The sequence below is a fragment of the Pseudophryne corroboree genome, chromosome 2 (assembly GCF_028390025.1).
Source record: "Pseudophryne corroboree isolate aPseCor3 chromosome 2, aPseCor3.hap2, whole genome shotgun sequence".
Classification (NCBI taxonomy): domain Eukaryota; kingdom Metazoa; phylum Chordata; class Amphibia; order Anura; family Myobatrachidae; genus Pseudophryne; species Pseudophryne corroboree.
The window spans coordinates 765,156,959-765,301,137 of NC_086445.1; the positions used below are offsets into that span (position 1 = coordinate 765,156,959).

A 144,179-nucleotide genomic window follows, 5' to 3' on the forward strand; every position below is an offset into this window, starting at 1 on the left:
AATTTACAATATATAGGACGGACCACAAGACCATTAAAAGAGAGATGGTCTGAACATCTTCGAAATATCAAGAAAGGCTATGAAAAACACTCCTTATCCTTACATTTTAAAGAAAAACACTCAAGTTCAATATCAGGAATTAAAAATGTTATAGGGATTAAAATAGTGGAAAAACAATGGAGAAAAAAATCAATAGAAAATTATTTGGCCACCACTAAAATGAGAACTATTTATGAGATGAAAACCCTCCATCCAAATAGAATAAACACTGATTTCAAAATTAAATGGTTCCTATAGTATAATAAGTTATGATATTTATTATTTATACATACTTTCCATGAAATTGTTATCAGCAGGATAAAACCCGTCTATATAATTTCTGCACAATTGAGCTAAAGCCACCTAGTGCTCTACATAACTGCACTTTATTTGTTTTAATTTATTTTAGTCTTATTCAAAATAAGAATTCCAAGTTTATATGCTTTAATGGGACTGAATAAGAAACACAAAAGCCATGTCATAAACCTCCTTTATTTCTATATATTTTTTTAATAACAGAGTTTTTTCACCTCAATAGAAAATATAGGGAGACAGTTTTTTATATAAATCCCCCATGTAGTAGGAAAAGTCAGTGGAGGCTAATACTCCTGATTCCTACGTCCCAGAGCGAGTGGAACGCAAAGCAGGAAGCGCCGGCCGTAGGTGGAACGCAAGCGCCGAGGTGGAATGCAAGGCGGAAGTCGGGAGGAGACACTTCCGCCGGGGGATCAGTACACTACCACACGCTGAGCTCCGCTGATACAGAGAATCAGCCTGAGCTCTGAGGCGGGGGGAGTGAATTAAGTGCACCCATAGGGACATCGGCTACATCCGGGATCACACCGGAAGCCGTTTTTAAGAAATTTTATTAAATTATTTTGAGGTTAATAAAAAATCATTTTAAAGTTATGTGTATTATAATGAAATGTATGTAAAAGAGAGATTATTTTCATATGAATTTTATTGAAATTTGAAACAATTGAATGTATTAGGGAATTTTACTTCCTGGAATGGATCCACCAATGAGATTCCAGGAAGGGGTATATATACCCCCATATTTACACTAGCCCAAACACCTTGATAAAGGCTCTGGTGAGCCGTAACGCGTCAGTGAACAGCATTTGCCTGGACAGCAACCCAGTTTTGGACTCTGACGGTGGATCCTTGTTCCAGAGAGGCCCCAGAGACACTATACAAAAGGAGACTTGGTGTGCATTATACACCTTAATTTGAGGTACGCTGCCAGCCTTATGTTTTAATACCCTTGTTCTTACATTAAAATTGAGTTACACTATTGTGGTCCCTCCTGTTTTTTCTTTACATATACTGGAGATGAAGAATTTAAATTTTTCTGAACCAAAAGTGAAGAGAGAATTGGAGAACCTATAACTCAAACGGACTTGAGAGAACAAGGGAATCACGTATTTTGGGCACCTTTATTGGAATCAGACATTGTGAATCTTCTTTTTTTATATAAATCCCACCTAATAAGGGGGGAACAAGGATATGGAACTGTGACTGTATTATATCACAATAGGAGATTGCGCAGAAACCACACCCTTGTACCTTCTAGAACTATTGTTTAGCACTACAGGTGGGCATAGAGCTTTTTGCAGCTTTCCGTTTTGAAGCACCAAATTTATACCTTTATTGCATTTGTCTTTTACTTGTATTTAAATTTGTTGTTGCATCATGTTGGGATATCGTGACAAATGAAAATTATAAATTAATACATTATTTGATGTAGATGACGGGGAGACTAGATCTCCACAAATAGATGAAGAAGTCAGAGAAAACCTTAAACTTCTAGAAAACATTTTATGCAAAGAAAGCAAAACATGGTGGGAATTAGTAACCTTAGAAAAATATATATCTGAAGGGATGATCCCAAAGGAATTAAAAATTACTAAAATAGCATCAGGGAATAACGAGGAAGAATCCTTTTTAGAAAAATGGGATAATATTTTGAAGGAGTGTTCCATTTCTCTAATGAACCTCATAGTGGGGGAAAGAAAGAAGGATCTAGAAATTTTAGAGAAAGAGATTGAAGACCTTACAACTAGAATTTTACCCTATAGATCAGTAGAAGGTTATCCAGATATTGAGAGAGAAATGGAAGCACGTGTTATAAGGAAAGAAAGAGAAATCATCCTTAGAAAGAAGAGAAAAAATGTTAGAGATAAAGAGGAAAGTAATAATGAAAATAGGGATGTTGATGAAGATCTCACTATAGAGGTGTCACGATCCGGGTATCTGGACGCCATTTCTTACCCATCAGATGCCTCCTAAGGCTGGCTCAGCGCTCCAGGACCGGATCCCATCTGTTATCCTGATGTGTACATTCCTGTATCCTCTCCTGTCTCTCTGAGACGCTGTCACAGTAACGCCATATTACATCTGGCATGGCGTCTCCCGCGGCCTCCGCCGCCGTCCCTGAGCTTCTGCATGCAGAGTGTCAGAGTGGCGATTACGTCAGCCGCGGTCTCCGCTGTGTCCGCGTGGTTGGATGTGCACTTGTCAGCCTGGCGTCTCCTGTCTCCAGTGGCCGGCGCCGCCATTACTGTTTTCATTACCACATGGATTACAAACCAAACTTCCCTCCAAGTGTCTGCATGGGCGCAGCCATCTTGGATTCTGTCAGCTGATCATTTCCACCAATCTGTTCTCAGTATTGATAATCTGCATAATTGCCTAGCCAATCCCTTCCTTGCTGCAGGTATAAATACACTGTGCCTGAGCAAGGAAGGCGTCAGTGCTTTGGTTGTCAAACCTAGTTCCTGTTTGTCTCTCTCCTGTGATTGTCTTCCAGGTTCCAGCTCCTGTCTCAAGACTTCCACCATAGAGACCCGCACCAGCATTCCACCTGCGGTGTAGCCTGACTCTCCAATCCATTGTGGATTCATTTGTTTCCAGCTACAACATTACCTGCTTCCAGCTCAGCTTCCAGCAGAGTACAGCTTCCCTTAAAGGGCCGGTGTCCTTTCTACACTTTACCACTCTCCACCGGTATTATTATTTCTCCGCTCTCAAGTTCTACATTTCAGTTCATATTTCATCGCTCCCAAGTTCATTTATTATTTAACTGGTTCCAGCCAGTATCCACTCCGTGCTAACAACAGTCTGGTTCCAGCCAGTATCCACAGCAGCTGTTTTATCTTCAGCAACCCAGCTTTTCCTGGAACACCAGCTGGCACAATCCTGGGTTATCTCCATTGCTACAGTCGGGCCTGGTAAGGACTTTCCATCTAGAAGATCATAAGAACTATCTCACACTACCAGTGCCCTGTGGCTCCTGCCATCCTGTAGTACCCAGGAACTGTATTTATTCTTTGCTGACTTTTACGTTTTCTTTTACTGCTGCTGTGTTGCGGAGTTGTCATAATAAACATCATTGACTTTTATCCAAGTTGTCGTGGTCACGCCTTCGGGCAGTTATTATTCATGTTACTTACATGTCCAGGGGTCTGATACAACCTCCCAGGTTCCGGTACATCTCAGCCCCTACAACTGAGGCTGCCTCCCGTCAGCTCAGGCCCTCAGTTGTGACAGTAAGCACTGACCTAATGAATCCAGCCGGAGACCAGGATCAAGCGGCCAGGCCGATGCAAGAACTGGCAGCCCGACTAGAACATCAGGAGGCTGCACAGGGCCACATCATCCGCTGTCTCCAGAATCTCTCTACTCGGCTGGATGGGATTCAGACAACTCTCCGTGGATCAGGCGCGTCTGGTGCGTCAACCACAGTGACTCCAGCTATAACCCCACCCACCTTACCCATTTCTGCTCCACGTCTTCATCTTCCAACGCCAGCAAAATTTGATGGATCTCCAAGATTCTGCAGGGGATTTCTCAACCAGTGTGAGATTCAGTTTGAGCTACAACCTGGCAATTTTCCCAGTGACCGTACAAAAATTGCCTACATTATTTCTCTTCTCAGTGGCTCAGCCCTTGATTGGGCATCACCGTTATGGGAGAGGTCCGACACCCTGCTATCTTCCTACACTGCCTTCGTGTCAACATTCAGGCGCATCTTCGACGAGCCAGGCCGGGTAACCTCAGCTTCATCCGAGATTCTCCGTTTACTCCAGGGGTCACGTACTGTAGGACAATATCTGATACAGTTCCAGATCCTGGCATCCAAACTGGCATGGAACGACGAGGCCCTGTATGCTGCATTCTGGCATGGCTTATCTGAGCGTATTAAAGATGAGTTAGCTACCAGAGACTTACCTTCTAAGTTAGATGAGCTAATCTCACTCTGCACGAAAGTTGATTTACGTTTCAGAGAGAGAGCAACTGAGCGTGGAAGATCATCTGCTCCAAAATCTTCTGCTCCTCCTCCTCGTCAACTGTCACCATCTAAAGATGAGCCCATGCAACTTGGCCGTTCCCGTTTAACTCCTGCTGAGTGCCGAAGACGTCTCTCCGAGTTTCTCTGTCTCTATTGTGCAGCTCCGTCTCACACCATTAATGCCTGTCCCAAACGTCCGGGAAACTCCAAATCCTAGCTCGCCAAGGAGAGGGCCGGCTAGGAGTAATGATCTCCTCTCCATCTCCTCAAGATTGTAATCTCCCAGTCTCGCTTCAAGTTGCTCAACGTTATCGGAACGTCATTGCCCTCCTTGATTCCGGAGCAGCTGGGAACTTTATTACCGAAGCCTATGTTAAACGGTGGTCCCTACCCACCGAGAGACTTCCTTCGTCCATTTCTTTAACTGCCGTGGATGGCAGCAAAATTTTTGATGCAGTTATTTCTTTAAGGACTCTACCAGTTCGTCTGAGAGTGGGAGTTCTTCATTCCGAACTTATTTCTTTTTTAGTGATTCCAAGAGCCACACATCCTGTGGTCCTGGGCCTTCCATGGCTCCGTCTTCACAATCCTACAATTGATTGGACGACTACGCAAATCCTGGCATGGGGTTCCTCCTGTGCTGAGACATGTTTGTTTAAAGTATTGCCTGTCTGTTCTTCCTCCCCCAGGTCGTCTGATGTTCCACCTCCTCCATATCAAGATTTCACGGATGTGTTCAGTAAAGCTTCTGCTGATATCCTTCCTCCTCATAGAGAATGGGACTGTCCGATTGATCTCGTTCCAGGGACGGTTCCACCTCGAGGCCGAACTTATCCGTTGTCTCTGCCTGAGACGCATTCTATGGAGGAATATATTAAAGAGAACCTAGCAAAGGGGTTCATTCGACCTTCTTCTTCTCCAGCCGGCGCAGTCTTCTTTTTTGTAAAAAAGAAAGATGGTGGTCTGCGGCCGTGCATCGACTACAGAGGTTTGAACGACATTACCATCAAGAACCGTTATCCTTTACCCCTGATTACTGAGCTCTTTGACAGAGTTAGCGGAGCTACCATCTTTACAAAGCTGGACTTGCGAGGTGCATACAATCTCATCCGGATCCGTGAGGGTGACGAGTGGAAGACCGCCTTTAACACCCGTGACGGACATTATGAGTACCTCGTCATGCCCTTCGGATTGAGCAATGCTCCAGCTGTCTTCCAGCATTTTGTCAATGAGATCTTCAGAGACATTCTATACCGTCATGTCGTGGTCTATCTAGACGATATCCTCATTTTTGCCAACGATTTAGAGGAACATCGTTTTTGGGTTAAAGAGGTTCTGTCCCGTCTCCGTGTCAATCATCTCTATTGCAAATTAGAAAAATGCGTCTTTGAAGTCAAGTCCATTCCGTTTCTAGGGTACATTGTGTCCAGGTTCCGGACTAGAGATGGATCCTGAGAAACTACAAGCAATCCAAAATTGGCCGGTACCCTTAACCCTCAAAGGGGTCCAGAGGTTCTTAGGGTTCGCCAACTATTACCGAAAGTTTATACGAGACTTTTCCACCATTGTGGCGCCTATTACTGCTTTCACTAAGAAGGGTGCTAACCCGTCCAAGTGGTCTGAAGAAGCCATGCAAGCATTTCATCTTTTAAAACAAAGGTTCATCTCTGCGCCTGTTCTGAAACAGCCTGACATCGACTCTCCTTTCATCTTAGAGGTGGATGCCTCCTCTGTTGGAGTAGGAGCGGTGTTATCTCAGAGGGCTAAAGATGGCCATTTACACCCTTGCAGTTTCTTCTTCCGGAAGTTCTCCCCAGCTGAGCGCAACTATGCCATTGGCGACCAGGAGTTGCTAGCCATCAAGCTCGCTCTAGAAGAGTGGAGGTATCTGTTGGAGGGAGCTTCTCATTCAATCACCATACTTACAGACCACAAGAACCTTTTATACCTGAAGGGCGCACAATGTCTCAACCCTCGTCAGGCCAGATGGGCACTTTTCTTTTCCAGGTTCGACTTTAAACTCCAGTTCTGTCCGGGCTCTCAGAATCGCAAGGCCGATGCCCTTTCCCGCTCATGGGAGCAAGAAAATGAGTCAGAGTCTTCAGACAAGCATCCTATTATAAATCCGTTGGCATTCTCCACGGTAGGGATGGACTCTACGCCCCCATCAGGGAAAAGTTTTGTGAAGCCGATGCTAAGGAAGAAGCTCATGCATTGGGCCCATGCTTCCCGTTTTGCCGGACATACAGGTATCCAAAAAACCCTGGAGTTTATCTCTAGGTCCTATTGGTGGCCAACTCTGAAAAAGGATGTCTTGGAGTTTATTGCATCTTGCCCAAAGTGTGCCCAACATAAAGTATCCCGCCAGTCGCCTGCGGGGCAACTGGTTCCACTATCCGTTCCCCGTCGACCATGGACCCACTTGTCGATGGATTTCATTACAGACTTACCCATGTGCAACAAGTTCAATACCATCTGGGTGGTAGTTGACCGGTTCACCAAGATGGCACACTTCATTCCTCTCACCGGTCTTCCGTCAGCTTCCAAGTTGGCTCAAGTATTCATACAAGAGATCTTCCGACTCCACGGTCTTCCTGAAGAAATTATCTCAGATCGAGGAGTTCAATTCACAGCCAAATTCTGGCGAAGTTTATGTCAAGTCCTCCAAGTCAAGCTAAAGTTTTCCACGGCTTACCATCCTCAGACCAATGGTCAAACCGAGAGGGTGAATCAGGACTTGGAGGCCTTCCTCCGCATCTATGTGTCCTCCTCTCAAGATGACTGGGTTCAATTACTTCCCTGGGCCGAGTTCTGTCATAACAACCAGTATCATTCTTCATCTGCTTCAACACCATTCTTCACTAACTTTGGATTCCACCCTAAAGTCCCTGAGTTCCAACCGCTTCCAGCAACTTCTGTTCCCGCAGTGGATATCACCTTGCATCAGTTTGCCAATATCTGGAAGAGCGTACGATCAGCTCTGCTCAAGGCATCGTTCAGGTACAAGAAGTTTGCGGATAAGAAGCGTCGAGCAGTTCCTGCTCTCAAGGTGGGTGATCGGGTATGGTTATCCACGAAGAATTTGAGGTTAAGAGTTCCCAGTATGAAGTTTGCACCTCGCTATATTGGTCCTTTCAAGATTGAACAAGTCATCAATCCTGTTGCTTACAGACTCCAGTTGCCTCCCTTCTTAAAAATACCCAGGACATTCCATGTTTCCCTGTTGAAACCGCTGATCTTGAATCGGTTTCATTCCTCACTTCCTCCAACTCCGAAAGTCCAAACTCAACGAGGCGTTGAGTATGAAGTGGCCAAGATCCTGGACTCACGTCACCGTTACGGTCAACTACAATATCTTATTGACTGGAAGGGTTATGGTCCTGAGGAACGTTCGTGGACCAATGCTTCTGATGTCCATGCTCCTGCCTTGGTCCGGAGATTCCATTCCAAGTTTCCTCAAAAGCCAAAGAAGTGTCCTGGGGCCACTCCTAAAGGGGGGGGTGCTGTCACGATCCGGGTATCTGGACGCCATTTCTTACCCATCAGATGCCTCCTAAGGCTGGCTCAGCGCTCCAGGACCGGATCCCATCTGTTATCCTGATGTGTACATTCCTGTATCCTCTCCTGTCTCTCTGAGACGCTGTCACAGTAACGCCATATTACATCTGGCATGGCGTCTCCCGCGGCCTCCGCCGCCGTCCCTGAGCTTCTGCATGCAGAGTGTCAGAGTGGCGATTACGTCAGCCGCGGTCTCCGCTGTGTCCGCGTGGTTGGATGTGCACTTGTCAGCCTGGCGTCTCCTGTCTCCAGTGGCCGGCGCCGCCATTACTGTTTTCATTACCACATGGATTACAAACCAAACTTCCCTCCAAGTGTCTGCATGGGCGCAGCCATCTTGGATTCTGTCAGCTGATCATTTCCACCAATCTGTTCTCAGTATTGATAATCTGCATAATTGCCTAGCCAATCCCTTCCTTGCTGCAGGTATAAATACACTGTGCCTGAGCAAGGAAGGCGTCAGTGCTTTGGTTGTCAAACCTAGTTCCTGTTTGTCTCTCTCCTGTGATTGTCTTCCAGGTTCCAGCTCCTGTCTCAAGACTTCCACCATAGAGACCCGCACCAGCATTCCACCTGCGGTGTAGCCTGACTCTCCAATCCATTGTGGATTCATTTGTTTCCAGCTACAACATTACCTGCTTCCAGCTCAGCTTCCAGCAGAGTACAGCTTCCCTTAAAGGGCCGGTGTCCTTTCTACACTTTACCACTCTCCACCGGTATTATTATTTCTCCGCTCTCAAGTTCTACATTTCAGTTCATATTTCATCGCTCCCAAGTTCATTTATTATTTAACTGGTTCCAGCCAGTATCCACTCCGTGCTAACAACAGTCTGGTTCCAGCCAGTATCCACAGCAGCTGTTTTATCTTCAGCAACCCAGGTTTTCATGGAACACCAGCTGGCACAATCCTGGGTTATCTCCATTGCTACAGTCGGGCCTGGTAAGGACTTTCCATCTAGAAGATCATAAGAACTATCTCACACTACCAGTGCCCTGTGGCTCCTGCCATCCTGTAGTACCCAGGAACTGTATTTATTCTTTGCTGACTTTTACGTTTTCTTTTACTGCTGCTGTGTTGCGGAGTTGTCATAATAAACATCATTGACTTTTATCCAAGTTGTCGTGGTCACGCCTTCGGGCAGTTATTATTCATGTTACTTACATGTCCAGGGGTCTGATACAACCTCCCAGGTTCCGGTACATCTCAGCCCCTACAACTGAGGCTGCCTCCCGTCAGCTCAGGCCCTCAGTTGTGACAAGAGGAAATTGATGACAGATCCACAAGGAAACTCCTCCAAAACAAAGGCTAAGAAGAGAAAGAGAAAGGAAAAGATCACTTTCCCACTGTGATTGTAATATGCAAGAAAAGAACACCTGAGAGTTGACGAGTGGAGAGAGAAAATATCACACCACATTACCAGGAAAGAAGAAAAATGGAAGAGAGAACATCAAAACCTGAGAATAATTATGGAAGATACAGGAAAGAAAGATTTCGAACAGAAAGAAATTACAATTATGAGGGGACGACAAAAAGAAACCTGAACATGAGAAAAAATAGGAATGCCCCAAGAAGACAAGAATATTTTTTGAAAGATGAATGGTATCCTGATGCATGAACATCAAGACCTGAACAAATGACAACATTCAATCGTTTCAAAATACTAAACGAGGATCATTTTTTAGAGCGGAGTTGGAGGAAGAAAACAAGATTCTAGAAAAAAGGCGGAGCAACAAACAAACTAAAAGGGGGAATAGAGGGAAAAGAAAAATTAGGAAAGAAAACATGAGATCCCACTCGAAATAATGAAGGAGCAACTATTATGAATATTTACAACCTCAGTCAACACACTTTATTAAAAGAGGAAGAATCCATTTTACAGGGATTGAAATTCGCTCCTGATAATAAACTAAATAAATTTGCCACCTACATAGATATACAAAGGTTTGTAAGAAAAGTTTCATTGAAAAAATATTTTATTAATCAGAAAGAAGAAGCAAATTACAGAAGCGAAGTTTTCAAACCAAAATCAAACTTCAATCCGACCTTAAATCGAGGATGCTTCATCGAAAGCTTCCAGAAAGCAGTAAGCATGGAAATAGAAGGAATTAAACCCCAACGGAATTAAGATCAAAATATTACAAGGAAAGAAAGAACAGCTCGTAAGAATTTAGAAAAGAATGAAAAAATAACCATCAAACCTGCCGAAAAGGGGGGTAGTATAGTTGTTATGGATACCAAAAAATATGAAGCAGAAATAAAAAAACAACTGTACGATAAGGAAACGTATAATGTCCTGAAAACCAACCCCAGTGAACGGATAGAGAAGTCACTCAAAAATGTATTGGGCGAGTACAAGGAAAAAGGAACATTATCTGAAAACGAATTTAAATACATTGGTCATAACAATCCTATGCTACCAGTGTTTTATATTCTACCAAAAATCCACAAAGACCAAAAAAAATCCACCTGTATGGCCGATAGTGGCAGGAACAGAATCCATAACCTCCAACTTGTCACATTTCTTTGATTACCATCTACAACCAGAAGTCCTGAAATTAAAATCATATATAAAGGATACTGCAGACATTCTCAGGAAATTAAAGACCATAGAATGGAAGGAGAATTATACATTAATTACAGCGGACGTGAGCACCTTATACACAATAGTTGAACATCAGAAAGGAATAGAAGCCACAAAATTCTTTCTAGAGAAATCGAATATGGATTCATCAAGACAGGAACTGACCCTTAAAAGCATTGAGTTTATTTTGAAGAACATCTTCTTTTGGCATAATGGGGCATTCTACGAACAAAAACGGGGAACAGCTATGGGAACTCGTTTCGCACTGGCATACGCCAACCTATTTATGGGACATTGGGAGGAATCAACTATTTTGAACAATAACAAATTTATTAATAACATTGTATTGTGGCATCGATTTATCGACGATATAATATTCATATGGGAAGATGAACTGGAAGATCTAAACAATTTCTGCCAGGAGCTTAATAAAAACGAAGCTAACATCAACTTGACATATAATATCAGTAAAGAAGAGGTAACCTTCCTAGATCTGACAATAGACATCAAAAACAACTGTTTACAAACGAAAAACTTTAATAAACCAACTGACAGTAAGTCATACATCCCAAAAAACAGCAATCATCACCCAACTTGGTTAAAGAACATTCCAAAGGGACAAATGAGGAGACTGCAAAGAAATTGCACAGAAACATCAACATTTTTAGAACAAGCAACAGATCTAAAGGAAAAATTCCTTACCAGAGGCTACACAGAAGATGAACTACAGAAACCTTTGGAAGAAATCACCAGTATGGAAAGAGAAGAACTGTTAAGAAACAAAGAGAAGATCAACCCAAACAAGGAAGAGATTCTACTGCCGTTTATTACCACGTATAATGGGCAATACAAACAAGTAGAGAAAATTATCTCTAAACACTGGCATCTTTTGACCAAAGACCCCATAATAGGTACCGTTATTCCAAAAAAAACACACAAATTTATTTACAAAAAAGCTAATAATGTGAAACACAAACTGGTCAAGAGTTTCATACCACCCAAAAGAGAAGGTAGAATTAAAACAAAAGGATTCCATAGGTGCGGACTGTGTCTAATGTGCAGAAACCATCAGGGACAAATCAATAAGACCACCCATTATCAGTCGGCATCTACTAAACAAGATTTTGAAATATCCAACTTCATCACGTGTAACAGCAGCAATTGCATTTACATCATAGAATGTAAATGCAATTTACAATATATAGGACGGACCACAAGACCATTAAAAGAGAGATGGTCTGAACATCTTCGAAACATCAAGAAAGGCTATGAAAAACACTCCTTATCCTTACATTTTAAAGAAAAACACTCAAGTTCAATATCAGGAATTAAAAATGTTATAGGGATTAAAATAGTGGAAAAACAATGGAGAAAAAAATCAATAGAAAATTATTTGGCCACCACTAAAATGAGAACTATTTATGAGATGAAAACCCTCCATCCAAATGGAATAAACACTGATTTCGAAATTAAATGGTTCCTATAGTATAATAAGTTATGATATTTATTATTTATACATACTTTCCATGAAATTGTTATCAGCAGGATAAAACCCGTCTATATAATTTCTGCACAATTGAGCTAAAGCCACCTAGTGCTCTACATAACTGCACTTTATTTGTTTTAATTTATTTTAGTCTTATTCAAAATAAGAATTCCAAGTTTATATGCTTTAATGGGACTGAATAAGAAACACAAAAGCCATGTCATAAACCTCCTTTATTTCTATATATTTTTTTAATAACAGAGTTTTTTCACCTCAATAGAAAATATAGGGAGACAGTTTTTTATATAAATCCCCCATGTAGTAGGAAAAGTCAGTGGAGGCTAATACTCCTGATTCCTACGTCCCAGAGCGAGTGGAACGCAAAGCAGGAAGCGCCGGCCGTAGGTGGAACGCAAGCGCCGAGGTGGAATGCAAGGCGGAAGTCGGGAGGAGACACTTCCGCCGGGGGATCAGTACACTACCACACGCTGAGCTCCGCTGATACAGAGAATCAGCCTGAGCTCTGAGGCGGGGGGAGTGAATTAAGTGCACCCATAGGGACATCGGCTACATCTGGGATCACACCGGAAGCCGTTTTTAAGAAATTTTATTAAATTATTTTGAGGTTAATAAAAATCATTTTAAAGTAATGTGTATTATAATGAAATGTATGTAAAAGAGAGATTATTTTCATATGAATTTTATTGAAATTTGAAACAATTGAATGTATTAGGGAATTTTACTTCCTGGAATGGATCCACCAATGAGATTCCAGGAAGGGGTATATATACCCCCCTATTTACACTAGCCCAAACACCTTGATAAAGGCTCTGGTGTGCCGAAACGCGTCAGTGAACAGCATTTGCCTGGACAGCAACCCAGTTTTGGACTCTGACGGTGGATCCTTGTTCCAGAGAGGCCCCAGAGACACTATACAAAACGAGACTTGGTGTGCATTATACACCTTAATTTGAGGTACGCTGCCAGCCTTATGTTTTAATACCCTTGTTCTTACATTAAAATTGAGTTACACTATTGTGGTCCCTCCTGTTTTTTCTTTACATATACTGGAGATGAAGAATTTACATTTTTCTGAACCAAATGTGAAGAGAGAATTGGAGAACCTATAACTCAAATGGACTTGAGAGAACAAGGGAATCACGTATTTTGGGCATCTTTATTGGAATCAGACATTGTGAATCTACTTTTTTATATGAATCTCACCTAATAAGGGGGGAACAAGGATATAGAACTGTGACTGTATTATATCACAATAGGAGATTGCGCAGAAACCACACCCTTGTACCTTCTAGACCCATTAGGTCAACACCCATTAGTCGACAGTGGATAATTCAACACTAGAAATCGGATGATACTGCCATTAGGTCGACATTAATAAGATCGACGTGAGTTTTTTAATGTTTTTTGGGGGTTGTTTTCTTTGTCAAGTTACGAGGAACCCCAGTTAGTGCACCACGTCCCCTTGCATGTCTCGCGTCGCTCACCATGCTGCGGGCAAGGTGCCTCGCTGCACTCGGCACAGGTTACCTTTCCCAATCATAGTCCACGTGGATCATTAAGTATGAAAAAGTCCCCCCAAAAAAGTGAAAAACTCATGTTAACCTTTTTCATGTTGACCTTGTTCATGTCGCCCTAATTGCAGTGTCAATCTATTTCTAGTGTTGACCTATCCACTGTCGACCAATGGGTGTCGACCTAGAATCCAGATACTGTCTTGCAAAGGTGATTTGCAACCCAGCATCAATTAACTTCCACATGGTGGACTATACATCTTGTCCTGGACTGCAGAAATAAAAAAATCTTACTTGAGGAAACATTTGATGAAGATGTGGTGGAATAGGCCACGTTCTGTTGATTTTGCTGACAACTACTCATTTGTCATGCAGGATGAGGCCCAGAGCTATCATTGGACCAGTGCTCAAGCTAAAATTGTCCCATTTGTGGTGCATTACAAGTGAGAAACAAAAATGGAACATCTTGGATATGTTATTTCACACTGTCTGGAACACAACACAGTGGCATTCTACTGCTTCCAGAGGAAACACAATCTTTTTGAAGACAAATTTTCAGAAACCAGCAAAAACAGATCTTCAGCTTCTCCAATGGGTCAGCCTCTCTATTTAAGAACAATAAATACTTTGCCAACTTATGCTTTCATAAAGATGGTTTTGATATAGAAGCAGAGTGGCATTTTCCAGCAACTGCACATGGCAAAGGGCCTTGCGAGGGTGTAGGTGGCACAGTGAAAAGGTTAGCATCCTTAGCATGCTGGCAACATCCATATGATGATCAGATTCTTACACCACAACACATTTTTGACTGGGCAGAGGAAAATGACAAAAATGCATTTTACTTTCTCAGCACAAGAAGAACATACTGAGATAGCAATATTTCTGGATGATCGCTTCAAAAACAGCAACAATTCCTGGATCCAGAAAGTCCATGCTTTCATATCGGCAGTATCGGCTTACAAAAAATTAGAAAAGATTGAGATACGTGGTACACTCTGGAAGCTTCTAGGCTTTTAGCTCTGCTGATATATGTTCTTATAATAATTTGCAGTACTAAAACATTACTTTTTATTATTTTATGTACTAAAAGGATATTGATATCCATGTTGTATAAATAATAAGGAATTTTTTAAGTTAAAATATAGATCTAGACAAAAATATGTGCGTGAAGGATATGAAATAGTGATTAAAAACAAAATATTTCCGCTGAGTCTTTTTGTCTATTTGTTATTTTGTTATCAGATAGTAGTTACCATATTGACATAAAGAATTTTTCCTGTTATGTTTCACTTATATTGTTACTTTTTACTGTCAACATAATATCAGTGTTGCTATTTGTAGGTATCTCTTCTAGGGTCTAATTCAGAGTTGATCGCAGCAGCAAATTTGTTAGCAGTTACCCCTAAATCCTAGTCCATCTCCTACATATCTTTATGGTCCCTATACATCAGCAATAAATTGTTGCATTGTCCTGATCCACGGCTGTGTCGGGGAATGTGGAATATGAAATATGTGTAAAAATCCTGATTCCCCAAAGGATCGTTGAACATCGCTGGCTGCCAGTCGCGGTGCCGGCAGGTTGGGGAATCGTGGCCACTGATGTATGGGGGCCATTACTGTACAGTTTAGTTTGCCAGATGGATATTTGTTTGTTTCTCTGCAGGGTAAAGCTAAATAGCAATTCCCAAGCTTCTCAGATATAATACACCTGCAGATGCTTCTAGGAGCGTGGGACATTATCTGCTGCAGACAACATAGGATCTGTATAAGTTGCTAGATCTACAAAAATGGAGCCTAGGATCAACAATTCACATGTAAATTGTTATATAAAATCTCAGATGACATATTACTTTCATATAAACATTTTTAACAGATTATATGACTCAAATGTGCTAAGTGGTAATCACTAAACTCATGAAAATTATCTGATCAAGAAGCCTATTGCTAGGCTACAGACTTACCATGACTTTCTAGAGTCAAATAAAAATTGGACTTCATTAGCGCAATCAGTAAGTAGTGGTAATGCATATGGGACAGACATAAGCTGCTCATATTAAGCAACAATACACATTTTTCATTCATTTGCTGAATTGCTTTAAGGCTAATGGTGCTGATGATGAACACAAGTCTGTTTGAGCGTACATTGCGTGTTTTTACAGTGTACACACTCTGGGGTAAATTTACTAAGATGGGAGTTCTATTTAAGATGGGATGTTGCCCATAGCAACCAATCAGCTTCTACTTCTCATTTATCTAGCACCTTCTAGAAGATAATACCTGGAATCTGATTGGTTGCTATGGGCAACATCCCATCTTAAATAGAACTCCCATCTTAGCAGTGGCGGTACTAGCGAGCGGTGGGCCCAGGTGCGACAAAATGCTTTGATTTTCTGGGATCCTATGTGGACAATAAGGGGGATTTCAATTAGCCACGGTACCGTGGGCAAATTGATCCCCAGAGCCATCCAATTAGCCCTGAAGTCAACAGGTAGGAGATCCACCCTGATGCTGGCTTAAATAAAATACTGGATAGCTAGTGTGTTAACGGGTGCCGTGAACCTGTTGACGCATACAGTAGGTCTATGAACTTTTCACAGATTTTGTTGGGACCAGATCAATTGTTTTGTGGGCACCCAAACGTATTGGGTACCCACTGGGGCTATTCAATTGTTGCCCCCATTGGGTGTGCATGCCACATATGTGCACCTATTAGTACCAGGATTAGCCACGCAAAGCGGCTAAGCCTATCTAAAGTACAGGTTAGGATGCTCAAACTCTTGTTTGAACACCCAAACCACAGAGTTTATGCACATTTCAACTTGCACCTCAGGAGGCTGCGAGCTGAAATGTCTCCCCGGCTTTATGTGCTCCCAAACGGAGCAACAATTGAATTGTTCTGTTGGGCATCCTCTAGTTTCACATGGGGAGACAATTGAATCGGCCCCAATATGTTAACGATCTATAAAACGTTAATTTAATGAGCATTAACAAGGGTTTCGGGTGAAAAAGGGTGTACAATTAAAAAGCCCCAGCCATTAAAGCCAAACACTACCACCCTATTTCACCATGTTAACACCTATGATTGAATTCACTCTCAGACCTGTAAAATCACCTTGTCAGCTGTATGTTGATTACAGATATTTAGTATTGTAAACTCAACCTAATGTATAAGTAGTCTATTTAATCAAGTGAGGATTTACCAGTAATACAATTCTCTAGATACCTCAATGTGAATGCTAATTACAACTGGATGATTTTGACCAATATTTCTTCAAACCGTCAATATGGAAAACCCCCTCTATAGATTCAACCGCGTACCACTCAGTGGCAAATTACTATGTTCTACCTCAGATCTGTTGTAAAGGGAGCCACATTTGTGTATGCATTTTCCAGGGATCTAAGGATCTTAGATTATATGCTTTAGAGCAGTTCTTCTCAACTCCAGACCTCCGGTACAGGTAATTTTTTTCAAGAATTCTACCTGTGGAAACAGGTGCGATAATTACTGAACCAGCGTAGCTTTACTCACCTGTGCTTGATTAAGGAAATCCAGAAAACATGACCTGTTGTGGCAACTTGAGCATTGGAGTTGAGAACCACTGTTTTAGTGGCTCAGGTATTGGCACTGTCCATTATTATAGAAAGGAATTGGGCTCAACATTTTCTTGGAGAAAAATTCATCCAGGTAGTCAGTCAGATGTCCGTCAGGTGTGTCACAACATCTTTCATGTAAAATGTATTTGTTCGGTACTTTGCACATGCGCCAGCTTGCGTAACCTCATGGATCATTCAGCCAGCCAGTGATGTCTCAGGTGATCTGATGCTGTTTTCTCAGATGTCTACTTATACCAGACACCTCCTGCTGCATTATCATATGCTAGCATCACTGCTGCTTCCAAGTAAGCAGCAGCAATGCTAAATACAACCACAACAGAATCAGGGGTGGTATTCAGTATGCCGGCTGTTGGGATCCCAGCGCTCAGTATACCGGTGCCAGAATCCCGACACCCAGTATACCGACACCTATTCTCTCTCTTGGGGGTCCACGACTCCCGCAAGGGGCTCATTTGCGCCCGGGATCCCGGCGCCGGTATGCTGGCCGCCGGCATACCACACTACACCCCAGAATCAGGCCCATTGTGCAGACTGAGACATCATTTTATGGTGGAGCAACAGGCTCAAATTGTTCTGGTGCGATTTTTAGCTGCCTATCTAGTAAGTGCTTTATGGCTTATCAATCTACATGTTCCCTCTAATTGTACAACATAATAGTGGCGGTAGATGTGTGATTGAGCTGTTCTACCCATTGCAATACAAGCTCACATTTACTGTATATGGAACATTGTTTCTCATCTCAATGCTGACACTTTCTGTTTTATTTAGTGAGTTATATATAATACATAGGGTAGTGCCAAGTGTTTTGCCTTCATATAACTTCTTTATATGTTTATAAAACACTTCACACCTAAACTAAAAAGTTCTATAGTTTCAAATGAATGAAACTGAAAAGCACAGTCTCCTTGCCTTTCCTCTTATTGCTGAAGCAAATCGCCTTCATGGCCACTGCTATGTGAATTGACTTGGAAAATGAAAAAGGTAATACTAGCATACTTAACTTTCTCATTCTCTATCAGAACATGGCAGTGGCTTGGGTCAGACTAAAGAAACAGGGAGGCTTTTAAGTTTTTAATTTCTTGTTTTTAACCTATTCATGTCCACTGTCATGTTCTACATCACATAGATTGTATGGTATTTTTTTAAAAAGCTGAACCAATATAGAGTCATTAGGTTAGGAGATAGCACCTCATAAATATTTGGTCATGAGGTGCCTCTGAGATGTCTCTGGCTTCTTGTGAAATAAATAAAGCATATGCCCTTATGTATACTGAATCAGTCCACAGAACGGGTTTAGTATGCCTCCGGGTACTCCGGTTTCATCCCACAATCCAAAAATATACTGGTAGGTTAATTGGATCCCAACATAAGAATTAACTCTAGTATGAATGTGTGTACATGTGGAAGTGAATATAGATTGTAAGCTCCACTGGGGCAGGGACCGATGTGAATGGCCAAATATTCTGTGTAAAGCGCTGCGGAATATGTGTGCGCTATATAAAATAACTGATAAATAATAAATACCTACAATCAGGGACGGACTGGGGTATGAATTCGGCCCTGGCATGTGATTGCACGCACGCACACATGCCAGGGGCATGCGCGCCATCTACTGGGGCGCGTCGTGAGTCATGGGGGGTGGACTCGCGGCACGCCTCCATTTCTATGGAGACGGGAGGGGAGGCAGGGGAGCGGCCAGAGCAGAGAACTGGAGTTTGCGATGAGCGCTGCCTTCCCGGCTCTCTACCTGACAGCACCGGCCCACAAGCCCATCGGCCTTTCTGGCATTTGCCAGAAGTGCCAGATGGCCAGTCCGGCCCTGCTACAATCAAAATCCCAACAGTCAAAATACAGACAACAATTGACTGATGGTCAAAATCCCGACAAGGTAATAATGCCGACATTTAAAATGTCGGCAGGTCAAAATGTCGACACAAGTTTTTTGTTTTTTTTTGGGTGTGTATGTCGACATGGACACCGTATAAGTGTACCACGTCCCCTCAGGCACGGTGCCTTGCTGCACTCTCCACACTATTATGTTCCCCCTCCAGGTCCACTGGGATGGTAAAGTATGAACAAGTCGGTTTCAATGAAAAACTCATGTCGACTTTTTGACCTGTCAACAGTTTAAATGTCTGTATTTTGACCCTGTTGGTATTTTAAATATCGATATTTTGACCATGTCGGGATTTTGACCGTAGGTCAATGGTTGTTGGTATTTTGTCCGTCGAGATTTTGATTGTAGGTAAATTAACGGTATCCCCACAGAACGTGGCTGTACTAAAGTACACTATGAAATTCTGTTCTGTGTGTAATGGCCAAGTTTGTAGGCGTTCAATGTGTGGAGACATATACAGTATTGCCAGATGTAGTGGTGCCACCAGCTCCCTATGGACATACATATCATCTTCCTCCCAGTTGGGACAGTTGTCTCAAGTAAAGACTGCCGTGCCAAAATCAGATGGTTGGGAAATTTGCATCCAGCATGATTTTATGTAATAACATACAGTAACCGCATACATTTGTTATTACTAAAAGTATAAACAGGTGCCCAAAGATAGATAAGGATATTATGTTCCTGGAACTCTAACAACATTAACTGGCAGACGTATTCCAGACCAAAACAGCTTACGAATAGGTTTATTAGCTGTGTTCATTTCATTAATGTCACAAGATTCTTTACACAATAGCATACAATTTGCATATAGAATTACACATTTCACATTTTGACATTCACAAGAATTCCTGTAGGAATTATTTTGCATTTAAATAATTTTTCAAAAACATATTTGGAAATTTTGATTTATATCAGCTTGTTTCATATCTTTTATAATACTGCTTCATTATGTTCAGTAGCATTTAATTATAGCCTGCAGGTGTCATTGTTCCCATTGATCAAATGTTTTGCTCCACAGACAATAACAAAGCTCTGCCCAACTCATTCGAAGGCATTCTAACAAACACCAAGGGCCAAATGTAATAGAGTGAGAGTTTCAAAAAGTGAGAGATTTGGTAAGGTTTTGCAGTTTTTTTTAAAGTGGCAATCATTTACACAGCAAGATCAACCAGGTTTTGCAGTGTAAATGATTGCCACTTTAAAAAAAAACTGAAAACCTTACCAAATCTCTTACTTTCTGAAACTCTCACTCTATTACATTTGGCCCCAAATGTAATCATGGCTGCAGTCATTTTTCTTCTAATAATTTCCTTTTGTAATTGTATGTTTCCAGAGGTTTTCCCCTTTTGAAAGGCAAATAATTACTTAAAAGAGGTACTAACCTTTTAAACATCATTGAATAATATAGACAATTTTATGCTAGTAATAGTAATTAAACAATGCATGGAGACAGTAATCATATATAACTGTTGAGCATCCATGGAATCTAATATGCAAACTGAAAGCTTTTATGTATCATTATGTCATGATTTACTCTTTTGATATACAAATAGATAAACAGGACATTTGATAATCATACTGATTTAATTTATCATACATGTAAGTTGTATAAATTTGTGTATGAGTTTCCTGATTTATATAGATGTAAAATGTAACAGTATACCCAAAGCTTATATCTAAAAGCAGTATATTGACAATCATTTAGGTTAACTCTAACCATAAGCTAACAAAGAACAGTCCCTCCAAGGACGTACATACTTGAAAGGAAAAATGAAGGATACAGGAGGATGTTTCCTTTGCAGTACCAGGTGATATAATACTAAATAATCATGTGATAGAATGTGAATAATATAAGTGGTTGCTTGTAGTTTAGGCACTTGTACGGTATGTAATGCTTTATGTATTAATTGTTCCCCACATCCAGGGCATTCTTAAAAGCATTGTAGGCCCTGGGCAAAGAAGTGCACTGGGGCCCCTACTCACCCATTCATGGGAATAAATAAAAATAATAATGAATTACCCCTCTTGTAGTTCCTCTCCATCTCTCCACATGCCTCCATACAATGACTGACCCACAACACTCTGATTGGTGGATAACTCAAAACATCCACTAATCAGCATGCTGACAGCGGTTCACTGTCTGTCTGCAGGCTGGGAGGCAGATAGAGAATTCTACACTCTGATTGGTGGATAGCTCCAGCCATCCACCAATCAGCATGCTGACAGCTATTCGCTGTCTGGCTGCAGGCTGAGAGGCAGGTACTATACCTGCCTCCCAAGAAGCTCCAGAAGCACCAGCACAGTCTGTCCCCTCTTGAAGGCCCCTAGAATCGTGGGGCTCTGCGCAGATGCCCAGTGAGCCCATACGTTAAGATGGACCTGCCCACATCCCTTAGACTGGAAGGTCATTTGGTCAGAGCCATCTTAACCTGCCCTTGATTTCATTGAACATTATTTACTGTATTTCTATCTTGATTGCACTCAGAGTCTAATTCATGTCTGTACACACATGCCTACACAGCTGTGTCTTTTCAGCCTATGGACTTGCTAGTTATCGCAAGTGAAGCTGCTGACCAGAAAAGAGTATAGATGCCCACTGCAGCCATCGCAAAAACCTCAGCCACTTTCTACACATACACAGCATCATCACAGTAATGAGGAACAGCGACGCTGCCACCATGTTTCTCTGCATACACGGTAGCTGCCAAAGGCAGATACACGCTCTAAGAAAACAGCCGCGGCACGCCTGCGTTTTTGCCGCCACTCCACATTACTTCCCCCAAATGGTCCCTTCCTGCCAATCACTCTGTATTTAAATTCTCACTGTGAGCGGCATCACTAAGGCACCTAGGTGCATGCGCACTGCGATCGCAGGCCCATGCGCAGTCTACTGATAATTGCTCAGTTGCGTGAATATCGGCATAGCGTGCAAACTTGAAGTAGGCCCTCGTGTACAGTGCTGCGTAATATGTTGGCGCATTATAAATAAAGGATATCAAGATCAGTACAAACATTTAATAAAAACATTTTGCATTAAAAAGAATAGAAAACAATACAATTTAGCCAGCCTCCTGTTTTAAAATGGGAAAATAAACAACTAATAAAAATATATATATAATAAAATGGTGTTTGGGGAGTTGGGGACCTGGATATACTGTAAGGATATTTCTGTATTATTATATGTAATTGTAGAGCAGGTATTTTGGCTCTCTTGGTTTTGTACAGTAATTAGAGATGATCCTGTCTTGTATACAGTCAATATAGTTAGTGTTACATTTGTCACACTTGCATCTTAATGCCACAAGGTAGGTATACAGCGGGTTTACATGCATTGGGCATCCTGGAACCGAGACAGTCTTGTATATATAATCGCTGTATGTGCAGACATTTTGACTCGGATTGGTCTTTGGTTGTCTTCCCTTCATGTTGGGGTCCTGTGAAGGAAAACAACAACATTAGATGCTGTAAGGAAAGATAATTGCAGCAGTTTATACCTCTGAGAACCGAATTGCTGGGAACACACGTTGCAATTATCTGGCCACTCCACTCGATATAGGTAGATCGCCCAGATAATTGTTGCGTGTATGTGCATGATTCATCTGAAAATATTGAACAGTTGGGCATGCCAGCTCATCCAGCATATCCATCCAATGCAATATTTCATTTGCCTGCACTGGGCAGTGTATGCCCTGCCGCAGCTGACCAATGGACATTTCCCCTGTTCTGTCAAAGGGAAGGAACGTGTAATTGTCTTCTCCCCAGAGGAAGAGCGCAGATATTGGGTGGCCTACGTGAGAAATCTGCAGGCATTTCATCTGTCAGTATATGTCCAGCGTAACTCTTCAGATTGCAAATGCATAATGTGCCAGCTATGTTAAAAGTCCCCTGGATGCATTTCAGCTGTCAGGACTGTTAGGAAGTATGTTCCGTTACAATGAAAGGGTACTTTTAGGAGGGGTGTTGGAGGAACTTCAGGAGCACTAGAAAGGCATTCAGTCCTGACTGCAGGACTGTGAGACAGTCCCCCAAAAATTGGAACAGTTTCGGAGTTGGGAATAGATACGTTTAGGAGGTAGGTATGCAATTGTTCTTGCTAATAAAATGCACATTTTGATAGTAAACAAACGAAGCACAATTCAGTTTAGAAAGTAAAATCATACACATAGAACAGATGTGATATCAGATATTAACTCATTAAATACCACTACTAAATTTATACAAAACTAGTATTTGGGAACCCTCATATGCATGTCACTTGTTATTGTGCCCGGCATTGCTTGTCTCCCCTCAGCTCCCTCACCCCCAATCTCCATGTCTCTCATCTCTGTTCCACTCATCTCCCCCGACATAACTGACAGGAGGCGCTGACAGGGTGAAACTGTCCTGTCCTAACAGCACTGGTGGGGGAGACAGGAGAGAGGCCTAAGAGGTCTATCAACTAAGCCTTGGAGAGTGATAAAGTGGAGAGAGATAAAGTACCAACCAGTCAGCTCCTAACTGCCATGTTACAGGCTGTGTTTGATAAATGACAGGAGCTGGTTGGCTGGTAGTTTATCTGTGTCCACTTTATCTCTCTCCAAGGCTTAGTACATCTGCCCCTTTGTCTGGGAGTCTGGCAGACAGTAAGAGCTGTGAGGAGAGGGCCTCTCTGCATCCAAATACACCATGTAGGAGGTTATATGTAAGCTCCTCAAAATCTATGTAGTCTATGTACTAAGCCTTGGAGAGAGAGTAAGTAGATGGAGATAAAGTAGCAGACAATCAGCTCTTAATCGCAGTGTTACAGGCTTGGGGGGATATTTAATAAACATAATTATCTAAAAAAAATCAGGAAAATTTGAAAGTTATGTTTTCTGGAGATGGAGATAAGATTGTTTAAAAAAAAAAAAAGAAGAAGAGGGATAAATACCTCTTCTCAAGTCACAGCTACAGCACAGTCCAAAATTCAAATAGCTGCCACCCCAAACACCACCAAACATCGCCGGCCGAGACTCACTGGCAGTTGGTGTGGCTCCCCTATTTGAATTTTGGACTGTGCTGCAACTGCCACTAGAGAAGAGTTATTTATCTCTTTTTTTTTTTTTTTAAACAAACTTATCTCCATCTCCAGAAAACGTAATTTTCACATTTTCCTGATTTTTTTTTTTTAGATAATTATGTTTATTAAATATCCCCCTATATATAAAAGACAGTTAGGCTGGTTGGTTGGGACTATGGGATCTATCCATGAAGCAGTGAAAAGTGTGGAGAAGTGAGCCTGTGGAGAAGTTGCCGATGGCAACAAATCAGCATTGAAGTAACATTTATAATTTGCATACTATAAAATTATACAGAGCAGCTGATTGGTTGCCACTGGCTCACTTCTCCACTCTTTTCACTGCTTCATGAATAGACCCCTATTTCTCTTACGTCCTAGTGGATGCTGGGGTCCACATTAGTACCATGGAGTATAGACGGGTCCACCAGGAGCAATTGGCACTTTAATAGTTTGAGAGTGTGGGCTGGCTCCTCCCTCTATGCCCCTCCTGCCAGACTCAGTTTAGAAAATGTGCCCGGAGGAGCCGATCACAGCTAAGGGAGCTCTTAGAGCTTCTTTAGATTTATTAATTTTCTAAGAGTAAGTTAGGCACAGGGAGGCTGCTGGCAACAGCCTCCCTGCTTCGCGGGACTTAGGAAGGGAGTAGTGTCCACCCTGAGGGGTCTGAGCCACTATCTCCGCTGACAGGACATTACCTCCTGAGGGTGATGATCGTTAGCCGCCCCAGGCGACCGCTCACTCCCGCAGCATGCCGCCATCCCCTAACTGCCAGAAGATTCCGGTGGCAAGTGAGTCACTGGCCCCCTCAGCAAGCAGGGAACTGGTGTGAAGATGGCGGCAACAGGGTGGGAGTGCAGTATTAACTGCGTTCCGGAGGCTCAGCGGTACATAGTGCAGCGCTGTGAGGGGCGCCCTGAGCCAGCGCCTATACCCTACACTGGTCTGAAAGCCTGTCAGGCCCCTCGGTTACACTGCCAGCAGAAATCCTCAGGCCAGTATAAAGAATGGAAGAGCGGGAAGCAGCGCCATGTTCAGGGGGCGGAGCTTCTCAGAGTGGACCCAGTAGCGTACAGCGCCGTTTTCCTGCCTGCAGATCCTAACAGGGACGCTGACAGGGAGAGATGTCCTTCCAAGCAACTCCAGCTATCCTGTGTGGTACCAGGGGGTTGTAGATGGGGTGAGGCTGTGTAAATTCTGTGTAGTCTATTAAGGTACACAGTAAGCGCTAGGTAGTTGTATTATATCTACCTCAGTAAGCGCTGTGTGTGGGTTGGCTCCAATCTCTGTGTCTCTCTGTGGCATACTTGGGGGAGAAACTGTTTGACATTTCCCTGTGTGTGTGGGTGTTTGTTGTCTCACATGGGATCGGTATGAAATACCTCCAATCAAAATCCTGACGTTCAAAATCCCGACACCAATTGACCGATGGTCAAAATCCCGACAAGGTCAAAATCCCGACATGGACAAAATACCGACATTTAAAATACCGACAAGGTCAAAATACCGACATGTAAAATGCCGACAGGTCAAAATACCGACATGCAGTTTTTGTTGGTTTTTTGTGTGTATGTCGACATAAGTCAACATGGACACCATATAAAGTGTACCGCGTCCCCTTGCATGGCTCGCTACGCTCGCCATGCTACGCTCGGCACACTATTATATTCCCCCTCCAGGTCCACTGGGATGGTAAAGTATGAACAAGTCGATTTCAATGAAAAAAATCATGAAAAACTCATGTCGGTATTTTGACCTGTCGGCATTTTACATGTCGGTATTTTGACCTTATCGGTATTTTAAATGTCGGTATTTTGTCCATGTCGGGATTTTGACCATCGGTCAATTGGTGTCGGGATTTTGAACGTCGGGATTTTGATTGGAGGTAAACTGACTGCATCCCTCTCACATAGTTATGTCTAGGGACTCTGTCATATGCTGCAGAGGATGTTTCCTCTCAGGAGGGATCCATTCCATGTACACAGGATTGTAATGTTTTGCCTCAGATCCCAATTAATGAGCCTGAGTGGTTGTCCTCTCTTAAGGGGATGATCTCTCAGATCTCTACCAGGGTAGCTCATACTGAGACTGAAACTCATGTGCTAAAGAACTCCATGGCAGTTTGGTCAGGTTCTGTTCCTATTCCTGCAAAATCACCTAGTATGTTCCCACAGAAACGTGCACTTGCCCAGATTATGCAAGATGACACGAATACCGACTCTGATACAGCAGACGGTGTTGGGGACGTGCTCAGGGGGGCAGCATCCCTTGCAAAAGGGGTGCAGCTCATGATTAAGACCATTAGAGATGTGTTAAATATTAATGACACGCCACCTGAGCAGGTTGAGGAGGCATTTTTCACTGAAAAGAAAAAAGCCTCGCTAACCTTCCCTGCATCAAAGGAATTGAATGCTATATTTGAAAAAGCATGGGAAAACCCTGAGAAAAAATTCCAGGTCCCTAAAAGGGTCCAGGTGGCATTTCCTTTCCCTGAGGAGGCTAGGAAAAATGGGAAAACCCACCCATAGTTGACGCATCTGTCTCCAGACTGTCCAAAAAGGTGGTTTTACCTGTTTCTGGATCTACCGCCTTAAAGGAGCTGGCTGATAGGAAAATTGATAACACGCTTAAATCAATGTATACTGCTTCAGGGTCCATATTACGTCCCACTATTGCTACTGCATGGATTGCAAAGGCAATAGTAAAGTGGTCGGCTACCTTACTTGAGGATTTGGATACGATGGATAGGGATGACGTTGCATTGTATTTACGCAACATTCATGATTCTGCAGGTTTTATGGTAGAATCCATGAAAGACCTGGGTTCCATGGCTGCGGGAATATCTTCCATGTCTGTTTCAGCTCGTCGGGGACTGTGGCTGCGCCAGTGGTCGGACGACGTGGAATCCAGAAGAAGTGTGGAGTCCCTACCCTATACAGGTCAGGTTCTCTTTGGGGAAGTTGCAGAGTCAGGTGCGCCAGATGGACAATTTTGGCTGAAAAAATGGGGATATGATTATAATAACACTCAGGCTAGTTGATTTTAAATAACAATTATGTTTTTTATTTAAACTAAAAATTACATCTGTATATACACAAACTGAGATCTTGCACAGTTGTGTCTGGATTGTTGTTAGTAGGTAGGGGAAGGGGATTGTGATATTGGGGGATGAGGACACTTCAGGTTGGTGGCGTCCCACCTCTGTAGTGTCTATGGTTTGTTTGAAATGTTCAGAGCCTATGGTCAGTGCTGGTATGTAAGTCCGTCTGGTAGAGAATGAAAAAACAAAACAAAAAGCAAAAACAAAAGATAGGGGTACCCCCGGAGGGTCAGTGCGGCAAGGGATCTTATTGGTGGCTAATCGTTAGGTAGTGAGGGCTCTGGACATACCGTCCGCCCCTGTGCTCTGACAGTTCACTGTGTCGCTTTTCTAAGCGCACAGTGACTGTCTATGCGAATGGGGAAGCGGTCACCGTCTTGGAGAGGAGAGAAGACAACTGCTTCTAGCCCTGATGGGCTGTCTGCTGTGCCTTCTCCTCTCCTACAGAGTCCCTTACCTTATCTTCGTAGCCCCGTCTTGTATCCTCTTGCCGGGAAGCTCTAGACGCGTGGATATCCACCGCTACAGCGGGTAAGTCTCCGTCTCTTCCCTCAGCAGCACCTGCTCCGAAGAAATCTCTCTCTTCATCTGCAACGCAGTCCTTTTGGCCTAACAAGCCTAGAAAGGCCAGAACTTCCAATACCTTCTTTAGGGGAGGTCAGGTTAAGTCTAAGAAACCTCCCGCTGCCGGTTCCCAGGAACAAAAGACTGCTTCGGGTACGCCAAAGTTCTTCACATGATGGTGGACTGCACGCCCCGGTGGTGGGGCCAATGGGAGCGAGACTCAGACACTTCAGTCATGTCTGGGAATCGTCCGGTCTGGATCCCTGGGTGGTAGATATTGTGTCTCAGGGATACAGGCTGGAATTTCAAAGTCTCCCTCCTCATCGCTTTTTCAAGTCAGGCTTGCCAACTCTGTTGGAGGACAGCACTGTACTACAAGACGCTGTCCAAAAGCTGGTAGAGGCACAGGTCATTGTGCCACAGCCTCATCACATGCTGAACAAAGGTTACTATTTGAACCTTTTCGTGGTCCCGAAACAGGATGGTACGGTCAGGCCCATTCTGAACCTAAAATCAATGAACCCCTTTCTAAAGGAGTTCAAGTTCAAGATGGAGTCTCTCAGGGCGGTGATATCAGGTCTGGAAGAAGGGGAATTCCTGGTATCACTGGATATCAAGGATGCGTACCTCCACATTCCGATCTGGCTGCCGCATACGGTTTATCTCCGCTTTGCATTACTGGACTGTCATTTCCAGTTCCAGGCCTCTCCACAGCACCGAGGGTGTTTACCAAGGTGATGGTGGAAATGATAATTCTCCTCAGCAAGCAGGGTGTGAACATCATTCCATATCTGAACGATCTACTGATAAAGGCATCATCCAAGGAGAGGCTGCTGCAGTCCATTGTTCTCACAACGCGACTGTTTCAGAGTCATGGTTGGATTCTGAACCTTCTAAGGTCACATTTGGAACCAACCCAGAGGTTGTCATTTCTGGGAATGATCCTGGATACGGAAGTGCAGAGGGTGTTTATTCCGCAAGAAAAGGCGTTGGTGATACAAGCTACTGTCCGGGATGTCCTGAAGCCACCCTGGTGTCGGTTCATCAATGCATTCACCTATTGGGAAAGATGGTGGCCTCTTACGAGGCTCTCCAGTACGGGAGGTTCCATGCTCGGGCCTTCCAACTGGATCTCCTGGACAAGTGGTCGGGATCTCACCTCCACATGCACCAGAGAATTTGTCTGTCGCCAAAGGCCAGGATTTCACTCCTCTGGTGGCTCCAATTGCCTCACCTTCTGGAGGGACGCAGGTTCGGGATTCAGGACTGGGTCCTTCTATCCACGGATGCAAGCCTTCGGGGCTGGGGAGCAGTCACTCAAGGAGTAACCTTCCAAGGACGGTGGTCAAGCCTGGAAGCCGGCCTGCCCATCAACATCCTGGAACTAAGAGCCATCTACAACGGTCTTCTTCAGATGGCCCCTCTTCTGAGAAATCGGGCCATTCAAGTGCAGTCGGACAACGTAACAACAGTGGCTTACATAAACCAACAAGGTAGAACGAAGAGCAGAGTGGCAATGTCAGAGGTGACAAGAATAATCCTCTGGACAGAAAAACACGTATTAGCGCTGTCAGCCATCTTCATTCCGGGAGTAGACAACTGGGAAGTAGACTTCCTCAGCAGACACGATCTACATCCAGGAGAGTGGGGACTCCATCCGGAGGTGTTCAAGGAAATAACAGATCTTTGGCGTTTACCCCAAATAGACATGATGGCCTCTCGTCTCAACAAGAAGCTTCTGCGTTATTGTTCCAGGTCGAGGGACCCACAGGCAGTGGCAGTGAACGCCCTGGTGTCTCCGTGGGTGTTCCAGTCAGTGTACGTGTTTCCACCACTCCCACTCATCCCAAGAATACTAAAGCTCATAAGGAGAACAAGGGTTCAAGCGATCCTCATTGCCCCAGACTGGCCAAGAAAAGCTTGGTACGCGGATCTTCTGACTCTACTGCAAGAAGAGCCAAAGCCTCTTCCTCTTTGGGAGGACCTGCTGCAGCAGGGACCATTCACCTATCAAGACTTACTGCGGCTACGTTTGACAGCATGGAAGTTGAGTGCCTGATTCTTGCTCGGAAGGGCATTGTGAATAAGGTCATTCCTACCCTCATACAGGCTAGGAAAGGGGTAACGTCTAAACATTACCATCGTATTTGGAAGAAATATGTCTCTTGGTGTGAGTCTAAGAAGTTTCCTACGGTGGAGTTTCAACTGGGACGTTTCCTCCTCTTCCTGTAAGCAGGAGTGTATATGGGTCTGAAGTTGGGATCTGTGAAGGTCCAGAGTTCAGCTCTATCCATTTTCTTTCAGAAACAATTGGCTGCCCTCCCTGAGGTTCAGACCTTTTTGAAGGGAGTTCTGCATATCCAACCTCCCTTTGTACCGCCTATGGCATCTTGGGACCTTAACGTGGTGTTGCAGTTTCTCCAGTCGGATTGGTTTGAACCTCTACAGGAGGTAGAGGTCAAATTTCTTACATGGAAGGCGGTCACTTTGTTGGCGTTAGCTTCTGCTAGACATATGTCTAAGCTGGGGGCTTTGTCCTGTAAAAGCCCTTACTTGATCTTCCACGAAGATCGAGTTGAGCTCCGGACTCGTCAGCAGTTTCTTACGAAGGTTGTGTCAGCATTTCCTATCAACCAACCTATTGTGGTGCCAGTGGCTACTGACTCCTCAATTACATCAAAGGCCTTAGATGTTGTAAGGGCTCTGAAGATATATGTGAAGAGAACTTCTCGTCACAGAAAGTCGGACTCTCTGTTTGTCCTATATAATCTCAAGAAAATTGGGTGTCCTGCTTCTAAGCAGACAATCTATCGCTGGATCAGATTCACTGTCCAGCACGCTTATTCTACGGCAGGACTGCTGTGTCCAAAATCTGTTAAGGCCCACTCTACTCGTAAGGTGGGGTCTTCCCGGGTGGCTGCCCGGGGTGTCTCGGCATTGCAACTTTGCCGAGCTGCAACTTGGTCTGGGTCGAACACGTTTGCTAAGTTTTACAAGTTCGATACTTTGGCCTCTGATGATCTGAAGTTCAGTTAATCAGTTCTGCAGGAGCCTCCGCGCTCTCCCTACCGTTCTGGGAGCTTTGGTACATCCCCATGGTACTAATGTGTACCCCAGCATCTTCTAGGACGTAAGAGAAAATAGGATTTTGGTTACCTACCAGTAAATCCTTTTCTCGTAGTCCGTAGAGGATGCTGGGCGCCCACCCAGCGCTTCATTTTCCTGCAAATGTTATTTGGTTCAGTACAACTTCGTTTTAGTTGAGTACTGCATTGTTACTTGGTAAGTAATGTTTCAGCTGTTGCTGAGTAGTTCAAGCTAGTTGGCTTGACGTGTCTTGTATGTGTGAGCTGGTATGAATCTCACCACTATCTGTGTATGATCCTTCTCTCGAAGTATGTCGTCTCCTCGGACACAGTTTCTAGACTGCGTTTGGTAGGAGGGGCATAGAGGGAGGAGCCAGCCCACACTCTCAAACTCTTAAAGTGCCAATGGCTCCTGGTGGACCCGTCTATACCCCATGGTACTAATGTGGACCCCAGCATCCTCTACGGACTACGAGAAAATGATTTACCGGTAGGTAACTAAAATCCTATTATCTCCGTTCACTTTATTTCTCTACATGGCTTACTAAATAGACCCCATAGCCTGTAACATGGCAGTTAGGAGTTGATTGGCTGATACTTTATCTCTGTCCACTTTATCCCTAAATCTTGTATATGTACTAAATGTCTGACATATATGATATGACACAACCAAACCAGGTTAGCCACAAGTAGAAAGTATTGTATTGTAATACTAGTTATCTTCAGGTGAAAGTGAAGCAGCTGATTCTTGAGGTTGGGTATAAAATGGCAGCAGTCGAGATGCCAGTGGTTACATGACCAACTGCGGCACCCTGACAGTAAAAATCCTAACATCGGATGAGGGTAAGTGTTTTACCACTCTCCCCTCCTCTCCCCTAACTCTCAGGGGCTGTTGGGTAGGGTTAAACCTTCGGGGGTGTCTGCTACAGCTAATGCTCTGAGTGTGTCAGCTATGGCTAAACCCCCCAGTGCCTAACCCTAACCCCCCCCCCCTCCCCTTGCTGACTTTGGGATGTCAGCTGTCGGTGTCCTGGCGCCAGTCTCCTGAGGGGTGTCGGGATCCAGCGTCGGTCACTTGACCGCTGGGATGCCAATACATGACATATGGCCAAAGGTATGCAGCAACCAAACATCTCATTCCAATCCATTGGCGTTAATATGAAGACAGTCTCTCCCTTTGCTACTAGATTTTATGTCGTTGTGTGATAATGCCTAGCTTGCAATCTGTTTTCCAATTCATCCCAAAGGTGTTTGATAGGGATGTGATAGACAGCTAAAAGGCAAAATGTACATTTTCATCTAAAAGTAAAGTGCGTTGTGCAGTATTAACCTGACATAACACTGCAGCTAAATTAATGTTTAACCTCTTCAGTTTTAGGTACCTGCAATACAGTATATATACAGTAGGTACATTTGCTCATCACTGATTTAGCCCAATGAATGAATTCATTAATCCACACAGTGCATTTCTGCAAAGTTAGGCTGGGTACAGATCAGATGGTGGGTCATCTGATCCTGCGGATTGGAGTGACATATCATACACATTGTCTGATGTGTACCTGTGATTGTGCACTCCTGCCCACTGACATTGTGCTGCTCTGCACATCAGATGTGACGGGTTGGTGCTAAAATGCCGGCGGTCAGGATGCTGGCAGTGAGAATACCGACTGCGGCATCCCGATGAGTAGAATTTCGACAGGGGTCGGGTAAGTATAATAATCCTCCCCCCTAACCCTCCTTACCACAGCCTAAACCTAACCCTCTCACCCTCACTCTAACCCTCTCTACCCTAACCCCCTCTACTCTTCGTGGGTGCCTAACTCTAACCCCGCATCCTAAATCTAACCTCCACTTCCCGCAGCCTAATCCTAACCCTCCCCCCGCAGCCTAAACATAACCCCCCCACCACACACACACACAACTTAACTCTACTGCAGTCCAGCAGTCACTCATTTAGGATACCGACTGTCAGGACACCGGCGCCGGGATTGTGATCCCATTCAGGATGCCCATTAGGGATTCCGACCAGTGTCGGGATTCCGGCGTCAGGATTTTTGACTGCCAGGATCCCGACCATTGGGATCATGACCGGATCCCAATGTGATGACCTGGAGGCTGACAGCATGCTCCTGAATGCAGCTACTATATGCACTAGATATGTGCTATATCGTTCTATACAGTATGTATGGGTGACCAATGTATCGTTACATTAATCATCTTGTCGCCCACCATCCAGGTCATCCTGACGTGTACCCAGCCTAAGTCTTCCACTCTGCTCTCTTAAGAAGGGCCATGGGGAGGATGGGCTTCATAGGTGGCGATGCACATCGGACATTCACGCGGCAGTCACTCACTGCAGTACATCCATGTCTCCTCTGCCTACCATTACTTGATCCCAGCTGTGATTGGAGGGATAGGAGTAAGTGCCAATAGGGATGGAGTATAATAGATGATGTAGATGAGAGTTGTATACAGAAGCTAATGCGGCACATGATAAGATGGGTCTGCAGCAGGAGGCGTTTCATGAAAGTAGGCACCTCCTGCTTGCAGGAAATCTCTGTCTTCTGATGAAGATCCTGGCCTTGTCACTTCCCCAAAACGGAGGCCACAGGTGACACATATCAAGTGAACATATATACAGTAGTTGACTGGGGTCCCTCGCTCCACAAATCCCTATTCCCTGCACTATGTCTGGGTGCTCACATCCCCCCACCGCTTCAATGTTCACTGCAATATGATTGTATGGGTCTCTTACAGATAATGACATCATTGGTCTGGTACTCACTCGCCTTCATCTCCCTATTTACTGCAATATGTGTGGGTACTCACGTGCCCCCCCCCTCCCTTATTTACTACAATATATCTTGACACTCACATCCCCCTCCCTTCTCTAGTCACTGCAGTGTGTCAGGGCTCTCACATACCCCTCTTTTTACTATTCACTTCATAAAAGCATATTCAGAGGAACACTGTAAATGTAAATTAAGAAGGGAGATGGCTCTACAGTGATATATATATAGTAGGATAGACTTTGAAGTTATGTTATTATTGTATTCACCATGCACGGGATCGGGAACGGCGGGAACCCCGGATTTTTGGCAAATATTGCCTGGAATTCAATCCCGGGATTGGGGCTTCCAATCCTGGGGATTTTGGGATTAGGAGGCTCCTTTGTTTTTTCAATGCTGGGCAGCATTGAGCGTCCTCAGGAGGCTGAGACACTGCTCGGCTCCCCCTGCTCACCTCTCCCTGCCCTCGGCTGTGCGCACTGCACAACATGACATGAAGTCAGAGGTCACGCTGCGCAGTCTGCCACCTGCTGCCTGCCGCTAGGACACCAGCACCTGCACTGGCCCGCACCTCATCTCTTTGCAGCAGTGGAAAGGGGCCGGGAAGGGGGTTTGCTTGGGGGCAGACATTGAAAAAGAACCAATCCCAGGTATCCCGGGAAAACCCTCACATATGGACACAATTCTGATTTTTGCTTGGAAAGTCCTTACCATCCAGTTCGTCTGTATACAACCTCATTCTGTTCCTTGTAACTGACTAATCAAGACAGAATAATGGAACTTAAGGATATAATTAATAGTAGGACTGTTGTACTATTAGTGCAGTGTATGGAAACACTCAGGGGACCCATAAGGTTTCATTTACTGTATGTGTTTTAGTATGCCACTGTACACAAGTAATAAAAAATAATAAACACATATGCACAGTGGTAAGCATTGCTATCTCTTAGCAGGTGAGCCTTCAGTTAAGACGCTATCTGCATGAAGTTTTTTTGTAGTCAAATTGTTTCCACTAAGTATTCTGGTTTCCTTCTACAGTGCAAAGACACACTTGTAGGTTAATTGGCCTGTGACTATTTGACATTGTGTGTGTAGTACTATATATATATATATATATATATATAAAAATTATAATAATAATAATAATAATCATAATAATCATAATCATAGTCATGATGATAATAGTAGTGAGATATTAAATAAACTATACCGCTGTCTTGCAGTATCCAGAGCATATGGTGGTGTTGACGGCAATACAATAAGCACACTCCTCTCTCTCCACGTACATGGTATATTCAGTCAGCATACACATTGAGAAAACATGCCCAAAGGCAATGCAAAAGAGAAAAGATGCCATGAAAATGGCTGCCATCCTATAATAAAACAAAAGTCTAGGTGAAATAAATAACTTCAAGAACAGAGGAGAAAATGATAATATATAGCTGCACTAGCTGCACTGGCTGACCAGCAATATGTGATTATACATCATTACAGAGTGGTACAGGATATCACAGGATGTCATATACTGTACTAGAATAAGGCTTAGATATATTATCCACGGACTGTTAATCACATACTTACTTACTGGCCACTGTTGGGGAGGGAAAAGCAAATTGCATCAATACGGCCTTTGAGAAACGTATCATCATCATCCCCAAACCTGACATTTAACTCGGCAATAAGCGGGATGCGGGAGGATGACCTGTTATCCTGTGTGTCCTGGAGACTCCACAAAATTTGGGAGCCTTGTGGATGTTCTTGGAGAATAAACAAGCATGGTCTATGGTCCTTGCCTCTTGACTAGGGTCACACTCCTTTGTAGGATAGATGGGAAAAGATTTTTTATACCTGTCTGATCAGTGCCGTAACTAGACATTTTAGTGCTGTGTGCAAGAAACAGCATCGGCGCCCCCCCCATATTTAAAATAGTGCCAGTGTGCAACAAAAATATAGGGGCGTGGCTTCATGGGGAAGGGGCATGGCCACAAAATAATACCAATTCATATTATGCTGCACAGTAGTCTTCGTTATTTAAAGTACGCCACACAGTAGCGTCACTTAAACACGTTATACCAGGTAGAGCCCTTGTCACGCATTAAACCAGGTATAGCCCCATTTTACACATTACTCCAGGTAGAGCCCCTATCACACATTATGCCAGGTAGAGTCCCCTTTTACACATTACGGCAGGCAGTGTTCCCCTTTTTACACATTACGGCAGGCAGAGTCCCCCTTTTTACACATTACGGCAGGTAAAGTCCCTCTTTTTACACATTAAGGCATGCAGAGTCCCCCTTTTTACACATTACAACAGGCTGAGTCTCCCTTTTTAGTTTTTACACATTACAGCTGGCAGAGTCCCCCTTGCTACACATTACGGCAGGCAGAGTCCCCTTTTGACACATAACAGCAGACACCACTGGCACACCAGTAGTTACAGCACTGATTCTGCATACAAATGGCTGCTATAAATATAATAGAGCATTTCACAACCATATTACAATAATATAATTTACTAGATCCAGAAACACATACCCTTTTACTTTCCTTGCGGATTACTGTTTATTTTGCACATGAGAAAATTACTAGGTTATACCCGATAAAAAGTAAAAAAAAAAAGGAAGTGGGTGGAGGCTGGGTTGGCACAGGGCAGGCAGTTTGACATTGCTCTCCTCCAGGTGAATGCACTGCTCTCCAGGATGTTTTGCCCAGGTGTCCTCTGCCACTGTTTCCCTTCCCCCATCCCTGGTACCTGTCTGCAAAGATCCGGGAGTAGATCCGCGCCAACAGCTCCAAGTTCATCGCGGCTTGAAGCTACACTGGCAGATGGCAATGCACTCTGTGTGTGTGCAGTCCAGCCCTTATCTCACGGCTGAAAATTCTGGGGAAGGGAGGAGGTTCGGCTAATACTGCCCGCAGCTGAGCTCCAGGGATGGGGAGGGAGGGTAGTACTAGCTGCGGCTGAGCTCCAGGAGAGGGGATGGTTCAGGTAGTACTACCCGCAGCTGAGCTCCAGGAGAGGGGAGGGTTCGGGTAGTACTACCCGCGGCTGAGCTCCAGGAGAGGGGAGGGTTCGGGTAGTACTACCCGCAGCTGTAAACTCCTGTGTGTGTGTGTGCCGTCTCTTCACACTTCAGAGCAACAGGAGGGGGCGGAGCACATGGGGTATAGACTCTGCCTGTTACAATGGCCATCGCTGCAGCTCTCAATAAATACAAAAAGTGGCTAATTGGTGTGGATGCGGACGGTGCGCCCACAGAACAAATGCACTGTGTGCAATGCACCGTCTGCCCACACCTAGTTACGGCCCTGTGTCTGATTGCACTTTGTACTCAAAAGAAAGTCAGACAAATGTTTATGTTATTGCAGTGTCTTAGTGATCATTATAAAACATGGTGAAATAAACTATATGTTGGAATTGCCCTCAACTCAGATGGCTACACTGTAACAGAGAGAAATACTGTCCTGAAGCAGTGAGGGCTGTGACCATGCAGATACAGTTTGGGCTTTCAGTTCCATTTAGTGAATGAAAAAAATAGTTAAAAAGTATAAATATATCTTTTACAAATATTGAATAAAAAATAACCATTAAAATATATTTTCTTATAAGAATAAAATATACTTTGATTTTCTTTGCTATCGCCACCTTGAGATGGCCATAATCCTGAGGTAGCCCTAACAGAAGAAGGATTACAGCAGTACCTTGGCAGTCCTGGTTACCTAGGCTTTCCCTAGTGAATCTTACCACCAATAATAACACTGCTACCAGTAATGATGACCCTTGATGTATAGAGAGAAGCCCTATCTACAGAAACAAAAACACCACCTGAAATTGGACCCCAAGTGGGCTTCCTAAATAAGGTTCTGTAACTCACATGTAGAATAACCTCTTGTGGCAGTCACCATGGGTTACGGCGATTCCTCAAAGTCACATGTCATGACTGTATGCATTGTGTGTGCCCTGGATAAACTGCGCTCTAGGTCCTATAAATAATCCGGTTGTGACCATGATGTGAATTATTATAGTTCTCCCAAAATATATATTTCATGAATGTCTGTTTGGTGTGAATTGCTAGTTTCAAAACTGTATCTAGTACATTGTGCTGAAGTGGCAAAGTGTTAACAAATACCCTTTCCAGATAGAAATCCCGGTAATTACCCGGCTTTTTAGTGCTGGGTGATAATGCCGGTCTCTGCCTGACCCCCCTTTTCACACAGAGAAGCAAATTACTGGGTCAAGAATTTCTTCCTGGTAATTTGTGGATCAAAACGGGTATTTCATCTGTGTGAAAGGGTCAGCCCGGGTTGATATTCCCGGGGTCTCCAACCCTGGTAAATTCCTGAGTCGAAGTACCGGGAATTTCAACTCGGGTTGACCACAGACAGAGGACTCGTGTTTGTTTTTCGGCAAATTACCGGGTAGAACTGCTTCACCCGGTAATTCCATTTTCTGTGTGAGAGAGGCAGGGTTGGACTGGCCCACAGGGGTGCAGGGGAAACCACCGGTGGGCCCTATTGCCTGGGGGCCCACCCCCACCTCTAGGGATCAGGTTTCAGACTGTGCTGTTACTAATCTAGTACATTATCTTGCACGCACTACAGTATTTACTGTATATATTTATCTAGGGGACCAACACTTGCAAAATGGTTAGACAAACCAATGTGGTGGCTGGGCACACCCTCTCTAGAGACTGGCCACACCCCTAAACATGGCCCCCTAACCACTGCATTCCCCCGGTGGGCCCTACATGCCCCAGTCCAACACTGGAAAGGGGTATAAGAATGTTTTGAAGGCTCATCTCCCTTGGAACTTATGTTTGCTTTTCACAGTAGGGGGTTCTTGTTCAAACCCTTGGACACAGGCTTGAAGAGTATTAGCTTCTCAGTCCCCTTTGTTCAACTTTCCTGACAAAAAAATATGTTTCCTAAGCAAGGGAGATATATGACGTTTAGTGTCCCTGGAGACAACCTAATTTACATCTGCACAGGTCTTGTGAAAGCAAGTAATTTTGAACTAGGAAAGGGTGGCGGCTGCTGGGGAAAGAGTGGTTGTGGGAATCTAAAAGCCCATACACACTTTCCGATTAAATGAGCGACATCGCTCATTTTCCCCCTTCCTGAGCAATGTCGCTTATTTTCTCGGCCAGTGTGTATGCCGCCAGCGATGATCGATGTGCGGCCCCGCGGGTCGGCAACGATCGTCGCTGTCGGCAGTGCATGCATGCTCGATCTGGACTGTCGTCCAGGAGCTGCATGCACGGACGGCGGCTGCGTGACGTCACTGAGCGATATAAGCGGTCATACCTGTTTTCCTTTCTAATTTAACCCCGGAGATATTATCTCAATAATTCCCAAAAGTGTATCAGCTTTACCTCTGTGCTCTATGAATTCATGTGCCTGGAGAGACCCATGCTGCATACTGTATGTGTAATTACAGTTTTTTTTCCGTGTGCTGTCTCTGGCGATCGCAAGAGAGCTATTCCAGTACTCTTCATGGTGGCAGCTTGACTAAAGCTTGACACACTAATCAATATGGGTGGCAACGGGGCCAGGCGGTGCAGCCGGCTTTGGCAAGTACATACACACTTGCCGATAGCGAGGAACGACGGCGCGGGGGGCGAGCAGGTGCCATGCTGCATTCATAACTGGTGATATTGTCCAACGGCTATGCATGCATGTCCGACGGGCAATGTCGATAACGCAGGCATCGTCAGCGACATAGTGCATACACACTAGAAATTGTTGTGAACAATGGGTAAATCTTCCACTATATCATCTAGTGTGTACCCAAGTTTAAACCCACGTCATGACCACCCATCTGCGTCAGGTTGGTGTATCTGAGCGCAGGCTGGGGCGCTGTGCTGTGACACCTTATAACAGATTACTTTTACAGTGATTAACATAACTGCTACTGGTCAGTAAACACTGACTTTGGCCTTACTGTATGTTCCTTTTCACTTAATTTGATAAAGAAATCTGACAAGCAGCAACCATGCCAGTGGTCCTTCCTTCATAATCTCCTTCCAACATACTGTACACATATGAAGCATATTAGCCTTTATATCAGACTGGTCACTGGATAATCTTCTGGTGGACCCCAGCCTCAGACCCATCAAGTCCCATGTATTATCATGAATCTTCAAGATTTCATTAACATATCTCACAATTTTCTCTGCCAATTTCCTGGATTCCATCAAACCAGGAGGCAGTGGGTCAACTTCCTCTGCTCCTTCAGCAGCCAGTAATGATATAAGAGAGTAGAATGCATAGCAAAGGCAGCGCCGCACTTCCTCCCCATGACGAGCCACTAGAATACTATATGGGGTTGCCTCTCTGCCTCCCGTGAATAGACGCTGTGCGCATACAGCGTCTATTCATCGCTGCAGAGCAGCAGCTTAATGTATGACAGGAGCCTCTAAACTCCCTCCCCCCCAACCGTAGGACACTGCTGCCCATGGGTATGACAGCCCCCCAGAAAACAGGACAGTCCCGTGAAAATCAGGACAAGTGGGAGGTATGCCCATTGGGTGCAATTCGATTGAGCATGGTTTGCCGCTGGACATCACCGTCATGGCCAGTTGTGTGGTTACATTTAATACAGTAGGCAGTCCACTTATTTTCCATTTCTATGCTATGCGAGGAAAGAGGAGCATAGATATTGGTTGCAGTATTCCTTCACCCAAGTTTCCAGGGCACGCTGCACACATTGTAATAAATAGAATTGTTCCTATTGAGTATATAGGAACATGGGATGTAATTCAGACCTGATCGCTACGGTGCGTTTTTTGCATCCCTGCGATCAGGTAGTCGCCGCCTACAGGGGGGGGTAATCGCTGTGCAGGGGTGCGATCGAATGTGCAGGAGAGCTGCACAAACAGAAGTTTGTGCAGTCTCTGCGCAGCCCAGGACTTACTCTTCCAGTGCGATTATCGGGGCCGGAGCTGACATCAGGAACCCTCCCTTCAAACACCTGGTCCCACCTGCGTTTCTCTGGACACTCCTTAAAAATTGTCAGTTGCCACCCACAAATGGCCTCTTCCTGCCAGTCAGCTTGCGATCACTTTTCTCGCACCATCCCGTCGCTGCCCGCCGATCCCTGTTGCTGCGGATCGTCGCGCCTGCACATTGCGGTGCATGCACATGCACAGTTCAGACCTGATCGCAGGCTGTACGAAAATGTAGCCTAGCGATCAGGTCTGAATTAGGCCCCATGATACTGTGGACATTGCTGAGTACAAGTAACTATATCCATAGGCCGGCTACGCTAGCACTGAGTACATCTGTGGTCCCAGGACAGGAAAGAAAAAGCAGTATTGTAAGTCACGAATGCCAGCTTAAACTGGAGTCACAAATTGGGAAATGTATTGATATTAGTTCACTTTGGTTTGCTTATTATCTTCCATTTATGATGCAGACTATAATTCTGCTGAAGCACTCCTCTTGAAATCTTAGAGGGCTAAAGTGACAGGCGTTAATTACACAATACTTTTCTCTTGCAGCCCACAGTGTAAATCTATGGTATTAACAATGTAATCCCTGCTATGTAACGCACAGTTTTCTAATACAAAGGAGAGGGTGTCATATGTACAGTGTGTCATCGCTCCTAACACGAGTCCCATGTGAGTCAATGAGCTTAGGTTGTTAAATCACTAACAATACTCCTCACATGAATGAGTTAGAATGATTGACAGCACAATATGAACAGTGCAGCAGTGCATTCTGGGGCTGATTCAGAGGTGAGCACAACTAGAACAGCTGCTTCGTCTTTGCAGCAGCTGTGCGAGATACCCCCATTTCTCTGACGTCCTAAGTGGATGCTGGGGACTCCGTCAGGACCATGGGGATTAGCGGCTCCGCAGGAGACAGGGCACAAAAGTAAAAGCTTTAGGATCAGGTGGTGTGCACTGGCTCCTCCCCCTATGACCCTCCTCCAAGCCTCAGTTAGATTTTTGTGCCCGGCCGAGAAGGGTGCAATCTAGGTGGCTCTCCTAAAGAGCTGCTTAGAGTAAAAGTTTTGTTAGGTTTTTTATTTTCAGTGAGTCCAGCTGGCAACAGGCTCACTGCTACGAGGGACTTAGGGGAGAAGAAGTGAACTCACCTGCGTGCAGGATGGATTGGCTTCTTAGGCTACTGGACACCATTAGCTCCAGAGGGATCGAACACAGGCCCAGCCATGGAGTCCGGTCCCAGAGCCGCGTCGCCGACCCCCTTGCAGATGCCGAAGAGTGAAGAGGTCCAGAAACCGGCGGCAGAAGACTTTTCAGTCTTCATGAGGCAGCGCACAGCACTGCAGCTGTGCGCCATTGTTGTCAGCACACTTCACACCAGCGGTCACTGAGGGTGCAGGGCGCTGGGGGGGGCGCCCTGGGCAGCAATGAAATACCTATACTGGCTAAAAGATACATCACATATAGCCCCTGGGGCTATATGGATGTATTTAACCCCTGCCAGGTCTCAGAAAAACGGGAGAAGAAGCCCGCCGAAAAGGGGGCGGAGCCTATTCTCCTCAGCACACAGCGCCATTTTCCCTCACAGAAATGCTGGTGGGAAGGCTCCCAGGCTCTCCCCTGCACTGCACTACAGAAACAGGGTTAAAACAGAGAGGGGGGGCACTTATTTGGCGATATGATTATATATATTAAGATGCTATAAGGGAAAAACACTTATATAAAGGTTGTCCCTGTATAATTATAGCGTTTTGGTGTGTGCTGGCAAACTCTCCCTCTATCTCCCCAAAGGGCTAGTGGGGTCCTGTCCTCTATCAGAGCATTCCCTGTGTGTGTGCTGTGTGTCGGTACGTGTGTGTCGACATGTATGAGGACGATGTTGGTGAGGAGGCGGAGCAATTGCCTGTAATGGTGATGTCACTCTCTAGGGAGTCGACACCGGAATCGATGGCTTATTTAGGGAATTACGTGATAATGTCAACACGCTGCAAGGTCGGTTGACGACATGAGACGGCCGGCAAACCAATTAGTACCTGTCCAGGCGTCTCAAACACCGTCAGGGGCTTTAAAACGCCCATTTACCTCAGTCGGTCGACACAGACACAGACACGGACACTGACTCCAGTGTCGACGGTGAAGAAACAAACGTATTTTCCATTTGGGCCACACGTTACATGTTAAGGGCAATGAAGGAGGTGTTACATATTTCTGATACTACAAGTACCACAAAAGAGGGTATTATGTGGGGTGTGAAAAAACTACCTGTAGTTTTTCCTGAATCAGATAAATTAAATGAAGTGTGTGATGATGCGTGGGTTTTCCCCGATAGAAAATTATTGGCGTTATACCCTTTCCCGCCAGAAGTTAGGGCGCGTTGGGAAACACCCCTTAGGGTGGATAAGGCGCTCACACGCTTATCAAAACAAGTGGCGTTACCGTCTCCAGATACGGCCGCCCTCAAGGAGCCAGCTGATAGGAGGCTGGAAAATATCCTAAAAAGTATATACACACATACTGGTGTTATACTGCGACCAGCGATCGCCTCAGCCTGGATGTGCAGCGCTGGGGTGGCTTGGTCGGATTCCCTGACTGAAAATATTGATACCCTTGACAGGGACAGTATTTTATTGACTATAGAGCATTTAAAGGATGCATTTCTATATATACGAGATGCACAGAGGGATATTTGCACTCTGGCATCAAGAGTAAGTGCGATGTCCATATCTGCCAGAAGATGTTTATGGACACGACAGTGGTCAGGTGATGCAGATTCCAAACGGCACATGAAAGTATTGCCGTATAAAGGGGAGGAGTTATTTGGGGTCGGTCCATCGGACCTGGTGGCCACGGCAACAGCTGGAAAATCCACCCTTTTTACCCCAAGTCACATCTCAGCAGAAAAAGACACCGTCTTTTCAGCCTCAGTCCTTTCGTCCCCATAAGGGCAAGCAGGCAAAAGGCCAGTCATATCTGCCCAGGGATAGAGGAAAGGGAAGAAGACTGCAGCAGGCAGCCCATTCCCAGGAACAGAAGCCCTCCACCGCTTTTGCCAAGTCCTCAGCATGACGCTGGGGCCGTACAAGCGGACTCAGCTGTGGTGGGGGGTCGTCTCAAGAGTTTCAGCGCGCAGTGGGCTCACTCGCAAGTGGACCCCTGGATCCTACAAGTAGTATCCCAGGGGTACAGATTGGAAGTTCGAGACGTCTCCCCCTCGCAGGTTCCTGAAGTCTGCTTTACCAACGTCTCCCTCCGACAGGGAGGCAGTATTGGAAACAATTCACAAGCTGTATTCCCAGCAGGTGATAATCAAAGTACCCCTCCTACAACAAGGAAAGGGGTATTATTCCACACTATATTGTGGTACTGAAGCCAGACGGCTCGGTGAGACCTATTCTAAATCTGAAATATTTGAACACTTACATGCAAAGGTTCAAATCAAGATGGAGTCACTCAGAGCAGTGATAGCGAACCAGGAAGAAGGGGACTATATGGTGTCCCTGGACATCAAGGATGCTTACCTCCATGTCCCAATTTGCCCTTCTCACCAAGGGTACCTCAGGTTCGTGGTACAAAACTGTCACTATCAGTTTCAGACGCTGCCGTTTGGATTGTCCACGGCACCCCGGGTCTTTACCAAGGTAATGGCCGAAATGATGATTCTTCTTCAAAGAAAAGGCGTCTTAATTATCCCTTACTTGGACGATCTCCTGATAAGGGCAAGGTCCAGAGAACAGTTGGAGGTCGGAGTAGCACTATCTCAAGTAGTTCTACGACAGCACGGGTGGATTCTAAATATTCCAAAATCGCAGCTGTCTCCGACGACACGTCTGCTGTTCCTAGGGATGATTCTGGACACAGTCCAGAAAAAGGTGTTTCTCCCGGAGGAGAAAGCCAGGGAGTTATCCGAGCTAGTCAGGAACCTCCTAAAACCAGGAAAAGTGTCAGTGCATCATTGCACAAGGGTCCTGGGAAAAATGGTGGCTTCTTACGAAGCGATTCCATTCGGCAGATTTCACGCAAGAACTTTTCAGTGGGATCTGCTGGAAAAATGGTCCGGATCGCATCTTCAGATGCATCAGCGGATAACCCTGTCTCCAAGGACAAGGGTGTCTCTTCTGTGGTGGCTGCAGAGTGCTCATCTGCTAAAGGGCCACAGATTCGGCATTCAGGACTGGGTCCTGGTGACCACGGATGCCAGCCTGAACGGCTGGGGAGCAGTCACACAAGGAAAAAATTTCCAGGGAGTGTGATCAAGTCTGGAGACTTCTCTCCACATAAATATACTGGAGCTAAGAGCAATTTACAATGCTCTAAGCTTAGCAAGACCTCTGCTTCAAGGTCAGCCGGTATTGATCCAGTGGGACAACATCACGGCAGTCGCCCACGTAAACAGACTGGGCGGCACAAGAAGCAGGAGGGCAATGGCAGAAACTGCAAGGATTCTTCGCTGGGCGGAAAATCATGTGTTAGCACTGTCAGCAGTGTTCATTCCGGGAGTGGACAACTGAGAAGCAGACTTCCTCAGCACGACCTCCACCCGGGAGAGTGGGGACTTCATCGGGAAGTCTTCCACATGATTGTGAACCGTTGGGAAAGACCAAAGGTGGACATGATGGCGTCCCGCCTGAACAAAAAACTGGACAGGTATTGCGCCAGGTCAAGAGACCCTCAGGCAATAGCTGTGGACGTTCTGGTAACACCGTGGGTGTACCAGTCGGTGTATGTGTTCCCTCCTCTGCTTCTCATACCTAAGGTACTGAGAATTATAAGACGTAGAGGAGTAAGAACTATACTCGTGGCTCCGGATTGGCCACGAAGGACTTGGTACCCGGAACTTCAAGAGATGCTCACAGAGGACTCATGGCCTCTGCCGCTAAGAAGGGACTTGCTTCAGCAAGTACCATGTCTGTTCCAAGACTTACCGCGGCTGCGTTTGACGGCATGGCGGTTGAACGCCGGATCCTAAGGGAAAAAGGCATTCCGGAAGAGGTCATTCCTACCCTGGTCAAAGCCAGGAAGGAGGTGACCGCACAACATTATCACCACATGTGGCAAAAATATGTTGCGTGGTGTGAGGCCAGGAAGGCCCCACGAAGAAATTTCAACTCGGTCGATTCCTGCATTTCCTGCAAACAGGAGTGTCTATGGGCCTCAAATTGGGGTCCATTAAGGTTCAAATTTCGGCCCTGTCGATTTTCTTCCAGAAAGAATTGGCTTCAGTTCCTGAAGTCCAGAAGTTTGTCAAGGGAGTACTGCATATACAACCCCCTTTTGTGCCTCCAGTGGCACTGTGGGATCTCAACGTAGTTCTGGGATTCCTCAAATCACATTGGTTTAAACCGCTCAAATCTGTGGATTTGAAATATTTCACATGGAAAGTGACCATGATGTTGGCCCTGGCCTCGGCCAGGCGAGTGTCAGAATTGGCGGCTTTGTCTCACAAAAGCCCATATCTGATTGTCCATTCGGACAGGGCAGAGCTGCGGACTCGTCCCCAGTTTCTCCCTAAGGTGGTGTCAGCGTTTCACCTGAACCAGCTTATTGTGGTACCTGCGGCTACTAGGGACTTGGAGGACTCCAAGTTGCTAGATGTTGTCAGGGCCCTGAAAATATAGGTTTCCAGGACGGCTGGAGTCAGGAAAACTGACTTGCTGTTATCCTGTATGCACCCAACAAACTGGGTGCTCTTGCTTCTAAGCAGACGATTGCTAGTTGGATGTGTAGTACAATTCAGCTTGCACATTCTGTGGCAGGCCTGCCACAGCCAAAATATGTAAATGCCCATTCCACAAGGAAGGTGGGCTCATCTTGGGCGGCTGCCCGAGGGGTCTCGGCTTTACAACTTTGCCGAGCTGCTACTTGGTCAGGGGCACACCCTGGCTGAGGAGGACCTGGAGTTCTCTCACTCGGTGCTGCAGAGTCATCCGCACTCTCCCGCCCGTTTGGGAGCTTTGGTATAATCCCCATGGTCCTGACGGAGTCCCCAGCATCCACTTAGGACGTCAGAGAAAATAAGAATTTACTTACCGATAATTCTATTTCTCGTAGTCCGTAGTGGATGCTGGGCGCCCATCCCAAGTGCGGATTGTCTGCAATACTTGTACATAGTTATTGTTACAAAAATCGGGTTATTATTGTTGTGAGCCATCTTTTCAGAGGCTCCGCTGTTATCATGCTGTTAACTGGGTTCAGATCACAGGTTGTACAGTGTGATTGGTGTGGCTGGTATGAGTCTTACCCGGGATTCAAAATCCTTCCTTATTGTGTACGCTCGTCCGGGCACAGTATCCTAACTGAGGCTTGGAGGAGGGTCATAGGGGGAGGAGCCAGTGCACACCACCTGATCCTAAAGCTTTTACTTTTGTGCCCTGTCTCCTGCGGAGCCGCTAATCCCCATGGTCCTGACGGAGTCCCCAGCATCCACTACGGACTACGAGAAATAGAATTATCGGTAAGTAAATTCTTATTTTTATGGAACGCTGGCCCCAAAGTCACAGGACCAGGTCTGCACGTGGGCAGTGCGGCTCCTGCACATGCGCAAATCTGAAAACACCAGAGATTGACGGAAATATTGAATTTATGTAAATGTCTGAATCAGGCCCTCTATTTCTTCTTTGCTGCCTTTTTCAACATACCTATCATTTTCTTTATGGTTCAGTGATTTTACACTAAAGTGCCAAAAGTCATGGGACAGCAGTATGCAAAGGTAAACGGTAGGTGGCACCACCGTACTGTGATGTCTTGGAAATGGCCAGACCTGCATCAGTTGTCATCTGACATCTCGTCAGTCAGTTAGAACAACCCATATATGCTCTTTAGCATTACCAAGAATGGAGGAATAAAAATCTGCAGGCAAGCTAATGGCTTATTACAGTACTTATCTGCCATGTGCCTTTCTAATGTTCAAAATGGTCCCATTCAAGGGTGCAGCTACCACAGGTGCAGGGAGTGCAGCTGTTATGGGGCCCAGAGCTGAGAGGGGCCCATCTTCCCAGTCAAAGTTGAATGACTTTCCCCTAAGAACTCAGAGACATGATCGGCGATCCACGTCAGTCCGGAAGGGAGCCCCATGATCTCCACAGAGTACAAGGCCGGGCTGTACTGAAAGAAAAAGCATTTCCTTACAGCTATGCGGCTCCTTCCCAGAGTCCCGCATCTGCTGCTACAAGTGAAGCACACTTACAGAGCTGTCAGACAGCTTTCTGACAATGATGAATTGCAGGCTGCCCAAGATCCCCGTGCCGTAAGAACAGATCACAGCTGCCTCACAGTCCTACGGAAAAGAAAGAAAGAAAGAAAGAAAGAAAGAAAGAAAGAAAGAAAGAAAGGCGCATCAGAGAGTAAGGTGCGGTAGGTGATTTCAGTGGGGAATAAAAAAACAGAGGGAGAGAAACAGCTATAAGAGGAAGAACAAACGAGGATAAAGAAATCGAAATAGAAGGAATAAAAGTTATCTGCACCATGGGCCATTTGCTGCATATTACCTTAGAGAAGGCAGCATAAAGACATATACCACACCTTTTCTCCACCATCATTCTTTAAAAAAAATGCTTAATTGAAAGAAGCAAAGATTTTTCAAATTACAATTATTTAGTTTCACTAATGACTAAGTAATGTACCCAACCCCTATTCTGATTACATGATTACAATACAGGTATTGAGGTGGTACAAGTGCATACATTTGGAAACCCCCCCGTGTGAAGTCCTGTTTGCCCCTGAGGGCAGTGGCGTAATTACTGCCCCCGCAGTCCTCGCGGTGGCTTGGGGGCGAGGGGCTGCGGGGGCGCCACTGACTTTGCACAGATTGACATGCGGACGAGCGTCAGCATGTCAATCTGCGGTCTCCTTCCCTCCGCTGCTGTAAGGAGGGACACGGAGCGCACATCGCGCGCCTCTCCTGTGTCCCTCCCTGGCTCTCCCTCGGCCGGTCTAATAAAGGAAGTGCCGTTCGTGAGCTCTGATTGGCTCACGAACCGGCACTTCCTTTATTAGACCGGCAGGAGAGCCAGGAGGGACACAGGAGAGGCGCGCTATGCGCTCCGTGTCCGGTTGATTCTATTTCGGAGTGGGAGAAGGGACCTTCTGACGTATCTAGGGGAGGAGACATGTCACCAGGGGGAGTAGCTACGGGCGAACAGAGTACCTGAAAAGTACCCTCGCGGGCTCGCTTCGCTTGCCACGCTTCGGGCTCGGTGGCTCGCTCGCCACCTGATTACTAAAGGTAATAGTTGGTGGCGTGGATAGTAGAGGAACTATCCCGCTGGCCTTGCTCCTCCCCTTGTGTTGTGACTCCTCCCCCAGACGGAAAAGGTCCCTTAGCCCACTTGATTCTAGCATCTACCCTCCGTGTCCCTCCAACACAAAGGAGCTGGGGGTGGGGGAATATCTGGCACTGGGGGCATATACCTAGCACTGTGGGGGAATATCTGGCACTGGGGGCATATACCTGGCACTGTGGGGGAATATCTGGCACTGGGGGCATATACCTGGCACTGTGGGGGAATATCTGGCACTGGGGGCATATATCTGGCACTGTGGGGGAATATCTGGCACTGGGGGCATATACCTGGCACTGTGGGGGAATATCTGGCACTGGGAGGCATATATCTGGCACTGTGGGGGAAGATCTGGCACTGGGGGCATATACCTGGCACTGTGGGGGAATATCTGGCACTGTGGGGGAATATCTGGCACTGCGGGCATATACCTGGCACTGTGGGGGAATATCTGGCACGGGGGGCATATACCTGGCACTGTGGGAATATTTGGCACTGGGGGCATATACCTGGTACTGTGGGGGAATATCTGGCACTGGGGGCATATACCTGGCACTGTGGGGGAATATCTGGCACTGGGGGCATATACCTGGCACTGTGGGGGAATATCTGGCACTGGGGGGCATATATCTGGCACTGTGGGGGAATATCTGGCACTGGGGGCATATACCTGGCACTGTGGGGGAATATCTGGCACTGGGGGCATATACCTGGCACTGTGGGGGAATATCTGGCACTGGGGGCATATATCTGGCACTGTGGGGGAAGATCTGGCACTGGGGGCATATACCTGGCACTGTGGGGGAAGATCTGGCACTGGGGGCATATACCTGGCACTGTGGGGGAATATCTGGCACTGGGGGCATATACCTGGCACTGTGGGGGAAGATCTGGCACTGGGGGCATATATCTGGCACTGTGGGGGAAGATCTGGCACTGGGGGCATATACCTGGCACTGTGGGGGAAGATCTGGCACTGGGGGCATATACCTGGCACTGTGGGGGAATATCTGGCACTGGGGGCATATACCTGGCACTGTGGGGGAAGATCTGGCACTGGGGGCATATACCTGGCACTGTGGGGGAATATCTGGCACTGTGGGGGAATATCTGGCACTGGGGGCATATACCTGGCACTGTGGGGGAATATCTGGCACTGGGGGCATATACCTGGCACTGTGGGGGAATATTTGGCACTGGGGGCATATACCTGGCACTGTGGGGGAATATCTGGCACTGGGGGCATATACCTGGCACTGTGGGGGAATATCTGGCACTGGGGGCATATACCTGGCACTGTGGGGGAATATCTGGCACTGGGGGCATATACCTGGCACTGTGGGGGAATATCTGGCACTGGGGGCATATACCTGGCACTGTGGGGGAATATCTGGCACTGGGGGCATATACCTGGCACTGTGGGGGAATATCTGGCACTGGGGGCATATACCTGGCACTGTGGGGGAAGATCTGGCACTGGGGGCATATACCTGGCACTGTGGGGGAATATCTGGCACTGGGGGCAAATACCTGGCACTGTGGGGGTAGATCTGGCACTGGGGGCATATACCTGGCACTGTGGGGGAATATCTGGCACTGTGGGGGAATATCTGGCACTGGGGGCATATACCTGGCACTGTGGGGGAATATCTGGCACTGGGGGCAAATACCTGGCACTGTGGGGGTAGATCTGGCACTGGGGGCATATACCTGGCACTGTGGGGGAATATCTGGCACTGTGGGGGAATATCTGGCACTGGGGGCATATACCTGGCACTGTGGGAGAAGATCTGGCACTGGGGGCATATACCTGGCACTGTGGGGGAATATCTGGCACTGGGGGCATATACCTGGCACTGTGGGGGAATATTTGGCACTGGGGGGAGCAGGCACTGAGGGGGCATATGTGGCACTGTGGGGGAATATCTGGCACTGGGGGGGAATATCTGGCACTAGGGGCATATACCTGGCACTGTGGGGGAATATCTGGCACTGGGGGGAGCAGGCACTGAGGGGGCATATGTGGCACTGTGGGGGAATATTTGGCACTGGGGGGAGCAGGCACTGCGGGGGCATATGTGGCACTGGGGGGGGGGTATATGTGGCACTGGGGGCATGTACCTGGCACTGTGGGGGAATATCTGGCACTGGGGGCATATACCTGGCACTGTGGGGGAATATCTGGCACTGGGGGCATATATGGCACTGGGAGCATGGCCCTAGCAACAAGCACTACCCCCTAGCAACGAGCATGACACCCAGTGCATGAAACCCCTGGCAACAAGCATGACACCCAGTGCATGAAACCCCTGGCAACGAGCATGACACCCAGTGCATGAAACCCCTGGCAACGAGCATGACACCCTGAGCATGAAAACCCCTGGCACCGTGCATGGAACCAAGAGCATGAAACCCCTGGCAACGAGCAGGTAATTTAAAAGTAATTAGAAGCCTTACTGTAGAACTTAATGTGTAATGGGCATTACGGTGTGTGGCATAATGTATCACGGACATTGCGGTGTGTGTCATAATGTGTCAGGCATTACGGTGTGTTGTATACTATATCACAGGCATTGTGGTATGTGGTATAATGTCTCAGGATCATTGTGGTGTGTGTCATACTGTGTCACAGACATTGTATGTGCTATAATGTATCAGGGGCATTGCAGTGTGTAGCATAATGTATAACGGGCATTGCGATTCCTGTCATAATGTGTCACATGCATTACGGTGTGTGGCATAATGTGTCGGGGGCATTACAGTATGTGCATATTGTGTCATGTGCATTATTGTGTGTGGCATAATGGCTAAGGCCATTGCAGTATGTGGAATAATGTATACTGGGCATTACTATAAGGAGGAAAAATGACAAATAATGTAAGAGGCATGAATCAGGATTATTTTTCTTTCCTGTGGTGGCTAACGTCTGGGCGTGCAGGTTGCAAAACTGGGGTATAAGGTAGTCTTTTCCTGCAATGCCACGCCCCTTTACGCAAAGCCACGCCCATTTCAACGAAGCCACACATCCCTTTTGGGCATATTTGTCCCTTTACTAGTGCCAATTATGGGGGTTATGGGGGGGGGGGGGCGCCGAAGGATTTTTTGGCTTGGGGGGAGAAAAATTTCTAGTTACGCCACTGCCCGAGGGGCCCTAACAAACTTTGTCCTTGGGGACTACAATGTATCTAGTAATGCCCCTGGACCTGCTCATTGTAATGTGGTGTAAAATGAACTGGAGGGCATTATAATATTATATAATATGGCACAATAAGTAGTGGAGGCACTATAATGTGGCATAATATGAACTGGGGACACTGTATGTTATAATGTGAATTGGGGTACTGTGTTACATTATGTGTTTGGCAGCTCTACAATGTAACATAACTGAACTAGCGTACTACTATTTGGCATAACATTACCTAAGGCAATACTATGGTTCAGAAAACTGCTGCGGGGAGGTGTGTCTCTAGAAGCACTGGGATAGAGGCCACTTTAAAATGTTGCTATGGGGCCCACAAAGTTCTGGCTATGCCCCTGGTGCCTTTATACTACATACTTATCTACTTTTTTCTAATGATGTCCTGGAGAGTTTATAATTGATCTATGACATAGCATAATATAATATATAATATATTTATGCGTAATTCAGGCATTACCTTTTATACTTCTTATAGTTAATCAACAATATATAACGTGATTTCTATTAGTAGCGGTGAACAAAACTGTAGACCATCGCTTAACAATCACCACTGACATCAGACCTATTCCTTTGTTTGCCACCAGCCATGACCCAGAATTATCTGAGATTGGGTCTGTAAGGGTCTGGACTCTGGAATGCCGGAACAGCGCCCTGCAATGAACTGTGGAGCTTGTAGTGTGCGTCCCTGTCTGGTGGGTGTCCCATCTGGGTGGATGTCTGTGACAGCTGTCATTTGGGGGAAATGGAGAGACAGAGATTACAGCCTCCCCATATTGGCCCATACCGTTTCGGTTTTTACTTCATCCCAGACCATAAGGGAAGGCTGTAATCTCTCTCCCCATCTCCTCAGTGACAGCTGTCACAGACAACGCACCCCCCCCCCCTCTGCCTCCCCCAACGGGATACCGCCCCTCTACGGGGATGGACGGAGAAACTCACTACAAGCTCCATAGTGGCAGAGGTCGCTGTAGGAAGCGTTCCAGGGTCTGGACCATTCTGGTTTTTATCCAATCTCAAATGAATGTAATATTTACTGTCTGTCTGCAACCAGCCCTAAAAAGTCATTGATTTTTATTCTGTTAGGATAAAATGTTTATTTATTTATTTTGTTTTTTGGGCTTATATTATATAGCTTAGTATGAGAATGTATCACTGTATAGTATAAGTATTGTGTTGATATTTAATCCCTCAAAACTCACCACATGCTCTTTAAATGCTGGGCCAGCATGGGGTTTCAACTGTATCATACTTGCCTACATTAGATTTCTCCTCTTCAGGAGAAGCCTGGAGAAGACACGCTGCAGGAGACTTCAGGGGGCGGACCTGGACTGTGACATCATCAAGCCCCGCCCCCACATCAGAAAATGTCGCGATTCGCTGGTCCACGGGAAGGAGGCGGGGCTAAAATCACGCAATTTGCGTCATTTTAACCCCTTCCCCACCCGACGGACCTGCGAATATGGGAGATTTTTTCTCTCCATCCTGCCCGCATCACTAGGGTGCGAGCAGGATGCGGGAGACCTGCCTACTCTTCCAGGTGTGCAGGGGGGTTCCCCCCAAAACGGGAGCCTCCCGCAGCTTCCGGGAGAGTAGTGTTATGCACACCAGTGCCTGCAGGAAAGTACTGGTGTCAGAACTGTTATGCACTCCAGTGTCTGCAGGAATGTACTGGTGTTTGAACTGTTATGCAAAACAAATGGACTCACAGACAAACTGGGGAATATGACATAACGTACACAGAAGGTGATAGGGTAACAAAATACACACAAAGTGAACAGAGAAGCCCAGAGGCTAAGGAACTGGGTATCTCCCTTGTATTAGAACTGCTCAGATGTAAAAAGCAAGATGTTGTGTTTTAATACGTAGAGAACCCGAAATGCTGTTGCTAAGGGCAACAGCAAAACCCTAAAGGGTTACCAACGGGTGTGGCAGTAAACTCCTTGGTCAGAGATGGAATGATAGACACAAGGAGAGTCTCCACAATCCTGATTCTCACTTGCAGTGCACAGGTTTTAGCTTACTGCCACTAAACTGACCCCTGACACCTAGCACAGTGAGACAGGATTAGACAGGCAAGTCTTAGAATACAGCCGCAAACTTGCTAAGTTCACAGAGTAGTAACAGAACCCCAGCAAGCTAAACGACTGACTCCAGTCTTACTGCTAGGTCTGGATTGGCAGAGTGTAATACCAAATCCCCAGGCCTATTTGCAGTAAGCAACAAACAAATACAAAGCTACACAGTACTGGCTAACTTTCATGAACTGACTAACCAACAAAGATTCAGCAGCATCTGCTTACCCTGAAAAGAGGCCTTATAAAGCAGGTGCTGTCCACGCCCCACTCAGACCTCACAGACTGTGAGCACAAAAACCAGCACCGGATCCCCTGCCGTGCACAGAGCCTATAACCACTGCACAGCAAAAGACCCGAACCGGAGTATCAGCTGCGCTCAGGTTACTCCACTAGCACTTGTCTCCCAGTTGCCATGACGACGTGGCAGCACAGGGCAGGAGACCCTAACAGTACCCCCCCTCTGACGAGGGGTCAAAGAACCCCTACCACCGGGTTTATCGGGGAACTGCGAGAAGAAAGAGCGTATCAGTCTGGGGGCATGAAGATCACAACTGCGCACCCACGACCGCTCCTCCGGGCCATACCCCTTCCAGTGCACCAAAAATGACAGCCGACCCCGAACCACCTTGGAGTCAAGAATCCTTTCAACAACAAACTCCCTCTGGCCACGTATCAGAAGAGGGGAAGGTCTTCCACTGGAAGAAGGATTACTAATCGCCCGTTTTAAAAGGGAACAATGAAATGTTTTATTGATACCCAAAGAACGGGGCAGATCTAACTGAAATGCCACCGGATTGATAACCCTGGTGATCTTATAAGGGCCGATGAACCGGGGGCCTAACTTATGAGATGGCTGTCTCAACTTCAAATTCTTGGTAGACAACCAGACGAAGTCTCCTAATTTGAAGCTGCAGGGTCTTTTCCGCTTATCAAAAACCCTTTTGGTCACTAATGACACAGACACAAGGGCTTTCTTCACTTTCCGCCAAATACCTCTAAGGACCGAAACCACAGAGGAACCACCGGGCGTGGAGTCCAGGGGGTCAAAAGAATTGGCCTTAGGATGATGCCCATACACACAAAGGAAGGGAGAGATCCCTGTAGCAGAGTGAGCCGCGTTGTTATAGGCAAACTCCGCCATGGACAGATGAGCAACCCAGTCAGTCTGACACTTGGAGACATAACACCTGAGGAACTGCTCCAAGGACTGGTTCACCCTTTCAGTCTGCCCATTAGACTGCGGATGGTAGCCTGACGACAAGCTGACAGAAATCTGGAGATCGGAACAAAATGCCCTCCAGAATTTGGCCACAAACTGGGATCCGCGGTCAGAGACCACATCAAGTGGCAACCCGTGGAGACGCACAACATGCAGCATAAATAATTCAGACAGGCGTCTGGCTGATGGCAGCCCAACCAGTGGAACGAAGTGCGCCATCTTCGAAAACCTGTCAACGACAACCCAGATGGCTGTCATCCCCGAGGATTTGGGCAAGTCCACCACAAAATCCATTGAAATGTGGGTCCATGGCTTAGATGGGATAGAGAGTGGATGTAATGGGCCAACAGGAACCCCTCTAGGAGTCTTATTTCGGGCACAGATGTCACATGCCCGAACCCACTGATCCACATCCTTAGCCACCGAGGGCCACCACACCGCCCTAGATAGCAACTCCCGAGTTCTGGCAATACCCGGGTGACCTGCCGACTTCTTGGCATGGAATTCCAGGAACACTCGCTGTCTTAACCTAGGAGGCACAAACAAAAGACCTACCGGAAGGTCTGGAGGAGCCTGCTCCTGTGCTCTAAGGACTAATGATAAGAGGTCCTGGGTAATGCCCACTTTAATACATGATGGGGAAACAATGGGCAACGGCTCCTCGGTGGTCTCCTGGATTGGAGCAAAACTCCGCGAGAGCGCATCAGCCTTGATGTTTTTTGACCCAGGGCGATATGTTATCAAAAAATTAAAGCGAGCAAAAAACAAAGCCCATCGTGCCTGCCTGGCATTGAGACGCTTCGCTGACTCTAAATATGCCAGATTCTTATGGTCAGTGAGAATTGAGACCACAAACTTAGCCCCCTCAAGCCAGTGTCTCCACTCCTCGAGTGCATCCTTAATAGCCAACAATTCCCGGTTACCCACGTCATAATTCATCTCGGCAGGCGAAAATTTACGGGAAAAGTAAGCACAGGGATGAAGGCGATTATCAGACACTCCCATCTGAGAAAGCACTGCCCCAATACCCATCTCAGAGGCATCCACCTCCACCACAAAAGGACGCTCTGGATCTGGGTGTCGCAGCACCTTGGCCGAAACAAATGCCCTTTTGAGACGGGCAAAAGCCGCTTTAGCCTCACAAGACCAGTGAGCAACATCCGCCCCTTTCTTAGTGAGTGCCACCAAGGACGCCACTATAGACGAAAATCCAGCGATAAATCGTCTATAAAAATTCGCAAAGCCCAGGAAACGCTGAAGCGCCTTCAAACTAGTGGGCTGCACCCAATCCAGGACTGCCTGTACCTTGGAACCCTCCATTTGGAAACCTTCTGGGGAGATAATATATCCTAGAAATGCGATTTGCTGAACTTCAAATTCGCACTTCTCCAGCTTCGCCCCAAGCCGGTGGTCTCTGAGTTTCTGGAGGACTAAGCGTACATGCTTCCGATGTTCCTCCAGGGAATGGGAGAAGATTAGGATGTCATCTAAGTATACAACTAAGAATCTATCCAAATATTCCCTGAGCACATCATTCATGAAATCCTGGAAGACTGCCGGGGCATTACAGAGCCCAAAAGGCATCACCAAATATTCATAATGCCCTGAGTGGGTATTAAAGGCAGTCTTCCATTCATCCCCCTCTCTTATTCGGATTAGATTGTACGCACCGCGTAGGTCAATCTTAGAAAAAATGGTGGCAGTACGAAGCTGGTCAAACAAGACCGAAATGAGAGGCAGTGGGTATGAGTTTTTAATCGTGATACGGTTCAATTCCCTGAAGTCGATGCAGGGTCGCAACGAACCGTCCTTTTTACCCACGAAGAAGAACCCCGACCCAACTGGAGACTGTGAAGGTCTGATAAATCCCTTAGCCAAGTTCTCCTGAATGTACTCTGCCATAGCCTGAGTCTCAGGACGTGACAGGGAGTACAACCTGCTCTTGGGAAGCTTAGCATTTGGCAACAAATCAATGGCACAGTCATAGGGGCGATGGGGAGGTAGTACCTCTGCAACTTTTTTGGAGAACCCGTCCGCAAAATCTGCATAACACCCTGGCAATCCTGGCAAACTTAGCTGCGAGAGCCTGACTGGAAGGCTCAAGCAACTCCTGAAACAATCAGTACCCCAACTAAGAATCTCCCCAGAGACCCAGTCAAATTGAGGATTGTGGGCCCTTAACCAGGGTAACCCCAACACCAATGGGGCAAAAGTACAGACAGTCACATAAAAGGACAATTTTTCAGAGTGTGTGGCTCCAATAAACAAAGAAATCTGGCTAGTGCAAGAGGTAATTTTACCTTGGGATAATGGTTCCCCGTTTAACCCACAAATCTCAATTTCCGATGCCAAAGGTACTAAGGGAACAGAGTGTTTCAGGGCGAATTGGCGGTCCATAAAAACCCCGTCGGCCCCACTGTCCACAAAGGCCTCAGTCTTGACAGTTTGACCGAGGATCTTCAAGGTCACCGGAATGATAAAAGTCTTCTTGGGAAATTCTGACTTCTGGCCTGACAGGATATTTCCCATCACCCTCAGGCCCTGAAGTTTTCCGGCTTTTCTGGGCATGATACTACCACATGACCTTTATTCCCACAGTACAAACACAACCCCTGCTGTCTCCTCCGCATCTTCTCACGCGAGGAGAGGCGGGTAGCCCCAATCTGCATAGGCTCCTCAGAAAATTCCTCAGAGTCTGAGGTTCCCTTGGGAAGGAAAGAAATCTCAGTCTCCCTTTCAAGCCTACGCTCTCTCAGCCGTCTATCCACCCGGATGGATAACTGCATGAGCTGATCCAAGCTATCAGGCAAGGGATATTGTACCAGTTGGTCCTTTATCTGGTTAGAAAGACCTCTTCGGTACTGGTGTCTCAGGGCTGGGTCATTCCACTGGGTATCATGGGCCAACCTCCGAAACTCCGTACAGTAAACCTCAACTGGCCTTCGCCCTTGCTTAAGGATCGAAATCTGAGCCTCGGCTGAGGCCGTCTTGTCAGGGTCATCATACAACATGCCCAGTGCCGTAAAAAAAGCATCAACACTTTTAAGCGACGGACAGTCAGGCTGCAACCCATATGCCCAGACCTGTGGGTCTCCTTGTAGCAAGGAAATCACTATGCCCACCCGCTGAATCTCCGACCCAGAAGACTGAGGCCTAAGCCGGAAGTATAGCTTGCAGCTCTCCTTGAAACAAAAGAACTGCGAGCGATCTCCAGAAAAACGATCCGGGAGATTTACTTTCGGCTCCTTAACCCCAGCAGGTGCTGCTGCTGCGGGAGCTCCGCCAGCAGCCTGGGAGGTGTGCATTTTAATGGACAAATCATTAAATTGTCGAGTCAGGACCTGCACCTGATCGACCACCTGTTGCAACGTATTTTGAGGGGTATGCTCCATATTCCCACAAAATTTCAACAGGAGTATTAGGCTGCTGAATATGTTATGCACACCAGTGCCTGCAGGAAAGTACTGGTGTCAGAACTGTTATGCACTCCAGTGTCTGCAGGAATGTACTGGTGTTTGAACTGTTATGCAAAACAAATGGACTCACAGACAAACTGGGGAATATGACATAACGTACACAGAAGGTGATAGGGTAACAAAATACACACAAAGTGAACAGAGAAGCCCAGAGGCTAAGGAACTGGGTATCTCCCTTGTATTAGAACTGCTCAGATGTAAAAAGCAAGATGTTGTGTTTTAATATGTAGAGAACCCGAAATGCTGTTGCTAAGGGCAACAGCAAAACCCTAAAGGGTTACCAACGGGTGTGGCAGTAAACTCCTTGGTCAGAGATGGAATGATAGACACAAGGAGAGTCTCCACAATCCTGATTCTCACTTGCAGTGCACAGGTTTTAGCTTACTACCACTAAACTGACCCCTGACACCTAGCACAGTGAGACAGGATTAGACAGGCAAGTCTTAGAATACAGCCGCAAACTTGCTAAGTTCACAGAGTAGTAACAGAACCCCAGCAAGCTAAACGACTGACTCCAGTCTTACTGCTAGGTCTGGATTGGCAGAGTGTAATACCAAATCCCCAGGCCTATTTGCAGTAAGCAACAAACAAATACAAAGCTACACAGTACTGGCTAACTTTCATGAACTGACTAACCAACAAAGATTCAGCAGCATCTGCTTACCCTGAAAAGAGGCCTTATAAAGCAGGTGCTGTCCACGCCCCACTCAGACCTCACAGACTGTGAGCACAAAAACCAGCACCGGATCCCCTGCCGTGCACAGAGCCTATAACCACTGCACAGCAAAAGACCCGAACCGGAGTATCAGCTGCGCTCAGGTTACTCCACTAGCACTTGTCTCCCGGTTGCCATGACGACGTGGCAGCACAGGGCAGGAGACCCTAACAAGTAGGCAAGTATGCACTGTATATCATAGCAGCTGCATGCTGGAGCCAGGCTGTTAATGGCAGTCTGGACCAAACAAAGGCAGTAAGAATCACTTAAGTAAGGCTACTGAATGCGTAATCCTTTTTTCTTAGCATTTAGGCAAATCCTGTGCAATGTACACACATTATTAGCATTTGCCATCCTGTAACCTCCCAGAAAACACATGATCATGATGATCCCTCTGCTCGGTCTAAAAGGTCCCAAATTCACTCTCCTTGACTGTGAAAATTAAAAAAATAATTGTAAAGTTCCCCATTATAACTTATAGTAGTGGACAGCATTCTAACAAAAATAATTAACAAAAAAATGGAAATTACAAAACATATAATAATAATCAGAGGTGAAGCAAGGTGCCATGGTGCCCGGAGCAAGGGTATGTTTTGGCGCCCCCTCCCCTGTACTGAATTGGGGCCCCAGCCAACATGTGGTGGCATGTTACATTTGAAAAGAAACAATATTTAAAAATCCTAAATTGGTGACAGTGTCGATTCTAGACCATTTGGAGCTCAGGGCGAAAGTTTTCTTTGGGTGCCCCCTATGTTTAAAATAGGGTTAGTTTGTGCCAAGGCTTGCAACAACAATTTAGGGGTATAGCAGTAGGGACGGTGTAATGGTTAGCATTACTGCCTCACAGCACTATAAAGAGGGTGGGCAGAGCTCCGGCATGTGTTGGCTGTCAGTGTTTCCTGCTGTCGCCTCTGGCCTGCCCTGTTCCCTATCTAGCCTCCTAGCCAGTGTGCACCCCCTCTGCTTCTACTCCTCCTGCTCTGTGGCTGCCAGTACAGTAGTGGCCAGTAGTGGCCTGCGAGAATGTGGGGTGGTGGGCGACACCCTGTAACTTTTTCAGCGCCTGGAGCTCGCGTTCCATTGGAGCCGCCCTCGCTACATCCCTGATAATAATTTATTTATATAGTGCTCTTTCTCCCATGGGACTCAAAGCGCTTTACAGGCATCAAAGACATAGCATATGGTACAAAGGGTTTAGTAATACAGCAAGTAGAAAAAACACAGACAAAAAATATAAAAAGAAACCTAGAGAGCGCAACAGGCATAATGCAGGGTTGGGGTTGGTGCAGACATTTTGAGTAATAATTTCCATGGGTTAAATATCCCACCCATGAAAGGTATCAGGTGAGGCGCAATGTGTGTGGTCACCATGTGTTGGCGCACTAGCCATATAACTTTACCTAAACTAGGGAAAATAACATATTTTATGTGTAAAGAGATAAAAAAGGAGATGTAGGGGACTATATTTAAGGATATATTTTTTGGGGCAAATTAAGTTCTCTATTAATGTGATCTTCTGAATAAAGGATGACATCATTAATATGTATTGGGTTTAGAGGGATGCATAGTGATTTTTATTCTAGGCACACACTTGGCGATGTGCACCCGATATATCTTCCGATCCGGTGAATCAGACGATATATTGTTCACATTGTCCAGTGTGTATTCACTGTATCGTTTATTATGCGCACTGCCGCAGGACGTTAGCGATGTACAATATCTTTCGTTTTTACCTTGAAATCTTAAGATATTGTACAAGACTGGATTTGGCCGGGTACCGTCATCCGGTATAGCAAATGATATTGGGCCTAATTCAGACCTGACCGTAGGTGGGCTAAATTTAGCACATCTACAATCAGTCTTCAGACATGCGGGGGGACGCCCAGCACAGGGCTAGTTCGCCCCGCATGTCAGTCCCTCCCCCGCAACAAGTACAAAAGTATTGCACAGCGGTGATGCTTTTGTACTGGAAGAGTAGCTCCCCACCAGCGCAGCTCCTGCACGCTGGCAGGGAGCTACTCGTCGCTTCCCAGGCCGCAGCGGCTGTGTGTGACGTCACTCAGTCGCCGCGGCCTGCCCCCCCAACCGCCCGGGCACGCCTGCGCTGCCTGGACCGCGCCCCTTAAACGGCGGCCAAACTCCGCCGTCCCACCCCCCTCCCACCCAGCGACCGCCTCTGCCTGTCAATCAGACAGAGGTGATTGCTGTGCTAAAACGCACAGCAGCGATCAGGTCTGAATTATCCCCATTGTTCAGTGTGTGGGGGAAATCTTGCACAATGTCATATCTTAAGTGCATCAAACCTTACTCCTGAACTTCCTTCTTTATAATAGTGACTAACTGCACATAGGGGGTCATTCAGACCTGGTGCACGCAGGCTATTTTTTGAACTGTTGCGACCAGGTAATCACCACCTACAGGGGAGGGGGTAATCGCTGTGCAGGGGTGCGATCGGCTGTGCAGTGAGCTGCACAAACAAAAGTCCAGGACTTACTCAGCCACTGCGACGATCCGGGCCGATGCTGACGTCAGGAATCCTCTTCCCGAATGGCTGGGTATGCCTGCGTTTTTCCCGACACTCCTTGAAAACGGTGAGTTGTTGCCCACGAATACCTTCCTGTCAATCTCCATGTGATCGCCGGTGCAATAATTTTCTTCGTTAGTTCTGTTGCTGCCCGGCTATCCCCGTCGCCGGCGGCTGATGCACCGGCGCACTGCGATGCATGCGCTGTTCAGACCCGATCACACAGCTGCGAAATAAGGCAGCGTGCGATCGGGTCTGAATGACCCCCATTATTACCGCTCTCATTCTCTAGTCTGCGTATAATACTGAGTATTAGTTTCAGCACTATGGGGGTAATTCCAAGTTGATAGCAGCAGGAAATTTTTTAGCAGTTGGGCAAAACCATGTGCACTGCAGGTGTGGCAGATATAACATTTGCAGAGAGAGTTAGATTTGGGTGGGTTATTTTATTTCTGTGCAGGGTAAATACTGGCTGCTTTATTTTTACACTGCAATTTAGATTGCAGATTGAACACACCACACCCAAATCTAACTCTCTCTGCACATATTATATCTGTCTCCCCTGCAGTGCACATGGTTTTGCCCAATTGCTAACAGAATTCCGGCTGCGATCAACTTGGAATTACCCCCTATGTGATCATCATGTAGCTACTGCATATGAATTTGTGCAGTGGCGGTAGCAGTGCTTTTACCTGCATAGACAGGGTCATCGGAATAGATGCACTTTGACTACCTGTATATTAGCATTGAATTCAAGAAATTAGAAATATAATTTATTTACAAAATGGTATGGTAACTATAATAAAACTGATTATATTATTTACTAGGACAGATGTGAGTATCTCACTATAGATATATAAATATATGTACAGTATATATATAAGTATATATATATATATATATATATATATATACACACACACACACACACACACACACACACACGTGCACACTAGTCTGTACTATATTATGATTCTATATGTGGCAAATAGCTTTCGAGTATGCAAAATGAAAACGACTTGCACGTACCTGGTGTTCAGTTCAAGGAGCGCAGGAGAAATGACATCAGCCTGAGTGCAGACCCGCTATTTATACCTGCTCACTACTTCTACTTTATCTCTTTTATGCTGCATTAGAAATATTACTTTCTTATCAGTAACCTATCTTTTGAAAATTCATAACAGGGCAGGGGAACATTGGATAGGGGCAATTATGTAAAACTCATCCGAGGAAATAGAAACTAAGCATGTAAGACAAATTAGCACTAATTACTTCTGCTTAAATTAAAAAAGCATTTTCTATCAGCACAGCACTTCCAATCATAATGTTAAACCCTTAACCACTATGTTGCATGCAGCATATTAATCAACCCTATTTGCTGCTTCTGTGACAGCATAGAAATGATTATCTGAGTGCTCCGTACACTCGCTACTTGTAATTTAAACCTTGAGACATGAGGCATACCTAAGGTACCGGAGACATTTTTATATACCTATATGCTAAAGAGACATTCCATCAGAAGGTATGGGAGCAAGGCTTAGGGAGCCTTAGTTCTTGTAGCTTTATCTACCTTCTTAAGATCCTTTGTAACAGTGATGAAGACAGCAGTGAGTGCCACAGTTAGTAAACTTGCACAGTTTTTTTGTTTTCAAATTATTTACTTGTTGTATACATAGCTTGTGCTCACTGCTGACTGCGGTATGTAGTCACTGTGTCAAGTCAAAAGGTCGACGCCATAATGTTGACTGTCATAATGTAGATGGTTATAATGTAGACACCTTCAAGATGTTGACACAGTCAAAATGTTAATTTTGGGGTCATAGGTTAGGGTTAGACTGTAAATTAAGTGTCAGCATTATGTACCTGATAACATTTTGTCTGTCAGTATTTTGTTCCTATGAATATTATGGTGTTTAGGTAATGATTGGTAACATTATGAATGATGACTAAAGATATGAACCTACCGATTGCTGAATTTTACAGCTTGTCAAAGTTTAAAGGGGAAGATCTACGGTTAGTGTGGTGGGTGAATATTGATAAGGTATTAAATTAAAGTACCTTTAGTGTGATTAATGACTATTATTTGGAATACTGCAAAATAGCTTGGAACTCACCGCCCCCCCTCCCCAGTACCTACTAAAGGGACTGTGCCACAAAAAGGGGTGTGGTCCCAGAAAGAAAGGGGCGTGGTCGCACAACAGTATCCCCAATTCACATTACCCTACACAGTAGCACAAATGTATTCACATTACACCACATAGTAGTGTCCCTTATTCATGTTATGACACACAGTAGTGCCCCTTTTACACAATGCCCACATTAGTGCCCCTTATACACAATGCCCACAGTAGTAGTGCCACTAATACACATAATGCCCACAACAGGAGTTCCCCTTATACAATGCCCACAGCAGTAGTGCCCCTTATGCAATGCCCACTGTGGTAGTGCCCCTTATGCAAAGCCCATTGTGGTAATGCCCCTTATGCAGTGCCCCTTATGCCCCCAGGAGTGATGCCCCTTATGCAGTGCCCCGAGAAGTAAAGCCACTTGTAGTAGTTCTCCCAGTAGTAATGCCCCCTGTAGTAGTGCCCCCAGTAGTAATGCCCCCTGTAGTATTGCCCCCATTAGTAGTGCCCCCAGTAGCAATGCCCCCTGTATTAGTTCCCCTAGTAATGACCTAGTAGTAATGCCCCTTTGGTAATGCCCTCTGTGGTAGGGCCCCTAGTAATGACCCCTGTAGTAATACCCCCAGTATTAATGCCCCTTTGGTAATGCCCCCAGTATTAATGTCCCCTATAGTAGTGACTGACTGGCCTGTGGGCCAATCTGAACATGGAGGTGGGGCTTTGCAGGTGTCAGAGGGCAGAGCTATGCTCCGTGTCCCAGCACCTTGTAAAAAAAACAACATTCGGATATGCTGTGCCATCGATGGAGGGAAAAAATCTGGTTCTCCCCCCATCGATGGCAAAAGTATTCTACATTGGCCATAAACCACAGAAGCGACTCTCTACTGGCCCAAGCGACTTATATGCTATCTATCCCTAGTTAAAAAAAAATGTAAGTAATGACTCTGGATTACTTTTGTTTATTAAATCATGTCCTCACGACAGACTCAGAGATTAGTTCATTTTTTTTTGCTATATTGCAGATGCTTTTGAGATAAGGATTGCTTTCGCTTGACATGCAAGGTTATGATCTTAGTGAACAATAGTCTGTACTCTGTAGGTCCCAGTTAGTTTTCACAGCCCAAGTCTCACACTGAATCCCCTTCTTCCCTCTCCACCCTCACACTGAACTCCCCCCCCCCTTCCCCTCCACTACCTGAAAGGCCATCTATACTGAAACTGGTGCACTCTTGCTACTGTTCTTTAGTCCACCATCTCTGGTTCTATGCTACCCATACACAAACCTGCTCTGACAGCATGCTGCTCTTAGGGCCTATTTCAGACCTGATTGGTGCTGTGCATTTTCGCACAGCAGCCGATCAGGTCCGAACTGCGCCGGCGCATGCCAGATAGCCGACGGCCATCTCAGCCCTGCGATCGACTCTGCCTGACTGACAGGCAGAGGCGGTCGCTGGGTGGGAGGGGGCGGGCTGGCGGCATTTAGCGTGTCCAGACCGTGCGGGGAGCAGCGGCTGCGTGACATCACAAGCAGCCGATGCGACCCTCACAGCGAGGAATAGCTCCCTGCCAGCGCGCAGGAGCTGCGCTTGTAGGGAGCTACTCTTCAAGTACAAAAGCATCGCCGCTGTGCGATGCTTTTGTACTTGTGTGGGGGGGTCGGGCCTGACATGCGGGGCGGACTAGCCCTGTGCTGGGCATCCCCCCGCATGTCTGTGTGACTGATCATAGATGTGCTAAATTTAGCCCATCTACGATCAGGTCTGAATTAGGCTCTTAGGGGGTCATTCTGACCCGTTCGCTCGCTGCTTTTTAACGCAGCAGAGCAAACGGGTCGCTACTGCGCATGCGCCGTAGTGCGCCGGCGCATGACAGACGGCCGAAGGCCGTGGCAGGGATGCGATCGCCTCTACCTGATTGACAGGCAGAGGCGATCGCTGGGCGGGAGGGGGCGGAACGGCGGCGTTTAGCCGCCATTTCATGGGTGCGGTCTGGCCAATGAAGGCGTGGCTGGACTGAATGGGAGGCGGGCCACAGCAGCTGCGTGACGTCACACGCAGCCGCTGCGGGCCGGGGAACGATGAGTAGCTCCCAACCAGCACGCTAAAGATGCGCTGGCCGGGAGCTACTCTTGAAGTGCAAAGGCATCGCCGCTGTGCGATGCCTTTGCACTTCTGCGGTGGGGGCCGGACTGACATGCAGGGCGGACTAGCCCTGTGCTGGGCGTCCCCCGCATGTCAGGGAAGATGATCGTAGCTGTGCTAAATTTAGCACAGCTACGATCAACTCAGAATGACCCCCATAGTACTATAGTTTTCACCTTCCACTGCAGACCCCTGAGTGTCAATAGATGCGCCCATAGATGGAGCTAGACACGCCCTTTGGCCACTATGCACATTGCATTTTGTTGCCATCTATAATCTCCCAGAAACTAGTTTTCAAAAGTAGACAAGTATGAATATATATATATATATATATATATCACACTTTAACATCCATCCTTAGGCTCTCATAGGGCCCATTAACCCGTACGGCTATTTAACCACCTTGTATTTATTAGAATCACGGTTATTTAACCACCTAATATTTATTATATTTATTAGATGCACTGTTGTATTTACAGGGTAAATAATGTGTGTGCAATGTATGGTTGCTGCTTATAATGTATTCATAGATTGCAAAGCTACTCTACCACTCTTTTTTTTTTAAAGCTACATTAAAATTGTAATTTACCCTGCATTACCCTTCCTAATTTACTATTATTTAAATAAATTATTGGGGGTGATTCAGATCTGATCGTAGATGTGCGAAAAAACGCACATCTATGATCAAAAAGGTCTGCCAGGGCAACGCCCAACACAGGGCTAGTCCGCCCTGCATGCCAGCTTCCCCACCGCAGAAATGTGAAAGCTAGGCAGCTACCCGCCATGTTTTTGGCCACAGCAGCTGCGTGTGACATCACGCAGTCACTGCAGCCCGCCCTGCAAACACGCCTGCGTTGTCCGGACCACGCCTCCCAATGCCGTCCCTATGCCGCTGACACGCCCCCGACCGCCCCGTGGCCACATTTGTCTGTCAATAAGGCAGAAGTGATCGCACAAGTGAGATGCCTTTGCATCTCACTCTGTGTGCATGTGCAGTGTGGGTGCTCTGCGTGTGCACACACCTCACTGGGCTTCAGCCTTCGACCACTGCTGATGCAGCCTCCAGGTCTGAATTAGGCCCTATGTGTGAATGATAGCAAGTTTCATTTCTTGTAACACTAAGTAGTTAGTGCAAAAATAAACTGTGTGTTAAATATGTATACATATACAACCAGAGGTGGCTACTATCTAATTGTAGTAGGGGGGCTGTTGCTACCCCCATGCCCAGAGAAGAGACAAGCAGCCTGGGGTCCCGACTCCTGCGCAGTGGATCTGGCAGGTGCCAGGAATGGCACATGCGCAGATGCAGCGGTGCGACTGCACATGCGCAAACTCCCTTTTCTATGGACTGCATTGGCTGCAGCTCATAGAACCCGGATTGGGCTGCGCAAAGGGGAGGGAGTGGCTACTTACAGGAAGCCAGCTCTCTGCTTACCTCTGCCCAGTCTGGCAGTCCCTGAGGGAGGAAACACCTGCCTGTAGTATCTCTGACTAACAGGTAGGACTTCCAATAGGACGTCACTGCCAACCCTGTGTTATGAGCCGCTGCATCGGCTCAGCGCTAGTCCTGGTCGTTGCAAGATGGCCGCAGGAAATTGTGGGCTGTCCACTATCCGCTAATAGTGGGCCTGTCCCTGCGAACCTCCAGATTGGCTCTCCTCCCTTTTATCTCCCAGAAACTCCTGCCTGGCCTTGCCGGTTAGAAAGGTCTATTTACTAAGCCTTGGTTGGAGATAAAGTGGATGGAGATAAAGTCCCATCCAACCAGCACCTAACTGTCATTTTTTTTAAACACAGCCTGTAACATGGCAGTTATGAGTTGATTGGATGGTACTTTATCTCCGTCCGCTTTATCTCCATCCGAGGCTTAGTAAATAGACCTCATAGTCTTTAATTATTGCATGAGCCGTTGTCACTCTGTTTTGTACTTTGGATCTTCATGGCTTCCGTGTCTGCTGACATCCCGCAAGCTAACATCTTGCAAGGCCAAGCTCCATTCTATCCTGCACACTTGGCCTGTCAGTTAACACCCTGCAAGGCTAAGTTTAGGTCTCTCCTGCACACCTGGCAATTAGTAATTAGCGGGTTCGGTTTCTCGTAAACCGAACCCCCCCGAACTTCACGCTTTTTACACGGGTCCGAGGCAGACTCGGATCTTCCCGCCTTGCTCGGTTAACCCGAGCGCGCCCGAACGTCATCATCCCGCTGTCGGATTCTCGCGAGGCTCGGATTCTATCGCGAGACTCGGATTCTATATAAGGAGCCGGGCGTCGCCGCCATTTTCACACGTGCATTGAGATTGATAGGGAGAGGACGTGGCTGGCGTCCTCTCCGTTTAGAGTAGACTAGAGAGTAGTAGAGACACTTGATTTACTAATTTTGGGGAGCATATTAGGAGTACTACTTGCTGATAGTGTGACCAGTGACCACCAGTTTAATTAATCCGTTCTCTGCCTGAAAAAAAACGATGCACAGTGTGACACAGTCACATACCATATCTGTGCTCAGCCTCAGTGTGCCCTCAGTGTGCTGCATCATCTATGTAATACTGTATATCTGACTGTGCTGAGTGCTCACTGCTCACACAGCTTAATTGTGGGGGAGACTGGGGAGCAGTTATAGCAGGAGTACATATTTTAACAGTGCACACTTTTGCTGCCAGAGTGCCACTGCCAGTGTGACTGACCAGTGACCACTGACCACCAGTATATTGTGATTGTCTGCCTGAAAAAGTTAAACACTCGTCGTGTGGTGTTTTTATTCTATAAACGCATTCTGCTGACAGTGTCCAGCAGGTCCGTCATTATATAATATATACCTGTCCGGCTGCAGTAGTGATATATATATATATATTTTATATCATTATCATCCAGTCTATATTAGCACTGCAGCAGACGCAGTACGGTAGTCCACGGCTGTAGCTACCTCTGTGTCGGCAGTCGCTCGTCCATCCATAATTGTATACCACCTACCCGTGGTGTTTTTTTTTCTTTCTATCTTCTTGATACTAGTAGCTTACTTTAGGAGTCTGCAGTGCTGAGCTGACAGTGTCCAGCAGGTCCGTCATTATATAATATATACCTGTCCGGCTGCAGTAGTGATATAAATATATTTTTTATATCATTATCATCCAGTCTATATTAGCAGCAGACGCAGTACGGTAGTCCACGGCTGTAGCTACCTCTGTGTCGGCAGTCGCTCGTCCATCCATAATTGTATACCACCTACCCATGGTGTTTTTTTTTCTTTCTATCTTCTTGATACTAGTAGCTTACTTTAGGAGTCTGCAGTGCTGAGCTGACAGTGTCCAGCAGGTCCGTCATTATATAATATATACCTGTCCGGCTGCAGTAGTGATATATATATATTTTTTATATCATTATCATCCAGTCTATATTAGCAGCAGACGCAGTACGGTAGTCCACGGCTGTAGCTACCTCTGTGTCGGCAGTCGCTCGTCCATCCATAATTGTATACCACCTACCCGTGGTGTTTTTTTTTTTTCTATCTTCTTGATACTAGTAGCTTATTTTAGGAGTCTGCAGTGCTGAGCTGACAGTGTCCAGCAGGTCCGTCATTATATAATATATACCTGTCCGGCTGCAGTAGTGATATATATATATTTTTTTATATCATTATCATCCAGTCTATATTAGCAGCAGACGCAGTACGGTAGTCCACGGCTGTAGCTACCTCTCTGTCGGCAGTCGCTCGTCCATCCATAATTGTATACCACCTACCTGTGGTGTTTTTTTTTTCTATCTTCTTGATACTACTAGTAGCTTACTTTAGGAGTCTGCAGTGCTGAGCTGACAGTGTCCAGCAGGTCCGTCATTATATAATATATACCTGTCCGGCTGCAGTAGTGATATATATATATTTTATATCTCATTATCATCCAGTCTATATTAGCAGCAGACGCAGTACGGTAGTCCACGGCTGTAGCTACCTCTGTGTCGGCAGTCGCTCGTCCATCCATAATTGTATACCACCTACCCGTGGTGTTTTGTTTTTTTATCTTCTTGATACTAGTAGCTTACTTTAGGAGTCTGCAGTGCTGAGCTGACAGTGTCCAGCAGGTCCGTCATTATATAATATATACCTGTCCGGCTGCAGTAGTGATATATATATATATTTTTTATATCATTATCATCCAGTCTATATTAGCAGCAGACGCAGTACGGTAGTCCACGGCTGTAGCTACCTCTGTGTCGGCAGTCGCTCGTCCATCCATAATTGTATACCACCTACCTGTGGTGTTTTGTTTTTTTTCTATCTTCTTGATACTAGTAGCTTACTTTAGGAGTCTGCAGTGCTGACAGTGTCCAGCAGGTCCGTCATTATATAATATATACCTGTCCGGCTGCAGTAGTGATATATATATATTTTTTATATCATTATCATCCAGTCTATATTAGCAGCAGACGCAGTACGGTAGTCCACGGCTGTAGCTACCTCTGTGTCGGCAGTCGCTCGTCCATCCATAAGTATACTAGTATCCATCCATCTCCATTGTTTACCTGAGGTGCCTTTTAGTTGTGCCTATTAAAATATGGAGAACAAAAATGTTGAGGTTCCAAAAATCGGGAAAGATCAAGATCGACTTCCACCTCGTGCTGAAGCTGCAGCCACTAGTCATGGCCGAGACGATGAAATGCCAGCAACGTCGTCTGCCTAGGCCGATGCCCAATGTCATAGTACAGAGCATGTAAAATCCAAAACACCAAATATCAGTAAAAAAAGGACTCAAAAATCTAAAATAAAATTGTCGGAGGAGAAGCGTAAACTTGCCAATATGCCATTTACCACACGGAGTGGCAAGGAACGGCTGAGGCCCTGGCCTATGTTCATGGCTAGTGGTTCAGCTTCACATGAGGATGGAAGCACTCAGCCTCTCGCTAGAAAAATGAAAAGACTCAAGCTGGCAAAAGCACAGCAAAGAACTGTGCGTTCTTCGAAATCACAAATCCACAAGGAGAGTCCAATTGTGTCGTTTGCGATGCCTGACCTTCCCAACACTGGACGTGAAGAGCATGCGCCTTCCACCATTTGCACGCCCCCTGCAAGTGCTGGAAGGAGCACCCGCAGTCCAGTTCCTGATAGTCAGATTGAAGATGTCAGTGTTGAAGTACACCAGGATGAGGAGGATATGGGTGTTGCTGGCGCTGGGGAGGAAATTGACCAGGAGTATTCTGATGGTGAGGTGGTTTGTTTAAGTCAGGCACCCGGGGAGACACCTGTTGTCCGTGGGAGGAATAGGGCCATTGACATGCCTGGTGAAAATACCAAAAAAATCAGCTCTTCGGTGTGGAAGTATTTTGTCAAGCCGTGTGTTGCCTTTGTCAAGCTGTAATAAGTAGGGGTAAGGACGTTAACCACCTCGGAACATCCTCCCTTATACGTCACCTGCAGCGCATTCATCATAAGTCAGTGACAAGTTCAAAAACTTTGGGCGACAGCGGAAGCAGTCCACTGACCAGTAAATCCCTTCCTCTTGCAACCAAGCTCACGCAAACCACCCCACCAACTCCCTCAGTGTCAATTTCCTCCTTCCCCAGGAATGCCAATAGTCCTGCAGGCCATGTCACTGCCACTGGCAATTCTGATGAGTCCTCTCCTGCCTGGGATTCCTCCGATGCATCCTTGCGTGTAACGCCTACTGCTGCTGGCGCTGCTGTTGTTGCTGCTGGGAGTCGATGGTCATCCCAGAGGGGAAGTCGTACTCGTAAGACCACTTTTACTACTTCCACCAAGCAATTGACTGTCCAACAGTCCTTTGCGAGGAAGATGAAATATCACAGCAGTCATCCTGCTGCAAAGCGGATAACTGAGACCTTGGCATCCTGGGCGGTGAGAAACGTGGTTCCGGTATCCATCATTACTGCAGAGGCAACTAGAGACTTGTTGGAGGTACTGTGTCCCCGGTACCAAATACCATCTAGGTTCCATTTCTCTAGGCAGGCGATACCGAAAATGTACACAGACCTCAGAAAAAGACTCACCAGTGTCCTAAAAAATGCAGTTGTACCCAATGTCCACTTAACCACGGACATGTGGACAAGTGGAGCAGGGCAGGCTCAGGACTATATGACTGTGACAGCCCACTGGGTAGATGTATGGACTCCCGCCACAAGAACAGCAGCGGCGGCACCAGTAGCAGCATCTCGCAAACGCCAACTCTTTCCTAGGCAGGCTACGCTTTGTATCACCGCTTTCCAGAATACGCACACAGCTAAAAACCGCTTACGGCAACTGAGGAAGATCATCGCAGAATGGCTTACCCCAATTGGACTCTCCTGTGGATTTGTGGCATCGGACAACGCCAGCAATATTGTGTGTGCATTAAATCTGGGCAAATTCCAGCACGTCCCATGTTTTGCACATACCTTGAATTTGGTGGTGCAGAATTATTTAAAAAACGAGAGGGGCGTGCAAGAGATGCTGTCGGTGGCCAGAAGAATTGCGGGACACTTTCGGCGTACAGGCACCACGTACAGAAGACTGGAGCACCACCAAAAACGCCTGAACCTGCCCTGCCATCATCTGAAGCAAGAAGTGGTAACGAGGTGGAATTCAACCCTCTATATGCTTCAGAGGTTGGAGGAGCAGCAAAAGGCCATTCAAGCCTATACAACTGAGCACGATATAGGAGGTGGAATGCACCTGTCTCAAGCGCAGTGGAGAATGATTTCAACGTTGTGCAAGGTTCTGCAACCTTTTGAACTTGCCACACGTGAAGTCAGTTCAGACACTGCCAGCCTGAGTCAGGTCATTCCCCTCATCAGGCTTTTGCAGAAGAAGCTGGAGACATTGAAGGAGGAGCTAACACAGAGCAATTCCGCTAGGCATGTGGGACTTGTGGATGGAGCCCTTAATTCGCTTAACAAGGATTCACGGGTGGTCAATCTGTTGAAATCAGAGCACTACATTTTGGCCACCGTGCTCGATCCTAGATTTAAAACCTACCTTGGATCTCTCTTTCCGGCAGACACAAGTCTGCTGGGGTTCAAAGAACTGCTGGTGACAAAATTGTCAAGTCAAGCGGAACGCGACCTGTCAACATCTCCTCCTTCACATTCTCCCGCAACTGGGGGTGCGAGGAAAAGGCTCAGAATTCCGAGCCCACCCGCTGGCGGTGATGCAGGGCAGTCTGGAGCGACTGCTGATGCTGACATCTGGTCCGGACTGAAGGACCTGACAACGATTACGGACATGTCGTCTACTGTCACTGCATATGATTCTCTCCCCATTGAAAGAATGGTGGAGGATTATATGAGTGACCGCATCCAAGTAGGCACGTCAGACAGTCCGTACTTATACTGGCAGGAAAAAGAGGCAATTTGGAGGCCCTTGCACAAACTGGCTTTATTCTACCTAAGTTGCCCTCCCACAAGTGTGTACTCCGAAAGAGTGTTTAGTGCCGCCGCTCACCTTGTCAGCAATCGGCGTACGAGGTTACATCCAGAAAATGTGGAGAAGATGATGTTCATTAAAATGAATTATAATCAATTCCTCCGTGGAGACATTCACCAGCAGCAATTGCCTCCACAAAGTACACAGGGAGCTGAGATGGTGGATTCCAGTGGGGACGAATTGATAATCTGTGAGGAGGGGGATGTACACGGTGATATATCGGCGGATGATGATGAGGTGGACATCTTGCCTCTGTAGAGCCAGTTTGTGCAAGGAGAGATTAATTGCTTCTTTTTTGGTGGGGGTCCAAACCAACCCGTCATTTCAGTCACAGTCGTGTGGCAGACCCTGTCACTGAAATGATGGGTTGGTTAAAGTGTGCATGTCCTGTTTATACAACATAAGGGTGGGTGGGAGGGCCCAAGGACAATTCCATCTTGCACCTCTTTTTTCTTTCATTTTTCTTTGCGTCATGTGCTGTTTGGGGGGTGTATTTTGGAAGGGCCATCCTGCGTGACACTGCAGTGCCACTCCTAGATGGGCCAGGTGTTTGTGTCGGCCACTAGGGTCGCTTAGCTTACTCACACAGCTACCTCATTGCGCCTCTTTTTTTCTTTGCGTCATGTGCTGTTTGGGGAGTGTTTTTTGGAAGGGCCATCCTGCGTGACACTGCAGTGCCACTCCTAGATGGGCCAGGTGTTTGTGTCGGCCACTAGGGTCGCTTAGCTTACTCACACAGCTACCTCATTGCGCCTCTTTTTTTCTTTGCGTCATGTGCTGTTTGAGGAGTGTTTTTTGGAAGGGCCATCCTGCGTGACACTGCAGTGCCACTCCTAGATGGGCCAGGTGTTTGTGTCGGCCACTAGGGTCGCTTAGCTTACTCACAGAGCTACCTCATTGCGCCTCTTTTTTTCTTTGCGTCATGTGCTGTTTGGGGAGTGTTTTTTGGAAGGGCCATCCTGCGTGACACTGCAGTGCCACTCCTAGATGGGCCAGGTGTTTGTGTCGGCCACTAGGGTCGCTTAGCTTACTCACACAGCTACCTCATTGCGCCTCTTTTTTTCTTTGCGTCATGTGCTGTTTGGGGAGTGTTTTTTGGAAGGGCCATCCTGCGTGACACTGCAGTGCCACTCCTAGATGGGCCAGGTGTTTGTGTCGGCCACTAGGGTCGCTTAGCTTACTCACAGAGCTACCTCATTGCGCCTCTTTTTTTCTTTGCGTCATGTGCTGTTTGGGGAGTGTTTTTTGGAAGGGCCATCCTGCGTGACACTGCAGTGCCACTCCTAGATGGGCCAGGTGTTTGTGTCGGCCACTTGGGTCGCTTAGCTTAGCCATCCAGCGACCTCGGTGCAAATTTTAGGACTAAAAATAATATTGTGAGGTGTGAGGTGTTCAGAATAGACTGAAAATGAGTGGAAATTATGCTTATTGAGGTTAATAATACTTTGGGATCAAAATGACCCCCAAAATCTATGATTTAAGCTGTTTTTTAGGGTTTTTTGAAAAAAACACCCGAATCCAAAACACACCCGAATCCGACAAAAAAAATTTGGTGAGGTTTTGCCAAAACGCGTTCGAACCCAAAACACGGCCGCGGAACCGAACACAAAACCAAAACACAAAACCCGAAAAATTTCCGGTGCTCATCACTACTGGCAATGTCAGTAAACATCTTGCAAGGTCAAGCTTCAGTATTTCCGGCACGCCTGGTCTGTCTGCTAACAACCTGCAAGGCCAAGAGCCTAATTCAGACCTGATTGTATATGTGCTAAATTTAGCACATCTACGATCAGTCTTAAGACATGCGGGCGGACGACCCGCATGTCTGAAGACTAGTCCGCCCCGCATGTCAGGCCTGACTCCCCCACCACCCTGCACAAGTAAGTACAAAAGCATCGCACAGCGGTGATGCTTTTGTACTGGATGAGTAGCTCCCAGCCAGCGCAGCTCCTGCGCGCTGGCAGGGAGCTACTCGTCGCTGCCCGGGTTGCAGCGGCTGCGTGTGACATCACTCAGCCGCCCCGCCCCCCGCCCCCCAATGGTCCGGGCATGCCTGCATTGCCCGGACCGCGCCCCCTAAATGGCGGCCATACACCATCGGCCCGCCCCCTCCCACCCAGCAACCGCCTCTGCCTGTCAATCAGGCAGAGGCAATCGCAGGGCTAAGACAGCCATGCGCAGATCAGACCTGTTCGCTGCTGTGCGAAAACGCACAGCAGCAATCAGGTCTGAATTAGCAACAAAGTTCTGACTAATCCTGCATACCAGGTCCATCTGCCAACATCCTGCAAGGCCAAGCTTTGGCCAAAACTGCATGCCTGGTCTGTCTGCTAACATCCTGCAAGGCCTAGCTTCAGCCAATCCTGCATATGTGGTCTGTCTGCTGATATCCTGCAAAGTCCAACCTACAGCCAGTCCTGCGCACCTAAACACACAAAAGAGATATCTCCCAGCGCTAAAACTAAATAGAGTAAATTGACTTAAAAATTGACTTAAAAATACTCATCAGGCATCAATCATAACAGGAGAATTATAAATTGTGAATAAAATTCTTTTATTTAGAGCAGTGGTTCTCAAACTCGGTCCTCGGGACCCCACACAGTGCATGTTTTGCAGGTAACCCAGCAGGTGCACAGGTGTATTCATTACTCGCTGACACATTTTAAAAGGTCCACAGGTGGAGCTAATTATTTCACTTGTGATTCTGTGAGGAGACCTGCAAAACATGCACTGTGTGGGGTCCTGAGGACCGAGTTTGAGAACCTGTGATTTAGAGTATAGTATAAAATAATCTCTTGTTCATTCATTCATAAAATAGTCCTAAAATGATTCTAGTGGGTCCTAATACCGGTATACTGAAAATAAAATACAAGACAATGACAAAACACACACAGAACATGTAAAACCTGTGATACGCTCTCCTAAGCGATTAACTCACAAAGTTATTGTGGATATGCTCTCAAATGTATCCAGCTATTGCATAGTATATGGTCATATACCTCCCAGACTGGAGTGATTTTCCATGTAAATGAACAGATTTGTTCTGACCAAACAGCAAACAGCAAAACAGCAGTCTTGAATATAGCCAATTCAGATTAATATCCTCTGAGTACAGTGGGTATTTTTATCCCAGGTATAGCAATTGAAGAGTCACTTACTTCAAGTCACACGGAGCCCATAAACCACGGGTTTCTGCCGGCAGACAATGAAACAGGGCGTCTCTACGATCAACTAGTTTCGCCTTCAACAGGCTTCCTGGTCTGTATCTGACATCCCGTAGCCCCAATCTTGCATACCAGACTTGACTACTAACATGCCGCAAGGCCAAGCTTCTACTGTTCAAGTATATCTGGCCTGACAGCTGTTACCATGTACGGCTGAGCTGCAGCCATTCCTGACATACTGGTGAGTCTATATCTGCCTACAGCTTACCCTATCTCTCTGCAATCCCTGGTATGAGAGGATCTCATAGGACCCAGTGGTACCGAGGTCCAATCAAGTAGTGTCTAAGTTACTAGGCATTGCCGTATCTTCTCTCCATTGTCACTACTCTATGCTACCCGGGATCTTCGGTCTGTTGGGTGAGCTCCTACTGCTGGAGGAATTAATTCTATGTGGGCCCCTAAGAACCGGTGTGCACAACAAGTACTAAGGGAACAGCGGAGGGTTGTTGACGGTGAAAAGCCTCTTGAGGGCTCTAGGAGTCTCACCCGAATAGTACTGGAGCTTCCCACAACGTCTAACAAGTCCAAGGATCTAGCCTCTTCATAACACCCTGTAGCCAGTGCAGTCACAGATTGCATCTGACTTCAATGACTTTGAGAGGGGTGGCGGACTATATCTTGAGGGTTGCAGATAGCACATTTGCCCTGTGGGTGCACCGTCTCGCATCCACCCTTATTAGCTGTTCCCGCTGCCGCCGGCTGCAGCGCTGCCCACTGTAATGTACAATAGTAGCATTGTGCCAGGCTCCTTCTCTGCCATACGCACTGCTGCTAATATACTGTACATCACAGCAGGCAGCGCTGGGCAGTCTATGAGTATCTCTCTCTCCCCTGTGTGCTCTGCTCCTCTACTGAAGTGTCTCTATTGACTTTCAGATACTAGAGCCGGCTGCTGATGAACAACACAGTTAATGTAAGCCACATCATTAACTGGGGGGGAGGGAATGAAGGTTGTTCACACACACCCCCCTCTCTTGCCCCCCTCAATGACACTGCACCCTGCTCACACACACACTCCCTGCTCACTGACACAACACTCTGCTCACACACACACTGTTCACTGGCACTACATCCTGTGGGGGGGAAGGAATGCTGAGATAGAGGAATGAGGTATAGGGGCTCTATATGGTATAATAGGTAGGGTCTCTTCCAGGACTCTACCCGGTAAAATTTGTATAAGGGGCTCTATTGTGGTGTAATGTGTGTAAGAGGCTCTGCCATGGCATAGTGTGTATAAGGGTCTTTTCTGTGGTGTAACATTTATAAGGGGCTCTGCTGTGACGTACCGTGTATTAGGGGCTCGACTGTGTGCTGTAACGTGTATAAGTGGCACTACTATGTGATGTAACCTGTATAAGGAGTAGAGATGTGCGCTGGACCATTTTCTGCTGATTTTGGTTCTAATTTGTCTACCAGTTTTGGATTTTGATCATGACTAGTTTTGGTTTTGTATTTTTTCCAAAAATTGACAAAAAAAGCAAAAATCACATAATTTGGACTTTTTTTTGTTCCTAGAGTATTATTAACCTCAATAGCATTCATTTCCACTCATTTCCAGTCAATTTTGACCACCTCACAGCCCACAATATTGTTTTCAACAATACTGGCCAAAGACTACAGCGAGCTGGCTGGTTACTAAGCGAAAGAGCAGCAGCACAAACACACAACAGTTTATAGCACATCTAAGAAACATTGCCACACAGCAGCGGCAGAAATGAAAAGTGGTGTAAGATGGACTTGTCCTTGGACCCTCCCACTCACCCTTACTTTTGGAAATTAAAAAGAACACGCACACTTTAACAAACCAAGCACTTCAACAACAGGGACTGCCACTTTTGCGGCTGAAATGCTTGGTGTGTTTGGGCCACAACAAAACAAGCTACCAATGGAGTTAAGGCAGCTTTGCTAACAGCTCTGCAGTGCCAAGATGTTATCGCCACTACCATTCTCATACTCATCAGTGGGTACATCATCCTCATACAATATCAATTCATCCCTGCTGGAATCCACCATTAAAGAAATGTCTGTACTTTGATGTAATTGCCAGTAAAGGTCTTCCTCATGGAATTTGTAGTTCATTTTGATGAGAATCATATTATCTACATTTTGAGGAAGTAGCCTCCTACGCCGATCGCTGATAAGGTTCCCGTCAAGAGCTGTCTTAACAGCAGTTTAGGCCCCTGGGCTAAGCAATGCACTGGGACCCATACCCATCCTCCAGCAGTAGGGGTGGGGATGCTATCAGCGGCAGCTCTGATGTCTCGTGGGCCGTAGGGGGTGTTCTATCTTCTGCTCAGCATGTAGGACCTGGAGAAGTAATTTCTGCTAATTACTCCTTTACTACTTTCCTGCCCAGATGATGGGAGACGGGGCAGCAAGGAGAACACTAAACTGTAGAAGAGGGCATTGGTCCCAGTACATGACGTCCAGGTCGTAGGTGGTGTTTAATACACAGGGGAGGGGTGGATAGTAGAGTGGGCTTACTATTCTTTATTTTGCAGTGGTGGGCAGCTTGCTTGACTGCAGATATCTCCAGTTCCTGGAAATATATTTCTTAGCTTTCAATGGGATAAAAAAACAAGAGAGTCCCACCTTTCAGGAGGTACTTGGGGATCAAAGTTCAGGAGCCTGAGCAATCCACCGATGAAAGTAAAAAACTGCATACCAAACGTGTGGAGCTGGAGCAGGGACCAGCTGCTGGAAGGTTGAGATCTCTGGTTCTGGGCATAGTAAAGACAAGCTGCGAATGTTCACCAAAAGGAAAGAGTCCCAGCTTTCGGAATATATCCTCAGAAAAACTCAACGTCAGGCAGAACCTGAGAGATATGGCTGGGAAGAGCAATTAACAAATAGCAGCAAAAAGACAGAGCACTTGGAAAACAGGCATTATAGTAATTACATTTTATATATAGAAAGATTACAGAAACAATTAAAATCAATATACATAGTAGTACATCATAGTACACAGTACCGGCCGGTGCATAAATTGAAAAAAAAAAAATTATTCTAAAAGTCCATGTTAGTACATGTCAGCTGCACAGTATTAGATTAAATCTTTAGAGAAAAGTCATTAGTTTGATTTTCAAACTTGTATAAAAACACATTGCCTTCAAGTTCTCATGTTAGCGATTGCAAATGGTTGGTAACAGTCAGTGTTAGTTGTAACCCGTTAGAACAAGCCATGCAATTTTAAAGCATATATCCCTGGGTTAAAAATCGACAGTGATAATTCAGGCTTCAAGTAAGGATAGTAATCACCTCCTGATATACTGCACTCCTCGCCAGATAATGCAATTTAAAAATATGTAGCCTACTTGTACTGACAGGCTGCAATCGGAGATCCGATGTAGAGTTGGGGCTTATGTCTCCCGGCTGCTGGTGCTGTAGTAACTGTTGATTAGGCAGACATCTCCAGAGATCCCCCGTCCTTAGCGGTATTGGAAGGCTTGTACAAACAAGGCAGGTACTACTGATGTAGTGTGGTGGGTGATAAGTCCTTATATTGTGTGATATAATTTGAATAACAGTCACTACTGTGCGATGTAATGTGAATAACGGACACTTCTCTGCAGTGTAATGTGAATTGGTACTATTCTGTGGCCACACCCCTTCCCCATGAAGCCATGCCCCTATATTTTTTACAAGCACCTTCGGCGCACACTGTCCCTATTTTAAATGTGGGGGGAAGGGGATACCAATTGCTATTGTGATGGCAGAATCAATTACAAAATTTCACCAAACACAAATACAGCCTATGGACACTCAAATACATCAGAACCAGAGGTTAAAGTGGGCCGGAACAGGGCGGAACTGCGTTCCGGACCCTCATTTTGCAGGCGGAACCAGTTCCGCTTCTGTCCGGCCGCCAACAACTGAGCATCAGGTCCTGGCTGCATTGTAAAGTGTGCAGCGGTCGCCAGCCAATCCCGACTCGTGGACCGGCTGCAGTACCAATCAAAAGATGGGGCACCAAATGTCAAAATCTGGCGTGAGCCTATCACAGCTCATGGACCACCAACCAATGAGATGTTGCCAAGTGGCACCTTCTCGATGGTTGGCGGCCCGTGAGCCGTGAATGGCGCACAATCGGCGACAAATTCAAAGCGTGGCCCATGCTTCTTTGAATAGCAGCTGTTCCGCGATCCAGGAAGACTGACTGGCGGCCGCTGTCAGCTTTAAGGGCCCATACACACGGTTCGTCATGTCATATAAGATTTCCTCCAACCTCCCGGCAGCTTCCCCGTTGGCAGGATAGTATTAGATATATCGTATGCAGGTTTTTTTGCATACAATGTATCTTCTACTTTCCCATCCATTTACTGCGGGATCCGACATATAATGAGTGCAGCACTCGTGATATGTTGGATCTAGGGGGATCTGATCCGATGCACACAGGAACGTGCATCGCATCGGATCGGATCGGGGGAAAAGCACCACGAAAATGCCCGATTTCACCCAATATATTGGGCCGAATGCCCGAATTGGGCTGAAATCGGGCATTATTGGTCTAGTGTATGGGGCCCTTTACACTGTAGCCGGGAACTGATGCTCCAGGCCACAGCCTCTGATCCAGGGGGTGAGAGAAGCAGGAGACCCGATGCTCCAGGCTCCCTGGACGCAGGGGGTGAGATGCGGGGTGAGAGAGAAGCAGGGGGTGAGATGGGGGAGGGGGGGAGAGAAGCAGGGGGTGAGATAGGGGAGAGAGAGGAGCAGGGGGATAGATGGAGGAGTGAGAGGTGCCGGGGTGAGATAGAAGCAGAGGCTGAAAGGGTAGCAGGGAGTGAGAGGTGCAGAGGGTAAGTAAAGGAGAGAAAGTCATAAGTCAGGTGATCAGTCATAAAGGAGAGTATATAGGGAGTAAGGGATTCATAGGATGAAGATATGGACATACTGTATGAGGAGAGGAAACAAGAAAGCAGAAGGGACACAGGGAAGACATGAGAGGTGAGCAAATGTTGTGCAACATATTATGCAATATAGTGCATTGAATCTAAAATGGGGTGGGGGGGGGGAGCACTGCTGTGGGCTTTGTGTGATGCGTAATACTTTCAGAGTGCCGAGCATTGGAGATAGATAGATATATATATATATATATATATATATATATATATATATACAAGGAATCCCTGCACTCTCACAATATCACAGCCAACTGCTGGGGTGTCTATCAGAGTCCAGCCCTGTGAGGGGCGGGGCCCATAGTACAATACAGGATATCCCACTCTCGTGGGAAAAGATAGTCTCCGGTTCTCCTGCAAAGCTGACCCATGCTGTATCGTTGACATTGCTGACTGACTGTGTATTCCTTGAGAAAGGCCCCTCCAGGGACCGAAACGTTGGAAATCGCTTTGAAACTACATTTGAACTGTGAGATTACCTTTGCATTAAATTTACCTTTTTGCTTTATTTGATATTAAGTCTGGAGAGGGCTATCTTTTCCCACGAGAGTGGGATATCCTGTATTATATATATATATATATATATATACAAATGGACAAACTGCGCAGGATAAACAACTCTCAATTCATTAAAATAGAGTGAATAGTCTCTATAAAATGTATATTGCCGCCAATTCCTGAGAGCCGTTCCAATGGCTCAGTACATGTGAAAAAAACAGAGAAAGGAAGGCGCATCCGTGAGTTAAAAAAGGTTAATTCTAAAGGTAAAAACTCACATACATCAAGGAACATAAACATCAGCTCCACTCTCAAAGACCCCCTGTGAAGGTGCTCCAGGAAAGCACCTAACAGTGTCCGGAGATGGTAATGCCAGCGGTCATCATCATCTGTGCCGTGTTCACACAAACAAAATCCTGATCTGTGTGTGCAGTGCTGTGCTCAAACGTCCCGACCGGTTTCGTCACTGAAGACTTCGTCGGGGAGGGGGGGTGCATATTGTATATATATATACTGTACACACTCAAGCACACACACACACACACACACACACACACACACACACACACACACACACACACACACACACACACACACACACAATAGTCAGTTTACTTGCGGGATATGTTGGCAAGGCTCACAATCTAATTTGTACCTATGCTGCACTTCGGGTAGCCTAGAGATTGGATATTTGAATATACTCCCCTATGGGGCTGCAAAGAATACACAATTTCAGAGTGAATTGGAGCCGATTTGTTGTGCACTTGCTGGTGTTCCAACGCTGTTGCAATGGCACATCACAAGCACTGGCCACAATTCTCCTGCAATAGAAGTGACCCCATAATCTTCTACAGGGTTCACATTTACTGATTTACTACGTCTCCGTAATCCTCACTTCAGGCACCTCACTGTGAGTCATTCTATTTTTCAATAAAGATTTTAAGGGGTATATTCAATTAGGGTTGGATCCATTCTGACATGCATTTGTCGGAATGGATCCGACAACCCCTATTCAATCTCATAGCAATTCGACTTTAATTGAGATGAGGGACCAGAGAGGGGGGAGACCAGCGGGGACATCCGCGGGCAGACGGAGGAGAGCAGCGCTACAGCAGCACTGCAGAAGGATGCGGGTGGGGGACGGGGTCCGGAGCCACTGCAGGTAGTGGAGGGGTGTGTGTGGGGGTGCCCGGAGGGAGTGCGAGTGGGGGAGGGATGGGTAATGCTTCTCCTGCTTCTCCTCCTGGAAGCAGCTAAGCTGCTGTCTTCCCTTTGGCAGTGGCTCTCCCGGAGACTCACACAGCAGCCAAGCAGCCAGTCACTATTGTTATAGCCGGTGTCCCAACGCGCCGCATTACAGGGAAGAAGATGCACTCAATAAACTACAGCTCCCAGAAGGCCTTAGCGCCGGAATGCTTCGGTACTAAGGGCTGCTGGGAGCTGTTGTTTATTTAGTGCGTCTACTTCCCTGTAATGCGGCGCGTTGGGACACCGGCGCTAACAATAGTGACTGGCTGGCAGAACTGACTGACTCTCTGAATCAATGTAAAAGGTGAGAGTGCTGTGCTGTACAGCACAGCACTGTCACCTTTTACATTGATTCAGCATCCAGACATTACCCTCCGCAATATCACCCACTCTATCCATTACATTAGCCATCTCGGGGCTTCCAGGCCGACAGCCCAGGTGCTGTGTTGCAGAGTCAGGGCCTCTGGGGATCTAGGCGCGGCTGTGGTGGGGAGGCACTTCTGTGACATCACACGCAGAGGAGGCTCCGGGGCTCAGAGAGTATGCGGCGCAGGGAGGGCTATGAAAGTCTCCCGCTGTGCCGCTTTCGTACACATCTATGCTGGTGGCCGCAGCAGCTTTTGTTCCACCTGCGACGCTGTTATGGAGTGGGGATTGTGATGCCGGAGGGGGCAGGTGGACTGGCAGCAGGACATAGGACGTTGCAGTAAAAGGATTTTTTTTTTCCTATCTACAGTGCAGAGACTTGCTGCAGATGCAGTGGCATACCCTCCAACTGTACCTTTTTGGCAGGTGCAGTACCTTTTATTTATGGTCTGTACCGATTTTTGGCTCTCCAAACTTCCATTGAAAGTATAGGAAAAGGCCTTTACCGGTGGCCATGCCCTCTTTTCGAATTTGTACCGATTTTAATGTGTAAATTGTTGGAGAGTATGTTGCTGCAGATGCAGTGGGCCTATTTTGGGGTGTGGATCTGGAGCTGCAGCTCCATCAGCCCCATTGTTAATCCTGCTCTGGAAACACACAGCAGCCAAAGGGCAGAGCCTCCCATTGGATGTAATCTGTGTGTGAGGGCGTTTCTCACACAATCAGCTGTGGACTGGGTGTGATAGACCTGCTGCTAACCCAATGAGAGCTCCTAGCCATGCCCAGCGTTAGCCACACAGTCACAGAGTGACAGATCTGGGATTTTATATAAATATATATTTATATACACTGCTCTAAAAAATAAAGGGAACACTTAAACAACACAATGTAACTCCAAGTCAATCATACTTCTGTGAAATCAAACTGTCCACTTAGGAAGCAACACTGATTGACAATCAATTTCACATGCTGTTGTGCAAATGGAATACACAACAGGTGGAAATTATAGGCAATTAGCAAGACACCCCCAATAAAGGAGTTGTTCTGCAGGTGGTGACCAGAGACCACTTCTCAGCTCCTATGCTTTCTGGCTTATGTTTTGGTCACTTTTGAAAGCTGGCGGGGCTTTCACTCTAGTGGCAGCATGAGACGGAGTCTACAAGCCACACAAGTGGCTCAGGTAGTGCAGCTCATCCAGGATGGCACATCAATGCGAGCTGTGGCAAGAAGGTTTGCTGTGTCTGTCAGCGTAGTGTCCAGAGCATGGAGGTGCTACCAGGAGACAGGCCAGTACATCAGGAGATGTGGAGGAGGCCGTAGGAGGGCAACAACCCAGCAGCAGGACTGCTACCTCCGCCTTTGTGCAAGGAGGAACAGGAGGAGCACTGCCAGAGCCCTGCAAAATGACCTCCAGCAAGCCACAAATGTGCATGTGTCTACTCAAACGATCAGAAACAGACTCCATGAGGGTGGTATGAGGGCTCGGCGTCCACAGGTGGGGGTTGTGCTTACAGCCCAACACCGTGCAGGACGTTTGGCATTTGCCAGAGAACACCAAGATTGGCAAATTCGCCACTGGCACCCTGTGCTCTTCACAGATGAAAGCAGGTTCTCACTGAGCAGATGTGACAGACGTGACAGAGTCTGGAGACGCCAAGGAGAACGTTCTGCGGCCTGCAACATCCTCCAGCATGACCGGTTTGTCAGTGGGTCAGTAATGGTGTGGTGTGGCATTTCTTTGGGGGGCCGCACAGCCCTCCATGTGCTCGCCAGAGGTAGCCTGACTGCCATTGGGTACCGAGATGAGATCCTCAGACCCCTTGTGAGACCATATGCTGGTGCGGTTGGCCCTGGGTTCCTCCTAATGCAAGACAATGCTAGACCTCATGTGGCTGGAGTGTGTCAGCAGTTCTTGCAAGACGAAGGCATTGATGCTATGGACTGGCCCGCCTGTTCCCCAGACCTGAATCCAATTGAGCACATCTGGGACATCATGTCTCGCTCCATCCACCAACGCCACGTTGCACCACAGACTGTCCAGGAGTTGGCGGATGCTTTAGTCCAGGTCTGGGAGGAGATCCCTCAGGAAACCATCCGCCACCTCATCAGGAACATGCCCAGGCATTGTATGGAGGTCATACAGGCACGTGGAGGCCACACACACTACTGAGCCTCATTTTGACTTGTTTTAAGGACATTACCTCAAAGTTGGATCAGCCTGTAGTGTGTTTTTCCACTTTAATTTTGAGTGTGACTCCAAATCCAGACCTCCATGGGTTAATAAATTTGATTTCCATTGATAATTTTTGTGTGCTTTTGTTGTCAGCACATTCAACTATGTAAAGAACAAAGTATTTAATAAGAACATTTCATTCATTCAGATCTAGGATGTGTTGTTTAAGTGTTCCCTTTATTTTTTTGAGCAGTGTATATATATATAGTTATAGTTATAGTTCTATTGACACATGCAATAAAGTGTGTTTGTCAATAAAATATATAGGATTATGTCTCCCATTTGCTAAATTAGGTCCACGTAAGATTCTAGGGATAATTAATTCTGCAACCATATGTCTGAGTTGACATCCCCATAACATTTTCAAATGTATATGCTGTGTAACTTTGCTGAAACCTGATCACAATACTCATTTGTCCTCTACCATTTGTAATCATCCTCTAGTCTTAGTAGATTATAATCGAGCATATGAGGTCTGGCAAATGTTTAACTGTCGACATGTACATGGAAACATACAATATCTATTACATTGGAGAGTACATTGCTCCTGAAGAGATACTGTGAGTTCCTGCAGAGATGGTATATAGATTTTCTGGAGGGACTGTTTCACTAAAATTTTGACCAACCCATCATTTCAGGTTGTGGGACCTCAGCCCTCAGAGACGGTGTGCAGTGTAAGATCCTCACTTGCTGAATTAATTTTACGTCCATACGTGTTAACAGAATTGTGAACAGTATATTAAGTTCCACTTTATATATGAATAAGGGCCTAATTCAGCATGGATCGCTATTCAGATAAATTGCAGTTGTCTGCAAGTAGAAAGGCGCTGCTCGACAGGAAGAAAAAATGCCCTGTACAAAATTTCAAATGCATCGCAGATTGCTCTTCACTCACAGATGCATACGCAATTCCGGGAGCATCAAAGAATCTTTGCCGTCTGAGCAAATGTGAGTAGGTCTGAGACTGCCACTAATATGAGACAGCCTTGAAGTGGTCTGCACTGACGTCAGAGACACACCCCACAAGCGCCTGGGCACACCTGCGTTTTATCTGTCACACCCAGAAAATGTCAGGTTTCCGCCCAGAAAAGCCAGCTTCCTGTCACTCAAACAGCGGCTACATTGCGTTTATGATCTGTACACAATTTCTGTCACTGTTTCCCCTCACGCGTGTGCAATGCGAACGTTACACATGCGCAGTCGTTCTATAATTGCTCAATTTGTGATTTCTCTGAATAGCGATCCATACTGAGCTAGGCCCTAAGCGGAGAGGGCCTAAGCCTAACCCTCCCTAGCATACTTACATTCAGGATGAAAATGCTGGGATTATAATGGTCAGGATGCCACTGTCGGTATTCTGACCGTCGGAATCCCATACCGTCGGCGTCCCATACCTACCCAACCCTAATTACATATCCCCACCAGACCCCATATATATATATATATATATATATATATAAAAAACAAAAGTTAAATTGGCCTCAGTGTCCTACACGATTCCTAACATGCTGGCTTGTGTGTATACATAAAGAATAGATGTCACTCAAGGACTTTTAAAGTAAAAGTCCTTGAGTGTTGTCCTTTTTCTCTGTATATGTATAATGTTGCAATTCACCCCTCCTAGTGGCCACCTGCATCTCCTCTCTGGGAGGCAGGGGTGTATGGTGCTTTGCAGGTTAGAGGGTGCTAGGCTGAAGCTTTGCCTAGGGTACAGAGCATACTTGCCCACCTTGCTGCCCCCTCCTCCGGGAAGAGGCAGCGTTGTAGGCGCATGGGGTCATGGCCGGCGGCATGACGGGCTGTCTGATGGGCGTGACGATGGGGAAGTCGGCAGTTCGGGGGCGTGACATCACGATCGCATCATCTTGGCTCCTCCCCCGCTATACAGTGCCGAGAAACTAGGCACTGTATAGCGGGGGGGGCGGAGTTACGATGACGCAATTCGGCGGGAGTTGCGTCATCGTATCCCCTCAGCTACCCACTTGTTCCCTGCTGTGGGTGGCTGCAGGGGCAAGTAGATGGCCTGACAGGGAAACCAGGTGGCTTGCACACCATTCCGGGAGTGCAGGGAGGGCCACCCGATTTTCGTGAGCCTCCCGGCCATTCCTGGGAGGGTCGGCAAGTATGGTGCAGAGAGATCTTGCACTGACCCTGCGTGATCCCAGCCCGTGTGAGTGGTTGAACGTCGCCATGATGTGAAAGGTGTTCTGCAGCAGCACTGCTCCTGCACTTCTGGTCCTATGCTCTGCCCTGGTTGATAGGGACAGCCCCATGAGTGATTGGCATAATGATGTTGTTGCAGGGTGCCGTTTTCTGCTCATACCAATAGCTGGCCATTGTCATCCTCCACATGTGATGACTGCTACCCACCTGCCTAACAGTTATTATTTATTGATCATGTTGTGCCCCTGACATTATTCCCCTCGCCTGTGGGTGTCACACAGGGAATGATCTGTACTGGAGCCTGCAGAGTCCGTGACATAACACCTCTGAAATACAATTCACTCAGTGAATAATTAAATGTATAGAGCAATCTAAATACATTTGGCTCTATTTCTATAAATGGAGCAGTCAGTGTTACTAGAAGTTCTTCTGGAAATAATGTTGTCTCCTCTTCTGTGCTGCTGGGACTAGGTACTGCCGGAATCGCATCACAGCACAACCTCCGATCTGACCTGCCTGAATGTGCTGCTGTGCATAAATACAGTATATGCATGCAGGTGTGTGCTTCTTTATACAGCACTGCACCTACATTAACCCTCACACATCCCCTGGCTGGACCTCTTGCATCTATGTTCCTATATTGTAAACCTGCTGTATTAACCTGCATCCTGTGTTCTACCTGGTTAATAAACCAATAATGGTTAAGCTATACATTGATGGACTAGCCGCTACCACCTATATCAACACCTATAGTATCTGCCAATAAATATTTCCTACTTTTCAGTTCACTGTCTATGACCAAGTGTCCACGGATCTCATTTCCATTACGCATATGTGAACCATTGATGGTTGCTGTGAGAACATACAGTGGATGGAAAGTCCTATCGATGGACAACCCTAAGTTTAGATTTGTCTCACATGACACAGTTGTGTGACAGGATGACAACTTCCCTTTCCTTACTTGGCATTCATGGGCTAACATAAGCTAGTAAGCAATCTGCAGCGTCGGACTCAGAATTAGGCCCTAAATCTTGGTATCGTTAAGGATCATGTATTTTCCATATGACAACTTTAATCTTTATACAGTATTAAATGTTTTTGTATAGTTTAGAGTAGAGATGAGCGCCTGAAATTTTTCGGGTTTTGTGTTTTGGTTTTGGGTTCGGTTCCGCGGCCGTGTTTTGGGTTCGAACGCGTTTTGGCGAAACCTCACCGAATTTTTTTTGTCGGATTCGGGTGTGTTTTGGATTCGGGTGTTTTTTTCAAAAAACACTAAAAAACAGCTTAAATCATAGAATTTGGGGGTCATTTTGATCCCAAAGTATTATTAACCTCAAAAACCATAATTTACACTCATTTTCAGTCTATTCTGAATACCTCACACCTCACAATATTATTTTTAGTCCTAAAATTTGCACCGAGGTCGCTGTGTGAGTAAGATAAGCGACCCTAGTGGCCGACACAAACACCGGGCCCATCTAGGAGTGGCACTGCAGTGTCACGCAGGATGGCCCTTCCAAAAAACCGTCCCCAAACAGCACATGACGCAAAGAAAAAAAGAGGCGCAATGAGGTAGCTGTGTGAGTAAGATTAGCGACCCTAGTGGCCGACACAAACACCGGGCCCATCTAGGAGTGGCACTGCAGTGTCACGCAGGATGGCCCTTCCAAAAAACCCTCCCCAAACAGCACATGACGCAAAGAAAAAAAGAGGCGCAATGAGGTAGCTGTGTGAGTAAGATTAGCGACCCTAGTGGCCGACACAAACACCGGGCCCATCTAGGAGTGGCACTGCAGTGTCACGCAGGATGGCCCTTCCAAAAAACCCTCCCCAAACAGCACATGACGCAAAGAAAAAAAGAGGCGCAATGAGGTAGCTGTGTGAGTAAGATTAGCGACCCTAGTGGCCGACACAAACACCGGGCCCATCTAGGAGTGGCACTGCAGTGTCACGCAGGATGTCCCTTCCAAAAAACCCTCCCCAAACAGCACATGACGCAAAGAAAAAAAGAGGCGCAATGAGGTAGCTGTGTGAGTAAGATTAGCGACCCTAGTGGCCGACACAAACACCGGGCCCATCTAGGAGTGGCACTGCAGTGTCACGCAGGATGTCCCTTCCAAAAAACCCTCCCCAAACAGCACATGACGCAAAGAAAAAAAGAGGCGCAATGAGGTAGCTGACTGTGTGAGTAAGATTAGCGACCCTAGTGGCCGACACAAACACCGGGCCCATCTAGGAGTGGCACTGCAGTGTCACGCAGGATGTCCCTTCCAAAAAAACCCTCCCCAATCAGCACATGATGCAAAGAAAAAGAAAAGAAAAAAGAGGTGCAAGATGGAATTGTCCTTGGGCCCTTCCACCCACCCTTATGTTGTATAAACAAAACAGGACATGCACACTTTAACCAACCCATCATTTCAGTGACAGGGTCTGCCACACGACTGTGACTGATATGACGGGTTGGTTTGGACCCCCCCCAAAAAAGAAGCAATTAATCTCTCCTTGCACAAACTGGCTCTACAGAGGCAAGATGTCCACCTCATCTTCACCCTCCGATATATCACCGTGTACATCCCCCTCCTCACAGATTATCAATTCGTCCCCACTGGAATCCACCATCTCAGCTCCCTGTGTACTTTGTGGAGGCAATTGCTGCTGGTCAATGTCTCCGCGGAGGAATTGATTATAATTCATTTTAATGAACATCATCTTCTCCACATTTTCTGGATGTAACCTCGTACGCCGATTGCTGACAAGGTGAGCGGCGGCACTAAACACTCTTTCGGAGTACACACTTGTGGGAGGGCAACTTAGGTAGAATAAAGCCAGTTTGTGCAAGGGCCTCCAAATTGCCTCTTTTTCCTGCCAGTATAAGTACGGACTGTGTGACGTGCCTACTTGGATGCGGTCACTCATATAATCCTCCACCATTCTATCAATGTTGAGAGAATCATATGCAGTGACAGTAGACGACATGTCCGTAATCGTTGTCAGGTCCTTCAGTCCGGACCAGATGTCAGCATCAGCAGTCGCTCCAGACTGCCCTGCATCACCGCCAGCGGGTGGGCTCGGAATTCTGAGCCTTTTCCTCGCACCCCCAGTTGCGGGAGAATGTGAAGGAGGAGATGTTGACAGGTCGCGTTCCGCTTGACTTGACAATTTTGTCACCAGCAGGTCTTTCAACCCCAGCAGACCTGTGTCTGCCGGAAAGAGAGATCCAAGGTAGGCTTTAAATCTAGGATCGAGCACGGTGGCCAAAATGTAGTGCTCTGATTTCAACAGATTGACCACCCGTGAATCCTTGTTAAGCGAATTAAGGGCTGCATCCACAAGTCCCACATGCCTAGCGGAATCGCTCCCTTTTAGCTCCTTCTTCAATGCCTCCAGCTTCTTCTGCAAAAGCCTGATGAGGGGAATGACCTGACTCAGGCTGGCAGTGTCTGAACTGACTTCACGTGTGGCAAGTTCAAAGGGCATCAGAACCTTGCACAACGTTGAAATCATTCTCCACTGCACTTGAGACAGGTGCATTCCATCTCCTATATTGTGCTCAATTGTATAGGCTTGAATGGCCTTTTGCTGCTCCTCCAACCTCTGAAGCATATAGAGGGTTGAATTCCACCTCGTTACCACTTCTTGCTTCAGATGATGGCATGGCAGGTTCAGTAGTTTTTGGTGGTGCTCCAGTCTTCTGTACGTGGTGCCTGTACGCCGAAAGTGTCCCGCAATTTTTCTGGCCACCGACAGCATCTCTTGCACGCCCCTGTCGTTTTTTAAAAAATTCTGCACCACCAAATTCAAGGTATGTGCAAAACATGGGACGTGCTGGAATTTGCCCATATTTAATGCACACACAATATTGCTGGCGTTGTCCGATGCCACAAATCCACAGGAGAGTCCAATTGGGGTAAGCCATTCCGCGATGATCTTCCTCAGTTGCCGTAAGAGGTTTTCAGCTGTGTGCGTATTCTGGAAAGCGGTGATACAAAGCGTAGCCTGCCTAGGAAAGAGTTGGCGTTTGCGAGATGCTGCTACTGGTGCCGCCGCTGCTGTTCTTGCGGCGGGAGTCCATACATCTACCCAGTGGGCTGTCACAGTCATATAGTCCTGACCCTGCCCTGCTCCACTTGTCCACATGTCCGTGGTTAAGTGGACATTGGGTACAACTGCATTTTTTAGGAGACTGGTGAGTCTTTTTCTGACGTCCGTGTACATTCTCGGTATCGCCTGCCTAGAGAAGTGGAACCTAGATGGTATTTGGTAACGTGGGCACACTGCCTCAATAAATTGTCTAGTTCCCTGTGAACTAACGGCGGATACCGGACGCACGTCTAACACCAACATAGTTGTCAAGGACTCAGTTATCCGCTTTGCAGTAGGATGACTGCTGTGATATTTCATCTTCCTCGCAAAGGACTGTTGAACAGTCAATTGCTTACTGGAAGTAGTACAAGTGGGCTTACGACTTCCCCTCTGGGATGACCATCGACTCCCAGCGGCAACAACAGCAGCGCCAGCAGCAGTAGGCGTTACACGCAAGGATGCATCGGAGGAATCCCAGGCAGGAGAGGACTCGTCAGACTTGCCAGTGACATGGCCTGCAGGACTATTGGCATTCCTGGGGAAGGAGGAAATTGACACTGAGGGAGTTGGTGGGGTGGTTTGCGTGAGCTTGGTTACAAGAGGAAGGGATTTACTGGTCAGTGGACTGCTTCCGCTGTCACCCAAAGTTTTTGAACTTGTCACTGACTTATTATGAATGCGCTGCAGGTGACGTATAAGGGAGGATGTTCCGAGGTGGTTAACGTCCTTACCCCTACTTATTACAGCTTGACAAAGGGAACACACGGCTTGACACCTGTTGTCCGCATTTCTGGTGAAATACCTCCACACCGAAGAGCTGATTTTTTTGGTATTTTCACCTGGCATGTCAACGGCCATATTCCTCCCACGGACAACAGGTGTCTCCCCGGGTGCCTGACTTAAACAAACCACCTCACCATCAGAATCCTCCTGGTCAATTTCCTCCCCAGCGCCAGCAACACCCATATCCTCCTCATCCTGGTGTACTTCAACACTGACATCTTCAATCTGACTATCAGGAACTGGACTGCGGGTGCTCCTTCCAGCACTTGCAGGGGGCGTGCAAATGGTGGAAGGCGCATGCTCTTCACGTCCAGTGTTGGGAAGGTCAGGCATCGCAACCGACACAATTGGACTCTCCTTGTGGATTTGGGATTTCAAAGAACGCACAGTTCTTTGCGGTGCTTTTGCCAGCTTGAGTCTTTTCAGTTTTCTAGCGAGAGGCTGAGTGCTTCCATCCTCATGTGAAGCTGAACCACTAGCCATGAACATAGGCCAGGGCCTCAGCCGTTCCTTGCCACTCCGTGTGGTAAATGGCATATTGCCAAGTTTACGCTTCTCCTCCGACAATTTTATTTTAGGTTTTGGAGTCCTTTTTACTGATATTTGGTGTTTTGGTTTTGACATGCTCTGTACTATGCCATTGGGCATCGGCCTTGGCAGACGACGTTGCTGGCATTTCATCGTCTCGGCCATGACTAGTGGCAGCAGCTTCAGCACGAGGTGGAAGTGGATCTTGATCTTTCCCTAATTTTGGAACCTCAACATTTTTGTTCTCCATATTTTAATAGGCACAACTAAAAGGCACCTCAGGTAAACAATGGAGATGGATGGATTGGATACTAGTATACAATTATGGACGGGCTGCCGAGTGCCGACACAGAGGTAGCCACAGCCGTGAACTACCGCACTGTACTGTGTCTGCTGCTAATATATAGACTGGTTGATAAAGAGATAGTATACTCGTAACTAGTATGTATGTATAAAGAAAGAAAAAAAAACCACGGTTAGGTGGTATATACAATTATGGACGGGCTGCCGAGTGCCGACACAGAGGTAGCCACAGCCGTGAACTACCGCACTGTACTGTGTCTGCTGCTAATATATAGACTGGTTGATAAAGAGATAGTATACTCGTAACTAGTATGTATGTATAAAGAAAGAAAAAAAAACCACGGTTAGGTGGTATATACAATTATGGACGGGCTGCCGAGTGCCGACACAGAGGTAGCCACAGCCGTGAACTACCGCACTGTACTGTGTCTGCTGCTAATATATAGACTGGTTGATAAAGAGATAGTATACTCGTAACTAGTATGTATGTATAAAGAAAGAAAAAAAAACCACGGTTAGGTGGTATATACAATTATGGACGGGCTGCCGAGTGCCGACACAGAGGTAGCCACAGCCGTGAACTACCGCACTGTACTGTGTCTGCTGCTAATATATAGACTGGTTGATAAAGAGATAGTATACTCGTAACTAGTATGTATGTATAAAGAAAGAAAAAAAAACCACGGTTAGGTGGTATATACAATTATGGACGGGCTGCCGAGTGCCGACACAGAGGTAGCCACAGCCGTGAACTACCGCACTGTACTGTGTCTGCTGCTAATATATAGACTGGTTGATAAAGAGATAGTATACTCGTAACTAGTATGTATGTATAAAGAAAGAAAAAAAAAACACGGTTAGGTGGTATATACAATTATGGACGGGCTGCCGAGTGCCGACACAGAGGTAGCCACAGCCGTGAACTACCGCACTGTACTGTGTCTGCTGCTAATATATAGACTGTGGAAGTAAATATATCAGTCTATGATGTTGATCAGAAGGTTATGGACCAATGTTCCTATATTCTTCTATCTTTCCTTCCAATTCTTTCCTTTCTTACTTCTGAAAAGTCCCCTTCAAATTTGTCGAATGTCCCTCAAAAACAAGGAAAGAACAATATTGTGTAGCAGTTCCTGGATTTGAGTGATTCTCTGAGTAATCTGGTTCGACAAGATGGTTCGTACCGTACTCACGTCTGAACGGTGGGATTCACACACATAAAGGTTTCTTTTTTGGGAAGGTTTTCTCCTGACTGGATTTGGTCGTGTTCTCTTAAATCCTCGTCAAGTGGTATCCCAACATGAAAAGTACCGAGGAGAAAAAATATCCTAATTAGTGGATATCCCACGGTATAATATATTCAGTCAGTCAACCGGAGAAATGGACTCGCGTACCGTACTCACACTCAAAGTGTATTCAATATACCCATAAAGGTATCTTTAACTGTAATTCATACTCCAACAGATAAAATAAAAAGACGTAGATGGGCAGGCGTACCCCACTTACAATCTTCTATGATGTTGTCTTGCCCGTAGCGGTTTCTTTTTCCACTTTCTTCCCAGGAAGTGGAACTCCACTATCGGCTCCCAATCTCGGTATAATGGAAATATATATCGAAAAATGGAAGTTTAATAAAAAGGAGTTTTATTGAATTCAAACAATAAAAGTATCAGCAATGGGGCAGAAAAAAACTCTAATAGGCCGACCAGAAGATGTTGATAACCATTCAAAAAAAGGTGAAATAGATCCGGATTACCTCACCTCAAAAGATGGTAGTCTGGAAGGTCTACAGGTGATGTCTGTCCCTCACACCAACGCGTTTCGACCAGAGGGTCTTTTTCAAGGTGTGTTAAGAGGGAGATTGTAGTTCTATTTATACCCCTAATGAGCAGCGGCGGTGCGGAGGAGGCTGTGGTCGGCGGTGCGGAGGATGAGGAGGCTGTGGTCGGCGGCAGTGAGGAGGAAGAACCTGTGGGCGGCAGTGTTGCGGAGAAGGCGGCTGTGGGCTGCGGTGCAGAGGAGGCGGCTGTGGTCAACAGCCTTCAGTCCGGCTCTGGTCCACCTATGACCGCCGCTATTTCAAATCTGACACGGACCGGTAGCTTGGCTAGTGGACTGGAGGCCCCAGCTCCAGGACAGTGTGGGAAGGCAGCAGTGAGAGCCGAGGAGCAGACACAGAGGAGAGCTGCTGCTGCTGCTGGGCTGATCAGCCGCCTTCTCCGCAACACTGCCGCCCACAGGTTCTTCCTCCTCACTGCCGCCGACCACAGCCTCCTCATCCTCCGCACCGCCGACCACAGCCTCCTCCGCACCGCCGCTGCTCATTAGGGGTATAAATAGAACTACAATCTCCCTCTTAACACACCTTGAAAAAGACCCTCTGGTCGAAACGCGTTGGTGTGAGGGACAGACATCACCTGTAGACCTTCCAGACTACCATCTTTTGAGGTGAGGTAATCCGGATCTATTTCACCTTTTTTTGAATGGTTATCAACATCTTCTGGTCGGCCTATTAGAGTTTTTTTCTGCCCCATTGCTGATACTTTTATTGTTTGAATTCAATAAAACTCCTTTTTATTAAACTTCCATTTTTCGATATATATTTCCATTATACCGAGATTGGGAGCCGATAGTGGAGTTCCACTTCCTGGGAAGAAAGTGGAAAAAGAAACCGCTACGGGCAAGACAACATCATAGAAGATTGTAAGTGGGGTACGCCTGCCCATCTACGTCTTTTTATTTTATCTGTTGGAGTATGAATTACAGTTAAAGATACCTTTATGGGTATATTGAATACACTTTGAGTGTGAGTACGGTACGCGAGTCCATTTCTCCGGTTGACTGACTGAATATATTATACCGTGGGATATCCACTAATTAGGATATTTTTTCTCCTCGGTACTTTTCATGTTGGGATACCACTTGACGAGGATTTAAGAGAACACGACCAAATCCAGTCAGGAGAAAACCTTCCCAAAAAAGAAACCTTTATGTGTGTGAATCCCACCGTTCAGACGTGAGTACGGTACGAACCATCTTGTCGAACCAGATTACTCAGAGAATCACTCAAATCCAGGAACTGCTACACAATATTGTTCTTTCCTTGTTTTTGAGGGACATTCGACAAATTTGAAGGGGACTTTTCAGAAGTAAGAAAGGAAAGAATTGGAAGGAAAGATAGAAGAATATAGGAACATTGGTCCATAACCTTCTGATCAACATCATAGACTGATATATTTACTTCCATAAGCTGTGCGCAGTTTGATAGTTCCCATTTTTTTAGCTAATGTTCAGGATATATGGTGTTGAGTGACACCAGGGTTCTACAAAACTGCAGCCGCTGTGAGCGCAGTGGTCCACTATCCCTGTATTTCTTGTATAATATATAGACTGGTTGATAAAGAGATAGTATACTCGTAACTAGTATGTATGTATAAAGAAAGAAAAAAAAACCACGGTTAGGTGGTATATACAATTATGGACGGGCTGCCGAGTGCCGACACAGAGGTAGCCACAGCCGTGAACTACCGCACTGTACTGTGTCTGCTGCTAATATAGACTGGTTGATAAAGAGATAGTATACTACTAATATTATATACTGGTGGTCAGGTCACTGGTCACTAGTCACACTGGCAGTGGCACTCCTGCAGCAAAAGTGTGCACTGTTTAATTTTAATATAATATTATGTACTCCTGGCTCCTGCTATAACCTATAACTGGCACTGCAGTAGTGCTCCCCAGTCTCCCCCACAATTATAAGCTGTGTGAGCTGAGCAGTCAGACAGATATATAATATATATAGATGATGCAGCACACTGGCCTGAGCCTGAGCAGTGCACACAGATATGGTATGTGACTGACTGAGTCACTGTGTGTATCGCTTTTTTCAGGCAGAGAACGGATATATTAAATAAACTGCACTGTGTGTCTGGTGGTCACTCACTATATAATATATTATGTAGTACTCCTGGCTCCTGCTATAACCTATAACTGGCACTGCAGTAGTGCTCCCCAGTCTCCCCCACAATTATAAGCTGTGTGAGCTGAGCAGTCAGACAGATATATAATATTATATATAGATAATAGATGATGCAGCACACTGGCCTGAGCCTGAGCAGTGCACACAGATATGGTATGTGACTGAGTCACTGTGTGCTGTGTATCGCTTTTTTCAGGCAGAGAACGGATTATAAATAAAAGTGGTGGTCACTGGTCACTATCAGCAAAACTCTGCACTGTACACTACTGAGTACTCCTAATGCTCCCCAAAATTAGTAAATCAAGTGTCTAAACGGAGAGGACGCCAGCCACGTCCTCTCCCTATCAATCTCAATGCACGTGTGAGAAAATGGCGGCGACGCGCGGCTCCTTATATAGAATCCGAGTCTCGCGATAGAATCCGAGCCTCGCGAGAATCCGACAGCGTCATGATGACGTTCGGGCGCGCTCGGGTTAACCGAGCAAGGCGGGAAGATCCGAGTCGCTCGGACACGTGAAAAAAAACATGAAGTTCTGGCGGGTTCGGATTCAGAGAAACCGAACCCGCTCATCTCTAGTTTAGAGCAGTTTCTAGAATTCTTTTTACTTTTTTAGCTGTAACAATACTGATCTTTCAGACGGTATCCGGTCTATAGATCTACACCAAAAAGGTCTACAATCAATAGGTCAACCACTAATTGTTGACATACATTAGGTGAACAGGGTCAAAAGGTCAACATGTAAAAGGTAGACAGTTCAAAAGGGCAGCAAGGTCAAAATGTCGACAGGGTCAGAAGGTCATCATGACAGTGGTTGACACACATGATCTATACAAGTTTTTTTTTAACATTTTTTCAACTTTTTCACACTGTACCATCCACGCGGACTACAATTGGGAATAGTAACCTGTGCCGAGGTCTGCGAGAGCAGAGCGCGGCACCTTGCCCGAAGCATGGCAAGTAAAGCGAGCCATGCGAGAGGATGCGGTACACTAATGTGGCGTGTTTGTGGCATAAAAGTGAGAAGACACCCCAAAAAAACAAATTGTGTCTACCTTTTTTTGTGTCAACCTTTCAACGATGTTGACCTTTTCTACTGTCTACCTATTAAATGTCGACCTTTTGACCCTGTCAAACTAATGCAGGTTGACTATTAGTGGTAGACCTATTGGGGGTCATTCCGAGTTGATCGCTAGCTGCTTTCGGTCACTGTGCAGCGATCAGGCAAAAAATCGGCACTTCTGCGCATGCAGCGCAATGCGCCGCGCGTCGTACTATTACAATGAACAATGTAGTTTCACACAGGGTCTAGCGAAGCTTTTCAGTCGCACTGCTGGCCACAGAGTGATTGACAGGAAGAGGGCATTTCTGGGTGTCAACTGACTGTTTTCAGGGAGTGTTCGGAAAAACGCAGGCGTGCCAGGAAAAACGCAGGTGTGGCTGGGCGAATGCAGGGCGTGTTCGTGGCATCAAAACAGGAACTGAACAGTCTGAAGTGATCGCAAGCGCTGAGTAGGTCTGAAGCTACTCTGAAACTGCACAAAATTAATTTGTAGCCGCTCTGCGATCCTTTCGTTCGCACTTCTGCTAAGCTAAACTACACTCCCAGTGGGCGGCAGAATAGCGTTTGTACGGCTGCTAAAAACTGCTAGCGAGCGAACAACTCGGAATGACCACCAATGTCTGTAGACCTTTTTAGTGTAGATCTGATAATCCACACTAGGGTCTTATACAGTGACCACATTGTCTACCACATCCTCTATGCTGGTGGCCAGCTTTTTTTATGTGTTGGTCTAACATCTCTTTGCTCCATGTTTTCTGCTGGTACTGGGCAAATAAATGTAACTAAAAAGTATTTTATAATATATATTCAGAAGTTAAGATTGCTGCATACATGCCCCAGCAAGAAGTGACAGGATTACAATTGCTAAAAGCTTAAAATAGGAAATCATAAAACATCATTGTTCATTTATTAAATCCCTTCTCCCATATTCCATTTACTCTAATTATCTAAGTGTTCTATAAAATGACAATTATGAGGATTTAAAGCACCAGATTAGTAATATAATATCTAACAACGCAGATCAGTATTAACTCTACCTAGGAGCCATGGGGTGATGAGAGACATATATAAATAATTCATGGTTAACCTTTGCCTAACATAAAACAACTCGTTCTTTAGTTTAATGAATGCGTCAGAGGTTTGAAGTCTGTGCTCTTATTTTCTACAGCCAAGAAATCCTCATGTTTAGATATGTATCAATAAATCAGTTACTTTACTAAGTAAGAGATAATTAGCATGACTATTCAATGGACAATGTTGTTTAATTTTGCATTCTATTTGTTGGCCAGGACTTGTTTACATGGCTGATTAAAGCATACCAATTCCAGCGGGCACTTGATCACTGGTGCTGCACTGCGGGTGAACTGAGCAGATACCATTCGCATGTGCAGGGAGTGAGCCTGAGGGCATGCCCTCAGTTTGATGGAAATGTAGGGGAGGGGGAGGGGGGGGAGGTCACAAGGCCATGCCTCCTTTCTTCTAGGCCATGCCCCCTTTTTTGGGCGAGACAAGGTCACTTTTCTCAAAATCAATCTGTTGGGAGTTATGATTAAAGTGTACCTCTCACCTGCTCACAATGGAGACAGCCATTTGTTGGGTTAAACCGGTATTCTGTGCACCCTACTTCATTCACAATTTAATTAGCTAAGCTCACAAAATGGCCAAATCCACTGAGTAGATAAGAGCAGATACATTTATACAGAAAATATTACAGGTAATAATGGAAAAGAAATGTTGCTCTTTTATTTAGGCTTGGTGCGCTATGTATATAAATATAATATAAACCTGGTTCCCTTCTCTGTTCCGTGCAATATGGGAGAGTGTCTGTGAGCTGGCCATACACTAGACCAACTTTCCTCCAACCATCCAACTGACCAACCGTCCAACGTATCCGTCCAACTATAATGCTGCCCCTCACACCTAACCAACTAGTTCATCATAGCAGCCACACAGAAAAACTCATGTCGGTATTTTGAAATGTCGGCATTCTCATTATGTCGACATTTTGAAGATGTCAGCATAATGAATGCTGGTATTTTGACCTTCTCTGTATTTTGACTGTCAGTCAATGGCTGTCGGGATTATGACCGCCGGTACCATGTCCATCGGTAAATCATACTGAACCTGGGCAGTGCACGCCCCCTCAGAGACCTCTGCTGGAGTCAGTGCTCGCTCCCCCTCCCTCTCTCCCTGACACTCTCTTGCTCCTCTCTCTCTTTTTACTCTCTACCTCAAGACTGTTTCTCTTTTCTCTCCCTGATGACAGTGTGCCTCTCTCTCTCCCTCAATTTCTTCCTGACACACTCCCTCTCTCTCCTCTCTCCCTGACACTGTCTCTCTCCCTGTCACTGTCTCTCTCCCGCTCTCTCCCTGACACTGTCTCCCTCACTGACACTGTCTCTCTCTCTCTCTGTCTTTCTGACACTGTCTCTCTCTCTCCAACAGTCTCTCCCCCTCTCTTTCCCCCTGATGCTGTCTCACTCTCCCCTTCACTCTCTCACACTGATGCTTTCTCACCCCCTATGACACTGTCTCTCTCTCTCTCTCCCTGACACACTCTCCCTCTTCCAGACACTGTCTCTCTCGCTCTCCCCCTGACACCATCTCTCTCTGACTCTCTCTCTCTCATTCTCTCTCTCCCTCTTTCTCTCCTAGACGCTCTCTCACTCCTTCTCTTCCTCTCCATTCTCTCTCTCTCTGACACACTCCTTGACGCTGTCTCTCTCTCTCCCCCTGACACTGTCTCTCTCCCTCTCCTTGATACTCTCTCTTACTCTTTCTCCCCTCTTTTTTTCTCTCACCCTCCCTGACACTCTCTCTCTTGCTCCCCCCTCTCTTGCTCCTTCCCCTTCTCCCTCTCTCCCTGACACCCCCTCTCTCTGACACCCTTTCTCTCTGTCCCCGACACCATTTTTGTCTCTCACTCCCCTCACTCTCTCTCTTCTGCTTCCCTCAGGGGCATTATAATGACAACGGCAGGGGGTGGGCCCTTTCAAGATTTTGCTATGGGGCCCACAAAGTTCTTGTTACACCCCTGCCTCCTAAGCAGGCAGGAGGCGACCAGTCTGAGTAAGCATTGGCGTACTCAGATGGCCGATGCAGATTTGTAAAACTGTCAGGAGGTGTCTTTTCTCTGCAGGTCCAATGATACCATGTTCTTGATAAAAGTCACTGGACTGAAACTTGAATGAATGGTCACTGTCTCTTGATTTCCATATTACAAGACCCATGAGTGCAGCAATTCGTGCATTATATTTGAGGTATTTGTTTACTTTGGAGGGCACCAGGACAGGTACCAGTGGTGTCAGTTAACTGCTATATATTTCAATAACCTCTTCAATTATATTTTAAACAAGCTAGAGGATTTAGCATCCATATGGGGAAAAAAATACTGCATCAAAGTCTGATTTATTTATTAGATAAATATCTCTGGGTTTAGTGGTATAACTTTGCTTTTAAATTCTCAAAGGCTTAAGTTGATTCTTTAGATGCAGAAAAAGATACGCCCTATTTAACTTTTTATTAAGTTTACTAACATCAGCAATAAACTCTAAAAACTTTTGTTGCCTCACAAAAAATGGACAAGAGTTAATTTGTTATTTGGTATATTGGTTTGTTAGACATCTTTCCTCCTCATCTGGAACTCACTCCCTCCCTGACTTTCTATCAGTTTCCCCAGCTTTTAACGGTCCTTAAAAAGATACATTTTTACTATAGCCTGTTAACTTTCCTCATAACTCCTCCCTCACATCTTCCACCCCTCCACCATGTCTCCCTCCCAACTCACCAGCAACTGTTTGCCCATTCCCTGTAGGAGAGGGCCCTCTTCCTTCTTGCTCGTCCCCATGCACTGACCTTGCTACAAGTGCCTTTGTCTCATTTTCCCCCTCAGCGACTCTAACTGTGCTTGCCCATCTGATGGGTGCGGGATCACTGAGAGCTGCTATGCTTTCCACCTATGACTCACTACTGACTTTTACCAGCCACAGTGAGTTGCCCTACCCTATAATGCACTTGTCCCTCTATGCAGGGCCGGTGCTAGGGTGTTCGGCGCCCCCCTGCAAACTATAAAATTGCGCCCTCCCATATTCCGTTGGCGTGCGCCGGGAAAAGGGGTGTGGTCTCACAACTAAGGGGCATGGCCACACAATAGTACCCCCATTTAAAATTACGCCACAATGTAGCACAATCTTATTAATCTTATACGTAATGCCCCACCCGTAGTAGTAGCGTCCTTATATGTAATGCACCCCAGTAGTAGTAGCATCCTTATACATAATGCACTCACAGTAGTAGTAGCATCCTCATACATAATGCCCCCCAGTAGTAGTAGCATCCTTATACGTAGTGCCCCCCCAGTAGTAGTAGCATCCTTATACGTAATGCCCCCCCAGTAGTAGTAGCATCCTTATACATAATGCACCCAGAGTAGTAGTAGCATCCTTATACGTAGTGCACCCCCAGTAGTAGACGCGTCCTTATATACGTAATGCCCCCCCCAGTAGTAGAAGCGTCCTTATACGTAGTGCACCCCCAGTAGTAGACGCGTCCTTATATACGTAATGCCCCCCCCAGTAGAAGCGTCCTTATACGTAGTGCACCCCCAGTAGTAGAAGCGTCCTTGTACGTAATTCCCCCCTAGTAGTAGTAGCGTCCTTATACGTAATGCCCCCTCCCCACAGTACTAGTAGCGTCCTTATACGTAATGGTCCCCCCAGTAGTAGCATCTTTACATGTAATGCCCCCCCCCCTGTAGTAGTAGCGTCCTTATGCATAATGCCCCACCAGTAGTAGCATCCTTATACGTAATGCCCCTCTAGTAGTGGTAGCATTGTTATACGTAATGCCCCCCGAGTAATAGTAGCGTCCTTATATATAATGCCCCCAAGTAGTAGTAGCGTTCTTATACGTAATGCTCCCCCCAGCAGTAGTAGCGTCCTTATACGTAGTGCACCCCCAGTAGTAAAAGCGTCCTTATACGTAATTCCCCATAATAGTAGTATCGTCCATATACGTAATGCCCCACAGTAGTAGTAGCGTCCTTATACATAATGCACCCCCAGTAGAAGCCTCCTTATATGCAATTCCCCCGTAGTACTAGTAGCGTCCTTATAAGTAATGCCCCCCCCAGCAGTAGTAGCGTTGTTACGCGTAATGCCCCCCCTGTAGTAGCGTCCTTATACGTAATGCACCCTCCCAGTAGTAGTAGCGTCCTTGCATGTAATGGCCTCCCCCAGTAGTAGCGTCATTATACGTAATGCCCCCCTCCCCAGTACTAGCGTCCATAAAGTGCGCGTACGCAGACATACCTCACACACACATAATGCCCCCCCCAGCAGTAGTAGCGTTGTTACGCGTAATGCCCCCCCTGTAGTAGCGTCCTTATACGTAATGCACCCTCCCAGTAGTAGTAGCGTCCTTGCATGTAATGGCCTCCCCCAGTAGTAGCGTCATTATACGTAATGCCCCCCTCCCCAGTACTAGCGTCCATAAAGTGCGCGTACGCAGGCATACCTCACACACACAATTCACACATATATACACACACATACACACCCACCCACCATATGCACACATACACACTCACCATACACACACACACCACTTATCTAAGCCAGTCTCCCTCTGTACTGCAGCCTGGTCAGTGTAGCTCCGCCCCTTCTGTCCCGTTTAGCCCCGCCCCCTTTCGGTCCGTTTAGCTCCGCCCCCTTCTGTCCCGTACTCAGCCGCTGTCACACGGGGAGGGGAGGCAGGAGGTTTTTGATTCTGCAGGCGCTGCTGCCAGTGACTGTCATACAGTGACAGACACAGCAGCAGCAGCAGGGGGGCCAGGACGGCGCAGCAGTGAAGGGATTCAGAGCAGGGAAAGCGCCTCTCTGTCCCAGCGCCTCCCTGCACTGCATCCCTTCGCTGAGCGGGTAGCGCCGGGCCTGCCTCTATGCATGTGGCTTTACTGCAATGTTTGTACTTATGCTTTGTATCCCTGTGTTGCTTACTCTGGTGCATTCTATTTATAGTGTTTACTGTACTTCTTATTAAGCCTTCCTCTTGTATAGTGCTGCACCTTGTGGCGCCGAATAAATAAAAGTTAATTATAATAAAAATAATAATACTTTTTAAAACAACAAGGATTAGACTCATTAAATACTAACCAAATCAGCGCACAATGATGACCACGTACTGCGTACAGCAGAGCCGGCCCTAGCCAATATGATGCCCTAGGCATGATTTTGGCTGATGCCCCCTAGCACCACCGCTAGTTCCGCCTCTGACCCTGCACCCCTTTCCCAGCACCATCACCCCTTACCAATAGCAGTTCTCAATTTAGTGCTCCTACCCATATATTTTAAAAAGGAACAGTGCACACATTTGGCGTGCAGTCCAAAAATGGGCGTGTTCTTGCTGGGAAGGGGCATGGTCACACAATAGTACTCCGAATTCAAATTATGCCACATAGTAGTGCACCTTTATTAACATTACATCATGAGATAGTGTCACCTATTCACGTTACATCACACAGTAGTACCACTTTACCTTATGTGCGTTACTCCTCACAGTAGTGCCCCTTATTCACATTACATCACACTGAATTGCACCTTATTCACATTACACAACACCATATTGCTCTTTATTCACATTAGACCACACAGTAGTGCCTTTTCTATGTTACGTCGCACATTAGAGCACCTTATACACATTATGCCACACATTAGTAATGCCTTTATACACATAATACACCACACAGTAATGCCCCTTACACATATGACACACATTATTAATGTCCTTATAAACATAATGCACCTTACACATTTGCCAAACTTTATTAATGCCCTTATACGCATACAGTAATGCCCCTTATACATATGCCACACATTATTAATGCCCTTATACACATGACACACAGTGTCCCTTACACATTTGCCGCACATTATTAATTCCCTTATACACATAATAACACACAGTGCCCCTTACACATATGCCGCACATTATTAATGCCCTTATACACATAATGACACACATAGTGCCCCTTACACATATGTGACTAGGATGCACAAAAAAAAAATGTTATGTGGCATGCCTATATTCTGTGTGCAACTGTGGCTGTATCTGCCTATGAAATGCTATGTTACAGTGATTTCCATCAATACAGTGTAACATAGCATTTCATATACAGATACAGCCGCAGTCACATATAGAATATAGGCATGCTGCATATCATTTTAATCAGCAGAAGCTGCTTGTCCCCCTAGGCATTACACATGCCCTAGGCATTTGGCTAGTTTACCTATGCCTAAGGCCGGCTCTGGCGTGCAGCATATAAACACATCTGTTCCACTTCCAAGCCAACAAGATGTCCAGACCTCCCTAGAGTACTGAGAAGACCATGCTTGGCTATAGAAGTAAGTCCTACTTCAGTCTTACTCCCGGTTTTTTATTTCTATTCAGAGTTGTAGGGGTACATTTATCAAAGGTTGGTTTTAGATCATTTTAAAACTGACTGACATCGACAGCATTAACAGTGGCAAAATACGCATATTTATCATCCGTCATGTTTCAACTTTAATTGAAACCAGACGTCGATGTCAGTTCAAACCCAACAGCACATAGAGGGGACAAACCGACGGCAACCCATTCAAATAGAAGCACTGTGCACATCACTACGATCTGTGCAGTGCTTCTTAGGGTTAACAGTCTTTATGTATCCCCTTACAGATTTCTAGCTGTACTGATGCTGTAATATTACTGTAATCCTTGTAATGCTGCTGTCACAATTATTAATATAATGTATTAAAGAAATGCATATGAAGTTATTGCCTGCTGTATAGTCACATTGGTGACGGGATACATACGATATGCCGAAAGATGGGATGGCGGTTGTCAGTATCCCGACAGCGGCATCCCGTCTGCTGGAATACCGGCGGCGAGGCAACAAGTACCCTCGCAGGCTTGTTGCGCTCGCCACGCCTTGGGCCCAGGTTCTATTCCCACTCGGTTGGTGGGTCCATGCCCACCAACGGTCAGAGGTCGGGATGTCGGCTGTTGGTTTATCGGCGTGTGTCGGGATTCCGGCGTCGATCTCCTGAATGCCGGCATCCCGACAGCCCGTAAACTGACTGCAGCCCTTTGTGATGGGATGTAGGTATGTGAGCTGCGGTCTCCACATTACCAGCACCTACATACCGCCCACTCACAATCCCGCCGGTCAGCATGCTGACCAACAGGGGCTATTCCCACTCGTGGGTGTCCATGACACCCATAGAGTGGGAATAGAACCTGTGGCGAGCATAGCAATCCACTGAGCCCGCAAGGGGCTTTGTTGTGCTCGCCCCCCCCCCACCGCCGGCAAACTCACTGCCGGGATCCTGCCGTCAGTATTGACATACCCAACCCCTTTGTGACAGTGTAACTATTCCTATTGCAGGTTATATAGCAGTGTCCCCTGCACTGGAGAGACCAGATTCACACTCTCAATATGTTAACCCTTTATTAACCACTCATGCACACTCACACTCATACTACATACTCACCTACTCCATGGTGCTTGTCGGTCCCCTTCTCCAGGTAGACATCCAGAGGGTTTGGTAAAAAACATAAACCACCTTCCCATCTCATGGACACGACAGTGCTGTATTTGGGGTGGGAGTTATCCTGCAGCGGTGCATGCGCGATCACAATCTCAGGGTATTGTTCACAAAAAAATACCCTGAGAATTCTCAGGTACAGAGCTATCTCAAAAGCTCTATCCCTGGAGCAATCATTAATACTGTATATCCCTGCAATGTTACAAATTTTGAAGATTTTTTTAATTGTTGCAATAAGCAATGATAAAAAAAAATCATTATTGCTGCTTGTTAATAAATATAGGGGGTTATTCAGAGTCAGTAGCAATTTACTAAAATAGCAAAACTGCTGATAAAATCGCAGACTGTGGGACGCCCAGTATAAGCCATGGCCGCCCAGCATGTGTAGTGCCACCCAGCGATGCTATTGCAATTCAATCACAATTCTTTTGTGATTGCATCGCAGAAACCTTATAATAGAGGTAGACCCCTGTATACACAGCCAGGCTGCATACGCAGGCGCACCACCGCCATGTTTCCCATCACAGAAAACGTAGGTGACATCATCCGGCCACCCTGAAAATGGCAATGACACGCCTGAGTTTCCTGCACCACTCTCCACCGCCCCTGACCACCCGCCACAAACACACTGCGATCACATCCGTCTACAAATAAGATTCTGCGCATTGAAGGCCTCTGTGTTATTCAATCATGAAATTATTTTGTATAGACGTGTGTCTGTGTCTATTTATTAGTTATCTCTCTGAATCTGAGATATTATACTGACTGTGTAAACAGTTAGTATAATATCTCAGATTCAGCAAATAACACAGAGGCCTTATTTTAACTAGAGATGAGCGCCTGACATTTTTCGGGTTTTGTGTTTTGGTTTTGGGATCGGTTCCGCGGCCGTGTTTTGGGTTCGACCGCGTTTTGGCAAAACCTCACCGAATTTTTTTTGTCGGATTCGGGTGTGTTTTGGATTCGGGTGTTTTTTTCAAAAAACCCTAAAAAACAGCTTAAATCATAGAATTTGGGGGTCATTTTGATCCCATATTATTATTAACCTCAAAAACCATAATTTCCACTCATTTTCAGTCTATTCTGAATACCTCACACCTCACAATATTATTTTTAGTCCTAAAATTTGCACCGAGGTCGCTGGATGACTAAGCTAAGCGACCCTAGTGGCCGGCACAAACACCTGGCCCATCTAGGAGTGGCACTGCAGTGTCACGCAGGATGTCCCTTCCAAAAAACCCTCCCCAAACAGCACATGACGCAAAGAAAAAAAGAGGCGCAATGAGGTAACTGACTGTGTGAGTAAGATAAGCGACCCTAGTGGCCGACACAAACACCGGGCCCATCTAGGAGTGGCACTGCAGTGTCACGCAGGATGGCCCTTCCAAAAAACCCTCCCCAAACAGCACATGACGCAAAGAAAAAAAGAGGCGCAATGAGGTAGCTGACTGTGTGAGTAAGATAAGCGACCCTAGTGGCCGACACAAACACCGGGCCCATTTAGGAGTGTCACTGCAGTGTCACGCAGGATGTCCCTTCCAAAAAACCCTCCCCAAACAGCACATGACGCAAAGAAAATAAGAGGCGCAATGAGGTAGCTGTGTGAGTAAGATTAGCGACCCTAGTGGCCGACACAAACACCGGGCCCATCTAGGAGTGGCACTGCAGTGTCACGCAGGATGGCCCTTCCAAAAAACCCTCCCCAAACAGCACATGACGCAAAGAAAAAAAGAGGCGCAATGAGGTAGCTGACTGTGTGAGTAAGATAAGCGACCCTAGTGGCCGACACAAACACCGGGCCCATTTAGGAGTGTCACTGCAGTGTCACGCAGGATGTCCCTTCCAAAAAACCCTCCCCAAACAGCACATGACGCAAAGAAAATAAGAGGCGCAATGAGGTAGCTGTGTGAGTAAGATTAGCGACCCTAGTGGCCGACACAAACACCGGGCCCATCTAGGAGTGGCACTGCAGTGTCACGCAGGATGTCCCTTCCAAAAAACCCTCCCCAAACAGCACATGACGCAAAGAAAAAAAGAGGCGCAATGAGGTAGCTGTGTGAGTAAGATTAGCGACCCTAGTGGCCGACACAAACACCGGGCCCATCTAGGAGTGGCACTGCAGTGTCACGCAGGATGGCCCTTCCAAAAAACACTCCCCAAACAGCACATGACGCAAAGAAAAAAAGAGGCGCAATGAGGTAGCTGACTGTGTGAGTAAGATAAGCGACCCTAGTGGCCGACACAAACACCGGGCCCATTTAGGAGTGGCACTGCAGTGTCACGCAGGATGTCCCTTCCAAAAAACCCTCCCCAAACAGCACATGACGCAAAGAAAAATAAAAGAAAAAAGAGGTGCAAGATGGAATTGTCCTTGGGCCCTCCCACCCACCCTTATGTTGTATAAACAAAACAGGACATGCACACTTTAACCAACCCATCATTTCAGTGACAGGGTCTGCCACACGACTGTGACTGATATGACGGGTTGGTTTGGACCCCCCCCAAAAAAGAAGCAATTAATCTCTCCTTGCACAAACTGGCTCTACAGAGGCAAGATGTCCACCTCATCATCATCCTCCGATATATCACCGTGTACATCCCCCTCCTCACAGATTATCAATTCGTCCCCACTGGAATCCACCATCTCAGCTCCCTGTGTACTTTGTGGAGGCAATTGCTGCTGGTCAATGTCTCCGCGGAGGAATTGATTATAATTCATTTTAATGAACATCATCTTCTCCACATTTTCTGGATGTAACCTCGTACGCCGATTGCTGACAAGGTGAGCGGCGGCACTAAACACTCTTTCGGAGTACACACTTGTGGGAGGGCAACTTAGGTAGAATAAAGCCAGTTTGTGCAATGGTCTCCAAATTGCCTCTTTTTCCTGCCAGTATAAGTATGGACTGTGTGACGTGCCTACTTGGATGCGGTCACTCATATAATCCTCCACCATTCTTTCAATGGGGAGAGAATCATATGCAGTGACAGTAGACGACATGTCCGTAATCGTTGTCAGGTCCTTCAGTCCGGACCAGATGTCAGCATCAGCAGTCGCTCCAGACTGCCCTGCATCACCGCCAGCGGGTGGGCTCGGAATTCTGAGCCTTTTCCTCGCACCCCCAGTTGCGGGAGAATGTGAAGGAGGAGATGTTGACAGGTCGCGTTCCGCTTGACTTGACAATTTTCTCACCAGCAGGTCTTTCAACCCCAGCAGACTTGTGTCTGCCGGAAAGAGAGATACAAGGTAGGCTTTAAATCTAGGATCGAGCACGGTGGCCAAAATGTAGTGCTCTGATTTCAACAGATTGACCACCCGTGAATCCTTGTTAAGCGAATTAAGGGCTCCATCCACAAGTCCCACATGCCTAGCGGAATCGCTCCATGTTAGCTCCTCCTTCAATGTCTCCAGCTTCTTCTGCAAAAGCCTGATGAGGGGAATGACCTGACTCAGGCTGGCAGTGTCTGAACTGACTTCACGTGTGGCAAGTTCAAAGGGCAGCAGAACCTTGCACAACGTTGAAATCATTCTCCACTGCGCTTGAGACAGGTGCATTCCACCTCCTATATCGTGCTCAATTGTATAGGCTTGAATGGCCTTTTGCTGCTCCTCCAACCTCTGAAGCATATAGAGGGTTGAATTCCACCTCGTTACCACTTCTTGCTTCAGATGATGGCAGGGCAGGTTCAGTAGTTTTTGGTGGTGCTCCAGTCTTCTGTACGTGGTGCCTGTACGCCGAAAGTGTCCCGCAATTCTTCTGGCCACCGACAGCATCTCTTGCACGCCCCTGTCGTTTTTTAAATAATTCTGCACCACCAAATTCAAGGTATGTGCAAAACATGGGACGTGCTGGAATTTGCCCATATTTTATGCACACACAATATTGCTGGCATTGTCCGATGCCACAAATCCACAGGAGAGTCCAATTGGGGTAAGCCATTCCGCGATAATCTTCCTCAGTTGCCGTAAGAGGTTTTCAGCTGTGTGCGTATTCTGGAAACCAGTGATACAAAGCGTAGCCTGCCTAGGAAAGAGTTGGCGTTTGCGAGATGCTGCTACTGGTGCCGCCACTGCTGTTCTTGCGGCGGGAGTCCATACATCTACCCAGTGGGCTGTCACAGTCATATAGTCCTGACCCTGCCCTGCTCCACTTGTCCACATGTCCGTGGTTAAGTGGACATTGGGTACAGCTGCATTTTTTAGGACACTGGTGACTCTTTTTCTGAGGTCTGTGTAAATTTTCGGTATCGCCTGCCTAGAGAAATGGAACCTAGATGGTATTTGGTACCGGGGACACAGTACCTCCAACAAGTCTCTAGTTGGCTCTGCAGTAATGATGGATACCGGAACCACGGTTCTCACCACCCAGGATGCCAAGGCCTCAGTTATCCGCTTTGCAGTAGGATGACTGCTGTGATATTTCATCTTCCTCGCAAAGGACTGTTGGACAGTCAATTGCATGGTGGAAGTAGTAAAAGTGGTCTTACGACTTCCCCTCTGGGATGACCATCGACTCCCAGCAGCAACAACAGCAGCGCCAGCAGCAGTAGGCGTTACACGCAAGGATGCATCGGAGGAATCCCAGGCAGGAGAGGAATCGTCAGAATTGCCAGTGACATGGCCTGCAGGACTATTGGCATTCCTGGGGAAGGAGGAAATTGACACTGAGGGAGTTGGTGGGGTGGTTTGCGTGAGCTTGGTTACAAGAGGAAGGGATTTACTGGTCAGTGGACTGCTTCCGCTGTCACCCAAAGTTTTTGAACTTGTCACTGACTTATTATGAATGCGCTGCAGGTGACGTATAAGGGAGGATGTTCCGAGGTGGTTAACGTCCTTACCCCTACTTATTACAGCTTGACAAAGGGAACACACGGCTTGACACCTGTTGTCCGCATTTCTGTTGAAATACCTCCACACCGAAGAGCTGATTTTTTTGGTATTTTCACCAGGCATGTCAACGGCCCTATTCCTCCCACGGACAACAGGTGTCTCCCCGGGTGCCTGACTTAAACAAACCACCTCACCATCAGAATCCTCCTGGTCAATTTCCTCCCCAGCGCCAGCAACACCCATATCCTCCTCATCCTGGTGTACTTCAACACTGACATCTTCAATCTGACTATCAGGAACTGGACTGCGGGTGCTCCTTCCAGCACTTGCAGGGGGCGTGCAAATGGTGGAAGGCGCATGCTCTTCACGTCCAGTGTTGGGAAGGTCAGGCATCGCAACCGACACAATTGGACTCTCCTTGTGGATTTGGGATTTCAAAGAACGCACAGTTCTTTGCGGTGCTACTGCTTTTGCCAGCTTGAGTCTTTTCATTTTTCTAGCGAGAGGCTGAGTGCCTCCATCCTCATGTGAAGCTGAACCACTAGCCATGAACATAGGCCAGGGCCTCAGCCGTTCCTTGCCACTCCGTGTGGTAAATGGCATATTGGCAAGTTTACGCTTCTCCTCCGACAATTTTATTTTAGGTTTTGGAGTCCTTTTTTTACTGATATTTGGTGTTTTGGATTTGACATGCTCTGTACTATGACATTGGGCATCGGCCTTGGCAGACGACGTTGCTGGCATTTCATCGTCTCGGCCATGACTAGTGGCAGCAGCTTCAGCACGAGGTGGAAGTGGATCTTGATCTTTCCCTAATTTTGGAACCTCAACATTTTTGTTCTCCATATTTTAATAGGCACAACTAAAAGGCACCTCAGGTAAACAATGGAGATGGATGGATACTAGTATACAATTATGGACGGACTGCCGAGTGCCGACACAGAGGTAGCTACAGCCGTGAACTACCGTACTGTACTGTGTCTGCTGCTAATATAGACTGGTTGATAAAGAGATGTAGTAGTATGTATGTATAAAGAAGAAAGAAAAAAAAACCACGGGTAGGTGGTATACAATTATGGACGGACTGCCGAGTGCCGACACAGAGGTAGCTACAGCCGTGAACTACCGTACTGTACTGTGTCTGCTGCTAATATAGACTGGTTGATAAAGAGATGTAGTAGTATGTATGTATAAAGAAGAAAGAAAAAAAAACCACGGGTAGGTGGTATACAATTATGGACGGACTGCCGAGTGCCGACACAGAGGTAGCTACAGCCGTGAACTACCGTACTGTGTCTGCTGCTAATATAGACTGGTTGATAAAGAGATGTAGTAGTATGTATGTATAAAGAAGAAAGAAAAAAAAACCACGGGTAGGTGGTATACAATTATGGACGGACTGCCGAGTGCCGACACAGAGGTAGCTACAGCCGTGAACTACCGTACTGTACTGTGTCTGCTGCTAATATAGACTGGTTGATAAAGAGATGTAGTAGTATGTATGTATAAAGAAGAAAGAAAAAAAAACCACGGGTAGGTGGTATACAATTATGGACGGACTGCCGAGTGCCGACACAGAGGTAGCTACAGCCGTGAACTACCGTACTGTGTCTGCTGCTAATATAGACTGGTTGATAAAGAGATGTAGTAGTATGTATGTATAAAGAAGAAAGAAAAAAAAACCTCGGGTAGGTGGTATACAATTATGGACGGACTGCCGAGTGCCGACACAGAGGTAGCTACAGCCGTGAACTACCGTACTGTGTCTGCTGCGACTGGATGATAAATAATGATATAAAAAATATATATATATCACTACTGCAGCCGGACAGGTATATATTATATAATGACGGACCTGCTGGACACTGTCTGTCAGCAGAATGAGTTTTTTATAGAATAAAAAAAAAAACACCACACAAGTGAAGTCACACGACGAGTGTTTAACTTTTTCAGGCAATCACACAATATAGTATACTACTAACTAACTATACTGGTGGTCAGTGTGGTCAGGTCACTGGTCAGTCACACTGGCAGTGGCACTCCTGCAGCAAAAGTGTGCACTGTTTAATTTTAATATAATATGTACTCCTGGCTCCTGCTATAACCTATAACTATTAACTGGCACTGCAGTGCTCCCCAGTCTCCCCCACAATTATAAGCTGTGTGAGCTGAGCACAGTCAGATATATATACATAGATGATGCAGCACACTGGGCTGAGCAGTGCACACAGATATGGTATGTGACTGAGTCACTGTGTGTATCGTTTTTTTCAGGCAGAGAACGGATATATTAAATAAAACTGCACTGTCTGGTGGTCACTGTGGTCTGTCACTAGTAAACTCTGCACTCTCTACACTTCTACAGTACTCCTAAGCTCCAGTAAATCAGGTCAATCTCTCTCTCTCTCTCTTCTAATCTAAATGGAGAGGACGCCAGCCACGTCCTCTCCCTATCAATCTCAATGCACGTGTGAAAATGGCGGCGACGCGCGGCTCCTTATATAGAATCCGAGTCTCGCGAGAATCCGACAGCGTCATGATGACGTTCGGGCGCGCTCGGGTTAACCGAGCAAGGCGGGAAGATCCGAGTCGCTCGGACCCGTGAAAAAAAACATGAAGTTCGTGCGGGTTCGGATTCAGAGAAACCGAACCCGCTCATCTCTAATTTTAACCACATATTCTTTATCTTTTCACTTACCTTTCTGATTTTATGTATTCCGCTAGTTTTTATCCTAGGTAATAATGTATGAAAAGTTATGTTTTATTAATGTCAATCATCGTGCACCACCTTAGGGCAATCGATTTCCTCCTTCCCCTTACTCCTGGTTGTAAATTGATTGACAGAAAGCTAACATTTGGGGGTGGTAACTGCCAGTTTTCTGGGAGTGTTAGGAAAAACACAGCCATTCCTAAGCATTTTCAGGGCAGGTGTGTGACGTCAGCACCGGCCCAATCAGCCTGTTTCTTTCGCACTGTAAGAGTAAGTCCTGGGCTATGCACAGACTGGAAAATCATTTGTGGTGGTGAGTTGCGAACGGATTTGTAGCTGGCCGGCGATTGGAAAGTTTTCGCACAGCGTGCAGAGACTTGCACGGGGCGGTTAGTTCACTCTGTCTGGGTGGCGAACAATCCGATCGCAAACCTCTGCAAATTCGCAGAGGGGCAATCAGGTCCGAATTAGCCCCTAAGCACACTAAGGGCCTAATTCAGCATGGATTGCTATTCAGAGAAATTGCAAATTGAGTGATTATGGAATGACTGTGCATGCATAGCGTTTGCATAACGCACGTGCAAGGGGTAATAGCAACAGAAATTGGGTACAGATCATAATCGCAATGTAGCCGATGTTTGACTGACAGGAAACTGGCGTTTCTGGGCAGAAATCTGACGTTTTATGGGTGTGTCAGAAAAAACGTAGGCGTGCCCATGCATTTTTGGGGAGGGTATTTGACGTCAGTGCAGAGCACTTCCAGGCCGTCTTAGTCGCAGATTAGTGGCAGCCTCGGACATGCTCAAATTTGCTCAGACGGCAAAGATTATTCGACATTTCGGGAATTGCGTATGCAACTGTGATGCATTCGCAATTTTGCATGGAGTGTTTTTTCTTCCTTTCGGTGAGGCGCCTTTCTACTCGCAGACAACTGCCATTTCTCTGAATAGCGATCCAAGCTGAATTAGGCCCTATGATAAAATACTTCTAGTCCAATCTCATGAAAAGATTCCTTAATCGAGTAATCATGGGACAAGGCAGTTTGTTGTTTAAGTTGTCTTGTGAACTAACACATGACTCCATAACAAGCAATCAATATAAAAATCCTCTTTGAAAGCATTCATAAATAAATAAAAAAAATGCTTTTTGGTATATTTATATATGAATAGCTATGATTAGTGTTGCCTCATGACCAGTGTTTTACCGATCTAGGGGCTAATTCAGAGTTGATCGCAGCAGCAAATTTGTTAGCAGTTGGACAAAACCATGGGCCTCATTCTGAGTTGATCACTCGCTAGCTGCTTTTAGCAGCAGTGCACACGCTAGGCCGCCGCCCTCTGGGAGTGTACCTTAGCTTAGCAGAAGTGCGAACGAAAGGTTAGCAGAACTGCTCGTAAAAATTTTCATGCAGTTTCTGAGCAGCTCCAGACCTACTCCTACCTTGCGATCACTTCAGTCAGTTTAGTTCCGGCTTTGACGTCACAAACACGCCCTGCGTTCAGCCAGCCACTCCCCCGTTTCCCTATGTACGCCTGCGATTTTTAGCACACTCCCTGAAAACAGCCAGTTACCACCCAGAAACACCCACTTCCTGTCAATCACTCACCGATTAACACAGCGACAGAAAATCGTCGCTCGGCCTTGTGTAAAACTGCATAGTTTTGTGTGAAAATACTTTGCGCGTGCGTACTGCGGCCCGTACACATGCGCAGAAATGCCGCTTTTTCACCTAATCGCCACGCTGCGACCGATAGCAGCTAACGATCAACTCGGAATGAGGGCCCATGTGCACTGCAGGGGGGGCAGATATAACATGTGCAGAGAGAGTTAGATTTGGGTAGGGTGTGTTCAAACTGAAATCTAAATTGCAGTGTAAAAATAGAGCAGCTAGTATTTACCCTGCACAGAAACAAAATAACCCACCCAAATCTAACTCTCCCTGCAAACGTTATATCTGCCCCCCCCCCTTCCCCCCTGCAGTGCACATGGTTTTGCCTAAAGGGGGGTACTCACAGAGCGATCGCTGCTTAAAATCTAAGCAACCTGACTAGATTTCTTAGATTTTAAGCAGCGATCACTCCGTGTGTACCCCCAGTCCAATCTAGCGGGTCGCTCACTTCACCCGCTGGGTGAAGTGAGCGGCCTCCCCGTCTTCCCCCGCACGCTCAGCACACATCGCGCTATGCTGAGCGGTGGGAGAGATGTGTGCTGAGCGGTTCGCTCAGCACACATCTCTCTCACATTGGTCAGTGAGTACTGGCCTTAACTGCTAACAAATTTGCTGCTGCGATCAACTCTGAATTACCCCCCTGGTCTATAAAAATTAAACAAAAAAGATATTTTATTAATAGAAAAAAATATTTCTATAATTTTTATCTTATTTTACAGGTTTTAGTAACCGTATTTTTATAGTGTGTAATAAAAGTACATTTTTATTACGGTAGTTTGCATTACTAGTGCAAACAGAAAAAAAATGGTATCACTTATCCAGCGCTGTTGTTTAGAGGATGGAATGCAATTTTCAATACAGGCTTTCTCTCGGAACAAAGATAATGCGGATGGTGCATATAAATAGAGAAGGAATTCATATAGTGAAGTACAGTAAAATAATCTTTTAATAATACAAACAATAAAATGTGTTTAGCTCCACATAAAATGTATTGACAGAGGTTAATCCAGAGACTAGTAATATGAGTGCAATTACCGGAGTTCTTGAACTGATAAATCAGTTCAAATCAGCATGTAAGAGGAGAGTCCCGGGTACCTCCGATGGTAGGCAATGCTGCAATCAGTCCTCTGGTATCACAGTCACAGAACCGTCCTGGGTAGCCTCTGCTGTTACCTCCGACGCGTTTCCACCCCTGGTCTGGGGTCTTTTTCAAGGAGTCAGTATGTGGAGCATTCCAAATTCAGGGTGTTTTTAAAAGGCCTTTGTCCAATAGAAATCTGGCGTTCGCAGCTGATCTAAATTACATTAATGTCCTGAATGTCCGCTATTCGGCGGTTGTCATGACGATGTTGTCACTTCCTGTAAATCTAAACTGCGTTTCCCATGGTGCACACCGCCGGGAACGTCCGTTGCCACAGCAACGCGGTATGTCACTTCCGCCCGAGGCGTTTCTTCTCGGTGTAGTTCCGTTTGTCCGTTTTGTGATATTTCCTGTGGAACAACACTACATTTCCCATAGTGCACATCTCGGGAAGCGTCCGTTACCATAGCAGCGTAATATGTCATTTCCATCCAGGGCATTTTTTGTCCTCCAGCGGCGATGCCATGTATCAGGCTGATTTCTTTATATATTATAGTTGGAAGGCTGTCCTAGAGTAGTATAAAAGTAGTGTAACAGTATAGGAGTAAGATATACTGGTTGAACACTATTATTGTATCTTATACAACACATTTTTATTTAGCTAAACAACATATACAAAGAACATTTATATGGAACACAGGTGTATAAATAAAGGTTAATGCATAGATCCTAATAAAGTGCCATTGCAATCAAAATAAAGTGCTGAATCTAGAAGGTGCTAGTGCAGGATAATAAAGGAGAGAAGGAAATGTATGTGTTAAAAATATTAACTACAACCTACTATAAAAACCATTTGATCTCAAAGTCTGAGTTAAGGCCCCCTGGTTTCAATGTCCCCAACTCAAAAATAAGTTTCATCTCTGTCTTAGCTAACTGAGAGGCCACGTCTTTTTTCCTGCGATGTCCTGAAATATGTTTAAGGCCAAAGAACCGTCTAATTTCAGATGTTTTGCTGTTGTGTTTTAGTCTGAAATGTTCTGATAAAGCGTGGGTTTGGACCGGAGTCCCTTCTTTATGTTGCGGAGATGTTCTCCTAATCGAACTTTGAGGGGTCTTGACGTTCGTCCTATATAATATAGGCCACAAGTGCACTCTATTCCATACACAACATTTTTGATGTTACATGTTATGAATTCACTTATTTTTTCTGTTTTCCCATTGATTGTTACTTCCGTCAGTTTTTTATTATCTCCTTTTATTCCTTTACAGCCGATACAGGATCCACATCTGTAGAATCCTGTAGATTGTATTGTACCGGGTTTGATTTTATCTGACGGTAGTAGGCACTTTACTACCTTTGATCCTATTGTGGGTGCCCTTCTGTAAATACATCGGGGTCTACTGGGTAATAGTTCTCCTAAGATTGGATCTCTTTTCAAGATCCCCCAGTGTTTATGCAAAATTTTCTCCAGATGTTTGTGCTGGCTATTGTAGGTGGTTATAAATGCCCAATTAAAAGCCAATGAGCTATCTTTTGCTTTGGATTTCTTGGTGAGTAAGAGCTTTCTATCAATTTTATCCACTTGGTTCGTGGCTTCTTGGATAATATTTTCTCTGTATCCCGAGGCCACAAATTTATTCTTCATCGACTCTGCCTGTTTGAGATAATTCTCATTCTTTGAGCAGTTGATTTTAATCTCCTCAATTGGCTTCCTGGAATTGATTTTAGCCAATTGGGATGGTGGCAGCTCATTGCTTGAAGAAATGTCCCTGAATCTGTTGGTTTGGTGAAGCACTTGGTGTGTAAATGGCCGTCCTCTATAAAGAGTGTGATGTCTAAAAAATTAATTGTGGTGTCACTGTCAACAAATGAGAATTCAATGTTAAAATCATTGTTGTTAAGGTAAAAGATGAACTCCTCCAGAGATTCTTTGCCGCCTTTCCATATAAAAAACACGTCATCTATGTAACGTGACCAGGACACCAGGTACTAGTGTTTGCCTGCAGCTTCGCTTGCTTGGATGTGTGTTATTGCTCAGCTGAAGTAATTTTACAAAAACAGCAGTGCCATCTAAGATTGTGATGTATATTTTATATTGCAGACATTGGGGGTAATTCTGAGTTGATCGCAGCAGCAAGTTTGTTAGCAATTGGGCAAAACCATGGGGGTAATTCCAAGTTGATCGCAGCAGGAAATTTTTTAGCAGTTGGACAAAACCATGGGGGTCATTCCGAGTTGTTCGCTTGTTATTTTTTTCTCGCAACGGAGCGATTAGTAGCTAATGCGCATGCGCAATGTCCGCAGTGCGACTGTGCCAAGTAAATTTGCTATGCAGTTAGGTATTTTACTCACGGCATTACGAGGTTTTTTCTTCGTTCTGGTGATCGTAATGTGATTGACAGGAAGTGGGTGTTTCTGGGCGGAAACTGGCCGTTTTATGGGAGTGTGTGAAAAAACGCTACCGTTTCTGGGAAAAACGCGGGAGTGGCTGGAGAAACGGAGGAGTGTCTGGGCGAACGCTGGGTGTGTTTGTGATGTCAAACCAGGAACGACAAGCACTGAACTGATGGCACTGGCAGAGTAAGTCTCGAGCTACTCAGAAACTGCACAGAGAAGTCTTTTCGCAATATTGCGAATCTTTCGTTCGCAATTTTGATAAGCTAAGATTCACTCCCAGTAGGCGGCGGCTTAGCGTGTGCAAAGCTGCAAAAAGCAGCTTGCGAGCGAACAACTCGGAATGACCCCCCATGTGCACTGCTGGGAAGGCAAATATAACATGTGCAGGGAGAGTTAGATTTGGGTGGGTTATTTTGTTTCTGTGCAGGGTAAATACTGTCTGCTTTATTTTTACACTGCAACTTAGATTGCAGATTGAACACACCACACCCAAATCTAACTCTCTCTGCACATGTTATATCTGCCCTTCCTGCAGTGCACATGGTTTTGCCCAACTGCTAAAATGTTTCCTGCTGCGATCAACTTGGAATTACCCCCCATGTGCACTGCAGGGGGGGCAGATATAACATTTGCAGAGAGAGTTAGATTTGTGTGGGTTATTTTGTTTCTGTGCAGGGTAAATAATGGCTGCTTTATTTTTACACTGCAATTTAGATTTCAGTTTGAACACACCCCACCCAAATCTAACTCTCTCTGCACATGTTACATCTGCACCCCCCCCCCCCCCCTGCAGTGCACATGGTTTTGCCCAACTGCTAACAGATTTGCTGCTGCGATCAACTCAGAATTAGGCCCATTGATCACAAAAAGTCTTTGTACAGTATTTGCAGTTTTTACCTTCAGGGATTAACATAAATAGATGCTTGCAGCTGCTAACGCGTGAGCAATCCAGGTTAAGATGCCTATGGGAGAAGCAGCTGGTTCTGAGATCTACGCTTGGAGCCCTGAGCGTTTGTACCTGCGACAGTACTCCGATAAGCAATAATCCACAGTTTTCTATTTTTTTCTGTAAACCACAAAATCCAATTCAAGGTGCAATCAATCTCACAGTCCAGTGTAAGTTCACTTTAGTCAAACAAATATTATCTTGTAGATCACAAATCCGTTGCTACTTACCCTACAGTAACACTAAAAGATTGCAATAACATGACCAGCAGCTCTATGATACGTAGTATTTGTCTTGGTGTGTATCCTTCAACTTCATGAGTCAAGAGAAGCTGCCTGATTCGTGATTAACAATTAGGGGGTATTCAATGAAGTGCCATTTTTTCGACTGGATGAAAAAACGGCACTAATTCAACACAGGGTATTCAATTGCGGGTGTTGTCGCCCGTTTTGAATCCATTTCCACCTATGCCATTTCACTTTTTTTTTTTTAAATCGGCATGGGCGAAAAGTGCACCAATGAATTTGCGAAAACACGTGTATCAGTGGCGAATTCACCGATACACATGGTTTTCGCTAGTGACGAATTTTTCGACCAGTCGAAAAAACGGCACGGACATTGTAAATGTAAATGTAAATTCCACCTAAAAATGGGCGAAAAGTACAGTTTTTTCATCTGAATACCCCCCATACAGAATATGTATCTATGTATTTATAAATGCGTGTGCAATATATGTACAGATTGTGTAGATAGATAGATCTATCTATCTAGCTGAATACCCATGCTTCGCTACAGAATTTCAAGTATTTCCATGCGTATAACTTTCATTTTGAAGGACTACCTGATAAACTAAGACCATCCATCCTCCAGCAAGGCAGCAGCCAGCAGCACCCGGAGAAAGCAGCCCAGAGACGGAGCTGGCGCCCGCTGCTGGGAACCTCCCAGGATCACCCCCTCCCCAAGCTGGACACAGTAGCCAGTGCCGGGTACACTGGCAGGGAGACATCTGCGTTACCTAGGAGCGGTGCTGCCGTGCCACCTAGTGTCAGTGGCCAGTACAGTGTCAGTAGTAGTTATAGCGGCGGTGGCTGTGCCGGGGGGTGGTCACAGGGAGCAGCGACCCTCATGCGATTTATCATCGCTGCCGCTGTGTAGCTGGGGATGGAGCCGCATTGCGCTACTGCAGATCAGTTGGCGTAAAGCGAATAATGGAGCGGAGTTAGGATGTTAAACGTGGAGAGCCTGGACCGGGTGGATCTGTGTGAGAGTCTCAAATAGAAGGCGCTAGTTAACAATAAAAATGCAAGTTTAAAACAAAAGATAAGTCCCTGTAGTTGCAAGTGAACAAGATCTCCGAGGAGCAAATCTGAGAACCTCTTTCCTTTGTCAGGAGTCTTCTCTCAAGGTGATGATGGCATGTAAAAAAACCATAAAACAATAAAAGTCAATCTTATTGTGTGATGCACATGCAAGATATTCTGAAGAAGATGGGCTAGTCCAATCAAGGAGCGTACCCTGACTCACACTTCAAGAGATGTATCACACGTATAAAGGTATCTTTTTATCCATCACAGTATTTTGGACACCAGCATGCAATAAACCCCTTAGATGGTAGGTAAGCATACCACACTGACACGCAAAACAGTTTGAATTGAAGCACATAAAGGTTTCTTTTGTGTTCAAAAACAAATGTTCTTAGCTGTTGATATGGGGTGTACCCTACTCATGAGAAAATAAGTTTTGTTCAAGCGTATCAGGGTTTCTTTCAAGGACTCAGCATACATGTGGTCATCATAATTGACATCTCCATGTGTAAAAACGAATGGTATAGAAGATAGTCCACACTCTCAGCTGGTCAACGCGTTTCGGCCCTTAATGGGCCTTTATCATGACATGCATGTTAAGGGGTGGTATCCAATATTAACACGAGAAGTTGGACCAAATAAGAATAAATATACACTGTCTCCTTATGACACTCCTTAAGTATGGAAAGGCATCTGCTACACCTTAAATAAGATAAACACTGGTATCAGTGGCGTAGACAGGGGGGGTTTCCAAGTACCTGGAAACCCCCATGAGTCGAACATTTCATTTTAGAGACTGAGACAGCTGTGTCTCCGTCTCAATAAAAGCCGCGACCGCGTTCGCAATCGCGGAGCTGCAGTATCAGAGAGCTCCGTAGCTCTCTGCACAGAGAGTCTGTGGGGAGCTGCTGGCTGCGCATACTCCACCACAGCAGCTCCCTCTATCCTCATAGTGCCGCCCGCCTGCTCTCTAAGCCCCTGCCTGGTATGTACTATATAAATATGTAAGGTTGAAGTTTGTATGTGTATGTTTTAGTGATGTGCACCGGAAATTTTTCGGGTTTTGTGTTTTGTTTTTGGGTTCGGTTCCGCGGCCGTGTTTTGGATTCGGACGCGTTTTGGCAAAACCTCACCGAAATTTTTTTGTCGGATTCGGGTGTGTTTTGGATTCGGGTGTTTTTTTCAAAAAACCCTCAAAAACAGCTTAAATCATAGAATTTGGGGGTCATTTTGATCCCAAAGTATTATTATCCTCAATAACCATAATTTCCACTCATTTTCAGTCACACCTCACACCTCACATTATTATTTTTAGTCCTAAAATTTGCACCGAGGTAGCTGTGTGACTAAGCTAAGCGACCCAAGTGGCCGACACAAACACCTGGCCCATCTAGGAGTGGCACTGCAGTGTCAGACAGGATGGCACTTGAAAAAAATACTCCCCAAACAGCACATGACGCCAGTGGCGGATCCAGGGGGGGGGGGCACCCAGGCACGTGCCCCCCCTGTCATTTTTTTTTTTTTTTTTTTTACCGACGAGAAGCTTTTTAAGCTCCTTACACTGTCCGAGTGACAGTGTGAACCTGGCTGCTGCTGCTGCTGCTGCCGCTGGTGGCTGCCTGTAGGGGGAGCTGCAGCGGAAGCGCAGCTCCTCTCAGGCAGTTCAAGGGGCCATGAGACAGAGCTACGTGAGGCAGTGGCTGCTGTCTTCGGCTCCCACAGTAATGTAAGGTGAGGAGGGGGTTCAGTTTACTATTAATGAGTGTGTGTATTGCTGTGTAAATGTATAGAATGTGTGTGTAACTATGTATATATGCTGTATGCATGTGTACTGTGTGTGCATATATGCTCTGTGTGTGTGTGTGTGTGTGTGTGTGTGTGTGTGTATGTATGTACAGTATGCTGTGTGCATGTATAGTGTGTGTGCATGCTGTGTGCATATATACTGTGTATATGTATGTACAGTGTGTGTATGTATAATATGCTGTGTGCATGTATACTATGTATGTGCATGCATACTATGTATGTATGTTTGCATGTATACCGTGTTAGTATGTATGTATGTATGTATGTATGTATGTATGTATACTGTGTGCATGTATACTGTGTGTGTGTGTGTATGATGTGTGCATGTAAACTGTGTACGCATGTATGCTGTGTACAGTATGTGTGTGTATGTCGATGTACAGATGTTCTGTGTGCGTATATATATATATATATATATATATATATATATACACAGACACACACACACACCTTGTGCACGTACGGACCCCCCCCCCCCCATGAAAATCCTGCGTTTGCCACTGATACCATACAGTAACAGGGTGCGTAGTCAGCTGTGTTAGCGTGCATTGCCTCCGTGTCCCTTACAGCAGCGCCAGTCCCGGCTCCCGGCAACGTCGCACATCTGCTGTAATTAGGATGCGACACTGCCACAGCCTGACAGGGGATCTGGGAGAAGAAAGCAGGCTTTTTTGCTGTGAGGTGGGTAGACGTAAGGGGACAGGTAGATGCTGGAAACAGGACGGGGGACAGAGGGCATAGGCGTAGGAACGGGGGGGGGGGGGGCAGCTTGACCCCCCCCACACACAAACATGATGCGTCGCCCCTTTCTGTACTAGCCGTCTGTCTCTCAATTGGTGATGTATTACTGGAGGAGGCATGGCTGTGGGCCACGCCTTCTCCCAGTAATGTATCACCATTGAGGAGACAGCTGGGTATTACAGAAGAGGGGACACCGCCCACGGGGATGCAGAGGTAAGCGCCCCCCCGCACTGAAGGAGAGCGACCAGCACCACAGCGGAGGGGAGGGAGGGGAGGGAGGGGGGGGGGGGGGTGTTTGAAGGAGAGGAGATCGGCACCACAGCAGGGGCGCCAGAATGAAATTCAAACTTGCCCCCCCAGTGTGAAATCATTCTGACGCCCCTGACAGAGGGCACTATATTAAAAACACACTGGACCACTCCAACAAAAATGGGGACTATAAAAAAAATAATTACAGAAAGGGACGCTGTAACTAAAAACACACTTGCCCTGTCCCCTACCAGGCCTGTCCCCGCACACTTGCCCTGTCCCCGCACACTCACCCTGTCCCGTACCAGGCCTGTCCCCGCACACTTGCCCTATCCCCGCACACTCACCCTGTCCCCGCACATCGCCTTGTCCCCTACCAGGCCTGTCCCTGCTCACTTACCGTCCCCGCACTCTCATCCTGTCACCCACTGCCCTAGTACTCCATGCCCCCAGCGTGATGAAAACGAGGGCGTGACGCATGGGTATGGCATTCTCTGTGAGGCCAAACCCCTTGTTACAATGCCACACTCTTCACAGGAGCATGTGCCGAACCCCCCCCCTTCCTTCCCCTATTGTGGTGCCCCCCCTGTCATTTTGTTCTGGATCCGCCCCTGCATGACGCAAAGAAAAAAAGAGGCACATCAAGGTCGCTGTGTGACTAAGCTAAGCGACACAAGTGGCCGACACAAACACCTGGCCCATCTAGGAGTGGCACTGCAGTGTCACGCAGGATGGCCCTTCAAAAAAATACTCCCCAAACAGCACATGACGCAAAGAAAAAAAGAGGCGCAATGAGGTAGCTGTGTGACTAAGATAAGCGACCCAAGTGGCCGACACAAACACCTGGCCCATCTAGGAGTGTCACTGCAGTGTCACGCAGGATGGCCCTTCAAAAAAATACTCCCCAAACAGCACATGACGCAAAGAAAAAAAGAGGCGCAATGAGGTAGCTGTGTGACTAAGATAAGCGACCCAAGTGGCCGACACAAACACCTGGCCCATCTAGGAGTGGCACTGCAGTGTCACGCAGGATGGCCCTTCAAAAAAATACTCCCCAAACAGCACATGACGCAAAGAAAAATGAAAGAAAAAAGAGGTGCAAGATGGAATTGTCCTTGGGCCCTCCCACCCACCCTTATGTTGTATAAACAGGACATGCACACTTTAACGAACCCATCATTTCAGCGACAGGGTCTGCCACACGACTGTGACTGAAATGACTGGTTGGTTTGGGCCCCCACCAAAAAAGAAGCAATCAATCTCTCCTTGCACAAACTGGCTCTACAGAGGCAAGATGTCCACCTCATCATCATCGTCCGATTCATCACCCCTTTCACTGTGTACATCCCCCTCCTCACAGATTATTAATTCGTCCCCACTGGAATCCACCATCTCAGGTCCCCGTGTACTTTCTGGAGGCAATTGCTGCTGGTTAATGTCTCCACGGAGGAATTGATTATAATTAATTTTAATGAACATCATCTTCTCCACATTTTCTGGAAGTAGCCTCGTACGCCGATTGCTGACAAGGTGAGCGGCGGCACTAAACACTCTTTCGGAGTACACACTGGAGGGAGGGCAACTTAGGTAGAATAAAGCCAGTTTCTGCAAGGGCCTCCAAATTGCCTCTTTTTCCTGCCAGTATACGTACGGACTGTCTGAGGTGCCTACTTGGATGCGGTCACTCATATAATCCTCCACCATTCTTTCAATGGTGACAGAATCATATGCAGTGACAGTAGACGACATGTCAGTAATCGTTGGCAGGTCCTTCAGTCCGGACCAGATGTCAGCACTCGCTCCAGACTGCCCTGCATCACCGCCAGCGGGTGGGCTCGGAATTCGTAGCCTTTTCCTCGCACCCCCAGTTGCGGGAGAATGTGAAGGAGGAGATGTTGACGGGTCACGTTCCGCTTGACTTGACAATTTTCTCACCAGCAGGTCTTTGAACCTCTGAAGACTTGTGTCTGCCGGAAAGAGAGAGATACAACGTAGGTTTTAAATCTAGGATCGAGCACGGTGGCCAAAATGTAGTGCTCTGATTTCAACAGATTGACCACCCGTGAATCCTGGTTAAGCAAATGAAGGGCTCCATCCACAAGTCCCACATGCCTAGCGGAATCGCTCTGTTTTAGCTCCTCCTTCAATGCCTCCAGCGTCTTCTGCAAAAGCCTGATGAGGGGAATGACCTGACTCAGGCTGGCAGTGTCTGAACTGACTTCACGTGTGGCAAGTTCAAAAGGTTGCAGAACCTTGCACAACGTTGAAATCATTCTCTACTGCGCTTGAGACAGGTGCATTCCACCTCCGTTGCCTATATCGTGGCCAGATGTATAGTCTTGAATGGCCTTTTGCTGCTCCTCCATCCTCTGAAGCATATAGAGGGTTGAATTCCACCTCGTTACCACCTCTTGCTTCAGATGATGGCAGGGCAGGTTCAGGTGTTTTTGGTGGTGCTCCAGTCTTCTGTACGCGGTGCCTGTATGCCGAAAGTGGCCTGCAATTCTTCTGGCCACCGACAGCATCTCTTGCACGCCCCTGTCGTTTTTTAAATAATTCTGCACCACCAAATTCAAGGTATGTGCAAAACATGGGACGTGCTGGAATTTGCCCAGATGTAATGCACGCACAATATTGCTGGCGTTGTCCGATGCCACAAATCCCCAGGAGAGTCCAATTGGGGTAAGCCATTCTGCGATGATCTTCCTCAGTTGCCGTAAGAGGTTTTCAGCTGTGTGCGTATTCTGGAAAGCGGTGATACAAAGCGTAGCCTGCCTAGGAACGAGTTGGCGTTTGCGAGATGCTGCTACTGGTGCCGCCGCTGCTGTTCTTGCGGCGGGAGGCAATACATCTACCCAGTGGGCTGTCACAGTCATATAGTCCTGAGTCTGCCCTGCTCCACTTGTCCACATGTCCGTGGTTAAGTGGACATTGGGTACAACTGCATTTTTTAGGACACTGGTGAGTCTTTTTCTGACGTCCGTGTACATTCTCGGTATCGCCTGCCTAGAGAAGTGGAACCTAGATGGTATTTGGTAACGGGGGCACACTACCTCAAGCAATTCTCTAGTTCCCCGTGAACTAACGGCGGATACTGGACGCACGTCTAACACCAACATAGTTGTCAAGGCCTGAGTTATCCGCTTTGCAACAGGATGACTGCTGTGATATTTCATCTTCCTCGCAAAGGACTGTTGGACAGTCAATTTCTTACTGGAAGTAGTACAAGTGGTCTTCCGACTTCCCCTCTGGGATGACGATCGACTCCCAGCAGCAACAACAGCAGCGCCAGCAGCAGTAGGCGTTACACTCAAGGATGCATCGGAGGAATCCCAGGCAGGAGAGGACTCGTCAGACTTGCCAGTGACATGGCCTGCAGGACTATTGGCTTTCCTGGGTAAGGAGGAAATTGACACTGAGGGAGTTGGTGGTGTGGTTTGCGGGAGCTTGGTTACAAGAGGAAGGGATTTACTGGTCAGTGGACTGCTTCCGCTGTCGCCCAAAGTTTTTGAACTTGTCACTGACTTATTATGAATGCGCTGCAGGTGACGTATAAGGGAGGATGTTCCGAGGTGGTTAACGTCCTTACCCCTACTTATTACAGCTTGACAAAGGCAACACACGGCTTGACACCAGTTGTCCGCATTTCTGTTGAAATAATTCCCCACTGAAGAGCTGATTTTTTTTGTATTTTGACCAGGCATGTCAATGGCCATATTCCTCCCACGGACAACATGTGTCTCCCCGGGTGCCTGACTTAAACAAACCACATCACCATCAGAATCCTCCTTGTCAATTTCCTCCCCAGCGCCAGCAACACCCATATCCTCATCCTGGTGTACTTCAACACTGACATCTTCAATTTGACTATCAGGAACTGGACTGCGGGTGCTCCTTCCAGCACTTGCAGGGGGCGTGCAAATGGTGGAAGGCGCAAGCTCTTCCCGTCCAGTGTTGGGAAGGTCAGGCATCGCAACCGACACAATTGGACTCTCCTTGGGGATTTGTGATTTAGAAGAACGCACAGTTCTTTGCTGTGCTTTTGCCAGCTTAAGTCTTTTCTTTTTTCTAGCGAGAGGATGAGTGCTTCCATCCTCATGTGAAGCTGAACCACTAGCCATGAACATAGGCCAGGGCCTCAGCCGTTCCTTGCCACTCCGTGTCGTAAATGGCATATTGGCAAGTTTACGCTTCTCCTCAGACGCTTTTAATTTTGATTTTTGGGTCATTTTACTGATCTTTTGTGTTTTGGATTTTACTTGCTCTGTACTATGACATTGGGCATCGGCCTTGGCACACGACGTTGATGGCATTTCATCGTCTCGGCCATGACTAGTGGCAGCAGCTTCAGCACGAGGTGGAAGTGGATCTTGAACTTTCCCTATTTTTTTAACCTCCACATTTTTGTTCTCCATATTTTAATGCGCACAACTAAAAGCCACCACAGGTATACAATGTAGATGGATGGATAGTATAGTATTATATTACTTATGGACGACGAGTGCACTGACGACACAGAGGTAGGTACAGCCGTGGCCTACCGTACTGCTATATATATATATATAATATACTGTATAATAATAACGGACCTGGTGGACACTGTCAGCAGACTGCTAAACTAGTATGAAGAAAAAAAAAGCCACCACAGGTATACAATGTAGATGGATGGATAGTATAGTATTATATTACTTATGGACGACGAGTGCACTGACCACACAGAGGTAGGTACAGCCGTGGCCTACCGTACTGCTATATATATATATATATATATATATATAATATACTGTATAATAATAACGGACCTGGTGGACACTGTCAGCAGACTGCTAAACTAGTATGAAGAAAAAAAAAGCCACCACAGGTAGACAATGTAGATGGATGGATAGTATAGTATTATATTACTTATGGACGACGAGTGCACTGACGACACAGAAGTAGGTACAGCCGTGGCCTACCGTACTGCTATATATATATATATAATATACTGTATAATAATAACGGACCTGGTGGACACTGTCAGCAGACTGCTAAACTAGTAGTATGAAGAAAAAAAAAGCCACCACAGGAGTGTTTTTCAGGCAGACAAACGTATACTGGACTGGTGGTCACTGTCAGCAAAACTGTGCACTGTACTCCTGCTATAACTGCTCCCCAGTCCCCACAACTAGGCAGTGTGAGCAGTGCACTCAGCACAGATATATCATGCAGCAGTGCAGCACACTGAGTGAGCACAGATATGGTGGAGCGTTTTTTTCAGGCAGAGAAACAACGGATTAAACTCACTGGTGGTATTATAATCAAAACCCTGCACTGTACTCCCTAACAGCTGCTCCCCGTCCCCAATCCTCCCCACAATTATAACTGTCACTCAGTCTTTTCTACTATAACGGAGAGGACGCCAGCCACGTCCTCTCCCTATCAATCTCAATGCACGTGTGAAAATGGCGGCGACGCGCGGCTGCTTATATAGAATCCGAATCTCGCGAGAATCCGACAGCGGGATGATGACGTTCGGGCGCGCTCGGTTAACCCGAGCTACACGGGAGAATCCGAGCACGGCTCGGGCCCATGTAAAAAGGCTGAAGTTCGGGTGGGTCGGTTTCCGAGAAACCGAACCCGCTCATCACTAGTATGTTTATGTATGTATGTATGTATGTATCTATGTATGTTTGTGTGCATGATTGTGTATGTGTTTGCTTGTGAGTGTGTGTGTATGTATGAAGGTGTGTGTGCTGTGTGTAAAAAACAAAACAAAAAGGAAAACAAATATATTTGTGTGTCTGTGTATATATACATACATACATACATACATACATACATGCATGTGTCCTGCACAGCCACATAAACAAGTAAAATGCTGGGTGCTCTCAATGTTTCAATGCCATTTATTAAAGTGGCATTGATTAAATTGCCACTTTTATAAATAGCATTGAAATGTTGATCTTATAGCTGGAGCCGCAGTGAGAATTCTTTCTTTGGGGTGACGCACCATTTCTTATATATATATATATATATATATATATATATGTGTGTAGATAAAAAGCTGTGCATTTAAACAAACTTTCCTTTAAGTATATCAGTCCATTGTTAGTGTCCTGTGTCCCGTTCCTTCTGATGTACGCTGCCGCTTCCTCCGTTAGGAATCAGAGCCACTGATTCCAATGGATTTGTAACGAAAGAAATATGGAGGGCGCAGGTATAAATAAAAAGGTTTACAGTTCCATTTATTAAGAAACAATGCTCACAGTATGCAAACAATGCAAACAGAGGGGTATATTTACTAAAATTCGTATTTTCCCGTCTGAGGTCAAAGTTCAATCACGAATGACATCGAAAGTGTAAAGTTGCAACTTTTTGAATTTATTACGACTAATTTACTAAGCTGTCGTATTCTGCATTTTCGGATTTACCGATGTCGATGTCATTCGTTTTTTTTTGCAGTGTTTTACGTGAGTGACTTGTAAAACACTGCCGACTTTAATACAATGAATCTCGGCCGGATCTGAGAGATCCGTGCTGGGCTTCATTGTGCACCTTTTAAAAAATTGAAATCAGTGTTAAAATAAAATAAAAAAATTGCGTGGGGTCCGCCCTCCTAAGCCAAACCAGCCTCGGGCTCTTTGAGCCGGCCCTGGTTGAAAAAATATGGGGAAAAAAATGATAGGGGTTCCCCCATATTTAAACAACCAGCACCGGGCTCTGCGCCTGGTCCTGGTTCCAAAAATACGGGGGACAAAAAGCGTAGGGGTCCCCCGTATTTCTGAAACCAGCACCGGGCTCCACTAGCCAGATACATAATGCCACAGCCGGGGGACACTTTTATCTAGGTCCCGGCGGCCCTGGCATTACATAACCAACTAGTCACCCCTGGCCGGGGTACCCTGGAGGAGTGGGGGCCCCTTCAATCAAGGGGTCCCCCCCCTCCAGCCACCCAAGGGCCAGGGGTGAAGCCCGAGGCTGTCCCCCCCCCCCCATCCAAGGGCTGCGGATGGGAGGCTGATAGCCTTTTTGTCAAAAAATGAATATTGTTTTTAGTAGCAGTACTACAAGTCCCAGCAAGCCTCCCCCGCAAGCTGGTACTTGGAGAACCACAAGTACCAGCATGCGGTGGAAAACCGGGCCCGCTGGTACCTGTAGTACTACTACTAAAAAAATACCCCAATAAAAACATAAGACACACACCATGAAAGTAAAACTTTAATACATACATCCACACCTCCATATACACATACTTACCTATGTTCACACGAGGGTCGGTGCTCTTCTCCATGTAGAATCCATGGTGTACCTGTTGAAAAAATTATACTCACAAAATCCAGTGTAGATGGCTCCTCTTTTAATCCATTTGTAATCCAGGTACTTTGCAAAATAACAAAACGGACACCCGACCTCGCACTGAAAGGGGCCCCATGTTTTCACATGGGACCCCTTTCCCCGAATGCCAGGAACCCCCTCTGACTTATGTCTAAGACGGTTCCATCAGCCAATCAGAGAGCGCCACGTTGTGGCACCCTCCTGATTGGCTGTGTGCTCCTGTAGTGTATGACAGGCAGCACACGGCAATGTTACAATGTAGCGCCTATGCGCTCCATTGTAACCAATGGTGGGAACTTTGTGGTCAGCGGTTGACCGAAAGTAACCTCACCGCTGACCACCGATTCCTCACCCCTTTCAGCATGTACATCCTCCTCCTCACAGAGTATTAATTCATCCTCACTGGAATCCACCATCACAGGTACCTCTGTACTTTCTGGAGGCAATTGCTGGTAAAGGTCTTCCCAGAGGAATTTATAATTCATTTTGATGAACATCTTCTCCACATTTTGTGGAAGTAACCTCCTACGCCAATCGCTGACAAGGTTACCGGCTGCACTAAACACTGTTTCGGAGTACACACTGGAGGGGGGGCAACTTTGGTAAAATAAAGCCAGTTTGTGCAAGGGCATCCAAATCGCCTCTTTTTCCTGCCAGTATACATATGGACTGTCTGACATGCCTACTTGGATGCTGTCACTCATATAATCCTCCACCATTCTTTCAATGGTGACAGAATCATATACAGTGACAGTAGACATGTCAGTAATCGTTGGCAGGTCCTTCAGTCCGGACCAGATGTCAGCACTCACTCGTGACTGCCCTGCATCACCACCAGCGGGTGGGCTGGGAAATCTTCTCCTTTTCCTCGCAGCCCCAGTTGCGGGAGAAAGTGAAGGAGGAGCTGTTGATGGGTCACGTTCCACTTGAGTTGACAATTTTCTCACCAGCAGGTCTTTGAACCTCTGCAGACTTGTGTCTGCCTGAAAGAGAGATACAACGTAGGCTTTAAACCTAGGATTGAGCACGGTGGCCAAAATGTAGTGCTCTGATTTCAACAGATTGACCACCCTTGAATCCTGGCAAAGCGAATGAAGGGCTCCATACACAAGTCCCAGAGACTTTGCGGAATCGCTCCGTCTTAGCTCCTGCTTCAATTTCTCTAGCTGCTTCTGCAAAAGCCTGATGAGGGGAATGACCTGACTCAAGCTGGCAGTGTCTGAACTGACTTCACGTGTGGCAAGTTCGAAGGGTTGGAGAACCTTGCAAAAGACGGAACTCATTCTCCACTGCGCTTGAGTCAGGTAAAATTCCCCTCCTTTGCCTATATCATAGGTGGATTTATAGGCTTGAATGACCTTTTGCTGCTCATCCATCCCCTGAAGCATATAGAGTGTTGAATTCCACCTCGTTACCACCTCTTGCTTCAGGTGATGGCAGGGTAAAGGTTCAGGAGTGTTTGCTGGCACTCCTGTCTTCGCCACGCGGTGGCTGAATGTCGAAGGTGGCTCGCAATTTTTCAGGCCACCTACAGCATCTCTTGCACCCCCCTGTCATTTTCCAAAAAAATTCTTCACCACCAAATTAATGGTATGTGCAAAACATGGGACGTGCTGGAATTTGTCCAGATGTAATGCACGCACAATATTGGTGGCGTTGTCAATTATCACAAATCCCCAGGAGAGTCTAATTGGGGTAAGCCATTGTGCGATGATGTCCCTCAGTTTCCGTAAGAGGTTGTCAGCGGTGTGCCTCTTACGGAAAGCGGTGATACATATCTTAGCCTGCCTAGGAACGAGTTGGCGTTTGCGAGATGCTGCTACTGGTGCCACTGCTGTTGTTGTTGCTGCGGGAGGCAATACATCTACCCAGTGGGCTTTCAGTCATATAGTCCTTAGAATGCCCTGTTCCACTTGTCCACATGTCCGTGGTTAAGTGGACAGTGGGTACAACTGCATTTTTTAGGACACTGAGGACACTTTTTCTGACGTCTCTGTTCATTCTTGGTATCGCCTGCCTATTGAAGTGGAACCTAGATGGGATTTGGTACCAGGGACACACTACCTCAAACAATTCTCTAAGTCCCACTGAACTAATGGCGGATACCGGATGAACGTCTAAAACCAACATAGCTGTCAAGTCCTCAGTTATCCGCTTTGCAACAGGATGACTGCTGTTTTATTTCATCTTCCTCACAAAGGACTGTTGCACAGTCAATTGCTTAGATGAAGTAGTACAAGTGGTCTTCTGACTTCTCCTCTGGGACGATGAGCAACTCCCAGCAGCAACAACAGCAGTGGCAGCAATAGCAGCAGTAGGCGTACCACTCAAGGATCCTCCAGAGGAATCCCGGTTAGGAGAAGACTCCTCAGTCTTGCCAGTGACATGGCCTGCAGGACTACTGACATTCCTGATTGAGGAGGAAGTTGACGTTGAGGGATTTGGTGGTGTGGCTTGCAGGAGCTTGGGTACAAGAGGAAGAAGGGATTTAGGTGTCAGTGGACTGCTTACACTCTTACCCAAAGTTTCACAACTTGACACTCACTTCAGATGAATGCGCAGCAGGTGAGGTATAAGGGAGGATGTTCCTAGGTGGTTAACGTCCTTACCCCTTGCTTATTACAGATTTACAGAGGCAACACACGGCTTGACACCTGTTGTCCGGATTTGTAGAGAAATAATTCCTCACCGAAGAGGTGGCTTTTTTGGTATTTTGCCCAGGCATCACAATGGATTATTCATCCCATGGACAACAGGTGTCTTCCCCAGTGCCTGATTTAAACAAACCACATCACCATCAGAATCGTCAACTTCCTCCTCAGCGCCAGCAACACTCATATCCTCATCCTGGTGTACTAGGATCTTGATCAGAGGCACCAACAGGCTCAAAGCTTTGACTGTTCCCAGAATGCACAGCGCCGCCTCCTATATCACTCCGCCTCCCAGCACAGGAGCTCAGTTTAGTTAACCAGCCCAATGCAGTAGCAGGAAAAGAGACGACAACGGTTAGTAGCCACATACACCACACTCTCAAGACAAAAGAAGTGTCAGCGGCTAATGCCATATCAACCCAAAGAAGCCAAGTGCGTCAGGGTGGGCGCCATGTGGAGCCCAGTGTACCTCGCAGAAAGAGTTTTAACAAGGGTAAGTTCTTACCATAAAACTTGTTTTCTGCTGCGGGGTACACTGGGCTCCACAAGTCTGGACAATGGGGATGTCCTAAAGCAGTTCCTTATGGGAGGGGACGCACTGTAGCAGGCACAAGAACCCGGTGTCCAAAGGAAGCATCCTGGGAAGCAGCAGTATCGAAGGCATAGAACCTTATGAACGTGTTCCCGGAGGACCACATAGCCGCCTTGCACAATTGATCAAGGGTCGCACCACGTTGGGCCACCCAAGAAGGTCCAACAGACCGAGTAGAATGGGCCGTATTGTGAACAGGAGCTGACAGACCAGCCTTCACATAAGCATGCGCAATCACCATTCTAATCCACCTGGCCAGGGTCTGCTTGTGAGCAGGCCAGCCATGTTTGTGAAATCCAAACAAAACAAAGAGAGAATCAGACTTTCAAATAGAAGCAGTTCTCTTCACATAGATACGGAGAGCCCGTACCACATCCAAAGACCGCTCTTTGGGCGACAAATCAGGAGAGACAAAAGCTGGAACCACAATCTCCTGATTAAGGTGGAACTAAGAATCCACCTTAGGTAAATATCCGGGACAAGTCCTAAGAACCGCCCAGTCACGGTGAAAAATCAGATATGGGGAACTACAAGACAAGGCACCCAAATCCGACACTCTTCTAGCAGAGGCAATAGCCAGCAAGAACACCACCTAAAGGGAAAGCCACTTAAGGTCAGCTGAACCAAGAGGTTCAAATGGAGGCTCCTGCAACACCTCCAAAACCACCGACAAGTCCCAAGGAGCCACAGGTGGGACATAGGGAGGTTGGATACGCAACACACCCTGAGGGAAAGTATGAACATCAGGTAAAGTCGCATTTTTTCTCTGAAACCACACCGACAAGGCAGAAATATGAACCTTGAGGGAGGCCAGATGCAGGCCTAAATCTAGGCCCTGCTGTAGAAAAGCCAAAAGTTTGGCAGTACTAAACTTGGAAGCGTCATAATGGTTAGATGCGCACCAAACAAAGTAGGAATGCCAGACCCGATGGTAAATCCGAGCAGAGGCCGGTTTCAGGGCCCGCAACATAGTTTTAATGACCTCTTCAGAAAAACTCTTAGCTCTTAAGACGGAAGCTTCAAGAGCCACGCCGTCAAAGACAACCGGGCTAGGTCCTGGTAGACACAGGGCCCCTGAACGAGGAGGTCTGGGCGTTGTGGAAGTAGAAGTGGACGCTCTGACGATAGGCCTTGCAGGTCTGAGAACCAGTGCCGTCTGGGCCACGCTGGAGCTATGAGAAGCAGGATTTCTCCTTCCTGCTTGAACTTCCGAATTACCCTGGGCAGGAGTGACACCGGAGGGAACACGTACGGCAGCCAAAATCTCCACGGCACTGCCAGCGCATCCACGAATGCTGCTTGAGGATCCCTTGTCCTTGCTCTGAAGACCGAAACCTTGTGATTGTGTCGAGACGCCATCAGATCCACATCTGGAAGACCCCACCTTTCCACGAGGAGTTGAAACACTTCTGGATGGAGGCCACACTCGCCAGCATGCACGTCCTGACGACTGAGAAAGTCCGCTTCCCAATTCAGGACTCCCGGAATGAATATTGCCGATATTGCTGGTAGATGGCGTCCTGTCCAACGTAGAATCCGTGAGGCTTCCTACATTGCAAAACGTCTTCGAGTGCCGCCTTGATGATTTATGTAAGCCACTGTGGTGGCGTTGTCCGACTGTACTTGAACAGGACGGTTCTGAATTAAATGCTGGGCTAGGTTCAACGCATTAAAGACCGCCCGCAATTCCAGAATGTTGATCGAGAGGAGAGATTCCTCCTTGGTCCACCGACCCTGCAAGGAGTGCTGCTCCAGCACCGCGCCCCAACCTCTTAGACTGGCATCTGTCGTCAACAGGACCCAGTTGGATATCCAGAAGGGATGGCCTCTGCACAATTGTTGGTCCTGGAGCCACCAGAGCAGCGACAGACGGACCTCCGGAGTCAAAGAGATAATTTGAGACCTGATCCGGTGAGGCAGGACGTCCCACTTGGCTAGAATCAGCTTCTGGAGGGGGAGAGAATGGAATTGAGCATACTCCACCATGTCGAATGCTGATACCATAAGGCCCAGCACCTACATTGCCGAATGTATCGACACTTGCGGACGACAAAGGAAGCAACAAATCCTGTCCTGAAGTTTCAGGACTTTCTCCTCAGACAAGAACAACCTCTGGTTGTAAGTGTCCAACAGCGCTCCCAGATGCACCATGCTCTGAGCAGGGACCAGGGAGGATTTCTTCCAGTTGATGAGCCACCCGTGGGCTTGTAGAAACCAGACCCTCATATCCAGATGACGCAGGAGAATATCTGGGGAATTTGCCAGGATTAACAAGTCGTCCAAATACGGCAGTATCCTGACCCCTTGACGGCGGAGTACAACCGTCATCACCGCCATAACTTTGGTGAAGACTCGCGGAGCCATTGTTAAACCAAAAGGTAACACCCGAAACTGGTAATGGAGGTTGCCAATAGAGAACCTCAGGTATTGTTGATGTGACACTGCTATAGGAATATGCAGGTAAGCATCCTGTATGTCCAGGGAGACCATGTAGTCCCCAGGTTCCAAGGCCAGAACTATATAGTGAAGGGTTTCCATACGGAACTTGGAAACCTTCACAAACTTGTTCAGTGCCTTGAGGTTGAGAATGGGCCGGGAGGACCCATTCGGTTTCGGGACTAGAAACAGCGGAGAATAGTACCCCCAGCCCCTCTGAGCAAGAGGCACCTGTACTATGACTCCTGTATCCAGGAGGGTCTGTACCACCGAATGCAGATTGTTTGCCTTTGTCTGGCCGACGGGACGTCTGTTTGGCAAAATCGATGAGGGGGGTCGGTTTTTGAAGGCTATGGCGTAACCTCGAGTGACGACTTCCCGTAACCAGGCATCTGAAGTGGTCTTCAACCATTCCTGGGTGTACCCTAGAAGCCGGCCCCCCACCCTGGGATCCCCCAGGGGGAGGCCCGCCCCGTCATGCGGCAGGCTTATCGGTCTTGGCTGCTGGCTGACGGGCAGCCCAGGCTCTTTTGGGCTTCGGCTTACCAGGTTTGGAAGTGCGGGCCTGCTTATGGTACGCCTGATCTTTTGCTTTACCTGAAGGACAAAAGGGGCGAAAGGATGTGCCTTTGGCCTTCGACACAGAAGGAGCTGTATTAGGCAGACAGGCAGTTTTGGCAGTAGCCAAGTCAGCCATTACCTTATCTCAGCCACAATATCCTGCGAGCCAGGACTAACGTAGTAGAGGCCTTGGCTGCTAGGATACCGGCATCAGAAGCCACCTCTTTAATATAGCGAGAAGCTGTGACAATATATGACAAGCATTGTCTAGCATGGTCAGAGGAGATTTCAGCTTCTGACTCCAAGGCCCATGCTTCAATAGCCTCTGCTGCCCATGTAGCTGCAATAGTGGGCCTTTGTGCAGCACCCGTGAGGGTGTAAATCGCTTTTAAACAACCCTCGACACGTTTATCCATAGGCTCTTTTAGAAACGTGACGGTAGTGACAGGTAGAGCTGAGGAAACCACCATCCTAGCCACATGTGAGTCTACTGGAGGAGGCGTTTCCCAATTCTTAGCTCTGGCGCGAGGGGATAGCGAGCCAGCATCTTCTTTTGAGGCACAAACTTCATACCCGGTCTTTGCCAGGGTTCCTGACGTATATCCACTAGGTGGTCAGAGTGAGGTAAAACTTGTTTAATCACTTTCTGACGCTTGAACCTATCTGGTTTCTTAGGAGGAACGGGTGGCTCGGGATCATCCGTAATCTGCAGAATTAACTTAATAGCCTCCAAAAGATCAGGAACATCCACATGTGAACTACCCTCCCCATCAGCCGTATCTGAGTCAGAACCTGTGGGGTCAGTGTATGTGCTGTCTTCATCAGACGAGGTGTCAGTGACAGCAGTGGATTGTGAGGAGACGAGCGCTCGCTTAGAGGACCTCTTGGACTTAGGCGAGCGATGGTCAGACTTTTTAGTAGTCAGGGACTAATTCAACTTCTTTAATTGAGCAGATAAATCGTCTGCCCACGGCGGGTTAGCTGCAGGGACCACATACGGTTGTACCGGCATTGGGGGTCCCATAGGGGGTGTTAGTTTATGAACTAGCGTATGCAGAAGCGTGGAAAAAGCGGCCCACGGAGGGTCAGTATGTGCCTCCATTGCCACAGTCCCACTGGGGGCAAGGAGCCCCCAGAACCAGAGCCCACAGCTGCTATATTCTCCCCATATGTGCCTGTGGCTTCAGCAACACCAGCAGTGTGTTCTGCCCCAGAACCGTTACCCTCAGAAGCATACATGCTATAACTTGCAGTATGAGGTAACACAGTACAATTATTAGCAGCACTATATCCCTAAACCCAAACCCCTGCGCAGTGTAGTCAGCACCAGCAGAGATAAAGGAAAGATATGGTGACTAAATCACAGAGAAAAATACGTAATACAGTATATCTTTGTGAAAATCCTATATTAAATAACACCTAACGCACCAAGCCCCCTCAGGTTATAGAATATAGAGATAGCAAGTTGAGTGAAAGACACGAGATGGACACCACTCAGCTATCAATGCACACACAGATAGTCACAGTTTGTACAATGCAGAGGTTATTACAGACAATAATACTGCACTGGACTAGCTTACACAGCTATATAGTCAATCGATATAACACTACACAGTAAGAAACTGGATGTATATCACAGGGTAATTGTACTATAAACCCCTGACTAAATGCACTCTTTCTTACTAACACTGACTAAAAAGGCAGGTAGAATATTTAAGTGTCATGTAAAGGCACAGCACTGACAACCAGGCGGCTTTACATAGGAGGATTTGCCCAAGCAGTCCCAGGAACAGTGAGCTGAGGAGTAATGGCGCCGCAGACACTGACAGGGAGTGAGGAAAAGACAGAGATGCAGCTCCAGGGCGGGAACACTTGCTGGAAATGGCACCCTGGGGCTGGGGGAGGGGCTTCAGGTCTAAGCCTTATCCCCCTTGCTGGCAAAACCACCGGGTACTGTGGGCGATATTAAAATCGGTTTTAAGAGAAAACCTGACATGCGCCCATGCCCTGGTGATCTATTGGGATCGCCTGTATCCACAGTGTCCACCACCAGCGCGCGCGGCCCGCCTCCCACTGACCGTGCCGGATCGCGATAAGGGTCCCGCGAGCGGGACCCACTTACCACCTCCCGAAGCGCGGCCACGCGATCCTGGAGAGCCCCAGCCGTGTGTGTCTAACATGAAGAAAACCGGAGCCTCCGCTGTAGGTACCCGGCAACCAGGGCTCGGGAGTGTACAGCGCCGCTGGGGAGAGCTGGAGCTGCAGCAGTGAATGTCACAAGACATTTACCACCGCTGCTGCCCTTGAAGTCTTCACTTTTTACCTCATAAAAAGCTTTTCTCAGGGCTGCTTGGAGCAGCCCCTCTGTTAAGTGCCTGCTTACTGCAGCACCAACTGACAAACTGAGCTCCTGTGCTGGGAGGCGGGGTGATACAGGAGGCGGCGCTGTGCATTCTGGGAACAGTCAAAGCTTTGAGCCTGTTGGCGCCTCGGATCAAGATCCTACTCTACACCCCATTGTCCAGACTTGTGGAGCCCAGTGTACCCCGCAGCAGAAATGTGTTTAGTGTTTTAATAAAACAATCATCTCCTAACTGTCATACCTCAGTCTTTGTTGTTTAAGTGATTTTATTACTATTCTTAAGTAATTTTGCATAAATGGTTAAGATTCCCAATTACCTGTCGCAAATCCGCTGTACCTTTCTTGCATTGAAATTAAAAAACACACAATCAAATGTGATCAAACTTTTTCTTTTATTTTGTAAATGTATTTTTTTTAATCAAAATTGTGATAAACTTTCTGTTTTAAACAAATTGTTAAAAAAACTTTTGGAAGTTTTCCACCTCGTTGAGGAGGGCCCGGAGCAGGGTTGCCATTCTGCCCAGTATGGCACTGATAGCTGGGGGATCTCCAACTGCATCATCTGAAATGAATGACCCCAAAAAAAAAAAATTACTTACTCACATACATTACACATTATAGAAGCAAGGCACAAAGCACACTTTAATGACATAAAAAAAACCATCCATGATGTAGTTACTATCAGTAGCAGGGCAACACATCCAAGCATGGCCTGCAATGATTACAAAACAAAACCATGTTTAAAGTGTAGCAGACCATGCTGAGATGTGTAGTTCTTTCACATCTGGATTGTCCCGAACTTTACTTTTTTGGTGTTGGCTCAGCTTCAGCACACTGCATCTCTACATCTTCAGATGAACTACATATACTAGCATGCCCACACTCCATGAAAGGCTGCCTTACTACATTGTTGTAATGTATTGAAATTCCACATTTGTACAGTCACACTTTTACAACACATGTCCCCAGACTTGGACTGTCACACTGGGGTACAGATGAAAGCACCAGTGTCCCTAATTTCCAGCAAAAACACCCTAAAGATCAGCTTCCAGACTGTGCTCTTGAATGTTGCATTTTGGTGTACCTAAACATTGTCGACCTAGACACTGTTGATCTATGGTTCCACATCCACTCAAGGGTGTGGATCATTAGATCAACAGTGTGTAGGTATTAAATTTTTAGGTTGACCACTATAGGTCGACAGTGAGTAGTTTGACAGGGTTGGAAGGTCTACAGGGTTTTTATGTGCTAGGTCGACAGATCAAAAGATAGAAATGAGGGTATTTTGGTATGTTGTTGTCCTTTTCTTCATAGAGTGACAGGGACCCCCAATTTTTTCGCTGTGCCACCTCGCATGGCTGGCTTTGTTTGCCAGGCTTTGGACAAGGTGACTCGCTCCGCTACCGCTTAGCTACTATCCAATTTCCATTTCAATCGGAGTCCATGTGGCTCATTAATTTAAAAATTGTTTTACATTTTGTAATGTAACCAAAAAAAGACATGTTGAGCTTGTGACCTGTCGACCTAGCACATGTCGACCTACAGAGCCTGTCAACCTTCCAAACATCTCAAACTACTGACTGTCTACCTATAGTGGTTTTCATAAACGATTTAAAACTATACAGTGTCAAATGTAATTCCGGAATCCATAACATGATTTTAAAACAAAGCATTTTTGTGGGCCAAGAATGGACCCAGTACAACACTGCATGTATTTGTAATTAAATTTAAACTAGGTTAGAAATAAATTTTTAACGTAAAAATTACTTATGATCTCCTGCCAGATGTCCTGCACCCTCCACCTCCTCGGGTGCCTCTGCTGCCCATTCAGATGTGGGGGAAAGAGGATGGATTGGGGAAGGAGGTTGGATGGGGGAAGGAGGATGGATAGGTAAGGTGGTTATAGAGGGTGGGTCAGATTGAGAGGGGGAGGGGGGTTGACAGGGGGGACAAATTGAGAGGGTGAGGGGTACTGAGAGGGGGGGTCAGATTGAGAGGGGGAGGGGGGTTGTGAGTGCAGTTGGGAAAGAGAGGGGGATGGGGTTTGAGAGGGAGGTTGGGAAAGAGAGGGGGAGGGGGTTTGAGCGGGAGTTTGTGAAAGAGAGGTGGTTGGGCTTTGTGAGTGAGGTTGTGAATGAGTGGGGGAGGGGGTTTGTGAGTGTGTTTGGAAAAGAGAGGGGGATGGGGTTTGTGAGTGTGTTTGGAAAAGAGAGGGGGATGGGGTTTGTGAGTGTGTTTGGAAAAGAGAGGGGATGGGGGTTGAGAGGGAGGTTGGGAAAGAGCGGGGGATGGGGGTTGAGAGGGAGGCCAAAAGGGGACATGGGCATATATTTATAGTGTGTGGTAGCATTTCATTGGCCCAAATGTTATGTTGTCATCTTTATTGATGAACTTTATTAATCTGTGTACAATATCATGTTTTAAACATTCTTTCCTGTGCTCCCTTGAGGTCGCATCAGCGAATATTCGCAGCAGACCTAGCAACAAATCATGAAAGGCTTGTTTGAAATACAGGTTGAGTCTCCCTTATCCAAATTGCTTGGGACCAGAGGTACTTTGGATATGGGATTTTTCCGTATTTTGGAATAATTGCATACCATAATGAGATATCATGGTGATGGGACCTAAATCTAAGCACAGAATGCATTTATGTTACATATACACCTTATATACACAGCCTGAAGGTAATTTTAGCCAATATTTTTTATAACTTTGTGCATTAAACAAAGTGTGTCTACATTCACACAATTCATTTATGTTTCATATACAACTTATACACACAGCCTGAAGGTCATTTAATACAATATTTTTAATAACTTTGTGTATTAAACAAAGTTTGTGTACATTGAGCCATCAGAAAACAAAGGTTTCACTATCTCAATCTCACTCAAAAA

At 46.5% G+C, this 144,179-nt stretch overlaps 1 protein-coding gene across 2 annotated transcripts; it reads right to left on the minus strand.

The window, feature by feature from the left end:
* Window positions 1-20,241: 20,241 nt before the first annotated feature.
* On the minus strand, window positions 20,242-76,945 carry TSHB (thyroid stimulating hormone subunit beta). 2 transcript variants are annotated; one of them, XM_063955470.1, is made up of 3 exons: window positions 76,844-76,945; window positions 34,785-34,947; window positions 20,242-22,434 (listed from the first exon to the last, which is right to left on the minus strand). In XM_063955470.1, the coding sequence occupies exons 2-3, from the start codon at window positions 34,944-34,946 to the stop codon at window positions 22,177-22,179; spliced, it is 420 nt and encodes a 139-aa protein (XP_063811540.1). In that variant the 5' UTR covers window position 34,947; window positions 76,844-76,945; the 3' UTR covers window positions 20,242-22,176. The 2 variants fall into 2 exon arrangements, with proteins under 2 accessions (XP_063811540.1, XP_063811539.1); XM_063955469.1 differs by lacking the exon at window positions 76,844-76,945 and adding an exon at window positions 63,035-63,107.
* Between the last annotated feature and the right edge of the window lie 67,234 nt (window positions 76,946-144,179).

Coding starts and splice junctions, on each gene's coding strand:
- TSHB (XM_063955470.1), bottom strand. CDS start 34,946: ATGGCAGCCATTTTCATGGCATCTTTTCTCTTTTGCATTGCCTTTGGG. Junction 22,435..34,784: donor CTGGATACTGCAAGACAGCG/GTATAGTTTATT, acceptor TTTCCTTCACAG/GACCCCAACATGAAGGGAAG.